The sequence below is a fragment of the Leuresthes tenuis genome, unplaced genomic scaffold (genome assembly GCF_036924035.1).
Source record: "Leuresthes tenuis unplaced genomic scaffold, fLeuTen1.0.hap1 SCAF_3, whole genome shotgun sequence".
Lineage (NCBI taxonomy): Eukaryota > Metazoa > Chordata > Actinopteri > Atheriniformes > Atherinopsidae > Leuresthes > Leuresthes tenuis.
Genome location: NW_027325357.1, coordinates 26,948,822 through 27,093,000, shown reverse-complemented (window position 1 = coordinate 27,093,000; position 144,179 = coordinate 26,948,822). Strand labels below are relative to the sequence as shown.

At 40.9% G+C, this 144,179-nt stretch overlaps 1 protein-coding gene across 2 annotated transcripts; it reads left to right on the top strand.

The window, feature by feature from the left end:
* The first annotated feature begins 29,236 nt into the window (after nt 1-29,236).
* Nucleotides 29,237-127,027, top strand: pdzrn3b (PDZ domain containing RING finger 3b). Of its 2 annotated transcripts, XM_072382855.1 has the most exons (10): nt 29,237-30,322; nt 37,790-37,876; nt 40,031-40,138; nt 119,253-119,506; nt 120,900-120,987; nt 123,028-123,126; nt 123,243-123,305; nt 123,448-123,549; nt 123,778-123,894; nt 124,836-127,027. In XM_072382855.1, exons 1-10 carry the CDS (start codon nt 29,609-29,611, stop codon nt 126,351-126,353), a joined length of 3,150 nt encoding a protein of 1,049 aa, XP_072238956.1. In that variant the 5' UTR covers nt 29,237-29,608; the 3' UTR covers nt 126,354-127,027. The 2 variants fall into 2 exon arrangements, with proteins under 2 accessions (XP_072238956.1, XP_072238957.1); XM_072382856.1 differs by lacking the exon at nt 37,790-37,876.
* Nucleotides 127,028-144,179: the final 17,152 nt, after the last annotated feature.

Sequence of the window (144,179 nt, the reverse complement as noted above, 5' to 3'; positions counted from 1 at the left end):
ACCATCGTCATGTGTCCCTAATGCAGATAATTAAAGCCAAAGAGATGGCTGTGTTACCCCAAGGAACAGATAACCCACATCTATTCTTCTGTTACCTTAGAGGGGATAGAAAATTCGATATTGTTCAACTCAAGTGTGAGACAGCGTGGGCATTAAAGGAAGAAAGCAAAATGTGGAAAAGTTCTTCTAGTTTGAACTTTTCTCAAATTACAGATAGTTAGAGACACAAGACACCACTTTTTTAGTTTGTTTTATGTGCCTTTTGGCCAGCCACAGTATCAGAGAAGCACTCTGATACACAGAACACCTCCACTCGGATTTTGTTCCTTTACTTACAGAAATCAATACTTTGAAAAAGGAGCCACAGCTTAACGTGTACTGAAACAACATCAAAACTGCAACACCCAATCCATCTCGTTCACTGCCGCTATCTGAAGCTAATGGTGCCTGTGTAAGAGAGGCAATGCTGCCTCTCTTTTAATGTGACCTAAAGGCGCTTTATCTTTCATCAATCAGTCACACAAAAACGAGCACATCTAAGTGAACTTACCTGTGAGTTAGGGAGGCATTGCTAATGGAACACCACCATTTAAAGATAGTCTCGCTTTGTACCTTCATTTCTCAGCAGCACAAAGGCACTTCGCTTAACAGATAGGGATGAAGTGAAAAGAAAGCAATGGCTTCTTCTTTAGAGCCTGTGATAAAATGGAAGATTACTTTCTGCCATCTCCTGGTAGAACACAGTGTACGTGCTGTTCCTGACTTTATCTCTCTTTTTTGAAGGCACAGTGTAATTGAGTTTTTACAAATTTGAAGATATTAAAGCAAAGCTAAAAAGGTAGCTAACGCCTTAGCATTTTGTAAGTCTTAAAGCTACAAATCTCTGTTCCAGCGAAGAAGAAAAATCTTATTAAATGGAGCAAAAGCTTAAATTAGTAATTTATTTATTAATCTTAGCCTTTTTTACTAGGCACACGAACAAAGATATTGATTTATTGTTTTGTTACTGATCATCTCTATTATATTCAGAAAATCTAAACAAATCTAGGAAAAAAAAAATACCAGCAACACACTCAAAAAAGTTCACTTTAAAGATAGTCTCATTTTGTGCTTTCATTTCTCAGCTGCACTGTTCACGTAACTTAACAACTCTTAAAGCGAGATCTATGTTTTCTCTCAGCACTGAGCACAGCCAGTAAAACAGCACCAAAATCAGAGGTGGACTGGGGAAACAGATGGTCTGCTCATGGACTGCTTGCTCAGCACAGTTAAATACACAATTGAGTCGAGCTCCAGTTTCAGCTCAACTTGGCCGTTTAACTTGACCACCACCCTGGTACCAGTACACATGCACGTCAGCGGAATCGAGACAAGACAATCTTGTGCTTCCAACCCTCACTGTAAGGGATCATCGTACATGTAAATATCACTGAATTCACTGCACAGACTTTGTCTTTAGATTAGTTGAATGGTTATTTTGTCAGATGGTGCTGCAGTTATAAAATCAGGATTATATTAGAGCTTAGCAACAGTCTGGATATGCTTTAAGCGACCACTCGTTGACACGATTTCCTAATAGGCTGATGTTTACAATTTCTGACACATTTAGCATGGGAGCAGCTTTCTTTGCAATTAGGCTGTATCAATACATACTTAAAGATCTAAGACTCGACTGAGAGTTTGTTCTCCGAGCTCTGGGTCTAGTCCAGTTCCCAGCTCTACATACATTTTGTATACACTGTTGTGCCAATACAGTGCATCCCCTACACCATTTTGTCATTATTCACTTTTTTTACTTGCAAATAAGCAACATAAATGACAGTGGAAGACATAAGGTGTATGTCTTCATGCTTAAAAACGACTGTAGTTAAAAACAAGCATCGTTACCTTATTATTAAGATTCAGTGAGATATTTTTGGTTTTTGCTTCCATTCCTCTCCACATTCATGTTAATTAAGTATTTTGCTATTTCTACATTTTGAGGACAGCAGTCTGATAAGCCCTCAGTAAGCATCCCTTTATACCCACTGGGACCTGTCCCAGACGAGGTGCGCTTTGAGCTGGTCATCAGTCGTCACAGGGCTCGTAATGACCGCTGTTGGTTTTAATTATTAGGCTTTTATCATTTCATCCTTGCGACATACAGTAGAGGAGGAAGTGGGAGGGGGCTGTTTTACCTTTTTAGTGGGTCTACCATCTGTGTGATTTTTAAAAGACACTAGACATATCGATGTTTAAGACACAATTAATAGCGATCAGACCACCATGACTCTGACTGACTCTGTGCTCCTATAAATTGATGTACATCAGCTGGCATCTGTCTCATCTCTGGTTGTCATTGTTAAATGAAACAGTCCTTCTCCATCACACTCACGGCCAGATAGAGGTTTTATGACCATATGTCTAATGAATGTGGAAAGAGAGACTTATTTAAAGAAACCCATTTTTCAAGCACTGTAAGTCCACTACGTCACTCCAGACAACTAATCACATTTATTATGACTTGGGCTCTAATTAATCCTGTAGCCACTAAATGTGGTAATATTAGTGGTTGAAATATAACCTATTTTCTCCCTCCCAGTCTAGCCTCTAACTAAGACATTCTTTAGATAAATAGCTTTTCAAAGAAAGCTCCTCTTTTTTGCGGTACATATAGCAGCTCCCTTTTTCTTCTCCTTTCTGTGACAACTTTGATGGTCAATTATATTTAATAAACAGTTAGGGATCTGAAATAAATCAATTTCAGAATGGGCTGATCCTCTTTCTCAAGCAGACTGTGAAGCCACAAGTCCTGAAGAAACGTTTGAGAATGAACTGTAATAGAAGACATATGTCATGCAGCAGAAGTCCCTGGGAACCCACCATTCATTGCCTGCTCCTGCAGCAAGCGACTAACTCATGTAACATGCAAAGGAGAAAAAAATGCAGGTCTTCATCTATTCAGTTTATTTTGCTAGCGGATTTGGGAATTATATTTTGAACCAGTGCCATGCGCTCATCAGTGTCCTTTTAATTATGCTATCATTCTGGGGCTTTGCGCATGACAAGGCCTGCATTTTAGGAACAGATGCCCAACCCTACATGTGTGGTTTTGATAGTTTACAAACTCTTGGGCGGGAGGTTTGGTGCTTTTCACCAGTCTGGTTAACCCTGGGTATGTGTGAGAGACAATCCAGACACTGCTGGGGAAGCTGCACTAACACAAACAAATCACTTTTGGAAAAGCGCAATTTACAAATTACTTTTTAATCGCCCATGTGTGTACATACACTTCATTATCAACAGTATTTGAAAGGTTGCAGATCTTTCCCCTTTTCATCCCTTTCCCTCATATGACAAAGAGTTTGTCCTAAATCCAAGCCTTTTACGTCTCGGTTGATTTGAGCATCTGTTTTGTGTCCATTGTCCATCACTAGGCAACAGCGGACAGCCACAGCAGTTTTCATTTGCTGCCTGCACTGTCTCAGAAGGTTAATGATGAGGATTTGGATCCGGGGACTTCACATTTTTTCCTGCATGTCCTCTGAGGTTTAATGCTGTGGTGATTCCAGCATGCAAAAGCAAATTAAAGAAGGAGGGAGAGGAGATGGGAGTTGGCACTGAACCATGCAGCTGCCAAATGTCAAACACTAATTGCCGGTCAGCATCTATTTTGAAGAACACTGTACTTTGTTTCACTTTCCCTCTTCACTGCTTGCTTTAAAAATTGATTTAAGATTAATTAAGTAAGCATGGAGATTCTCTGATTCTGTGGGGCTTTTATTGATATCTCTGTAATTGATGTTGAAATTAATATTGATTGGAAATATCAAAACAGACCTTATGGTAAGTTCTTTAATGATCTACTGATGTGTGACCTTTTTTTAGACAATTTGCATTTATTTTCTCAAGACACATGGAGCAATTGCTAATTTACTATTAATATAGTTAGTACGTGTCCCTGGGTATGTGTAACTAATCTTAACGACCTAATTACAATTCTAATAAGTAAATTCTCTCTGTAGTGAGAAACACTCATTTGCATCCAGCAGGTATATTAGGCATACTCCATGGGGAGAAAAACATATTTTTCCAGGCCTACATGAACTGGAAAAAAAATAAAAAAATTTCAACATACCAGTATGAGAGTTTTTTGTTTTTTTTTAAATTTTATTGAAGACAACACCATCAGTAGGCATATCTGGATCTGCACCACAATAGCTGTGTTTCCATCATGAAGAACGTAAAGTAAATAGGCTGCACAGTGTCATTAGCAGGTGGTGGAAGAAGCTACACTGTGCAATAAACATCTTAGTTTATTACAGCAAGTATCCCCAAAAATAATGTAATATGTGTATTTGTTCACAAATCCAAATGCACAATCCATGATTTTACATTGTGAGATGGAAACATATAGCGCTCAGGTGAGAGCGCACTTGAAAAAAGGGAAGCCCTGAGAGGGAGGGAAGTTGAAAAGTATAGACTGTGAAAAACATTTTGTCGTCTCATACCAATAGGAGTCTCAAAGATAATCTCCTGAAAAGGTAGATTAAAGCCTGGGATTAAGGCCAAATTAAAAAGTGGATATCATTACATAGGAAGACGAATGGAAACCTATATAACTGAAGAGAGTAACCTATTGGTTTGTTCACTGCATTTTGAAGTCTTGAGACTTCAGCATTAGGTAGTCTTCTTCTTTTTCTTCCTCTGAATCTTCCTCCTCTTCAGTCCAGCAGTATAACTTGCTACATAAGTGTAGTGTGGTTTTCTTTAAGAAAAGTCAAAGGGGATCAGTTGCAGCAAATGGAGGAGGAAGCTGCAGGAGGAAATTATTTATTTGAACTGCACCTGCTAAATGAGGCAAAACTGTAGAGAAACATTTATGGCCTTTAAAGTCATTAGGGATTTGTTTAATTCTTAAAGTGTAAGTCTAATGCACAGACGTTAGTTGGCTTTAAAGATCCAGTTTGTAGAATGCTATCGGGCTAGTATTTCATTTGTCCCTTCTGGGCTACTGTTGTAACAAGGTGAGGGGTGAGGGAGTTTAAATTGCTAATTCTAACATATTGAAAGCACAATAGTTCTGACACGATCAGCCATAAGATTGGTGGGGGCATCCTCACACGTAAAGTGAAAAACAATAATTATCTTGTTGCTGGAGCACCTGATAGTGGATGGGATGTATAAGTCAAGTTAACACCCTGCTCTTTAGGCTGATGTTTTGGGATCAGAAAAAATCTGCAGTAGGATTTTTAGGGGCATTGACAAAGGCCAAATCATGATGGTTAGGTAGTTAGGTTATAACATCCACAAATCTGCAGCAGAATTGGGATGTTCCAAGTCTGAGGTCAGAACCCACTAAAGGTTTTTTCCTTGGAAGGAAAGCTTGTAAACTGGTGACAGGGTTTGGGCAGAAAAGGCTCAGAAATTCTCGATGGGTGCAAAGGTTGGTCTGTGTCGTCCAATCCAATAGAAGAGTCGAAAGGCAATGCAAGTTCCAATAGAAAGTCATCAGAAAACACGAAGCATCACAGATTGCTGCATGTGGAGCTGTGAAGCTGCAGACTGGTCAGAGGTCTCGTGCTGACACAGGCTCACCTCTGAAAGACCCAACAATGGACATGTGAGTATTATAACTGGACCAGTGAGCAAAGAAGACGATGGTCTGGATTGATGATTCAGGTTTTCTTTTACATTATTTGGATAGTGAATTTTGTGTGCATTGTTTAACTTGGATAATACATGGCACCAGTATGCCCTATGGGGAGAAGGCAAGTAATTGGGCATGTTCTGCTGGGGGATCGCAGATCCTGAAATTCATGTGGATGTTGTGTGAATGACATGTACTACCTACCTTAATACCACCACTTATCAAGTACACCCTCGATGGGAATTGTATTCCCTAATGGCAGTGGCCTCTTTCAGCAAGGTAATGGGCCCTGCCACGCTGCAAAAATGTTCAGAGAATGGTTTAGAATCTCAAGTTATAGGTTGGAGGCCTTGGCCTCCAAGATTTCCATCCAAATGACTATCTCTTTGATGTGTATTTTCATGCATTTTGACACAAATTAAAGCATAGGCATGAATATCATAGCATTTCTGCCAATTGGTTGTTCTAAGTGTTATAAACTAGAACTAATCAGTTCCAGCAGAGGAGCTTTAAACAAGCTTGTAAATTCTATCCTCGTGTAAGTGTAGAGCCAAGAGCTCTCCTTGTAGTGAGTCCTGAAATGACAATAATTACTTTTGGCAGTGGCATTAATAACTGAAACATCACATGGCATCTAATCTTGTTTGCTCACAGAATGGGACTCTATCATATACAGATGTGTCTTCTCTATAGTTTTGGTCTGTTCATCAATCATTATTGGCGTAGTCAATGAGGCACAAACACAGAAGAAATAGTGGTGGAATAACCATACCTCTGACGATGATTTGCCTTGAGAATACACTTGATTTAGTCAGATTCACTCCTTTTAGTTTTTAAACTAAAAAGGATAGACATCTTAAACAAGCTCTTTCAAAATGAACGTTTGCTAAAAGTAAAGCTTATTTAGTCACTTTTACAACATTTTACAAATGTTTCTGTTTGCCAGATTTTTCAGAAAAATTGGCACATAATTAAAGTGATATGTCAGCACTTTGATGTTGCCTTGCCAAAAAGCTGGTTGACTGTGCTTTCTGCCAATATCCTCTAATGACAAGGCATCTTAGTATTTTAGCTGTATTAGGAACATTAGCAGTAATTCATACCATCAGTAGTATGGGATAAACAATAACTATGACGTTATATAAAGAATGTCCATGTACGATGTAACTGAGATATACTGTGAGATACTTTTGGGATACTTTTCACTGTAATAACACCGATGTACTACTACACAGAATGGGAGTCACTGAGTCTTTAGTCCGCCCTTAAGCCATCAGAAAAAGAAGAGGAGGAGACAGTTGCAAATTACCAAACTGGTAGCAAACAAATCTCAGCGATTAGTAGAATTTATTGACCTTAAGATGTGTAATACTGTAATATAAATACTGTGTTTATGCCGTGACCGGCCCCCATAGTACCAGCAGAGAGATGAAAATTAGTATAAGCTCATGCTTTTGATATTCTGGATGTTTTTTTTTTTCAGGTACTATGAGAAGCTGGTAATGAATTGGCAGGCAACAAAGCTGATGAAGAAGATTTTTCTTTTATATTTTTTTCTTTCATTGTCACCTGGTAATACAAATGTGAGCATATATATATATATATATATATTGTGTATAATCACTCATTATACCGTATGCAGTTACTTCTGTTAATTCAAATTTATGCTGAGTTGCATTTCTGCAATTTATACTGGCTCCTTCAAAGAAATATTACTTATGAACATTTTACGTGTTTTTGTACTTGTTGACTCTGATAGACTGTCCAGGTTAATAAGTATGTCCCTAAATTCCAGGGATTTACTGAAATTTCATAATGATTTAGTATAAACAAATACCACATTGTTTTTTGTTTGTTTTGTTTTTCATGTATGAAAAATTCATCTTGAATCTTAAATGATAATGGGAAAATATACACCTTGCCAGACGAAAGTGTGGTCTCCTCCTTGTGGTGATCATTTTCGAAGATCAAAGCTACAAAACGCTCTTTTAAAAGTGATTGATCAAGATTTTTTATTACAGCAAAACACTAATGATGTTGATGAAAGCTTCAGTCTTATTTTCCACATAAACGTTTCCCAGGACTGTTGCGTTACAGCGCAGGAAATTTAGCATGTTCATAGATGATGCTGGGGGGGACTAATCATCAGTATGTCAAGATTTGAGAATGGCAACAACTTGGTTTGGGTTTTGATCAAGTGGTGGACTAACTACCTACCAATGGACCCACAAATACATCCATACAAGTCGGGCACGGTTGCGAGAGGGTCAAACTCTGGCCCAGTCCTCCCATCACGCACCTTTAATCCCACAAGTGTAGGACTTTTTTATTCATTCCTTGTAAAATGTATAACTGTTTTAACAGTGTGAGTATAGCTTTTCATGTTGAATAATAATGGTAATGATGTACAAAATTAGAAGACTGCTCCTTTAATCTTTATCCTTTAATCTTGTGTAACTGTACCTGTTCTATCAACCCAAACATGTTGGACCTGTTCCCTGATTAGAGGCTCTTAAGTATCATTTGTTCTGAGGCAACCAGAACATTTCTAAGTCAGGAGTATTTAGTTTTGAGAATCTGATCTATATTTTATTGGCCTGACATATTAGATTTACCACAGATGTTATGATCACTAAGAGCAAGCTAGTAGTTCTCTACAACAATACACAGTGAACAAGGTCAGTGAATCTAAATGTATAAGTAAGCAGGAGTGGGGAGTTGTTCTACTTTGCTGGAACTTGTTACATGTCAAAGTCATACCATTCTTGTGGTTTCACTGTGTTCTCATAAGTTGTGATACTGAGATAATTCTGTGCAATAAAATCTCTCGACTTGCCAAGACACTGAAGCATTACGTCACAGGCTAACTGAAAGGTACGCTGGAGAACGTCCAGATAAAAGTGGCAGGATATGCGAGTCATTTAAGCTCCATCTGGTGTGAGGACTGTGTGTGCAGCCTCAGAGCTTTATTACATGTGGCATGAAAGGATTGCAGCACAATGCTTTATTTAGAAATCTTTGAAGACCACTGATTTGGACCTGCTGCAGAGTCAACATTTGACCAGGAGGGCTTCAGGGCAGACACATGGACAGCTCACACAGATATGTCATGGCAACCTCAGAGAATCACAGATTTACGATATCAGATTGAAAACATATCTCCTATATAAGGGAACTAAGTATAAGTATAGATTATGAGTATGTGCTGATAGAACAGCTTGATTTAAAAAAAAAAAAAGTCAGATGGAAAAGATTAAGTGAATATTCTGTCCTTATTTATCAATATCAAGCTCATTACATGCTAGTAATTTCCTTTTGGAAAACAAAACCACTGAAGTGTGTCAGAGAGGTGTTGTATTTATGAAAGTGTTATGAAAAATGTGTAATTCATTTGGTTTCGCACACATTGTTTAAAAAAAGTCTGGTTCTAATAAGCATCACAGTTATTCAAGCTGCTTTTGTCAAAGTCGCTAATGATGTCCCGATGGACTCGTGACTCTATGAGCAGTGTTAGTTCTGCTTGAGCTCAGCTCAGCATTCAGCCTGTCTCACTATCTAACACTCATTGATCAGGACACCCACCCCACTCCCACCGTTTTCTTGATTCTTACCTTACAAACAAAAAAAATGTTTTGATATTTTGTTGATGTTTCTTTAAGTCAGTTATTTGAGTGGTGGGGGCTCCAGTTACGGTTTAAAGTTTTGCAATTTAGGCCTCCTCGATGCCACTACAAAGAAAAAAAATCCTTTTTAAAGAGTTTCACAGTGTATTCTGTGGAATTAACAGAACACAAAGCCTCCGCAACAAGCAATTTTTTTCTTTTCATAAAAAAGATAAATAAATAAAAGCCTCATTACCCAGGTTTCCATTGCCATTTTTTAATTTACATTTAGATATGTGACTTATAATACAAGAATGGAAGCTTTAATAATAATTTTTTTTATTAATCCACTAATATGCAACGGTTTAAATGACGTGACTTCTCATCTGTTTCTGGCCTGAGTCAGCAAACAATAAGCTTAAGTGACTGAACAATGACTTCCAGGATATGATATAGTATTCCAGACAGTTTGAGACATTTTAGAAAATCTCTGATAAAGGATGGCTCTTTCTAATTTATTTCTTGTGGATGCTCACAGCAGTTATTGTCATCTTGTTAGACCCTGAGGTATAAGTTCTAGTTTCAAGTTAGGACAACTACTTCCTGTACTGAATTACAGCCACGAGTATCTTAGTATGTACCACCACTTCTTGACAATGCTACACATTCTCTTTTTATTTTGCTTCGGACCAGTTAATAGAAATGGTGATTAATGTCACACTGAAATTGAGCTGTCCGTGATTTCTTTGAACAGCAACATCAACAATAACATTATGACCACCTCCAGTCAGGGCATGGGCAACAAACATCTGAGAGTGCCCTGGAGTATCTGCTACTGGAACATTAGCAATAGACCCTTTAGGCTATGTGGGTTGTGGGAGGGAGTCTTTGTGCATCAGGCTTGCATCCCACAGGTCTGACAGCATCAGATCCCATCAGATAAGTATCTGTGAAATTTGGAGGCCAGATGTACACTTCAGACCCCAGTATTTTTGTGTTGTCCTTGCTGGTAGAAGCTGTAACAATGATGTAATCTTAATGGAGGTGAGACTGGTCTGGAAAAATGTTGAGGTAACTGGCAAGTGAGCTTTTTTACATTATTTCTGGGGGATTCTTTCAGGGGCATTCTTCTGTGCTGGTATGGATACTGTTTTGTACAAGGATTTCTACTGGTGAATGGGAATTTTTTATCAGTTATGATGCATAACCATGGCATGGACAGTTATTAAAATGTTGACCTTTCCAAAGTAATGTCTGGAATAAGACTCCCAAATCAAGATGAGTTGAAAATGAGACATCTAGGATACAAAGCAAGAACAAAATGGAGAAAAAGGATGAGGAAGTTTAAACGATTTTCTTCCCTTGATCATCATGGGAACTGTAATATCCCTTACAGATAAAATGGATGAGCTCGTAGCCCAGATGATGAGACAGCAGGAAAATCAGGAAGGCAATATTATTTTTGTCATCGAGACATGTCAGCAGGAACACCTCTCTACTCGGCTTTAAAACTATTTGGGCAGACAAAGACTGCCGACAGAGCGGTAACAGGGAAGGAGGAGGGCTTTCTGTGCTTGTTAACAACATATGATGTAAACCTGGACATGTCACTGAGAAGTAGTGTCTCTGCACCGCAGATGTTGAACTATTGTCTGTGAGTCCCTGTCAAGGTTGTCTACAGAGAGAGTTCAACTGTATTACCTGCCGATGCTGTGTGTGACATTGTTGCCACGCTCCAAATCAACACTTTACTCGCTGCTGCACTTAAACTTTCTACATGTTTGTCAGCTTCTTTTTATGATATTTTTTAATCAATCTATAATAATAGCCTATATTTGATAGTAATTAATACTGCAGCAATATCATTAAATTTAGTCAAATGTTATTGAATTGAATTGAATTGAATTGAATTGAATTTAATTGAATTGAATTGAATTGAATTGAATTGAATTGAATTGAATTGAATTGAATTGAATTGAATGTGGATGCCGGAATCCAGATTTTCCCAGCTTTATCTGAGAACTTTATCTGTCAGTAGTTTTAATATTATAGCTGATCTGTGTTCATCATTAATAGGAAAAAAATAATGTTTGCTTCTCACATTTTCATGTCATTTTTGTTTTTTTCCAATCAACACAAGATCAAAATCACTCTAAATTACTAAATAAAAGGTCCTTATGCCCACCTATTACTTTTGTGCAGTGCTGATTGCTCCTAAAGGCTGATAATGATGGACTCCCCCTACTTCAGCACTTATTTAATTGAACAACTAGCACAACATTCTTGTTTTTTTTTCCATTGTAGGTCAAATACATGTTCCACAATTCTGCCTCAGAAAAAAGAGCAGCTCAAAAATATCACTAAAAGCCCAATATGTATTCATTCATGTTTATTATGAATAACTGTGAATGTATTTCAAAAACAGCAAATAGAACAAGAACCAACAAAGATTAGTGATGTCTTTTTAATCATCAAATGCTGTTTCAGCTTCAGTTTCAAACTAAACAGCAGTTTTAGATGACCAGTTTTCTGTGGCTCAAACTAGACCTACCTCCCAAGACGAAGGACTACTCCAGTTGTGCCCATAAGGACCTTAAATGACATGTTTACGTGAAAGTGAAAACTTAAATACAGTGTTGCTGCATTTTGAACTGGTCGAATGAGAAGCAGTTCAGTGTGTCTCTTTAGAGGACAAGAACAAACAATGTATTTTTTTATCTGAAATAAATGCAAAACTTTCTTTTTGTCCCCATTTATGCAGATTTACTGTTAAGTATTTTGTTGTTTCTTGTTGTTCGAGCAGCCACTGGTTTTCCCCCATTTTGCTGCTGTAAAGAAACTTGTGTGAAGAGAGAAAACCACTGATATCAAAATCAATTCCCCATCTATTCTTGCCAGAGTTTAATCATTACTGGCTGGTAATGCAATATAATGATTTGAAAGCCTGACAAAAAAACTGTTTCAGGGTTTGCTAATAGATTTGCCAATATGAAATAACTATAGACAACTGCTAAAGAGATCACAAAGGCAGAATGTGTCTGCAGTAAATGCAAAACCACTAAGTCCCTTAAACAAAAAAGTATTTCTACGAATGCAACCTTAAAGCAAAATAAGGGGGAAGTATTTTTTCACAACCAAAATATTTTCAATAACGCTCCTATTCTTGTACAAGATTTCCATTTTTTTTCTTATTTACCTATTGACATGTCATTGTGCTGTGTATTTAAACAAATTCACTCTATTTTATTTGTCTTTGCAGCAACCATAAGAGATGTTGTGTTCAGAGGCATAAAACAGGACAACCTCAAGGTGAATATTTTCATATTCCTCCACTGAAAGCAGAACTTTTTCAAGCCTTGCTCATTTGTGTGTAACAAGTAGGCCAGAAACTGGAATGCTAAACAGGATACTATGTCTTGTCCAAAAAAAATTTACATATTTTCTTACATAATATTTTTAAGCCAAAGTAAAGCAACGGCTTGTTATTTTGAGAGCAGCCTACACACTGCAGCTTTTGTCAGTTTTATCACACATCGTAATCCACAGCAGAGCAACTGGCATCTGAAACAGATAAAATGAAAAGAGCTGCCTTTTTTTTCTTATCTTTTTTTCCTATCCCCCTGTTAGACAGTGTTTACAAGAAGGCTGTCTTCAGCTGTGGAGCTGAGGTGTGTTTGTTTTCACACCGCTCCCAAGAACATAAGCAGAGCCACTATCTCCATTCCCCATCTGATCTGGCCAGGTAAGTTGCGGCACTGGCAGGCAAAGACTCCTTTGGACCAAATAGAGTTGAGGTATTTGCCTCTCAGGCATGTGAAGTAGGGTGGTGAGAGAGCTGTACAAGCAGCTCTCGCAATCAAGCCTTTTCTTTTGCAGTATTACCACAATGCTCATCCAAAATACGTAAGGTCATCATTAAGTATGACTTATTATTATGTATTCTACACCTGACACAACTGCCTCATGCTTCTTTTCTGAGACAGCAATATAGCTGACGTTATTTGAATGACAGTGAAAGGAAACAACCACAGAACATCTATAAAGTTCTCTTTCAAACATTGGAACACCCTGAGTGTTGTATGGAAAAATGGTGACATTGCTTTTTCCCACTGAGCCTGGCCCACCTCAATCAAGCACCTTCTTGGTATTAGAATAAAGCAAGACATGACAGAAAACCGTGAGCTCACACAGGAGAAAAGTAGAAAGAAACATTATCAGGTCTTTTGACAGCTAAATCAACACAAACTCTGACCCCTGAAAATTAAAATTGACTTTGAGAGGATTTCTAAATGATGAATGCCAAAACTATGAGGCAAAGATGGAAAAAAATAATAACACAAAATTACCATAAATATCCTCTTTAATCTGCTTTTATGAAATCCACATGATAGCAACTTATACTTTGGCTACAATGACAATAATCACTTGATTATGTGGGTGTGTTTTGTAAGTGAATGTCTAAAAATACTTAATTTTGTGCAGTCGTTCAAATCAAGTCAAATCCAGACCAGTGTACCCCATAAGGAAAAGCAATAACTATGACCTCAGTCTGTTATTTTGGTAATGGCTAATTAGAGGGGGCTTGTTTCCGATTAGCTCCTAATGTCACTTACACAGACCATTGCCTTGTTTCCACATATATTGAGTTATCCCTCGGTGAACCCTTTCACTGCAGCACTGCAAAAATAGCTGCTACCACTGTTCCAATCAGGCTGTTTGTTTTTGTCCTTGATAACATACACAGTAATTACATTGTTGGTTCATTATTCTTGCTTTTGCCACTTGGTGTATGTTTCTCGTTTAACTAGTGGTACTGAAAACGTCCAAGCAAATGAACTGACGAATGGTTTTAATTACTCTTGAAAAAGTGACTGTGGTCATTCTAACTGGCCTGACTTGTCAATAATGTACTTGCTTTTCACATTGTTTTAGCCCTAACCCTTTACTAAAATGAAAATGTGCTGCTTTATAGCAATATAGTGATTAATAACTGATGATTTTATTTAAATAAATAAATAAACAAATAATTAGCTAGATCAAATTATCATTTTGAATAGAAAAGTCAATGTAGAGATTCATTGTGTAATTGATGTTGTCAGGAATAACCTATTGTACCTGTCCTTATTGCATCGGAAGCCTCTGTGTGAAGACACTATTGTTTGATCACTATATTGTCTAGAAGATGTGCAGTGTTGTCCATTATGTTGAGCAGGTTGTGCAATATTCTCATACACAATCAGCTTCAGGGGCTCAAGAGCAATTCCACAGACCCATTTTTTTTAGTTTGTTCAGTTTCTTTGATTCACTTGCTCTAACGCTGCTGCCCCTACAGATGGCTGTAAAGCAGACGGGGGAGGCTCTGCTGGGGGTTTGGGTGGCGCTCGGGCTCCTGTGCTCGACTTGTGCCTGGGTCGCTGGGGCCTGGCGGGGCTGGTTTCAAACCATCTGTATCCACAGTTATGTTATATGTACTTCCTGCTGGTGTTGTTGCTGCTTGTGTTTGTCTACTTACAGGTGCTCCTGGTGGTATTCACATTACAATTTTGCTGCCATGATGCTGGACAGGACAAGGGGGGAAAAAAAAGCAGACAAACATTCTCCAACACAGACCTATAAAAGATATGCAACACCTTGCTTAAAATGCTGATGGATCACTGCATCAGAACAACGAAGGCATCACACCTAAATTACATGTAATTTATGTCTGTCAGTCAAAAAACGCTATGTACTTATATACACACCACCGTTCAAAAGTTTGGGTTCACTTAAAAACTTCCTCATCTTTCAAAGAAAAGCACTGTTTTTTTCAATGAAGATAACATTAAATTAATCAGTAATACACTCTATACATTGTTAATGTGGTAAATGACTATTCTAGGTGGAATCATCTGTTTTTTAATGAAATATCTACATAGATGTATAGAGGCCCATTTCCAGCAACTATCATTCCAGTCTTCTAATAATCCATTGTGTTTGCTAATTGTCTACATTTCTACAGATTCCCTCAACAAATTAACAGCTAGAATGCCAAAGGTCTGCAATGCTGTATTTGCTGCAAATGGAGCGTTCTTTGACGAAAGCAAAGTTTGTACATAAATTTCAAATAAAAATTATTATTTCTAATCTTGTCAATGTCGTGACTATATTTTCTATTAATTTTGCAACTCATTTGACAGATAAGACAGTGTGAGTTTTCATGGAAAACACGAAATTGTCTGTGTGACTACAAACTTTTGAAGGGTAGTGTGTATATTTAATTAGTTTTTACTAGTACCCCTGAGAACATAACAGTTTGAAAAAAAATCTGACATGCTACCTTTATGGCTAAGATATTGTTGTGTTTGGGCAACTAAAATTGTTTAGGGAACAGTGATAATGGTTCACAGAGGTTCAATGGTTCAACAGTGGTGGCTACTGGTTGTATGTAGCGTACAAACTTGAAATTCTCAAGTTACTATCCTCCATAAATTTGAGATAGGGTTATACTCATTTGTATTCCGTACACAGTGAAGTCTTTGCACCTTAACCTTTTCACATCAACTATAGCACTCTCGTGTCTTTTTCACCTCCACTGCACTCTGAAGGACAAATGTGCACTATTAACCAAAACAAAAAAAATCTAGACATTTTGTAGGAGTGGCAACCCAGCAAGTTCAAAGCCTCTTAGCTTATTTAGCTTGTAGCAACCTGGTGGATGTAACCCAGACAGCAAAAACCAGGATTGTGACTCAAAACTACATTTCAAGTAGAAATTGGTAAGAACTATCCACAGAAAGAAAATAGCTTGAATTGCTCCTGAGCAACCCAAAGTCAGGTTCTGAAAGGACCTTGAAAAGATAGTTATATATAATCTATTATCCTTCACTCAATAGCCTGCCACTTTGCAAATAATATACCTTTTGATAATAGTTGTACCTACCTGGATAATTGAATTCTGGGTCATAGCTAGTAGTCAGCTTTTTGTTGTTGTTGTTGTTTGGATCCAAACAAGGAATTAATTAGAATTGTGATCAACAAGAAGAATAAGAATTAGAATACCGCTTTTTTGCCATCCAAAACAACCACTTCACCTCTGCATCAGATAGTTACATGGACCGGCTCTGCGTAACCAGTCCATGCTGTCACACCATGTTGCAACCCAGACCACATTACAACAAGGCGGTTCTGTGGCTGAGAAATTTAAGTGAAATTTAAATATCTTGTCATTTCTGATCCTCCAAACTGATGTTCGGACCTCTCTCAAATGCAGGTGAGACACCAACTTCTCAGAAGTACAATGCACAACCCCACTTTAAGAAAAGGGAAACACCATGCTGCTTCCACATTTGCCTCAGCAACACAGCAGTCATTATTCTTCTCAGGAGATGTAAGTATGGCTGGTCTTAGTTGAGTAAATAAACGACACATGCTTTAATTTCTCTGGAGAGCACCTTCACCTAAACAACAATGTAACCTAAATTACTCACATAGGACAAATTATCACACTTTGTTACTCTTGTGGAAAAATGTTCTCTATATCCATGAGACTCATATAGCAAACGATCCCAGCAGGATGAATAAGTCCTTAGTTACCTTTTCTGCTCTGTGAAAACAGTGTTGTATGGGTATCCAAATATTAATCTCCAGCTGACCTATTTGGAACACTATTTCTTTCTACAAGGGGGAGATAAGAAAAATGTGAAGCTAACTCGAGCCAAAACATGCTTTTAATGCTCAGACAGGAATAAATGTGATTTCTTTTCTATGCTAAAAGAGAGTTATACCTGTTTAATCCTGTAGAGTGTCACAGGGGTTTGGAGTCTGTCCCTGCCGATACTGGGCGAGATGTGACAGGTCAGACACACCTAGCTGCAGCAGAGGGCTAACAATGCAAGACAGCCAACCATGAAGAACACACAAAGAACAGACCGACCCAAACAGCAGGATGAAACCCAGATTCTTCCTGCTGTGAGGCAGTGGTGCAAACCACTGCATCACCATGCCACCTGGGATCTAAGTCTGGAACATTTAGTAACAGAAAGTGTTTTTGTTCCATGTTTGTCTTACTAAATTTGTTCAGATTACAATAATTGAGCACTAGAGGTCTAAAGAGCTGCTTAAAGACAATAAAAGCAAGCGAGTGTTTACCATGCTCAGTAAATCTGTTCAGAATTGTCTATGCTCAGTGAGGATGAATGAAAAGAAAAAATCCACGCCAAAGCCGACAAAGATGCAAACATCTGCATGTGTTTTGTTCCATCTATAAGCGGCTGCTCAGCAGAGAGGATATACTGTCTCATTCATCGGCTGTTGCCCACAGATGTGACGTAAATGGGGGCAAAGAGGCCACAGAGCACAGAGACACTGTGCTGAATGAACACTATACAAATGTGACTTCCTCTCTTGCCATCAGATATCTTGTGTGAGATGAGTTGGAATCTGGCTTCACTTTCTGCTGGAGCTCATAAAAAGCTTTGCTGTGTCAACTCTAGTAACGGATTCCTCTCTCTGTTTTAACCCTTTGATCAGCTTACTGTACATCTATAAAACATCTGAGGTATAGATATAGTCATGTGAAAAAATAGGTCAGAAAGTACATCCTCTTTCTATCATATGGTTTTAAATTTAAATTTATAATAAAACATCCGAAAATGCTTATTTGCTGATGATCAAATCAACCCTTCAAATTACAAAATACTGTTAATGTCCCTTTGCACAAAAATGTGTGTGGGTGCATTGAAAACTAGATTAATTGATCATCAGCATATTCACCCCATATTCACATGGGAAATATTCAAGACAGTTGCTAATCTTCTGGACACTATTATATAGTGTCTGGATGTCCCAGCAAGTTCACCCCAAGGTAAGACAATGCAATGCTCAGAGTAAAATAAACCCAAGAGCCAAATCTGAGACTCAACAGTCCTTAGTTGATATATTAAATGTTAAAGTTCATGACAATACAATTTTAAAAAGACTGAACAAGTAAGGCTTGTTTGGAAAGGTTGCAGGAGAAAGCCTCTTCTCTCTAAAAAAGAACATGGCAGCACAGCTTAGATTTGTAAAGTTACATATGAACAAACCACAAGACCTGTGGAATAATGTCTCTTGGACAGACCAGACCAGACCAGACCACCTCATACCAACTGCCAAGCACGGTGGTGGAGGGCTGATGATGTGGGCTTGTTCTGCAGCCACAGGACCTGGACACCTTACAGACATTGAGTCCACCATGAACTCCTCTGTATACCAAAGTATTCTAGAGTCAGATGTGAGGCCATCTGTCTGACAGATAAAACTTGGCTGAAATACAACAGAATCTTTTAACAAGAAAAGAGTCAAGGTGTTGCAATGGACCAGACCTCAACCTGATGCTGTGGTGGGACCTTTAGAGCTGTCCATGCAAACCTCAATGCACTGAAGTAACATTGAAAAGAAAAGTGGGTCAAAGTTTTTGTAGAATGATGTGAGTGACTGAAAACATCATACAGAAAATGATTACTTCAAGTTATTGCTGCTAAAGGTGGTTCAACAAGTTAGTGAATCATGGAGAGTATTTTATTTTTCAAATACTGCTTCTGCAGTTTGACTTAGCTTCTGTTAAAGACATGGCATAGTATGTCATGTGCTGTTTGTCTGAGGTTGTACTGACCTAATTTCAAGAACTGTGAAGGACCAGATGATTTCTATTTTTGTCTTCTATTATGTAAAAATTGAAATAGGATGTACTTTTTTTTCACACAACCATAAAATCACATTTTGTTTATAACGCAATTCACTGTGTAATTAGTTTCTTTCAATCTTTTGGTGTTAGAATACAAAAAAATAGCCACTAATGGCTCTGTTGAAAAAATACAATTATTTGTGTTTATATGATGTTCATGGTCCGTGAGCGGACGGTTGGTAGGAGTGCACAAGTGTGAACTATGCCTGTTGACCTGTCATCACTGCAGTCCCAGCTTGCTGGTTCATGGTTGCTGCTCTCTTTATCAACAAGCTTTCAGCACAGCAGCTTTTATCTGCAGCTCCAGCTCTGCTGTCACCCTGATTCAGGTGTTAGACGAAAGCAAAGAGCAACTTTTCCCACACCCCAGACGGCTCACTGAATCGACAGCCCCTGTGAAATCAAGCAGCAGCTGTGATGGCAGAAAATACATGTTAATAAATAGTTGATGGCTAATACATCACACTTCTTTGGCTCCAATTTCCATCTCTGTTAACTCCTGTGGAAAATATCTGTCTTGTAAGCTGCTGGCTTCAAAATGCTAACCAGCAAGTAAGTACGGATTTTTGCCTGCATTTAGCTGTTGACTTATTTGTTGATGTGATGTGCTGAATTTGAAAATATAATTATAGGGAGTAAATGTAAGTGTCCCCAAAAGGATGAGATGTTCATACCACAATGAAATATTGTTTTGCCTTGAAGAAAACCCCATTGAGTTTCCAAATTGGAGAGCTGTCATCCTCTGAGGAGCATAGCTGATCTTAGCAAACTTGATATTTAGTAAAGGTCAGGCTGAACTCATATTTTGTGGACCATTAAAATGCTCCATGGAGATACAGTCAATCACATGTTGAAATGTTACAACCCCAAATCAGAAAAAGGTTGGGATGGTTTGGAAAAAGCAAAATATAACAAAACTCAACAAAAGTGATAACCACATCTACTTTGACTTTCATTTCTTTGCAAAAACCATGAATCCAATGTATTTAAATGTTTTGACTACCGTAATTCATTTGTGCATTTCAAGCCTGAAAGACATTCCAATACATGTTGAGATGGGGGCTACTAATGAAAAAAAGGATCTTCAGCTTGACGACAAACGGGTGAGAAAAATCACTGAAGTGTTTCAAACAATAAACAGGTTTAGTCCAAAAGTCCAACCAAAATTAGGCTTTTAAAATGTATGTAAACATGTTAGCTGGACTGAAATGTGAAACAGAATGGAGTCACAGCTCTGAAAGCTGGACTAATACACCCAGATAATGTGGTTGGGAACTGACTCAGTCCTGCATGTTCAACAAGACTGAAATGGGCCAAGGCATGCGTGAGCTCAAATGCTCCTTTTTTTTTTATGAAAGCAGGAAATCACAAGTGTATACAAATACAGCCAAATTTCTCAAAGAGGTTTTGGTTGCTTTAGTCAGGTAAATGTGTCAGAAAACTGTGACTGAAAATCAGCCCATTAAGACTCTATGTCAACTCATGGTCACTCTAGACCGTTTCTCTGCTCCAACAAAATCTGGATTTTATTACCTCAGCATCATCTGACAAAATCACCATTCAAGTAACATAAAGACAACTAAAGGGTTTAGGGAGATTTGCTTATTTCTCCCTCTATGGTTCAGAATATTTTTAAAAGATTAAAAGAATCTGGAGGAATTTCAGTGTGTAAAGAGCAAGAGAATAAGTTGGATCACCATGATCTTTGATCCCTCAGACGGCACTGCATCAAGAACTGTCGTTCATCATTTGCTGATATACCTGCTGCACAGGAAACTTTTGTCAAGCACTACAACTGCATTGACCAATGCCACTTAAAAATGTAGTGTGTAAAAAAAGAAGACTAACGTTAACCTTATCCAGTGCTGCTGTCAACTTCTCTGGACTCCGAGTCACCGGGATGAACATGTATCAAAACCTGTATGGTGGTCAAACCCCTCAGAATTCAAGATCTTTTATTTCAGACATGGGCATCCAGTGTTCTGGACATAAGACAACAAAAAACAAAAAGCACTGTCCAGGCTGCTATAAAACGAGAACAAAAGCCAGGCACTTTTGTGATAGTGTGGGCTCGTACCGTATCAGTGCAGACGGCGAAGCTCATTTACAAGCTGTAAATTAGCGCAAAAAAAATAAACTCAGATTATAGAGCAATGTGTGCTGTCTTCAAGACAATATCTTTTTCAGCGAGGTCCACGATTTTTTCAACAAGACAATGGAAAACCACATTCTGCACAAATTACGAAGGCACAATATCTTTGCAGTTAGAATAGGTCAGAAGAACAACAGAAACGTATCATCAGTGCCAAAAGGGTTGTTAGAAGGAATTGCTTTTTTATGTGTTGCAGGCCTGAAATTCAATAATATGTGTATATTAGCAAATCAAATTAAGTTGGCAAGACAAAACATGAAGTATATTTTGGTATTTTCCATATCGTCCTAACTTTATTCAATTTGGGGTTGCAACATTGGAACCAAAACTTCTAATTGCCTTTTGGAGCCATGAAAAGGCATTTATGCCAAAAGCTGCCAGGATATATTTCTTTAGAACAAAGACACATATGATCCAAACAAGCAAAGGGTAGGCAATTCAGTCATTCATTTCTGCAAAGTAAAAAGTAAATGAAAGGTAGCATTCAGTGTTAAATATGTTTGTTATGAGTGTGAAATTAAACTATTCAGAGCATGTATGGTTTATTTAATCTTCTCTCTTGAAGCATTTTCTCTTTTATAAGCCACAGAGATAAGATGTGCCAAGTATACTTTGAGTGTTATTTATGGACACAGTGGGAACAGAGCTTCCAGAAAATCAGCAGTGCTTCGCATGGCTTCAGAGAGGAACTTCTGATTGGAGGTTCTCGAGTGCTTTCCTCCCCTCTTCATCCTGCTGCAGAGTAACTCATCTGTTCTTAATATTGCACACTTGTGCATTGGAAAGCTCTGTAACGAATGCATTATGCTAGTCCATTTAAAAAAAATGCTGAAGGCTTTATGTGAGATCTATAACAGAGTAAACCTTGCAGATAAGTTTCAGGTAGAAAACACGATGATTGAGCATAAACATTACTGGACTATATGAGCTCTGGTGCTGCTTGTAAGGGTTAGCTCTTCTATTCTTCTATTACAAGTATTCTTCAGTAAATGAGCATTTAAGTTTAGGTTTGTAAGGATATTCAATTAAATGTTGTATCAGAGTCGAGGTCCAGAAAAGAGGCCAGACATTACATACAACTGAAATCATTTGACAAACCAAAAACATGCAAAAAGTGGTGCAGATGAGATGAGCACCAATCAGTCACTCTACATGCAGCTGGCAGTGTGAAAAGGAAAGAATAATTATCTATAGAAAAAGGCATTGAAAAGCATTTGAATAGTTCCATTAAATTGGAATTGTTTTTCATCTTACAAGATTTCCATGGCTTTTCAAAGTCCCATAAAATCAATCACTTCCTTAAAATCTTGAAAATCCTCTCGAAAAGTGAACATATTAGCCTTTTTTTAAAAAAACATTTCATATTCATATGTGATATATTTCCTACTCTTTTGGTTCACTCATTTCTACACGTAGCTCTGAATCTTATGAATTTAAAAGAAAATAAATTTACTTTAAATCCCTTTGTTGGCTATTATTTACAGAGGAGAGGAGAAGAGGAATGTGGGCAAAGAGAGGGGGATGACGTCCAGTTAAGGACCACAGGCCGGAACTCACACCCAGGAATACTCTGATAAGGGCTTTCGGCCTCTGTACATCTACCTGTAACTCAGCTATCTGTCTGACTAAATGACAAGTGACTGATGTTGCTGATCTGCTTGGTTCAGCAATTAACAGAGATAAGGGATCGTGTAGAGGAGTGGATGTGCTCTTCTGTGCCTTATAACGTAAGCACTGTGAACATCTCAGGAAACAAGGTCTTATTTATCTGATTTACAGCTCTGTTCACTGACTCGGGCTGATTGTGCTGTGACTTCTGAAGACACAGAACTGGAACACAGCTGTTGGCAGAGTTAGTGAGGAGGGGCCAAGTCTCTGTGTTTACAAGTAGTCGTGGAAACATTGCGGCTTTGCATTCCTTTAAACCTGAGTAGAGGTTTGAAATATAGTTCCAGGTATATAAATGATGACAAAGCATGTGTGCATTGCTGGAACCCCAGCCCAATTTAACATGCGTACATACACATAAAAGCCCAATAAAAAATTGTGTTTGAAATGAATAGAGATAACTGTAGCAGTGTCTCCACAGTTGGAATTGGCATAAAATCACTCTACCCGAGGATATCAAACAGAATTTTTAACATTAAAATACTGAAGTTAACAGAATCGCAGAAGTTTAGGTTAACACATGTAAAAAAGTGCTGCATTTAAATTTTTCTCGCATATTTAGCTAATCAGCATCTTGTGCTGTTCAAATAACAAACTGAAACATTGAGCTTCAGTTAGAATGTTGGACTCTGGAAATGTTTACCTGTGAATGTTGTGATCACATTTTCCAGCCTTTTTTCATTACATCATTGTTAAAAGACAGTTGATACTCTCAGTATCTAAATGAATAGTTGTTTTGTGTCTGCATACAAAGATAATTATTATTATTATTATTTTTCTTTGAGTAACACAATCAATTGTTCAAAAATAAGAAATGAGTCATACTCAAACATGAAAACCAACCATAAGACCACGATGAAAATACAACCTGTGGCACTTGTTCATTATGTAGACTTTCTCACAGTGATTTATTATCATAATTATAATGATAGTAGTGTAAGTAGGATCGGAAGCCAATACAACTAGTAATGATGAAAATTATTATTTTCGCTTGGCTCCAAACCAAAGTGCTCCCACAAAGGGCATTGACACAGTCTTTATGATCTGTCCACAATGTCTCTGCCTTGAAAATTGAATTAGCTACTGTATCTGCCTGCAGATTTAGGTTAAATATTGTTCTGAGACTTTCAGTGATTTCATAAAAGAAAAAAAATGGATTTTAATCTGTTTGTGCAGATTCACAAACCCACATCCAGCTTCTGGCCTCCCTGAGAGAATTCAGAAAAGCCAGCTGAGAGAAGCAAAGCCCAACATTTATTAGCTTTTCTTCATTTACACATCAGTCACAACAGTCATGTTTGATACTGATCTTACAGAAGGCAAATACTTCACATATCACACCACAATCTACACCGTACGCATTTTCTAACTGTCTCCATTTCATTATCAGTTATGTTCAGTGAGAAGTTGCTCATGCGGTTCAGCTTGCTAATAAACAGTTGGAAGTGTTGTACAGAGGTGTGATTGAAATGAACCACACTGCTGCTGACACCTGTGCGTTGCAATCTTTATCAGTAACACAATTACATGTTTATGCCTGTAAGAATGTTGTGACAGTTGAGCTGCTGTTCTCAGTCATAACAGATCAACAGGGCAGGAGCCATTGTTTGGTTCAACCGTCTGTCAGTAGTGGAGGCAGTTGTTAGCTGGTTGGTTCCCAGCCACACACCCAACCTGTCTACAAGGTCACCTCTCCAAACAACCTTTAAAGTTATTCATTCACGCATGGCGCCAGAGCCACAAAACTCCATGTCCCCCTTGTAAAAAACCCAATAAGTCACTCATGTTTGTAAGAAAAACAAACCACACTATTGATGTATAAATCATTTGGAGGCTAGACTTGGTTTTGACAATATTACTGACTCCCTAGAGAGTCGCAAGCGCATGGGAAACCACAGCGAGATGGATAGTGTATTCCTTTTGTAAGGACATCATGTTTCAGCGCAACATGAAAAGGCATCCCAAATGGCCATAACTCATCTTTGCAGTTTCCCACATGGCCCTCATGTCTTTGACATATCAAGGGAAAAGAAGAGATGACTACTAAATGGCCAAACTCCAAACACCCTCATGGCACATGCCGAAACCTACATCTCTCTGTTGCTTTACAACAAAGGCAGCAAGCGAGAGGATTCAACAAACAGACCCAAGAGCACTTTGTCCATGTCACTCAGAGCACGTATTATTGTGCTCACTTTATTGCTTGGGCCATATGTGCATTCCTTTATGCTGCAGATCCAACGACAGCTCACAGAGAATGCTTCCTCTGCCAAGTTTAAAGCTGGGTTACACACAAGTCTGCATCAAAATTGAATGTGTTCGGCCTTTCCCAATGCTCCAGCTCTCCACCAAATTTCATTAAATTTAGCTCAGTAGTTTTTGTGTAACAAGTTAAGAGGCAAACCAGCAGGAGCGATCCCTTGGCCAGCACATTACCATTTTTATGCTGGTGACACTCAGCTGTGTATAAACCCCACAGATCCCTGCAGCCTTGGTAATTTCACAGTTAGTCTTTCTGACATTAATCCTGGATGGCCCAAAATGTCCCGAATTTCAATAAAGATATAGTCAGAGGTCATTCTGTTTGGTCCCCCAAATTCTTTCAGTACTGTTGGTTCTAAGTTTGGTCGTTCAGATAATATCCCTCAAGCTTCTAAGAATCTGGAAGTAATATTTCATTTTTTTTAACCTTAGTTTTGATGCTTCAGTCAAACATGTTTAGTCATGTTTTCTCCAGCTTAGGACAAATTCAAAAATCAAGTCATTTCTTTCAACCACTGACTTACAGCTCAGGCTTGCTGACCTGGTATGCTCCCTACTAGCCACAGAGATCTGAAGATCCTTGCTAACTATTCCCAGATCACAGTTTGTGACAAAAGGAGATCAGGCCTTTTTCATTAGTGCCCCCATTTTATGGAAATCTTTGCCCGCTGGAATCAGTCACGCTAAGTCTATAGCTCCTTTCAAACCCCTGCGTAAAACAATACATAAATATAATATATACAATATCTTAAATAATACTTTAATATTTTTTTTTTTTTTAAATGTCAGAGTGAACGATAAAAAGCAAACCAGGATTAAACTTCTGCCTCGGTCAGAACTGCAAAAAATCTAAGTGAATGTTTGAACACAGCCTTGTTGTAAGCTGCTGCAGTATGGCAGTGGTTTAATGGTGGGTCATGCCTAGAAGTTTACATTGCACACTGTATAGCATATTTAATACAGGCAATGAGTATAAAAGAAAGACAGACATATCTGCGCTATAGTACAGCTTTATGTCTGACAACATCCCTGTCTGGGAGTATACGGCCGAATAGCTGCAAGGTTGGAGTTTTATCTTCCATTTCTATTTTAAACTGCAGGTCTGGTGGGAACATTCAAATCCAGTCTGTCCTGATCCTTCACTCACAGTTTAGGTTGGAGGAGTGGGATTATCTCTTATCTCCTCTGGGATGTTGTCTGTCTTTTGGCCGGACACAGCATGGACTTGTTTAAGCTGCCCCTGTTGCCACTTCACGTTCTCAAAACATTCCTAAGCGGACCAGTCCTGCTCGTGGCATTTTAGACTCTATAACAAACTGTATGAAGTCTTAAAAACTTCCTTCTCAGCCTCCCGTTAGCTCTGACTCCAGCACAGTCTATAAAAACAACTGCTTATTTATTCTGTCTCCCTTTTGAGAGCAAACATTCCTCCATCTGAGGCACACCAAACGACTCACTCTCACAGTAAACAGCCATATACAGACATACAGGTTGTTTGTTACACAACTGAAATAATAAATCACAGGCGGCAGGTTGGTTCAGAGGTCGAGAGGCTGAGTGTAGCTGCGAGGTTGCTGGATTGCTTCTGCAGCCACAGTATTCCTGCACAAGACTGAGGTATACCTTGAACAAAAACACAGGTCTGATAACAACCCCGAGCTCTGAGTTGTGAAATGATTTATAGTTCTATATATAACTGAATGAAACCCATTTACCCCGAGAAACCTTGCCAAAAAAAGCGAGTGATTTTTCCATGAACAGTCGCGTGAAAAAGAAAGTACAATTCTGAGGTTTTACGGTTCAGGGCATGATAAAAAGATTAAGAAAAAAGGGTCCTTATCAGGTCTTCCGATAACGGAAACACAATCTCACATGAACAGCAACACAATGCATATTACACCTTGTCATTATTTATTTGACAAAAACTAAGCCAAAATGAGAAAATTGCACCCTACGATTGAAAATTAAAGCCACCTTCACAACCAGTAACTTGAAGTCATTGTTTTCTGTATGATGTTATCCATCTCTCCCTTTGTTGTGGAGGGATTTTGACCTTTCACTTGAAGTTTGTGGGCATTTGTTTATGCACAGCTCTTTTAAGGTCCCACAAAAGCATTTCACTCATTTTCTGTTGTAGATTTGCTGCTGTGTTTGGGATCATTGTCCTGTTGATGATTCAGTTTCAGCCAAACTTTATCTGTCAGACTGATGGCCTCACATCTGACTCTAGAATACTTTGGTATACAGAGGAGTTCATGGTGGACTCAATGACTGCGAGGTGTCCAGGTCCTGTGGCTGCAGAACAAGCCCACATCACCAGCCCTCCACCACCGTGCTTGACAGTTGGTGTGAGGTGTTTGTGCTGATATGCTGTGTTTGGTTTTCTCCAAACGTGCTGCTGTGCATTATGACCAAACATCTCCACTTTGGTCTCATCTGTTCCTGAAGTCTTGTGGTTTGTTCAGATGTAACTTTACAAACCTAAGCTGTGCTGCCATGTTCTTTTTAGAGAGAAGAGGCTTTCTCCTGCAACCCTTCCAGACAAACCATACTTGTTCAGTCTTTTTCTAACTGTGCTGTCATGAACTTTAACATTTAACACGTTAACTGAGGCCTGTAGAGTCTGAGATGTAGCTCTTGGGTTTTTTGTAGTTTGTACAGTCTGACCTTGGAATGAACTTGTTGGGACCTCCACTTTTTGGAAGATTAGCAGCTGTTTTGTTTCCACTTGTGAATAATCTTTCTCATTGTGAAATGATGGACTCCACATTGTTTGGAAATATTCTTATGACCAGTTCCAGATTGATGGGCAGCAACAATTGTTTCTCTAAGATCATTGCAGATGTCTTTCCTCCTTGGTGTTGTGTTAACGCACACCTGAATGCTCCAGACCAGCAAAACTTCTGCTTTTATGGAGGTGCTCACACCAGCTGATGATCAGTTAATCAAGCACATTTGATGAGCAACACCTGGTTGCTACTTACTCTATTAATTCATATGGAAGTAGTAAGGAATGGACTTAGTTTTCAACACACTGCTTCATGCATTGTGACTTTGTTTTTTGAACAGTGACACAGTGTAATATGTTTATTTTAAACATTTTTAACAAAACATATCTAAGGTGTGTTCCATGTCTGTTTTTGTTCAAGGCAAGACTGGAGGAGTACCTAGAAAGAAAAATATGTATACACACAGTTCTCAGTCTTTCAGTGAGAACTGTGAAAGTTTTTCTTCCACCCCATCTTAACCATCACATAACTTGAGTGTAGGATTACTCTCAAGCTCACACTCTCCCTGTCACACTTTGCATGTAGTCTTTGATGAGCCTTTGTTTTTAGTTCTGGATAATGCACACATGGAGAGGTTCCATTGAGCATGGCAATGCATAAACTGGATTTCCGAAAGAGGAGCTAACTGGTAGGAATAGGTATCTAATCAAGGTAGGGTCAGGACTGACTTTGTGTTTCTGCCTGAGCAGCTACTCTTTTCCTTCACTGAGCAGATCCACTGGAGTGCCATTTACAATTCAAATACACTCACAGCTGCTGCCTCTCCAGCTAAGACTGGCGCATTCAAATGAGTATGCAAGCAGTAAGACAGTGTAATAGCATGCTTTCTGTTCATAAGCAATGAGAGGTGTGTTAACACATGAGCGCCACAGAAGTGCTTCAATTACTCATTTTCATACCACCGATTATTATTCATGCTGATGCTTTTAACTTGCTCCTGATCTGCTCCTCTTTTACCATGTACTAGAACTTTTACCTGTTTTTTTTAATAGTTATGACTTTCCAAAGTTTCAGGAGTTAGGTGTCTGAATGCTCTCCCATGGTTTTGTGAATATGTGTAGTGTAGATAAACTACAAATACAAATATCTTCTACATTTTCTTGGGGGGAATGTAACTTGGAGGGAAAATGTAACTTTTCTTGGGGGAAATGTAGAAAATGAAAACAAAACAAAATAAAAAAAACTAACCATGCTTTATCCCAGGGGGGAAACAGCATCTGCACAGTCAGTAGGATAGTTACGGTAGAAAATTCTTCCACACTTTCACCCGGAGCAGTGTTGCCTTCACTGACCGTTGGAAGTGTTTCAGTTGACAGTTAATGTCACGTGAACACTGCCAGAAAGGTACAATCTATCATTAAAAAAATCATTCGTGACGTGTTATAAACCCACAGTATTGAGAACATTGGTATTGAAAGGGGGAAAGTTGTATTTGAGACTTTTCGCTCTGAAACACTAACTTTTAAATGTCGTTTACTTCTTTAAAAACAATTGACTTTTTCTACATTTGACCCTTTTCGATTAGTAGTGACTCAGGATGTGTGCTTGTACTGAAAAGGTTGACGAAAACGTTTCCTTTTTTCGGGTTCTCAAACTTTTCCAACTTTAACGGACGCGCCTTCGAGGCGCACCTGAAGGCACCAAAAGTCTCGGTCAATTAGTAGAGTTAAGGCTGTGAGGGGAGCTTGTAGTCGGTCTCTGGGAGCGCTTCACCAATGACCAACTAAACGCCCCACTGCTCCGACACAGATCTCCGGGGGTGGGGAGTCCACAAGTTTGAATTTGGATCTTTGGAAAAAAAACATGGGATTCGAGCTGGACCGCTTCAAAGGAACTGTGGACCCAGATTTCAAATGCAACTTGTGCAATAAAGTCCTGGAGGAGCCGCTGACTACTCCGTGCGGTCACGTCTTCTGCTCAGGCTGCGTGCTGCCCTGGGTCGTCCAGCAGAGCAGCTGCCCTGTCAAATGTCAGAGGATCTCAGCCAAAGAGCTGAACCACGTCTTGCCTCTGAAAAACCTCATCCTGAAGCTGGAGATCAAATGTGATAACCACGCGCGGGGCTGCGATGCTGTGGTGAAGCTGCAGCATCTGGCCGAGCACGCCGAGATGTGCGACTACTCCCCGGCGAAGTGCAGGAATAAAGGATGCGACGAGGTGCTCAGCCTGAGGGACATGGATGCTCACATGCGGGAGACATGCGACTACAGACCGGTGGGGATTTGCGAGGGCGGCTGCGGGCTGATGCTCACCCACAAAGAGAAGAAATTAAACAGTCACTGCTGCGTGAGAGCCCTCAAGGCGGACAACAGCGCGCTGCAGTGCAAGCTGATCATCCTGGATAGAGAGTTCAAGAAGCAGGCTATTAAAGCCAACAAGAGGGAGAAGTCGCTCTTGGCTCAACTTTCCGCCGTGCACAGCGAGCTGCAGATGACAGCGCTGAAATATCAGAAGAAATTCACCGAATACAGCGAGAGGATCGACTCCCTCACCAAAACGGTGGCGTTCTCCTGCAAGGTAAAAGTTTAAGCTTTGAGGGAGCACAGGTTGGCTTCTGCTCCTCTAATCTTCGCTTTATTTTCAACCTGAAAGATGTTTTCTGTTACTGTGAAACTTTCAAAGTACCGAGGATTGGTTTCAAGCTGCCACAAGTTAACTTTATATGCGCCTGGCATGCTTTAAATCCAATTTAAATTGTGACATTGTCTCTTGGGGACATTCACTCCAGGCAAATGTCACACGACCATTTATACAGCCTGTAAAATATCTCTCCCAGCATGCGTGCCTGCATTCAGGGACTTCGTATGTCACTTTTGTTGGACATTAATATTGCTGCATTGTTACCTTTTTGTTGGAAATGGAAGTAGAAAACTCACAGAGGATTTTGAGCGCCCCCTCCACCCTAGTTTTTTTTTTTTTTGCAACCACTTTTTCAGGAGTTTGAGGAGGAGTTTGTTTCTGGTCTGTCTGCTCTGTGACATGGATGTCAGCTGTGCTTCTGGCCAGCTGGCAGTCAATGGGGGAGGGCCAAATATTTACTGCAGTTCTGTACACAAAAAGAGCCAGGTTCCAGTTATATGGCCTCCTCACAACACGCTTGTTTTAGGCTCTCTGTCATCTGGATGTTCGCCCTTTTCCTGTGAATTGCTGTTACAAATTACAGCCAGGGCTGTGGCAGAGTTGCTGCCAGCTAAGTTGTGTGAGCCAGGCAAAGCCTCAGTGGTGCTTGTGAGGTGCTGAGAGGCCCTCAGAAATCCCAGACTTGTGGGGATGCTGTGATAATGGGAAAAGTGTGACATTAATCCACCCAACCGTAGTGTTTAAAAGTTGTAGAAATACAGCCATGTTTCTTGTCAGCAGGGTACATAAATCTAAGGTCAAGGAACTTATTAAGAAAAAAAGCTGATAGGTCCTGGCGTGGGATGCTTTATGGTTCAGATTTAAAAATCGAATGGCTACTTATCAACATCATAAAGGATGCAAGTCATAAGGCGGTTAATGAATTGAATTAGTGTTGGGTGGCTGCACCGCTGCTGCTCTGATCAGCAGAGAGCAGTGGTCAGATTGTGATCAGGCTTAGTTTTAAACTCCGTCCAAGAAGGGGAGGAATTTGCACAGATGGGGACATAAAGAAGTGTGGATGAATAGGAACTTTTCCCAATGTTGTTCTTTTATTTTGCATCTCTCAACCCCCTTTCATTTAAGACTTCTCTCTTTTCTCTGTCACAATTTTTTTCTCGACGGATTCATTTGTTCATTACAGGCTCAGTTCCCAGAAAAATGTGTTCCAGTAGACTGGTAAATTGCGCATCAGAAGCACTGATGCGTGCAAATATTGAAATCTCTCACACTAGTATAAAGAAGCTCGCTGGGCTTGTTGCAGTTACAGTTCATTTGACGGTGACAGCCTAGTCCTGCCACTCAATTATACATCAAGCCTGTTACTCCGAGTGTGCTTTTATTACACAAACAAAAATCCCCACTTCAGGCACGCCTCGAACATACTTAAAAGATACAGCAATTGCTTCGGAAGTCATCCACTGAGGAAAAAGTGCAGGCTGGAATGAGAAGAAACAACATTCAGCAGATGATGATGTGGTTAGTTAGAAAGCTGCTTTTTTCTTTTTCAACAAGAAAGGCTGTCAGTCAGCCAGTGAACAAGGTTGTTTGCTTTGTGAACCTCACAGCACAAATGGCTAAATGAAACAGAGCAACACAAGTGGAATCAGCACCGAGTGGGAGACGATTTACACTTTTTCAATCTTAACACCCCTTTGCGATGTTATTAATGCGTTGTTATCAAATGCGATTGGATCTGTGTCCTATTAATCATTTGTCATAGGGGATACTTCGTCTTTGACTTGGACTTGTCATAGCAGAAAAATCTCAAGTTATGACATATGTGGGCTGTGCTCCTTTGAAGGCATGTTAGTTTGCCAGCATTCACAGAACCGTGGATCTGTAACAACTAAATGGAGTGCATCTGTTACTCGGTTTGTTTCACAATTCAGGGAGAGAAAGGTCTGCTTGGAATTGTTTGGACATGCTGTTCTTTAAATCAGTCAGTATCTTTATGTGACTTAGTATGGGGTTAGTCTGGGGCTGCACAGTGATGTAGTGGTTAGCACCGTCACCTCACAGCGAGACGGTTCCTGGTTCGAAAACTGATGTTCTTGTGTTTAAAATACTAGGACCAGGGGTGTCTGCCACCAGGTAGTTCCTAGAGTCTTGGCTAGGACATTTCTGTGTGGAGTTTGCATGTTCTCCAAGTACATGCTTGCTCCCACCATCCAAAAACAAGCATGTTAGGCTTATTGCTGATTCTAAATCGACCATGAGAGTGACTCTGCCCAGTTGTTTGTCTGGTTTATCTCTGACTTGCGACTAGTCCAGGGTGTAATCTGCCACCACCACAACCCTGATTTAAGATTAAGCAGATATAGAAAATGGATGGACAGGGTTAGGGTTAGTCTGACTAAAACCAGACATTTGAAATATACGTGGTGACGTTTTTCTGACTGAAATCGTGCTACATCGAATTTCACAAATTTGGATTAACATTCCCAGAAAATGCAGTAGGGAGTTAAATTACTGCTGCATGTTTTCGTTCAGAGTGTGTCAAAATGGACAATGTGGTTTGCACATGATCCATTTCATGAGGCCAGGCCTTATACTGTATCTCGATTTGTTTGGGGGGATGGATACAGTACTTTGGTCACTAAATCAATTCCTTTCCCTTGTGTGTATGGGACAGTGGTCCAGTGAAATGACCTCATTATCACCATAGCTAAACTTAACTGTGTGTTTAGCTGATTAATCAAAGAATTAACAGGCCCATTGTTGCATACAAACTGTGACAAGTAACCTCCTTTGGTGTGTTTTTTACAATCTTCCCTCCTTAGCTCAGGCCTCCTGTGCTAGATGGAGGATTTTAATGTCTTCTTTAAATAACCACTCAGCCAAACTGTGAGGGAGATCAAGATGACTCGAGTATGTGGAACAACTGACTGGAGTCTCCTATAATAGTGCTTAACACTAAACTTCTTCAGTGGGCCAGGAAGAGCAGTAAAACAAAGCAAAAACAAAAAAGGCTCTGATCGCTCTGTCTGGCTCACCTCAGCTCAGCTCGAAGTGCTGTCAAACTTTCCGCTCGACTTTAGATCTGTTCCGAATCCAGCTCGTCTCAGGCAACGGATGACAGCTTGTGAGGCCTTTTCAAATTGTAAAACTTCAAACTGATTTAGCCACCGCTGAATTTGATCGAAGTAATCATGGGCCCCGACTAATTAGGCTAATTATGGACTAATTTAGTGGCATTAACCGGCTGGATGATTCAATTAAATAATAGAGCCTGTTAGTTATCTCATGTCTATTGGATATGACAGAGATCACATTAATAAAAGCCCTTATGAAGTCACTAAAAATAGGTATTTCATTAAGGGAAAAAAAATGTCATCTGCTCTCTCCTTTATATGCATACCTTACCTGTGTAATGACAGGTATTTTAAAAGGTTTGAAGTCTACCTTACAACATGTTTAACAAGCTGAAATGCCCTCGATAAGGTTACTGAGTTTCTGCCTCTTGGTCACGTGTCTGTACTTTGTAAATCAATACGTTCCTTTTTTGTTCTGCGTGACAGCACCTACATTATAATTAGACACACTATGTTAAGAGGTATACAGCGAGAAGGCAGCTTGATGGAGGACAGACTCGGAAAGTGTGACGGGTGCTGAGGTGAAGGCTCACCGTGACTCTGCCAAGTCACCAGTCAGTAGCAGACTAAAGGTTCTTTTCTTTCCCTGTTGGCTTTCTGTTGTCAGTTACAGGCAGCTCTGTTCGTTTTCCGCTGAAAGTAAATGTTTGTTTTCTTGGAAAAGCTCACATGTGTTTGACCTATCCCCAAATGATGTTCATATGATCATGTTTTGCATTTTTGGTGGTAAAGACCACCTTATGTTACTACTTAAATTCTAAGGGACTGGCGCTTTGTTTTTGCAGATCTGAAGAATTAAAGCTGCTGTATTACTCAGAGTTCTTACTCTCAACTTTTTCAGATGATGGCAAAACGACTTTAAGATCTAGCTAATTTTTTTTATTTAAGGCTTGGTTATAACATAAGTGAATGGACTAGCCTGTTAATTTGTTGTAGGTATTAGTCAAATTCAAATTCAACTCAACTCAAGCTGTCCTCTTGTTGAGTGTAATGACTGCAGCTACTATAATTCAGAAGCATGTGTTGCTAATGGTGCCTTGACATTGTGCAGGGGCGCGCATTCCACTATGGCATGACATGCACATGATAGTCTTTTTAGCCTACATGGCTGTCAGGGCACTGTACATGCCAATAATACCTGCTTTAAATTTAGTTTCTCTGTGTTGCAGCATACTGGAGTGGCAGCTGAAATTATGTTACCTCATAACTCCCCTCTAAGTCCTGCTTAAAAAAACAGATTAAGGGCTGACTCTGCGAGTTTCACAGAGGTTTTCATGTCATGTTGCCTCTGAGTGAGAGGTCCACTGGTGTATTAGTTTACATAGGACAACAATTTGTAAAAGAGAAGGGCTACTGGCTCTTCTTTGACCTCATGATTTCTGGTTTTTGTGCTGGATAATCTGAAGAAAAGGGTGTCGGTAAGGACTGAATGCTTTATAGACTTTTCTAGAAGCATCTTTCCATCAATAGTAAGGTGGAGATTTAAAACGTTTAAAGTTCCTGCATAAGTTTACTATTTGAAATAAGAGAAATTCACAAACTGAATTTTTTATTTTTTATAGATTATTACTGTTTAGGCTATCTTGAGCAGGCTAGTTGAAATGGACAAAGAATGTGACCTGTATTTATGAATATTTACTCTGAAAGCCTGTCAGACCCATCAACTTTTGCCTCACATACAGTTCCTTTTAAGAAAAAGGTTTTATATATATTTCTATATATGTTTATATTTATTTATATTTATGCATTTAGCAGACGCTTTTATCCAAAGCGACTTACACTGGTAGGCAGGTAGGGTAAGGGGGTCTTGCCTAAGGACCCCTACTGGAGTTAGTTCCTTTCATGCAGGGGATTTCATGCAGGTTTTTCAGATGTCTTTCACAGCAAGCATTTCAGCTTGTTATAACAGGAAAAGTACAGGTGCAATTTATAGCAATGAAAACAACTGCATTACATTTAGATAAACTCGCTGAAAGACTTCTTTGACTATGAAGTCTTGCTCCTTGTCACGACTTACTGGGGCGCATTGAATTCATCTCATGTTAACAGAAGGTTAACATCTTTGTTTTCCCTGCTTTGTTAAATTAAAATGTTTTATGTTTATGTATTTAGCAGATGCTTTTATCCAAAGCGACTTACAAATGAAGATTTAACAAGCTATATAAAGCTAACAATAGACTACATAGAAGGAACCCACTAGTCTGACTCTGTCAGAGGTGACAGAGTAGAGATAGAGTGCAGGCATAGAAGGAAGTGCAGAAAGATAAAATGCAGAGATAGAGGGGGTAGGGAAGTACAAGGTAAGTGCTAGGATAGGAGATGCTCTCTGAAGAGCTGGGTTTTCAAGAGCTTCTTGAAGATAGACAGGGACGCCCCTGTTCTGGTAGCGCTCGGTAGGTCATTCCACCATCGACACATGAAAAGAGTTTGGATTGTCTTAGGCGTGGTGTAGGCATTGCTAGACGACAATCCAGGGATGAACGGAGGGACCGAGTTGTGACATAAGCCTTTGCAAGAGCATTCAAGTAGATGGGAGCCGTTCCATTAAGCACTTTGTAGGCTAACATCAGTGACTTGAATTTGATGCGGGCGGCTAAGGGCAGCCAGTGGAGGTCAATGAACAGAGGGGGGACGTGTTATTTTAGGCTGATCCAAGACCAGACGCGCCGCCGCTTTCTGGATCATCTGCAGAGGTTTCACAGCACAGGCTGGGAGACCAGTTAGGAGAGCGTTGCAGTAGTCAAGGCGGGAGATGACCATGGCCTGCACCAGGAGCTGGGTGGCATGTTTTGAAAAATATGTTTATAATAAAGAATTTGTCCAACTAGAATTACCCCTCTGATTTCATCCCTTTCGAGACGATTGTAACTGCTTCTGGTAATAACGATGATTATGCTAATGGTAAACTGTGTATAGCATATAACTTGACACCATGATATTTTTTGATATTGTTATCCTGCCATGACAATCTCTTAGTGTTGCTTCGTCAACCAAATCTGACAGTCATTACTGGGCAAAAGTTGGCTGACATTTTTTGAGTGACTTCTATGCAGAGTGCTTAGGCGTCATGTCAGTCGTCTATTGTAGTTGTGGACTAAAGTCAAGCTCATCAATCAGTATTGCAAACCATAATATATCCAGTGAATTGTGGTTAAAGCATGCTAAAATATTATCTAAATGTTGCTAGGTTATATTATGTCAGCTAAATTATGACGTTATGACATAATTTGCATTTGTGTTTGTGCCAGCCCTGAACATCTGCTTGCTACTCTCCTACTCTATGCTTACATATAATGCAAATTAGTACAGCATATTTTCCAATAAAGCTACTCTCACTTTCTGTTGTCATATAGCGAAACACGTCTGAAGTTTTGACTGTTAGCTCACGGTCACTACCAAAGCATTTTAATACTCCTGCTTTGCCCTGATAAAAGCCTGTTTTTATAGATATAAAATCTGAAGAACACATCACTCACGTCAGTCAAAGACTAAATCCGTGCTATGATTTCAGCTGAATTTACATGTTGTCATGTAAAACTTCATAGTATCTTTAACCACCATAATGACCACACTGCTAATATGAAAGAATCTCACAGGTGCTGCTGTTGCTTCTCTCTGACATTTTTGTCAAGTTGCTAGATTTACAGTCAGTCAGCTTTTGTTTTAGACCTGAGATATTCTGCAAAGTAGCTAACTCTTGCATACAAATCTGCAAGTTGAGAATACTACTGTCAATAATACCTTCGACAGCTGTGTAACTGCCCAGTTAACTTTATAGACTTAAACCCTTGCTTCGTTGCTTTGTACCCCTAAAATCTTATAGAGCTTTTGATATTCAACCATATGCTTAAAATATTGGTATTATGTACTTACATATTTAATAACTTTGATAACTGTTACATAGTTCTCTTACAGTTAAACTTGACATGCTATAGCGACACTCTAAGATACTTATCGGTATACGTATGGAAGTATAATTTGTCTTAAAAGTGCACGAACATTCACAATCTAATGTGTAGCAACCGGCTTTATCCATTATATTATTACATTAATTTTATGCAGAGTAACTTTTTTTTACTCTGTAGAATTCTTTGAGTAGTTTTGAGTTCCTGAACTTGCACCAATAAGATGGCTTCATAATTTTTTTTCCTAATCTATTCTACCTCTTGAAGTAGTTCATCATTCTGTTACTCACCTGGAGTGAATATTAGATTATTCTGAATAAGATGCCATCTTTTTGTTCACATGTCTTTCTTCTGTCTGTTCGTAGGAAGACGAGTCTAAAAGTGTCACAGTTGTCCTTCTTCGTGAGGGCGGATCTCTGGGTTTTAACATCGTAGGAGGAAGGCCATGCGCGGTAGGTTGAAAGCTGAGTGTTTGGACGTTTCATCTTCCACGGTGTTAGGCCGAAGTGTCAGTTGGCAACCCAGGAATGAACAGCACATACTGGAAGCACCCCAAGACTTTTTGGTTCTGAATGACACAGCTTCGACAGCAGACTGATCGTGTGTTTTGTAGTTGTGAATAGATAGACCGCACTATCAAGTTTTACTGTGTTTATATATTGGTCTGGTTTAGCGGATTTGGCATTACAGATAAAAAAAAAAAACTATAATTACTTTTATGAGAGTTAAATCTGGGATCATGGTTTTTACCACAGTTGTTTTGTCTTTAATTGAGGGGATTTTGGTGGTGAGGTAAACACAGAGGAAAGGGTTTTTTATCCCTGACTGAACTTTTCACAGCCACTGTTTCCTACCTCGAGGCTATGAGGTAAAAATCATTAATAATGGTGCACACTCTGCTGAGTGAAGGGTTGAAAAAAACCGTAACACTGGTTACAGCTCTATCTTCCATACATGGGTCTTTTTTGTTAAGTTTAAGGCCTTTTGACATGGTGTTCCCTGTATTTGTTTCACCAGGATTGCACAATATTGTTACAGGTTGTTTTTTTCCCACAAACAAACGGACACACTTTTTCTGCACTGACATAGACTATCACAGTAAAATTCATTTGTAACTTGAAAGATAAAAATCCTCACGTATATTGAAATAGCTTATATGCTTGTTGCATTTGTTTCATGTGGCTCTTGTACTGGTATGGCTTAGTAAGTGCTGTCAGCTGCCAACGTTTGTGGTGTCAACACCAGCAAGTTTGCAGCTCTTGAGATGGGGTAGTGGTGTGGAAAAGTTGTAAGCTTGTTGAAGAATACACAACAAAGTATTGCAGCGCAATGTAAAAGATCAGATGATATTTGTTTCTCAAATTTATTTCTTGGTTTCATAAATCAACCTATTAAATTGAGTTAATGTGTAGTTGTGTCAAAACTCAGCTTGTCTGTGCAACAGGTTTAATGCAGTTTTAGGGAGTGCTAAAAGAGTTGTTAACCTGGACTTAGCTCTGACTTTGGGGTCACAGGCAAAGTGTTAAATGCAGACTACCGTCAGCATGTCAACATTTTGTTGGCCAGGGTCAACCCTATAGGCCTGGGAAATATCTTAAGTTAAAGTTAATCCTCAAGTCCACAGTAAAAGGCAGGGTGAAAGGGTTAGTTCACCGAAATTACAAAAAGACATATTTTTCCACTTAGCCACAGTAGTGTCTAGCCCTCCAAATATTTTTGGCTTTTATGAGGCAAGATTTTGACATATCTACCTTGAAATTGATGCTTGGCATAAAATCTTTTGACAGTAAAATCTTTGGCTTATTCATTGCAGTTTACACTTAAAGACTTCATTTTTTTGGCAGCACAAACTGTATTTAGCATCTTGTTTATGGATTGACAGTAGAGGTTTCAGAAGGTGGTGTTGTAGTAATTTGGGGGAAATTAGATCTTTTCTCAGGTATTGATTTAACAGCTAAAAACTCTGCTCATCAAAATAAAATATTTTGACAATTTACCCCAAAATAATTATTTTATGTTGTGAAATGTTTATTGTGTAACTATACATTTTTTCCTTATTTGGTATTCTATGATCTATAGACATGCAAACAGCCCACGGCTCTCTCCTCTACCATTTGTTGTTATGTAAAAAATATTTGATTAGCAATTCAAAGAGAGGAGCAAAACAGCTATGGAGACAGTCATTTTGAGCTGAAGTGAAACAAAGGCACACAGATCATATGAACCATCGACTTGACAACCATAGCAAGGGGTGATTTCCACCCCTGAAAAATTAGTCCTATCCCACAAGTTGTTGAGATTAGTTTCTTAGCTTTGTTATGAACTTGGTGTTTTCATTTTTGATTTAGAGACCAATTTGTGTACTGAGGTTAAAAGGTGGAAATGACATGTTGTTGAGTATTTATTCAAGTCATTTAATGCCTTCTAGTATATAAAACCCTTTATGTTCTTAAACAGACTACAGGTGGATGAATGTCTGAACAATGTTTCCCGGTTTCCAAGGTTTTTTGCCATATTTCTAAAGATTTATTAAAATAATTATTCTCAACAATATAAGCACTTTGCGTTTATTGTTCATGAGGAAGTAACAACAGTCTGTTCCACAGGATGACAATGACGGCACTTCAAGTGAAGGGATCTTTGTATCCAAGATTATCGAGAAAGGACCAGCGGACAAGGAGGGAGGCCTTCAAATCCACGACAGAATAATAGAGGTATGTGACTAACACTATAAGTGTCATGTGTGTGTTATAGTGCAACAGGTCATGTGTGTGTTGGGGAGAATTTAATTGACTGTAATTTCCAGTCACAAATCAGTCAATGACCTCTACAGTTCCAGCTAAAAGGAATTAATGTGACTCTTGGAACAATTATTTGTACAGACTTTTGTTTTAGTTTGAAAAAGTGAAAATTGTGCGGACAGCTTATGTTTCAACATATACTTCTACTTATCAACAGTCAGGCGAAGGCTTTGTTAACTGGTGCATCGCTGCAGATGAGCTGAGATAAACCTGAGGCGAGGCTGGCTGGCTTTGGTTTTTGTTGAGTGAGAAAGCCCTGTGTTTGCTTTCTAGCAGGCAAATCCCTCATGACAGAGTTGCCGTGCAGCATCCTCCTCTCGCCTTTAAACAGAATCTCGTGTGGAAAGGCCAGCTCACCCTGAGGTCAACTTGAGGGATGCGTTGAAAAACTCAACATCACAAAGGTCTCTTTTATAGAACAACCAGAATCCTACACAATGCCTGCATTGAAATGAGGGGTTTATGTGGATTACAAGTGCATATTACCGTGTGCCACAAGATGACAAATATGGTTTGTCGCAGGCTTTATTGTCAAACCTCAGCGAAATGGCTCCAGAACATTTTGCAGAGCACGTTGCTCACAGAGATGTTTGTGGAAACTGTTTGCAAGAAAAGAGGACTCCAGCATCTGGATTGTGTTCATCGCTCTGTCATGTCATTCATGCAGTTGAATGCTAACTAGAAACTAAAAACATCAAATGTCCCCTGGTCCAAGGCTCACACAATGGTTCGAAATAATGAAAACGCATAAGAAGGAACTTGTTAATCCTTGGTTATAACACAAGCAATTGTGTCAATTGTCTCAGTTTACTCAGAGCTACAAGTGGGCTGCTGATGCTAGCTGATGAGAGATTAGCTCATAGGTCAATGAAGAGCGTACAACTTGTCTGTTTTTCTGAGTGTGTGTGAATGTGTTTGTCTGGGTGTGTGTAAGACCAGGAAGGTTGGGAAATCTTATTAAGGGCCCAGATGTTGCTGTATTTGGTTACTTGAGAAGGTATCTTGTGAGGGTTTTTAATGCTGAGATAGCCATTCATCACTTCATCGACTTCAGAAAAGAGAGAACAGATTTTGCTGTAAGATGATGCTGCACTTGTTTTTGTCTTGTTTTTCGATCTATTGTTGATGAAGTCACGAAATCTTTTCAGTGGATGCGAACTCCAGAGTAGTGAGGATGTGAAAAGCCTAAGGAGGTAGCAAAAGCAGCCTATTTAGTGTCCTTTTCTTTTCGAAAGATAAGGGATTATTAGACAAACCCCAACAAAATCAGCCATTTATTCACTGAAATGGAACTGTACAGACAACTCACAGTTGATACTCTACATAGGTTCTTTTCATTGTTGGAGAAACCTGAGATTGGAGATGGCTCATATTTCGTAGACTCCTTCTTTGTTGACTGTCTGAAGTAAAACACCATTCCATGTCATGTTTTCTCAGCCCACAATGGCAAATGCAATGTCATGACACGATTTGCAATTGTGCTGGTTGCTCCTTTAACCTCAGGTGATTGGGTCTTTGAACTCTGTGGTTTTAAACAGTGAATCGGAGAAAATAAATCCCAAGCACCTAAAGGCAGTTTCATGTTCATGTTTTGAGTGCGTTGGTTGAAACCGACAGCCTGCAACTGTGTCCTATTTAGCATCCTATGTGGGCCATTAGAAATACATCAAATCTGGTTTCACATCACACCTCTCAGGAAGTATGTTGTCTTTGGCACTTTCCAGTATATTGCTTACAGTTGCACACTGTATTTATAAATCTACTTTAAGTAAAGGGAGAATTCTTTATGTGACAGATCCAGAAACCATCTTACTTTAGAAAATACTTATGTCATGTTGCTTTCGCATTATAAAAAATGTGTGAAAAAACAGGATGTGAACCTTTTGCTGTGACTGGGGTTAAAACCATAGTCTGTATATGAAAATGAACATGGATGGGTTTGAGGAACACTGTTTTTTAAGACTCGTGGTTGCCATTTTTCAGCAGCCTTCTTAGTTTTTTGGAGCTGCAGGTGACTACATTTATGCAAAAGAGTGTAGCTCAAGAGTGATCCTTGACACCAAACAAAATCACTAAATGAAAAAATATCTTCTTTTAAGGCCTAATACGTACGCTATGGAATAGTTTTTAAAAGTTCCTCCATAACACTGATCAAATATGGTGAGACTAGCTCATGAAATCATGAAAGAAGCTGATGCTTTTCGAATGGGAGTCTGTGGCTGACAAGACAATTCCACACAGGCTTCACGTTCCAAACTGTTGGCCTAAGGTTCTGTCTTTAAAATGGTTTTGGGAACACATTCAAGTCTTTGTTAGAGTGAGAGCCCATAAAAATGAATAAAAATTGTATGAATAACAATGATAAATCGACAAATACCTTTTTGTTGCACCCTTAGGCCAAATGGAACAATCCAAAAAACACAATAACATTGTAGACACATGAAGTTGTCTGTTTCTATTTCCAGTAGATACTGAGAAGCCTTAGCTTTAATTTGGTGTCATGTTTCTAACCACACCTTTAGGAATTCAACCCCAATATTCACCCTCCTTTTAGCTCTTCCTTCTGGCTTTTTAGCTGCTAAAAGCTCTGCAAAACATTGTTGAAAAAAGGTTTTAAATGCTACACAGAGCTCCGTTTGGTGACCATTTAATGGATTGTAACAAACTTTAACAGTTTATTCCTTTCATGTTGCACAAACGTAGCTGTTCTGCTCTTGGAATTAGAAATACTGATTAATACAGCTTTAAATGCAAAATAAAGAAAAATGTGAGTTGTTTTTTTTTTTGCTGCACAACCACCCTTTTTTTCCATTGTACTGGGAGGGAAAATGTTTGTCCCTCTCCAACACATGAAATCTGCTTTACAAGCCCAACAAAGCAATAATTTTGACACCCATCCACGAGGCATAGCATGACCCTGTTATGCGGATCAAGTGCTATGTAAAAGGACAATCATATTACATGGAAGAGTGAACCGCTCATTCACCTGAGGAGGCAGAGAATCACAGCGCTGTCAATGGCCACAGAGCCGTTTTCTCTTCCTGTAGTAGAGGTGTTAGTTCCAGTAAGTCTATATGGATGTAACATGTACATGATGATCCATTGCTGGTCCTTCTATAACAGGCTCTTAGCGGGGGAGTGTGATTGCAGATGGCTGTCCTCTTACTGAGCTACAGGCTGCTATGAATCAACACATGAATACCTCCTTGTCCAGACAGACATTTTTCTCATAAAAACCTTGTGTTTGCTTTCGCTCTCCCCTCCGCACACTGAAAAATCGTAGCACTGTGGCCAGGATCTGCTCATGTTTGCACTGGGATTTGATGAATAAGTTCTGATGCAGTCTCACAGGAGGATTGCTCTTGTAAGGGCTCTGCTGTGTAGACCTGGTTTATTTTGTAATCATGTGTTCAGATACCCGATTACTCGGTTATCTGAAGGAAAATGTTTACCATGTAGATGTAATCCTAGCATTTTTTAATTCAACCCTCATGTCCCGCTGAGCAATGATGGGTCTCAGAACTGGTGATGTAGTTTCCTTCCAAAATGACCCTCCGCTTTCGTCAAGCCTCTTTACTTGTGCAATATGAATTAGCCAATGTCACAATCCCAGAGTGGCCATGCTCGAGCTCCCACACAGAAGGGGATGTTTTCTGTGTGGCCTTCTTAGTGTGAAAATAGGAAGAGAACAGAGACAGCCAGGCTGCTGTTGTAAATGTCGCCTTGTAAATCCTCAGCAAACATTCTTAGGTCACAGAGGTTGAATAGCAACAACTACTTTAAAATAAACTAACACTGGGACATGGCAGTTCTGTATAAGCGTTTAGTGGGGTGGCTCGCCAGCAGGAATGCGTCCAAGCTTAGACAGTGTTTGTGTACATAAATGGGACGTCAGATGAATGGCAAAACTGGAGATTAGAAGGATTATTCAACAACTACTACTTCTTAGTAGTAGTGGACATAGAAAACAGGTATTATTGTGTTTGTGGAGTTTTGGCAACAAATTACACAAGCTCCATTAACACACACTTACCTTGGTTCATTTGACCCTTTTGAGATGCACAAATAGCTCAAGATCGAGCAGGAGGAATGTAGTTGAAAGAGGCAGAGATTCACCTTCAAATGTGTCTGTAATGCAAAACACGCTGCTTTAAATACAGCTGATTTGGTAGCAGGGAAGATGCAGAGTGCATTTCAAAGTCAACTGCACGTCATGGGTAGAATGGGCACTCTTAAGTCATGTCCTTCTTAGGCTATGGGAGAGTCCATCCCTGCATTCAAATGGGCATAGATTATAGCAATTACCCCCCCCCCCCCTCCCTCTCTCCTCACAGGCAAATCAGCTGAAAAACTGACATGATTGTTCTAACATTTACATCAGGTTTACAGGTTTGTACATAGTATATATATTATACTGGCAATTTATCCCTTTTTTATGGGAAAACATATGGCCTGAGTCCACCTTCCATCTGCACTGTCTTTGACTTGAGCAAAGGACTGTTGGTGTTTTGAGGCCACACAGGGAACACTGAATCCTCCTTGATATTTCAAACAACAGAGAACATCTGAACAGTTCCTCAAGTCCAGCATATACAACAGTTATAGATCTTTTCTTGACTTTGAGAAACACCTAAAAAGAGCGCTAGCTCTGACTACATGAGCCATAAGTCTGCCACAGAATAGCCATATATTGTAATCAATAAGCTATGGTTGACATATCTGCAAAAAGTAGTAACTGTAGCTTTCATTAAAGAAGCACATTCACTGTTTCCTACGTGTCCCTCGTATGAATGGTGAGGTTACCCATAGTGAAGCACTTAACGCCTCCAACCTCCATAAGGTTCCTCAAGTATCAAGTTTACAGGCTCGAGACAATATAAAACTCATCCAGATAGCTGTGACTGCAAGGCAGTCAGTACATTTTCATGCACAGGTAAGTTACAGCTTGACGAAGCACTTTAATTGGACCGCTGTCCTTCTCAAAGTATATAAGCACTGGGAAATGACTTGGCTCTGGTTGCCTTTTTTCATTGGAAATTTGCTTGATCAGGCAATAATGGCAGATCGAGAGGGGGGGATGACATATAGCACGAGGTTCTTTGCCAGGACTCGAACCCAGACCAGCCTTCAGCCTCTGTATATGGGGTGCTTGTTAAACCAGCTGAGCTACACGGCGTCTCAATCATGGAATCAATTTATCAACCGAAGTACGTTCAGTTCCACCATGACAGCTGGGGATATGCCGCATTGAGGCATCGTCCGGTTAACCTTTTACAACCATGGACAAAAACAATCAACAACATTTTGGACTGTGACAAATTGGTACTATGTTGAGCTGTGAATCGGACAGCTTTACAGCTCGGTCCATTTTGGAAGTGCTGTATGCTTCACTTTTTTTTTTTTTTTACAGAAAGTGAACGCTAAGCCTTGAAGGTCTTCCTCACCGGCTTCTTTTTGTTTTGTGTAGTGGCTTCTTCTATACTTTGTGGTCAAAGCTCAAGATAAAAACTGTGAAGCCCACACAGTTGAACATATACATTTTTTGCCTGTATTATCCTGAGTTCAAGCAATCTGATTCAGTAACACTAACAGGCATACTTGTATTTTAAAGGTATGCTTATGGTCTAACTAACTGGCATCATGTGAACGCACTAACTGAAGTGATCTGTGTTGGAGGCGGGTCTGAAGCATGCATGTTAGTGAGCTTTTATTCTTTTTTGAAAGGAATAAATATTCTAGTATTATATTCCTTATATATTTTAAAGCACATTGTACAACGCTGATTTAAGTTGTAATTTTAGTAATACTCAAGTCATGTTTAAGATTTGAATAAAAATGCACAGTAATGCATTCGTTCTTTTCATGTGTTTAACATGCCGTCGGGCTGGAAAACAAATGTCTGCCCTATCACAGCGTGGTAGGATTTTCCAGATTGAATTATTACTAATAAGTTGTCACAGCACATGGCATCCTCAGCAGGACATGTTCCAAAAGTTCCCCAGGCATTATTTCTGATTTGGAAGGCTGTGGGGAACAGACATATGAGTTATTTCCCTAAGGGAGATCACATGTTGTTTGGTATTCTGAAGCAAGAAACAGGCCTTTGTCAGGCCCTTTATTGGATTTTGGCCCCTGTGCATGCAGCGTGTTTATTCCCCAGATGGGAAAGCTGAATGTGGTGCTACTCTGTTGCTCCTGACTGGCCCTAGACAGGATGAATCCACCCCAGGCTAAGTGGGCCAATCCTAGCAGTGAGCTACATTCTTGTGCCCCGTGGTCCAGCTGAGGCAGGAGCAGGACATTAAATCAAATCTAACTTTAAAGAGTCCATAATCAGCTTCTGGTGGAAGCCACTGCCCTATGCAGAACTGGTTTTAAGAAATGAGGACAAGCACATCTTTGTTTTCCACAGCTCCATATGTGTGTGTGTGTAAGGGGGGGATTAAGGATTTTTAAGATGTGGAGTCGTCTCAGTTTGGAGATGTTGTGAGGTGAGTTTATGCCTTGCCCCAGCCAGAAGGCTGCTTTTGTCTGTGTTTTCCCACATCTTAATTGTGCTTTACACCCAGTTTAAACAGCTTGTATTCCTAAAGCGAGCCGACACTTGATGATTTTTGTGGAGACGTACAGTCTGGGTATACTGTAAATGTATTTGCTCTGCTTCAGCACAGTCCCAGCTGGCTTCTTGTTCATTGGAGCTTGTGGGTTAATTTATGGCTCCTGAAAGGTTCCAAACAGGCAGAAATAGACATCTGTAATTAAAGCCAATTTTCCTGCCAATCAATCACTGGCCAATGGATCAGCAACAATCGGCTCAGGTTGCTCTGCCAGCTGCTTCTCATGTCAGCCACTGACCCCAAAGCACAGACTGCCCACTGACTCCTAATTAACTACCCTCAATTAAACCCTAATAGGCTGATTAACAGACCTTTAGTTGTGCTGTAATGGCCCGTCGTTTCCTCCCATTGCCCCTCAGAAATGCATCTTGGCTGTAGCATGTTAATCACCACCCCCTCACTCTCAGTCTTTCTCTCACTCTCAGTCCTTATTTGACTAACAGGACATATATTACAATTCTCATCTGTAATAAGTTTAAAGATTTACACATTTTCACAACAGTGTCATGATAAGTGCTTCAAAAGTTATGTACATTTTTAGAAAATATAGTAAATTTTAAGTTCTACAAAAAGGCACCATCATGATAATTACACCAAAGAAAATGTAAAATGACCATCTGCTTCACCACTATTTATATAGCGCCAAATCACAACAAATGTCATCTTAAGGCCCTTAAGCCAAATATAATCCACTTCATCGTAATCCATTTATACTCAAAAGAATTCAATCAATCTTATTCATATAATGCCAATTAAAAAAAAGAAAACGTTTCCAAGCACTAGGTGACAGTGGGGAGTTTAAGAGAGGATGTAGAACTCCACAAAAACTCAATTCTTAACTGGTTCTACACGCACCACAAATTAATTTCTGATGAATGATAGTTCTCCCAATGTTTGCCCTTTTCTGACCTGTTTGAAGTCTATTAGGCTCATAATTATAAGGCTAAGGTCTATCAAGAGCTTGTGCTTTAACAAGTTAATATAGTTTTTGTAAGTGCTCATAAAGACAAATTTGTTGTTCTTGTTTTTTATTTTCAGGCATCCTACCTTCTCTGCTCACTTATCTGCCTCCTCTCTGTTGTAAAGGAAGGCCACTAGAGCCCACAAAAACCTTCAAAAAATATAAGATTGTTCATGTAGCGACATGTTTTTACACTTAAAATCTGTGGGGCTGCTATCATGCAAGTGGCACTTTTAGCACGGAATACTTGCATTTCTGCTCTCCTATTAATGTCTATGTGTGACTTCTGTAAAATATTCAAGATCTGTCTCCTCTCATCAAATTGACTGCAGTCTGTTTACATACCAAAACTGAAATACACTGAAACTCCATGAGGCTCAGAGACTACAGTTTAATATGCACATCACTGCTGCAATCTTTCCCTCTATTCCTCCTTCTGATTGCACCAGAAATAGCACAATATGTCAATATAGATGATCACAGTGGGAATCTCACCAGGGAACGCATCCTAAATAGGAAACAATGGCAGGGACATAAAATGTCCTTGGAAATATCCTTAACAAAAGTGCTGACAGTTTTCACCACATTTATCTCCTATTGTGTAGACCACAGTTAAAGACATTGTGTTGCTGCACTTGAACGTTGTAAATCTCTGCTTGGTTTGTGCTGCAGAAGAGCCAGAAAATTTATTTCACTCATTTCTGTCTGAGCTTGAGGAACAAAGAGCAAAAATGAGTTACGACAGTAAAATACGTCACCAGGGTAGCTGTCAAATAAAACAAGAGACCTTAACATAAGGCCTCCATAGATGTAGGCTTTTTCGGGTTAGAGCTGATAGAGAGAGGTATTATGGCAAACATACAAACCTAATTGGAAGTGGTGAGTAAGGGGTCTATGCGGGGAAATCAGTTAAGTGGAGGAAAAGGCTGCCAACGTATATATGCATCACAGGACGCTGACATGTATGCGGTTTTGTTTGTTGAGGTTCGATTTTTAACATTTGGTCAAATGAAATTTCAGATGGACAATGGCTGCGCTTGTTTGTCGCCTGACACAACTGAATCCCTGTGAGACTGTTTTATGACCACTTCCAACAGGATGATGACACACGGAGGGACTTTCCTGTTTTATTACACTGATTCCTCATCTCGCGTGCGTTTGTTTCTATGGAAATTGCTATATGCTGACAGTAATTTCAGCTTGGTTTGTGTGGCACTGTGTGATCCAACATCAGTCTTACAGCAGATTATAGGCTATATATTTTACTCATCAATCAAAGTGCTGGAGTGTGCCTGTCTTCTCCTCATATGGAACCATTAGAGTCGTGCTAAAGGGAAGATGGTGAGGTGGACAATTCTGCATGCCTTTCATATCAACTGACTATTAATCTTGTACAATAGGAATGGCTCTCCTTTGGCAGAGGAACAACATCAGTGCGTAAAAAAGTTTGACAGATCTTTATGGCTCCCCAGAACCTAAAATGTGCATCGACAAGAGCAGCTGGATTAGAGTATTTTCTCTGTGACGTACTTTTGGCTTGACCAACCCTTAGCTTCAGTGCTGCTCTATTCTACTGTTTTTGTTTAGTTTTTAGCATTAAGGGCTGTTGCTTATATGGCCAACTTTTTTTTTTCTTTTTTATGCTCCAGTGTTGCACCACCATGTTCCACCAATTGCAATACATTTGACTCATCTCGACCAATCACTGTTACACCATTTTAACCAGTCGGCGTTCAGCTGCGCAGAAAGCTCCTACTCTGTGATGGGAGCTAAAAATGACCCTATTAAATGGGTTCTAAGGACTATAATCAGCTGCAGTTCCTGCAGTGCGGACACCAGAGGGAAGGCCTCCAACTGTTAGGAGAAAAGATTCTGCAGTCCAAAAGCACCTAATGGTTTTAGCAAATTCTTGATGTTTTCCCTCAAGTAAATCAATTTCTCACCAAGACAGTGGGTGCTTTCAGATCACAGGCACCTCTTCATGACTGTTTGAAGACATTCTTCTTCTTCTACACTGCAGAAACAAGAGTATGAAAGTGAGTGATGTGGCCTTTAAGAAAAAACATATATATATATTATTATTATTATTATTATTAGTAGTAGTAGTAGTAGTAGTATATAAGAGGTTTTGATTTTATTTTAATAAAACATTAATGTGAACGAAATTGTCAATGCATTTTACTACATTTTTCTTTGGGCTTAAAATGGAACCATACACAGGCCTAAAAAATATGCCTGCGATTCTGAACAACACTGAAAACTTCTGCAAGCTTTTTGCAAACTTCAGTGTCCCAGTTTCCAAAGACATAATCTTTCTCCATTTCAGAAATACATCTTAAAACGTGTACAGATCTTCGACAGTAACACAGGGCACCTTCACAAGGGCTCCCTTGTGGGGAAAAAAAAGTGAGCGTTTTTGATCCCACTTTAAATCAATCAATCAAATCAATTTCAATAAGCCAGATTTTGTGCTATTACAGAAATAAATCGTTTCCTCATTTGTACACATCGCTATGAGCAAACATTTTGGCAGATAAATTAGGCCTGATCTATACAGTTGTGGTTTAAGTTAAGGAGAAATGTGGTGTTCCTTTAAAAAAAAAAATTCAAAGCACAAGTTGATTAATCGAAAAACACGACACATCTCCCAGCCCCAGTCAGAGCTGTTCTAACATAAGGGGATTTTTTTGTGATGTAGCTCTACGATGATTGGTCCAGACAGTGCAAGTGTATGGTGACTGGTTGAATGTAAGAATGTGCCTTGTGGAAAAAAGGTCACTTCAATTCTCCCGAGTTTGCTGTGTTGGCTGGTCAGGGTACCAATATACCAGCATTCCAAACTGTATTAACCACTTGGACGAATCCTATAAAAGATGACCAGGTTCACTCAGTCACTTCAGCAACTCCCACAAGGCATAATCTTAAGAAGTGGTAAGTTTCCCAAAATGGATTGGTTCTCTGCCAGCCTGACCCCCAGAGTTAGTCTAAATCTGTTCTGAAATAAGCCTAATCAGGCACCACAGACTGCAGCTCTGTGGCCTTGGCTGATTCTGCTGCCAGCAGATGTGAAGTTTCATTTATTGAGGCTCCATTAGGACCCAACAGATGCACAACATGCAGGGTTGACATCACCGTACATAATTGTCCCTCCTGTAAATGACAGATGTTCAGTACTATCTGGGCTAATTGGAATACATGAACACGCACTGACTTGAAAAATCTATCACACATATGCCTTGACTCAACATTTTAATATGCGGTTGTCCAGTATTGCCTTATAAGTAGTACACCTGCTCCCTTTCAACTTTAGCCAGCTCTTCATGGAGAAAGGTGTAAGCTGCTGGTAGTTTACCAGTTTGCTGTGGTGCAATGACGTGATGCAGCGATGGGCAACAGCTACAAAAAGTGGAAGTCTGACATCCCTTTTGTAAATATTTTCCTCACCCTGTTAGCTAATCCTGACAAGGCGACCCGCTTCAGAGTCTCCGTCGCTGCCACTCTCACAAGAGGGTTTTAAATCTCCGGGCCAATTTGTGGGGCTGGTGGCTGCTTTGCTGCCTTTTCTCATGCAAATGTGTGCAAATAGAAAACATTGTTCATCAGCGTGGCACACCGTCTCTGTAACGCCACTTTGCTCCGGACTTCCACTCGCTCCCCTGACAGAGATGTTCCCTTTCAAGTGTTAACTCTCTCTCTCATTCAAGACTTCCTCTTTCCTTTTGACAAACAGCCTGGAGGAATGGTCGGAGCCGGCTCATTGAGCAAGCTTTTCAGGGATAGGCAGAAAAAGAGAGAGATGTTCTGCAGACATCCCGCTTATGTAGTTTTTTTCATCCCCTCTGAAGATGAGTTATATTGTGTTATGAAGTACAGTATGCTCCTTCCTGTGCTCCCCTTTCTCTGAGAGAATACAGGTGCTCTGTCTGCAAGTGCACACTTTTCAGTATTCTTATTCCACCTGTGCATAGAAAGCGATGAGTACCACATGCTCTCTATGCCTGAGGTGAAAAAATAAGCTGTTTTTCTCTTTTCCAAATATTTGAGGGGCTGAGATTAGAAGAAGATACTGCAATTTTCAGCATTCAGACCCCGTCTGTGGCGAGCTATTCAGTTAGGGAGTCCAAAAAATGAATAACTTGCCTCCTGTCTTCACACCGATCCTTGTGAAATGTTATTTTATCCACTCTTTAAAATGGTTTAACTTGTATCTGGGGTTAAATAGGTTGTGTGTTTACAAAATTCCAGTAGAATTTGACATACGATAGTGCTCCGGCAGAGAAAATGTCTGTTGGGTTCAGGAGCAGTCCGGGACCACCGGCTGAGAGCACAGAGCCCCGTGCCAAGGCCAACGCCAGGGTGTCAATAAAGATACCTTTACTCCTCACTAACAGAGAGCCGCTTTGATTAGAGCCTCAGCGAGTCTATGTTGCATTTAATCAAAGAGGCATGCCTGCAGAGGTGCAGGGGCAGCCATTTTGTCTGCATGTTGGAGTAAGATTCAAGCAGATTTTCCCCCTTCTTCCCTCTGTATTCTAGCCAAGCAGCGGTGTGATTGATATGTGCAGGTGGTAAAGGATACCCCCCCCCCCGCATAATGGTTCTCAGCTAACTTAAAAAGTTTTTCCTCTTTGCCATCTTATAACAGTTGTCTCAAAGCAAAGTCAGAGCAGGCCAAGAAAAGAAAAAGAAGTCTTACTTAAAGTCTGATTTTCTAACTTAATGCCTATCCTGGCTGGACAATGGGCCTTTGTAAGTCCATTTTAGGCTCTCTTTTTTTTAATGCTCATAACACCATAAGCCCTGTTGCCTTGGGCTTACTTTCAAACGCAGGGAAATTAAGTCTTTTGTCACTACAGTTTCCACATTCCCTTACTCTTTGACAGTTTACCCTAAAAAATAAATGGAGGCAGGCTGAAGTTGCTCAGAGGGACGGAAATTTATTGCAGGGCGAGGCAGGCAGTGTTTTCGTCTGCAGTGTCCTGAATTAATGGATAGTGATTCCACACAAAATGTTCTTTTTGCCATGCACAGGACACAGATGCAATCGTCTTCTGTGCCTGGCAAAAGGAACGTTTTAACTCTAATTATCTTAAACAGACGCTGTGGAATATCTGCTCATGCGTCCATTTGTGCTGAATGTTCGTATAATTTACTCTGTTAATGTTGGGGTTTATCTGCCAAGCACCAGGTTGCCACCATCACTCAGACAGGGCGCAGATTCACAGCAGATATCCATTTGTCTTTTGTTTTCATATCATATGGCATCATCTAGCCTTCTACTGCCAGGACATGCACTTTTGGCGATAAGAGAACAAAAAACAACATGGGAAAAAAAAATATGAGTGCTCAGGAATCCAGCCACCTGAAGCAGGACTGATGTAGATAAAGCAGAATTGGGCCAGAGTAGGTGGAGAAGGCTCCTCTCATTTTGGCTCCAAAATCCACTGATTAAGGATGGAAGAAGAAAAATGAGAAAATTAATATCCTCAATTTTCCTCTGGCATCATCAAAGACAACTATTAGTGGTCATTCTTTGAGAGAAAGGGATCCTGTTTTGACACCGTGGCCCCGCTGCTCTCTAGCCATGCTATATCAGGCCAGCAGCTGCTGTCTCTCAGCAAAGGCATGCTGACTGCTGGGACTCGGCTTCCACACACACCGGATCTTACACAAGGCCCTTTATTTTTGGGCTTATGACTTTGAAGAAAAAAACACACACACACACACAACCCTAGCTCTTCTTAGACTTTAATAGATGAAATTCAAACATTTATTAAGCTGCATGTGAAAGAGTGAAGGTTTGCTGAAGCTCTGGTGTTTTCTGCACTTCATAGCTGCTGTCTTATTCTTGAGTTGGAAGATTTTAACAAGGTATCTCAGGTAAAGGCTGTGCGTTGCGCTCCACGGCTCAAATTCCTTGAACCGAAGCCAAAGAACTGTAAACCCTCTCACAGCTGTCCCTTGGCACATTAAAGAAAGGCCTTTATCTGATTTTTGGAGAGTTTGAGTTGGTGCTTTCTGTACAGCACGTTTGCAGCTGGGGCTGTTCAGAGACAAGAGTCTTGCACAACACGCAGTGTCCACCAGTGGGATGGCCACCCAGGACAAATTTACAGACAACTCATTTCCTTTGTGAAGATTCATCTGTCCACTCTTTAACAGGATGCTTTCAGCTTTATAAGACATTATCGATGTGAGCTAAACTTACTGTAAGAAAGAAAAAAAAACGTCCGCATGTCTGGCTGAAGGTAAAAATGAAAGCTTCTCTGTCTTATCTGGACCTCCTCCCAGTCCCTTACCTCCAAGCAGTCTACTCGCTCCTACAGAAAAACCACAGAGACAAAGTCTTGTGCTCTGCTTCCCTCAGAAAAGCCTTTCAACTTCTGTAGCAAACATGTCAAGAATTCTCACTTTTCAAACGATAATTAGGAAATGTTCATGGCAGCGTCTAGTCCTCTAAGTTCTTGTTTCAGGTAAGGGGTTGGAAAGTCAAGTGGTTCCAGACTGTTAATGTCTGTCGCAGCTCAAGACAGAGCTCCGTGATTATTTTAGTGCAAAGGCCCAAATAAACCCGGCGTGGGTCATGACCTCACTGATCTGAACCAAATGTGCTGCACTTTGTGACCTTTGTTGAAAGATTTGCCACGCGGAGTGGCTGAACATCCACAACAATAGAGATTTTTTTTTTTTCCACACAGTCGCTCTCCTCCTGAGCTCTTCTCACAATTCCAACATCATGAACAGGGCTACTCCAAAGCCCACCTTTATCCACGCAATAGTTTATTTACACAACATCATTTGTCAGGGAGTCACCAGGCAGGTTTTTAGACAAATACACAAATCCTTACTTGAGCCTCCCTTTTGAAGGCTCCCTTTAAATGTGTCTAGACTAATGGTTTTCCCATAAATCACTTTACATTTAAGGGCATTAAATAAGGGGATTTGTATTTCATTTTTCCCGCAGCTTCTCTGAACTAGTGAACATCAGCAAGTTTGTAACACAGCCGTCCGAGTGAACACACAGGCTTCATTATCGCAAGATTTTTTCAAGAAAAAGGGTCATTTATCAAGTGGCGAAAGTCAACACTTTTCAAACCCGTTCAAAGAGTAAAGGGCTGCGTCATACGAGCCTCGGCTATCTCTCGGCTTTTCTGCTGCTAGACAATTTACATGAACATCGAAAATTGGGTCAATATTTATGTTAGCATGTACATTGGGGCAGGCTGACTGAACTCTGATCAAACGTCTCTTTTATCCATGACCTTCCTCTGACTTGACTCACAGGAGCCTCTATCTAGGCTGGGGGTAATCAGATGTTGGGCTGGGTGTTCACGCAGTTTGAGGCAGCTTCATGCATGGGGGCCATGTCTTGATTCCTTGGCCCAACCCAGTTTTTCTGCTTGTCCCTTATTTGTCACTTCACACTCACGCATTGCAGTGACATGAGTTGAATTTCTAACAAGGAATCAAAGGATGAAAGGCTCGAGGCATTGGAATCCACTGAGGACACATGATTCTCCCCACATGCAAAGCTGTGTTTGTCCGTGGGACCATGAAATGCCTTTAAATCAATTATTTAACAAGATCATGTGTGGCTTCTAACATGATATCTGAATGTTGTACATCTTGGCAGTTGAAGCAGGCTCTAGTTATTTTTCTTTGCCCCATAACAATTAATTTATTCAGCCCTAACCACTCTAAGAAAACCCCAAACGTGGCTGTACAGGATTAGGAAAACTTCACCTTTTGTGCTCAGAAGAGCATACCAACACTATGAAGTCTAGGGCTATAAAGCGGCCACCGCTGGTAGAGGTATGGCAAAGGCTATATATAAGATCTCATTGCAAGCTTTATTCCATGACCCACTTGTTTACAGACTAGAAAAGAGATTAATTTCGCCATTAGAATGTTTGCTCAGATGTTTTCACTCTCATTTGTCTGGCAGTAAAAACAAAATCACCGTCCTCTATGAATGGCTGCTGCGGTTGTGTCTCTCTCCGTCCTGTTTGAGCCTCTCTCTGCTGTGTGTTGCAGCCCGTGAATTAAATTACATGATGCAAAAACTCTAGGGGGCCAGACTGGAGGCTCCACTCACTCAGCGGTGAGGGCCAGTGAAATAACTCTCCTGGTTAGCTTCTTCCAAGAGGATTCCGTGCCATCGTGTTGAAATGACAAGGAGCTACTTATGACTTTGAAAGCTCCCTCTTCCAGCCCTCGGTGTCTCCTTCACTGTTTTCTCAGATGGTTCTCTCCTCATCGGGACTACACATTTATTCTCTCTTCCCCCCAGCCTCTGATTAATCAAGTATGACTCTCTGAGGAAAAAATGCAACTCAGTGGTTTTGATGCCTCATTTCTTGACGGCGTGTCCAAATATGGTATGTTTGCAGCTAAATATTAAGTCTGGACTTCAGGGGGGAAAGTGAGTGTCATCCCTCTGGAGCATAGATTGTGTATGGTTTTGTTATATTCATACAGTGTATTCAAGCTGGTTTCTTGAGAGTCACGCCCAATTACTCAGTAAAACCAAAGCAAAAGACTTCAGGGTTGTAGTGTGACAGACAAGTGACATGCAAGTTAAAAGTACACCCAAGTAATGAAGTGTAGCGTGGTGTGGTTTTATGTTTTTTCCTTTTCTTCTTGTGTGTCCATCAACTTTACCCCTTTTAACTATTGAAGTGGGGGGGGTGGGTGCTAAAAAGAGGGGTCATTTTGTACGAGACGGTGCCCATGTGCGGCGTATCATGCACCATCACTCAAACCTTGATTAAAGTAATCTTCAACCTACATTTACTTGGTTGTAGTGCCACCCTTCCCTCCTTTGTTGTGGTGTCTCCCGAGGAAACAGTTCCACTGGCTTTCACAGCTGACTGAGCTGTTTGTCCCACTCTTGCACATTAGAGAGGAAAAGTCAGCACGCAAAGTAAAACTGCTCTCCCCACAAGAACAAAAATCATCCAGCTGGAACCAGAAGAGGAACACTCACCCGCAAACACATGATTCACTTTAGTCAATTAGCCTGTTAGCTCAACAAAAACAAAGCTTTTTATACCCCCCTCAAGAATATCCTGCCGTTGTGCCGTTCATTCCAGAGCCTAATCTTCAAATTGTAAACAAGTGTGTCATAAAGGAGAAGCCCAGGGCCCTAACAAAGGTATGAGAAATGTCAATAGATAGGGATCTAGAAGCCTAAGTGTGCAAAACTTAGTGTAGAACTAACAGCACCTAAGATGGATTATATTGTGTTGATATACAATCAGTTTTCTTTAAAACATGTTCTGTTTGTAAGCTGTGGTCTTTGTAACTATTGTAAATTCAAGACAAAATCTTCACATATCACCCCTGATGTCATTTGACTCCATATTAACCCCCAGATGGAAATTATATTACAAAACATGCTTTAGGAATGCATCATTTAGGTATTGGATTTCATGAATCCATAAAGAAGGCTGTCTGCATGGCTCAGGTTTGTAGGATTTGTTCGTTTAGGGCAGTTTGCTTCGAATGGAAAATTTTGCAGATTACTGAACCTCTGCTGATCTTTACTTCTGAGAGACTTTGCTACTCTAAGGTGCTCTTTTTATGGCCATGTTACTGACCTTTTGCCAATTGATCTAATCAGTTGCAACATGTTACTTTTAAATGCACTTTTCCAGCCTTTTGTTGCCCCCCTCCCATCTTTTTTTTTTTTTTTGATGTTTTGCTCTCATGAAAGGGTCTCACTTTCATCATTGGAAATGTTTTATGTCCTCCATAGTGCAGAAATCACTGGTTTATGAGATTTGCATGTCATTGCATTCCTGTTTTTAACTTACATTTTACCCAGCAACCCAACTCTTTTTGGAGCTGGTGTTGTACTATTTTAATGTACAGAAACAGAAACAGATTGTCGAAAGCCAACTTGTTAAGATGTCTCTCTTTGTTGAGATGTTCAAATAATGCGGAAGGTGCAATAAGGAAAGTTGAAAAGTGAGATCTTACATTTCCTGTGGGCTGCTGGGCGCTGGCTCAAGATGCTGGATGTTTGTCAGGAAGAGAAGGAATAGGTTTTTTTTTTGAGGTGCAACATTTCCGCCGTGAAAGATTGTGTTAAATGTGCAACTTGTACACTGATTAGCAAGTGTGACATCACTGACTTGTTATGGCTCCACAAAGACCGTGTGCATAAAGGAGCTTTGTATACTGTAAAACAAGAAGGCACAAAGGAAAGGATGGTCTATGTCTGATCACCGTGGAGAGGGCCTGAGAAAACATTCCTGCTTGGATTCCCATCTGGAAAAAGGCTGCAGAGCCATATTGGCAAAAGAAAATATGAAAGAGACAAAGAAGGGAGTGGAATTAAAACTCTCCCCATCCCTGCTGGTTTGTTCAAAAGCTGCAGTGCCTGGAGGCTGTCTGCTGTATTGCTCTAAGGGGCAGATCCATCCAACTTCCACTTATCTAAGCACATCCGGTCTGGCCTAGTTTTTCACCAAATCCTAACTTTCAGCCCTGATTTGTCCTCCTTTGAGCTGGATGTGTGGTCTATTGTGGCTGTAGTAAAAGACTGGCTGCACAGGGACCACCAAAGTGTACCAGCAATCAAATGTCACATTACTGAAACTATCCTTTTTCTGCAGTCGGAAATGAATAGCGGGTTTTCATTAGTAGTCATTAGTACTACATTTAAAGATACACAAAGAATATTTCCTCTCCAGTCAGTCAACATATTTACCCTATGCACACCTTGTGTTTTTGGCAGATCTTTATAATATCTAGTATCAATGCAACCGGGAAACAGGAAAGACATTTCCTCACATCAGGTCACAAGGGTGTCCTCTTATTAGTGTATATCCTGGGAAAACTAAGACTGATGTGGTCAGATTAACAAAGGAAACATGGCTGGGTATGAAAGTAAGCACAGTAAACTAGATTTATTTGCAGATGAAACATTTGAAAACTGAAAGTGTAGGTATAGACTTTTGGGGCCCGAATTTTTATGTCTCAGCATACATCTCCTGACAGTTCTGCTCTGCTTTTTGTCAGTGCTTTACTTTGTTTTTTGTCTTAGTGCTATAACATGTCAAAATGTGAGACAGACAGAGGCAAAATTGACAATTTTTCAGTTGACAGACATAGTCAATCTTAAACATACGACCCCTTTTCTTGAGGGGATCTCAAGTGCACTGCTAGCTTGTGACTGATGATGCTTTAGTTGAGATAATTCTCCATTTAGTGCTTTAAGATTTTGAGAGAGCCACTGATCGACAGATTAGAGGAATGCAGCATCATAAATTCTTGCCCGGACTCAGCAAAGACTTGTAGTGTTTGGAACCTGGTCGATCACAACTTGACATTTCTTTGACATATAGTGCATTTAGGAAAACAGCCTTCATTTGCTGTATCCTTGCCATGTTTACAGCTGTGCACACATATGGTTGTTTCAGAAAAAGAAAAGAAAAAAATTCTGATTAGTCTTTACTGCATGTGTTTGGACATTGTGATGCATGCCACATGTTGCATTGCTTCACTTTAGGATACAAGCTACTGCCACGAATCATGCTCTCTTTTACACTCCATGCCCCACAATTTGTAGAGTTTGGTCCAATACTTGGCTAATGTTCTTGAACTCTGATGGAAGATGTCTTTAAACGAATTAGCCAACTCAACGTCAGTTTAGGTCTATCGTTTCCTGAATTCAATGGGATCCTTGCATCGCACAGAGGACGACCGCGAAGGTTCTAAAGAGTTATTTTAATGCACACTAGAGCATATTAAAAAGTCATTAAAGTAAACCACTCTCTAAATCAAACTTGACTCTCCAGAAAATAGTACCTCATCCCTGCTAATGGAAACACTGTCAATAATCTATGGCATATCATGTTTTATTCCTAAACCCGAAGCCATCCACACTAGATTTTCATGATTGTAAAACCTATTTATGTGTAAAAGTCCATGTGCATTTCGGTGGTTATCGAATCTTAATATGTCAAGAGTGAACTTGGCAAGCTTACTCTCATGCTCTATAAGAGATCTGCAACCATACTCATTTTCTTCCAGCTCACATGCTGACTCATCCAGCCTCCATGGTTCTGGAAAGGAGCAGCTGGAAGGCTCACATGTCACAAACAGATTATTAATGTATGTGAGCAGAGCAAGACTCACGTTGCCAATAGAGACCTCAGTTATCACTCTGTCTATGCCCTTGATGTATCAGCTGGATCTCTTTATAGTTATGAGAAATGAGTCTGGAAATAATGGACGGTGTGTGTGGGGGGGGGGGATCACATTGTGTTGCCTATCCAAACATCAAACTAGATAAGCTGTTCATATTTCATCAGTTTTGATGTGAGCACGTCTTGATGAGTTCATGTGATATCATGATGTGGAATTTAAATTTTTGGAAGTGAACAGCTTGGCACGAAGCAAAAGGAATCACAGTTTTTACAAGGCTCTTTAAGGAGATCTGTTTTCAGAAGTGCGTCCCATTTTTCTCTCCAATTTTGTTTACTAGTCTGCATCTCACTGCTTTTCGGAGCATTTTAGCACCATAACAATTGCTTTGGTTAGATTAACAGCTGCACACAAGAGAGAGTTTTGGACTTATTCGTGTTTTGGATTGAAGCTTTGCCAATCTAGTAAATTACCCTCAAATTTATTCTTATCTTACTTATTTCTTGGAATCGGAAAGCATAATGAAATAGGATAATCAAAGAAAATTGAGGTCGTTACTAGGTGCTGACTGTACATGTCACCCGCCATGCTCTCCCAAATCAAGCCATCAGTCCAAGTCTCATATTGAGCACAGTGATGACACGGGCCCATATGACACCATACCAGCCTCTGATATGCTTTTTGTCCACAGAACAAGAGAGTGTCATTCCACACATTCCTGTGCGGAACCTCTGTTCTCTCAGAATGACCTTCAACTTATCTCTCCATCAGAGCATGTCTGGTAGGGAGAAAGAGTAGTGGGACAAGAAAGGGGGGTGTCTCACACAGAAGCGCACACACATCTCTGTACATAGCCCAAAGAACTGGTCTAGCCTGTTGGGGACCTAAGGAAACTCACAGGACTGGCCCAGCATTGTTCTGCTGGACTTTTTGTGTTTTTAACTGTTTGGAATTAAGTCCTCTCTGTGTGCAATTTATGTGTGTGTTATAGTATTTCCATATCTGTGAGAGCCAGTTTGAGCTTTAGGCCTTTGGAGTCAGGGTGTGTTGTGAAGTGAGGTCATTTTGGCTGGTTCCCCCTTGTGTGAGGTTTTTTTTTCAGCTGAAGCCATGGGAATAAAACAGACAATTGTTATTTCCCAGCAAAGTTCTGGTGATAATTAAAGTTAGTAAACTCAGACAGGCACATTATGATGTAATATTTAGGTCTCAAACAGTTAAAGTGGCTCCTGTTGATGGCATAGCCCCCTCAATTGTTTTGACACACACAAACACACATACACAAAAGAAAATCTTCCATTAATCTTCAAAGACGTTTATATGCCTCTTGAGGCAGTTTCTGCGTGTCTTGAAGAAGACTCAGTGCCTGTCTGGGGGCATGGAAACCACTTTGTCAGAATCGCATCTGACCAGGCAAAGATTAGAATAACATTACTCATCAGCTGTTTTCGGTCTGTGCCAACAAACAATGAACTCACACGACTGACCAACATCTTCACAGATATTATGTAATGTCCCAGATGTTCCCTGAGGTAAAGAACACAGAATGGGATAATGGGTTGTGTCCATAGTAGGCTCATTGTAAGTTCAGCTCAGTCCCCTTCCAGACGAAGACGGGTCCCAACAATTACTGCATTTACTATCACAGATTAGTTTAAGGCAAACATGTTTCAGTCTCTCAACTTCTGGTTTTCACTCATGTACTCAAAATGTCAGCTTCACTTTATTAAGTCATTTCAGCCCCATAAGATCAGCACTAAATCTGTCCACTTCCCTCCAAAACGTGCCAAGAGAGCAATAAGAGCTGTTGGTGGAATATTGCCTTCTTGTCACAGTAACAGAGTCATGTGAGGATGTGAATCAATGCGAGGAAAAAGCTTCTGGCCCAGATGCCATTGGCTTTGATTCGCCAGCCTGATCTGGCCACTCTTTTCCTGTATGCTTTTGCATATGTCCTGGTTTTACTTTGCACATGAACATATGTAACAATATTTGCTGCAAGAAATAAAAACTGCACTGTGGCTGTAGGAATGGCATTTTTACTGTACTGCTCTGTTCAGCCTAAGCTGGAAGGATTGCATTAAAGCTTTGGATATCCATGGTCCCTGGAGGATGATCCCCATTTTGATATTGATCATTTGGCTTTTTATCTAGTGCCAAAAGTGCATCAAATTTGTCCCTTAACTGCTTAAATGACAGTAGCTTTGAATTAGCATATCGTTTTGGATAGACATTCCCAGACAATGCATATAACTGACTTAGATAATCCCTGAATTTTTCTAGTGTTCCACCAGTAACATCAGTAAAGAAGTATGGAAGATTTTATTCTTGTTACTTAAAGATTTCTGATTGTAGATATGCATCTACTTTTACCTTTTCTCCAATACTTTATGACCAAATACTTGTAAAGCAAACAACGTTCAGTTGTTACCTTTCATTTATCATGTGAGGGAGCCTGCCACCTAAGAGGGCCAAAGTGAGGTGTTTTTTGAGCACACTCAACCCAAGGGTAGTGGCAGTGGCTAGGATGCCTGAGGCTCTGTTGCTAATGGCTGGTAAGTTAATTCCTACATCTGGTGGGGAGTTAGCTTGTATTAAACTATACATCCTCAAAGGAGCTCCAGTAATGCTTAAAAGTCATTTAGAAGTTAAACAAGAAAACTTTTTTTTGTGAGAAAGTATTGATTCATTAAGTTGCACCACAATTTCGATTCATACATCAATTTCAGGCTGTCCCTGTAGCCAGTTTCTGCAGCTGGGGATCCGTCTGCTACATTTGAGTGTAGTTATCACTGTTAACAGAAAGCTGTAGTGAAATGAAGAAGTGGTACCAGATAGTGCTTAGCTATGTGTTCTTGTTGTTTCACACATCTACTCTTGAGTGGCAGATTGAATTACTTCTCCCTCCCAGCAAGAGAATGCTTAAAAAAACAAAGTTCCTTAAGAATTTAGTTGTTATGAGTTCATATTTCATTCACATAGGGGATAACAGCAGTTCAGTGGGGAGCTGTGAAACTCGTAATAAAAGAACTGTGCACTCATTATGCTATTCACATCATTAGCTGTGTGGATGGAATTTTTGGTAAAGTTTGCGTGTCAGTAGAGTTGCTTCTCACATACTCTGCAGCAGACAGTGATAAAAGATAACACCATTACTTATTTCTCACATGAATTTTGCATGTCCTCCTGTCGAGATGTGTGCGTATGTGTGTGCCACTGTGTGTGTGATCGTGTGAGTAAAGCCCTGTGGACTTTTCACATAACTCTCTCTTATAGTCCCGTAAAGCGTGATAGCCAAATGCCAAAGGGCTAATTGGAGAATGTATGTCTATGTACTTAACTGCAGCCAAGGTCGCAGGGTGTCGTAACCTGGCTAATTAACATCAACTGCTTGCAAATTACCCACACATGCTGCCTGGTTAGTGTAGGGTGCGGACCTCAGTTTGGTGCAGCAGATGAAGACCGACTGACTAGTGTGCAAGACTGTACAATCATAATCTGCTGAGTTTGATTGTTGACACTGATTGTATGTGCTAATACCTTTCAGATGTAATGAGGCAGGCCTGCTTACTATCCCCGGAGTTAAAACTAAGCCTGCTGGAGAAGCAGGATTTCATTTTCATGCACTCTATAAGTAGAAAAGTTGAAGCAAGGCTTAAATGTTTGCAAATGTATTAACTCTTCTTGCAAACCTAGTCATATTTTCTTTTTGCAGTTCCTCGCGTCTTTTTGCATTAATTTCTTTGTAGTGTGTTTTATAACTTTGCATTGACTGTCTTAACGTGTTACAGTATACATTAGGGCTGCAACATTTTTTTCCAAAAATCAAGTTTCAACTGATTTTGCCCCTTTTTGGTAAGCCTCGGGCTAAAGGCTTGCAGTAGCTGACAGTGCCAAATATCAGGCAGTCATGAACCCCCAATGTTGGCTCGCTTATATACGGTGCCATCACCTCCTCAGAGCATGATGGCAAGCTAGCAGATGAGTCTGCAGATTTGTTGTTCTAGAGTAAGACAGCCTCTTTGTACAAAGTCTATGAACAGCCTTGTCTTTGTTCATTACTGTAGGATTTATGGTTTAAAATCCAATACTTCTGAATACCGCTTCTCAGATTATATGATTTTGTGAATTTCCTTTTAGGACAGCTTTTCATGCTAGTGTTCTTCCTTTTCTAAACAATTTAGTAAATAAAACATTAGCTTATATTACTAAGAGTAAAGGGCATGCATTCGGTCATGCTGATACTAGAGTGCCTTCTGTTGGATCACAAAACAGACTACTTCTAACAATCTGATGCACCGTCTATTCAGCCTATAGTCTAAAGCTCTTACAGGCTTCAATTTTTTTAATTAGAACAGATTACAGATGCCACATTTACCCATGTTTGAAAGGATCTTTTAAAACTTAAAAGAAAAGGTTGCAGCCCTATTACAGACTCATATGTGCCACAGTGCAGAGAAAAATAGTTTTCTGCTAGTTTCACTAGCATGGCAGAATTAAGGGGAGGCCCACTGCCATTTAACACAATGCGGGTATGAGTCCCATTGCACATCTCACATTTGTCCAAACCATGACCTGCGAACAGCCCTGAACTCTCTGTAAAGAGCTCTGCCTACTGAAAGCTGCCCAGATGGCTGCCTCACTGTCACCAGAAAAGTTGGAAGTGACTGAGCACATGAGTTCCAAGGGTGGATTTCAACTCACTAAACACCACTGCTAGCTACCATTTGATAGAGAGAGGTTTGTTGTTTGAGGCACAAAGTTCAGCAGTGGCAGACCTACAGAAAACCACACAGTCCCAGGCTGCTGCTCCCCTGCTCTGCTAATTAGCTCCTCATAGTTTCAGTCATGATTTAGGTCCTGACCAAAAATCCCCATTCCCCCTTCTGGGACCATAAATCTGCGTAAAGCCCAAATAGGCAGAGCACAGGCAGGATCGTCCATCTACTGTAGGTGTGTCTATGTCCACACAGACGAGCCATTCTAATTTCATTAGCAGACTACATATGCAGTCCCTGTTTCCACCATCAGGCTAGAATCAATATGTAAATGAAATATTACACTGTCTCAGGAGCGCTGCTGATTTAGAGTGGTTCTGCTATAATCGGGGTACTGTAGCAGGCAGCCATGTTAAACTTGGCAGTGGAGATCTGCACTGAGCAGTGCTGGGGGAATGGCTGACTGAGTTAAAGCTTGCCTCAGCATCCAGCTGGAGCTGAGCTCATTCCCGATGGTCTGACTCAGGTCTGAGTGGAGAAGCAGATGATGTGTTTTTGTATGCGTCTGTGTGGGATCACAATAAGGAGAGGTGTATTCACAGGCATTTTTAATACCTCCCTGCCTTGTGTGGTCACATTGTTGGACTTAGACATCATCAGTCAGATCAGAGAGTGTGATGAGTAGTGGCTCTAGTAATGACCTAAATCTCTTAAAGTGTTTTTCAAACTGTCCCCTCAAATTATGCTCAAAGCATCAGACAATACTTCAGAGCTGCTGTAAAGCAAATGTTTGAAAGTCCTGAAAAACTATCTTTTAGCGAGTATCTTTCTGTAAGATCACCCCTCCCTACCTTAAAGCATCCCGGGTTGAAAAAGTTCCTTTCGATCCAGTAGACAGAGCAACATTAACATTAATTTGGAGCTATTTATGTCTGGTACACACTTCCTGAGGAAGATTCTTGCTGCTTTATGCACCAGATTGTCACCGCTTTTCTTTTTCTGCTCTTCGGACAAGCCCTGTACATTTAGTTTAACATAGTGCTTTGATTTAAAGCCTGCTCCTGCTGAAAAATAGGTTGATGAAAGAACTAAAACAATGATGAAAAGCTGAAGAAAACGAAAAAGGCTTGTGCAGCTGCAGAGTTTTTCTCTAATTCTCTCTGGGTTTCTCACCTTTCACATTGTCATGTGACCCATTGTTGATATAATTACACTGACTAATGCAGCGTAGTGTTGGGAATGTCTGCTCCAGTTAGGCCTGAGTTGAGCAACAAATTTTTGAATGTATTTTCTTGATTTAGGCCAGCCAAAGCAAGTTAATTTGTGTTGGGCTGAAAAATAACATTATATAACTGAGATCTCATGATATTGAAATGCAGTGAGCTGTAAATGTCACATAAGCACATGGGTCCAGTAATGTTAATTCGTCTGGGGTTAGACCAAATGTTTTCTAATTTTCTATCTTCTCAGTGTTTCCCAATGTGGTGTTGCACTACTGACCTGTTTGGGATTAAATTGTATTGTGCCCTGGAATTTAATATCATGCCTATCAGTCCCTGAAACCCCTGTATTGAAACTATACTAATGGGCCACAGTCAGATGATGTTTAACACCCAATACTGACTCGCTTATGTGTGTTGCCTTCACTGCCTCATTTAGATGGAAAGCGAGCAGGCAAGTTTGCTGATTTGTTGTCATTGTAGAGTGAGACTGTTGCCTTGCACAAAGTTTACAAACTGTTACTTCTTTAGTTTCTGTACCATTTTCAGTGTAAAATCCAAAATACTTAAGAACACTTCTGGTTTTTTTGGTGTTGTGATCTCTTACATGCTAGTTTCCTCCATTTTCATATTAACATAGCAAACGTATTGCTCCAGCTGACACTAGAGCTAGATCTTAATGCTAACTTTTAATGATCTAATGCATCTACACAACCTTTGGTATTGTTTTTAATTCAGCTGTAGCTCAGGAGGAAGAGCAGTCACCCACCAATCGGAAGGTCGGTGGTTCGACTCTGGCTTCCCCAGGATACATGTCGAAGCGTCCTTGGGCAAGACACTGAACCCCACGTTGCCTCCCCAGTGTATCATGTGTGTGTATGAATGATTAGAAAAGCACGTAGTTATGAATCTTAAGACGTGCTGTATGAATGTGTGTGAGTGGGGTGAATGCGGCATGTAGTGAAGCGCTTTGAGTGGTCAGCTAGACTAGAAAAGCGCTATACAAGTACAAGTCCATTTACCATTTAACTTGTTTACCGATGTTCAAAGTTTCTCAATGTTTCACAGAATTTTCTTTGAATTCTTTGAATTTGAACTTTGAATAACAGTAACAGCCCTATTTGCAACTCATGCAGACCAAGATAGACTGTAGCAACAAAATCTCTCACTACTCTCAACTAAATGCTTTGTTTTACTTTATTATCAACTTTTTATTTGGAAAAATGTTTATTTTTTTAGTTTTTTCTTTCAGATCCCATACATGTCACTTTAGTGAGATCCCTGGGAGCTGCTCTGTTTTTTGGACGACTCACAGTTCGGGTCCACCCACCAACAGGTGCCACTGCTATTCCCAGCATACGCTGCACGATCTTGATCCGCCTTGCAAGTTACTGCAGAGCGCTCTATCAATCCCAGGGTGTGTTTTTGTCATCCTCAGACAGTTATCTCCCTCAGATTCTGAAATGGCACGTTTGCGGCCGGTTCGCACGCTCTGAGCCTGGCATCGATGCCTCGCTTCGAAAGAGGAGCAGTATATCAGCCTTTAATTTGGCATGTAAGAAAGTGATCTGTTTTATTGCCACGCTTGGACGACGCAAAGTGTCAAAGCAATCAGTGCTGTTGGAAACTAATAGCACTGATGAGCACACAGCCGTGTAACTTTATCTCCAGCCTGCACATGCCTCCATGCGGATTTACACTGATAACCAAAAGCATAAACTAGTGCTGAGTGCATAAAAACACATATATATGTGCAAGTGGCAGTGCGATGGCTCGTAAACAGTCTTTATTAATAGCTGGCGCTCTCAGATGTTGGTATTCTGTTTGCATGGGAAGCAGCCAAGAGGTGCTCTGTGTAGTTTGCTCCCTTAAACACAGGCATGCTGTTCACCTCAGAGTACAGACATATAAACCTTCTTCTCTACCGCCCAGCTATATGTTTATCCTGGATTAGGTCATTTGTATCCTTACACCTTGGAGGCCAGCTTTTAGCAGCATGACTGAAAGTGTGAGAGGGCTCTGTCTAAACGTAGCATTTTCACCCCCTCATTGCTGCACAGGGTAAGACGCAGTGTGTGGCTGCGCTCTCCCATCACAGCTCAGGTCCTGCTCGTGTTAGTTGTTTATGTGAAACCCGTGAGTGGTGTGCCGCTCACATCCAAACATCCCTCATGTGACATGGCTTTTTAATTTTGTTACTGTCTTTTGTATGTGCGCACTGTTTTCCCAAGGTCTGCCTCTCTACCCACATGTGCGCGTGTGTGTGTGTGTGTACATGTGGTTTACTCTTAAAGGTCTACATTCATCTAGTGAGGCCCAGTGCTGGCCAGAATCTGGCAAAGTCTACAACAGAGTGCCTGTTGTGTGACTGGTCTGAAGCTGTGTCAGCGCCTTTGAGAGAAACATTGAAAAAACATAAATACATTTTTTGAATGCCTCGGTTAAAAATCTGATTTCTCCCAGCAACTTTAAGTCTCACCTAAAAGTGAATTTTGATGATATGATGATGGTAAGTCAGCCAAGAACAGTCAGAGTGACATTATCATGGATCATTTCTTAAGTCATGAGCACTCAAGTGGTGTTCATCTTGTTTTTGTTAAAGAAACATTTTTTTATTTCAAGGAGCTGTGCTACCACTCATCCCCTGTCACTAAGCTGCAGGAAAAGAGGGGGAACAGCTGATTAAACTGATTAAAGCTGCGTGCCCACAGTACTCTCATTGCCTTGGTTGATTGGAATAAAATGAGATATAATTCAAAGTTTTTTTTTAACTAACTAAAGGCTGCTGTTCATCTCTTTTTGTGAGGCCTCAGCCCCAACTTGTAGTAGATCCCTCTTTTTCATTATTGTCTGTGAAAACGATTAGTTTAAATGAAGATGTTGGTCAGCACCACTGGTTTTGTTATGAGAAAGTGAAGGTAACCTCAATAAATTTAAATATTTACACAGAAGGGGGGCGCCAGGGAAAGCGAGGTGTTTTTAATCAGGTTGTGTTTACAGTGATAATGACTCAACTTAGATCAAAGCACCGACATGAAAATCAGTGTAATTGCCTTGAAGATGAAGCACATAAGTTTTTTTGTAAACGGTACACTGAAAACATCACACTGTGGGAAATGGCTGTGTAGGGTGCACATGTTTCTGGGATGGAAAATAAGTAATCGAGAGCTGAGCGTCATCTTTTTTCTTTTTTCTTTTTTTGTAGATGTGATATAACTCAACTTCAGGTTGACCCACATGCAAAGAAAAAAAAAGGCTGTTTGCTGCCGTTCTGCTTCAGGAAACATTACATGACTTTTATCTAAAATGTCTGGCAGCATTGTGCTGTGTCAGTCTGCTGCTGCTATATCTTAATTTGGTCAGATTGCTTATAAGATGTCTGAACTCCATGGCCAGAACGGGAATGCAGTTAGGAGACTTATAGACAGAGGCAAGAGGAAAATAAACATGAAAGGAGAACTAAGCGAGCCGCCTTCTTCTTTCCATTTCATACTCCAAGAAAAGATATGAGCTCACTGTAAGAAACAAAGACCTTTAAAGTTTTTAAAACAATTAAGAAGATCTGTCTTTAGATGACCATCTGACATTAAGTGACCTTTTTATTCCTGCAAGCTGCTATTTTAACCTCACTTCAAGCTCCCCTGGTGTAAGAAATCTCTGAAATACAGAAAGTGTCACTGGATTGGGCATATGGAAATTATTATCTGACCTTTTCCTAAACTTTACAAAGTAGGATTCTATGAAAGGAGGCTGATTTTGAAGTTTAAAAGATGCAGTGCACATCAAAGCACACACACTTATGCATTATTTAGAAAAAGGTTGCCTCCATCTTTCAGCAGAATAAGATCTAATGATTGAAATGCATGCAAGACAGTCAGCAACATCTTGAACACCATGTCTTAAAATTGGTAGCTATTCCAGGTTTTCCGTCTTTGTTACTGTTTTCTCAAGAGACATTTTTCCCCCTTTTTCCTCCCCCAGGTCCCTCTAGGTTTGATTTGTATTATATCTCACAGATCCACGGCTCGCTGTGATAGCATAACTCTTCATGATGGCTGGATTTGTGCTAAAGCTGCTGTCAGAACAGGATATCAAGCTAATGTGTTGAGCAGGCGGAGACGCAGAGGGAGTCTGTTGGAGAAAAAGACAAGAGAGAAGGAAAGAAAAAGAGCAAAACGTGAAAGAGACATGCCAAAGTTTTTCTTTGGGTTTAAAGTGACAAGAGTGACGAAGACAAATCTGTCGGAGATGTAGATGCTTTGATCTAAGTAGATCATATTTTCTGTTTAAAATCTTCTGTTTCATCTCCCTCCCTCTCTATCTCTGTTTTTCTTTCTCCCCTCTACCCTCTATTTCACTCTCCCCGAACAAGCATGCCGGCCTGACAACCGTGCACAGCTGCAGCCACAGCTGTGCAGCACTTCACAGTAGACCCTGCACTTTATCAGCTCTGTTGGTCACATCTGGTGTCATTACTTCTACCTTTGGGTCGTCCAATGTGGAGCGGGACTGGAGAACAGAGGCAGGGTGCTGGAGGACAGGGGCGGGGCAAGGCCCCCGGAGGCCCTGACTTCTGGAGACTCCAGCTAAAAGCAACATGGCTCCGTTTGTGTTTGCTGGCTGGGCCGTCCTGTTTGCTTTCTCCCTCTGTACCCTCGAGGGGCTTCCAGCACACTGAACCAGAAGTCAACCAGTGAACCACTGTCAATGCAGTGTTGTTTCGAGTATCTTTTCCTGGCCTCTAATACACAGAGTCTGGAGGGAAAATGTCAGTTGTTATGCTAAACAGAAATCTGTCAAATATATTATTGAACCTCTGTGATTATTTTATTTGAAATGTGTCAGCTGCTAGAGTTTCATTTAGATGTTGCAGATTTTTTTGCTGAATAAAACTCAAGAAACTCAAGAACATAAACGGAAAAAGTTGCAACAGTTCTTTAGTCAAGTTACAGTCTACAGACAAACTGAACTCTCTAGGTCTGTGGTAACAGCTAAAACCACTTTACAGTTCATCCAGTATGCTGCCAACGCTTTCTGCAACATGGACAGCTGCATGGCTTCCTCTTAGTTTCTTAGTACACAGGATGTGACTCAAGTTTATCACAACACCACATCTATTTAAGCTCTCAAAACCCCTTGAACAATTGAACAATACCAATGGGCTGCATCCCTTTGCATTCAAATCTTCCTATCTTGTTGGTAATTTTCACAAGCGTCTATGCCGTAGCTGACTATGCTGAATAGCAGGTGGTCAGATGTTGACGTTTGAGTGGCAAGCTGTCAGATGACTCCTCAAATTTGTTGTTGTAGAGCACACATGGGCAAAATATGGTCTGAGAGCCAAAAAAGCTCCCTTTCCCATCTCAATTCATGTCTCAACAGCCTTACATAAAAACAAGATGAAAAACTAAAAAAAATCAATAAAAAACAGCATTTTGTTAATGAATCTTGAAGCAAGTGAAAACAAAAATGTCACTGCCACTCTACTTAATTCTGGTAAAAAGTGTTCTCCTCCAAGTTTGTAAAGTCAGTTGTTGTTCTGGCAGAACCAGAATGAATAAAGGATGAATACTGAAATGAAAGAAATGTATTCTAAAGTTTTTTTGTTTTTTTTAATGAAGAACTGACACCTAAATATTTAGTCACAAGTGTATTTTATTTCTAACAGTGTGTTCAAGCAGTGCAACAACAAGCACAGTCATGTTTAACTAAAAATCATAACAGTGCTACGAATTTGTCATTGTCTAAAAGGAGAGAAAAAGCCCTGAAACTGTCTTCTTTGTAGCTATCAAGCAGAAAATGTTTTACCAAGCAGTCGATCATCCTGTAATCAACAGGTTAGCTACATGCTGTCATGCAAGTGGCACAGATCAAGCCTGTTGATTTTTTTTAAACTATACCATAAGTGTGGACACCATACTGTACCCATGTTTCAGCATGACAATTGCTCTAAGACAATTGACCCTTTGGGTGTGTACAGATGTTTTTAAAAATGAACAAAACCTGTTGTAGAGTTATGATTCTTCTATTTTTTTGTCTCTATCCCATTTATGTTGTAAAATCTGAAACACTTCCAAACACCTCTACTTTGTTCTCCTAGTATTCATGTGTTTGCTAGTTTCTCCCATGTTTGTAGCAACTTAGCTAATTTGATATTAGCATATTTTACATGGATGGATCAAGCTTTTATATGAGCGCACACTGCTGCATCACAAGGCAAACTATTTCAGTCTGATACAGCTGTCTTCACAGACTGTGGTCTGAAAACAAAGACTGTCATTTTTTAAATTTTTTTATTCCGACCGAGCTTCACAAAGAGATGAGATAATTAGCCAAAGTTAAACCTCAAACAAAGGCAGTATGGCAGCAAACCAATGTTTTATGTATGAAGATTGTCCTATATGTTGATCTGCTGCCAATTATCTGTCTCTTTATTGGCTTACTTGCCACGCATGAAGTTATCACAAAGTTCCAGCTTATGTCAGCTTTAATTTTTTTCCTATTTTTTTTATTTGTTCAACCTTTATTTAATTGTTCCTAAGCGTTTTGTTGCCTCAAAACTGCAGAACAGTTTGTATGCAAATTTTGCCATAACAACACACATTAAAACACATAATTCAGCATTTAGGTGATTTATCATCTAGCTCCAATTTTCTTTGTTGGTTCACTTTTATTTGGTGATATTTATGATATTTATTTTGATATTTGTGAAGTTTGGCTTTTTGAATGGACAAAAGGGTTTGTAGAGAAATCCATTCATACTTCCTAGTGGGAACATTATTTTGTACTTTTTTTGCACTCTATGTTTAAAAAACAGAGCATTTAGAACTTGTAGCAACTCTTGTCTCTTTGGCGGCTTCTTGCATGAGAACATTTTCATGAAATATGCTGCAAGAATAACAAAGCAAGAGGCTACTTGCTGTGTTTATGTAGGGAATGACTTTCCTGTAACATGTGCCTCTGACATGGGCTTCTTGCGTTCTCACTTTCACAAGAGTTCCTTCATTTCTGAGGAACCCTCACCATAGCCTCACAACCTTTGAGCCACAGAAGCTCTATTTTCCATCATCTCCATCTCTTTTTTTCCCCCCTTGTGCACACTTGTAGCTGAACACAGCCCCTGTGGTGAAGGGCCAGAAAATTGCTGTTACTGGAGAGCACAGTCAGAGTTGCCGTCATAGTGAAGCTACCTTGAAGCAGTAAAACAATACCAGTGTGTATATGCATGGTGTATATGCAGAGTAGCGTGTTACATAGAGAAACAAAGGGTTTTTAAGTGTCTGACCGTTGTGTAGCCAAAGCTAATTCCCTACACATGTGTTGAGTAGTATCCCTCTGGCTCTCCAGCGGTGGAGTTGTGATCCAGATGCAGATACGAGGCTCTGAACTTAGCTGACCTCTCTGTGGCACAAGAATCTGGATTGGGGGACTTATGCCCAACTCTGTGATCACTGTGAAAGTGCTGCTGGAAAGGACAGCATGGTTCCGTACCATAAGGGTGGAAGTGCACCACCTACACAAATGCTGACTAAACGGAAGGCAACGTTCTTTGATAGATGGTGAAGAGAGTTGTTTCTCTTTCTCTTTTTTTCTGTAAGGACATGAAATTTCAACCCCCCCCCCCCCCCCCCCCCCCCCCCTCTCCAGCCAGAGAAACCAGTTTCCTGCCATGCCTCCATGTTGAAATCAGATCCCAGCGCCGCTCAGGCCTTGTTTTTTTTGGCAAAGGCCTCACACAGACACTCACACAGAACCGAGGCTCCCAACCATTTCCACCCACCGCTGTTGCCTCTCTCTCTTTTTTGTCCTCCCTCACTCCCTCTCTTTACCTCTGCTCTCCTTTACATGAATTTACAAGAAAGCGAGGCCTTTATCTGTCTTCCCACTAAAGCAACTTTCACACCACTGGATCTTAAATGTTTGACCGATAAAGCTGTGCACACCAGCTCCGGTTCCCTGTTGCTAAAGTTGTGATGATGCTAGAATTGCATGTTTCTACAGCCATTTTGGGGCTGTAATTTGAGCCGAACCCATTCAGCCAGCACATATTTTAATGACCTTTAAACATCTCCAGATGTTATTTGAAATAGGTCCAAAGAAATGCCTCGTGAGACTTTTAAGATGATAGTTTTCTCTCTATAGCAGACTGATGCATTGTATTTTAGAGATAAGTTTTACATTAAATTTTCTGTTTTCTCTTGACCCTGAAAAACCCCAAAACTCCTGAAAGACTTGTCTTTGTCAAGCAGGGCAGCATTCCACTGATTTTACACAGGATTTTTTTTACCACCTCCCTCTGGTTTGGAGCTGTACTATCCCTGCAGTTTGGCCAAAATGAGGCTAATTTGACAGAATGCGAGTGATGCAAAGTAAGCTTATTGTTTTCCAGCGTGGCTCTGTGGCTTGTGGGAACAGGGTTGTAAAGAGGGTTTGAATGACAGAAGCGTGCACTATGGTCAGCCTGCTCATTGTTGCTGGGTGTTTACATGCCTTTAGCCCTCACACCACTGCCATGGCCTGGGGCAGTTTAACTGCAAACCCATGAGTTAATGCTGTCTGTTGAAAAGGTGCTCTGTTTGAGGGTGCATAGGAGCGCTGAGGATTTGTGCTTTTCATGGACGAGTACACAAGGCTCACATTCCCCCTGATTGTCTGTTTGTGTTTGTATGGTTTTGTGTGTGTGCGCACATATGCATGAGTGTGTGTGGGGGGGGTGCTACAACGACAACAAACTGGGCCCATCATGACATTAAACAGTCCCATATTTTCTGGAAGAAAGCAAACAGGACTGGTTGTTGCTTCATGTTTGCACTCATTACAAGTGCATGCGAGTCAGCTGAGCACTTCAAGGAAGCATCCTTCCCAGAATGAAAGTGTATTTATCTCAGACTATTAAGTCTCCACTTCCCTTTGTCCTTCTCCCTCCGTTACCTACAGCAGAGCTGAAATGAAAGCCATATGCCAATCGCGCAGACACTGTGAGTTACTGAATCAAAAAATTACCCTGCACTTGGATTCCCATCTATTCCTCATGCAATGTTTTCCACTGAGCCGGCTGTGTGCTCCACAGAGGGAGGGTGGGGGGACAGTTAGAGGAGTCGAGGTCCTCCGCGTCACCACCCTTCCTATCCAGACAATGTAGTTATCACGCTATTACAGCTGTTTGAATATAGACAGACATTGTTATGAGGCTGGCATGCATAGACCCTGGGTCTCACGTGTTCGCCCCCTCTGCTCATTGTACAGCTGAGCTGCCTTTTTTTTCTTCATTGCATTTTTTTGCTGCTTGTGCTACCTAATTTGATTTCAGGCTCAGCGGATGTTGCATCTTGATGTGAGCACATCACAATGTCTTGTTGTTGTGGCATGCTGTAAAATGTTGTTTCCCCTGCTTTCCCATGGCTAGTAATTAGAGGCGTGTGATGTGTGCGTTTAAGAGAAGGGGAGGGGGGGTCAGGAGGTGACGGCAGGGATGAGGCAGGGGCTATCTTCCCCCTCCCTCCTCTTATCCTACACCAACCGTACCGGTTGTGCATCTTTCCAGCCAAGGACAAATTAAAAGCCTGTACATTCACATTCAATTAAAAGCTCCCCTCTGCGGCCGCAGAGCAACAGCTGCGGTGACTCCATGCTGTCTGTTTTCCTCAGTTGTTGTTAAAAAGCTTGCAACTCGTCTCCTGTCGAAGGGTTACACCCCCCGCCCCTACACCACCACGCCCAACACACACAACAGACACTTATTAGACATAGAGAGAAAACAGCAAAGATAGCACAGGCAGAAATAACATTCAAATGTTTACATGAGAGGCGGTGTCCCTGTTTAATCATTCCCTTATCACCCCGGCAAAATGAGGCGCAATTACTGAAAAGATAGTACAATGCGGACAACCAGCATGCAGGAGAGGGAAGTGAGTAATGGCTTCTCTCAGGCTGGTGCTCTTTGATGGAAGGAGATGCGTACCTCAAAGATGTGAATGAGCCCGTCTGCAATTATGCCTTATTTGCTCATTTGAATGCTGGTCAGACTTTCCACATCACAAGCGCTGATAAGACATCTCCCCATCATCATTACCCCTGTCTGAACTGAACAGCGGTTGCACACTGCTGTAACAGAAGGAGAGCAAATTGTTCATTGTAGTATGGCAATGCTTTTCCTCTCATTTTCTTTTCTGTTGTTAAAGTGAGGAGAAAAATGTTGTTGTTTGTTGATATATACAAAGAAAAATACTGTTGTTGGTCCAGAATTTAAAGTGCAACTTGGACAACCACAGGGATTTAAACTCTGGGGATGTGTAGAAAGAACTTTTGAATGCACCACAATAATAGTTAGAGCTGTTTTAGTGTCAGCTTTGTACACTTTTGTACGCTTGTACACTAAAAAATACAGCTTGACTGTGACGTAGCTGTGAGTATAGCAAAAGGAAATATATATCCACATAGGAGTTTAGATTCTGAGGAGCTTGAAAGTGTAAATACACATGACCACAGCTTTATTATCATAAACCTGCCAGTCATCAAAAATATTGTCCATGTTAGCTAATGATAGCTAACGTTTGCTAATGTCTTGGTACTGTAAAGTTTGCCATCAGTTATCAGAGTATAACAAAAACAAATGAAAACAAAGGTGGTTATTTACTACTTGGTTTGTTTTCACTAGCAGAGGAAATCTGAAGCAATCTTTTGAAAAGCTTGCTTTAAACCATTTTCTGGTTTGAAGCAAATAAACTAAACTGTATTGTGTCACTAGACAGTGGCGGTATGGTAATGTCGCTTGTGGTTGTAGATCTGTAAAAGACATAGTTCTCCCAACTGGAAACAAACTTTCAAGGTTACAAAACAACAACTGTGGTGGACATCCGCATGGGTTAAATTGAGAGAGTTCTTCTTCAGGAATGATTTTAATCTCTGGGAATATCCGGATATTTCATTATATACAGGCAGTGTTGGTCATCTTACTTTTATAAAGTAATTAGTTACAGTTACAAATTACTTCTCCAAAAAAGTAATTGAGTTAGTAACTCAGTTACCTCATTGTAAGAGTAATTAGTTACTCAGCAAAGTAACTGTGATGTTATTTTTCATGTTCTATAACATCTTTAACGTCAAATATGTTTATATTAACTGATTGAAGAATAAAAACACTATTTACAGTATTTTAGAACATTTGATATTTATTTGAACTCAATAGATTGCTGTGTTAGCATGCGTTGATGTGAGGTGCTTCATAAAATTCGAATTGCTTGAGGCAGACGTGGATAAAGTCTTTTTTTCCTGGGCATAGCGTGCATGTTACATAAACATTACTGCCTTTAATTAAATTTCTCTGGCTCGTTGCCATCGTCGCTGTCTTGTTGTGTTTTGCAGTCAGAGGGTGCAGTGAGACAGAGTGAGCAGGGCGTGATCCGCCGATCCAGCCAGTCATCATCGCATTTGCAACAGTGTCATCATCCCCACTCCTGCTCTCTCCGGGCAGCTGAAGTGTGGCCAAAACCTGACACCTTGCGCTTCATTCAACCAAATTGCAGTAACGCACCACTTCACATTCTCAGTAACGACAGCGGCGTTGCAACGGTGGGGAAAGTAATTAATTAGATTACTCGTTACTGAAAAAAATAATGCCATTAGTAACACTGTTATACTCCAACGCCGTTATTACCAACACTGTATACAGGAAGATACCGGTCAGTCACGTGGGTTTATTGTTTGCAAGCACTGAGCTGGTGAATCAGTTCATTTTAATCTTTGCTGCGACAGACATGATTTGCTTAAGTGTTTCTAGTTCCCTTAATGCATATCAAGTCTTCTGCGAAACATGCAAAAACCGCCTCAAGCAACATGCAAGTTGCACTTCAAAAATGTGGCATTTAGTGTTTTAAGATTTGTAGGTTAGAGTGTGCTTGCATCTTTAAGCCACAGTCACTCCAGATGACACAACATCCCAATCATTTTAATCAGCTGAGAACCCTCATAGCAAAGTGCTGCATTCATTGCTACACTGATTATGAATAGGACCCCCGAATCCTGTGAATTTGCTTGATTAAATTTATGTCTGATTTTGGGTGGTCGCATCTCGCTCTGTGAGAGGTAAGACGAGAAAACGATAACGCGGTCAGAGATGGCTTCCATAAGTTTCTCGCCGGCTGGCTGTGCGGGCAAGGGCCGAGGCATCCTGTCTGATCCAGCCTAAATTTAAACCTGTGGACAGACAAGTCTAGCCAGCAGCCAACTTTGTTCCAGCGCCTGATTGTGCACGGCACGGAGAAACAGAAACAGAAGGAGAAGCAGCCCTGGGCCCGTTAAATCTGTCCTGCTCTTCTCCATCTCCTCATCAGTTTGCTCCCTCGCTTCTTCCTCAAAGTCTGGCTTTGAGATGACACTTTACAACTTGTCCAGCCTCCATGAGTGGGCGTTAAATGAGAATGTTGTGAGTACTTAGAGCAATGTCAAGGTGACGTATCGTACACAGAGGGGATTCACTTACTGTTCAGGATGAATAGGAACCGGAAATAAAATGTGAAGGAACAACAAATGTGATAAAATGTGACAGAAAAGCACAAACTAAATGTGAACTTTTTACAAATAAACTGCCGTTATTAAGAAATGATTGGCTTATATTTTGTTTGTACATTTGGAAAAATGATTGAAATCCCAGGTAGATGTCACACGTTTGGGGTTATGATAACAGAGCCTATTGTTCTGGAAAATTTTGCCTCGCTGTCCCTGTTGTTTTCGCATAGTCTGTCCTTATCTCCTACCTGAATGCATTCGCTCCTCAAATCATGTAATAGATGGGAGAGTTAATGCAGTCTCAGTGAAAGAAAGGAAAATGTTCAAAAACACAGATGTTCGCTGAAACAGTGCTGCTATTATGCTACATTTGTCTGCTTGGTTTTATTGCCGTTCTGAAAATCAGTCTGCCGTTTATATGACAATGGAAAAAGAGCTTTGACTGTGTGTATTCTTGTGTGTGCCTCATACCCTTAAATGCTGCAGGCTTGTGCAGAGTCCCACATGGCTTGTGCCCTCCAGTGCTGAGCTCAAGGCCTGCGAAGAGGTATCAGACAGATGGGAACAGACCACACAAGCCAGACAGCTCAGAGACAGAAACGATACGTTTCAATTCTGGCTCAGTCCACTTTCCTTTCCTCCCTCATTTTTTTTTAAATCTCTCTGTCTTTCATCCTGTCCCGTCTCTCTTTTGCTCTTCCTCTTGCTTCATTCTTCTCCTCCCTGTAATCAGGGCCCTTTGAAGTGGGCCGAGGAGACGGATTAGAGTGGGACCTGCAGGGTCTTTGACCCAGGGTGAGCCGGGGACGAGTAATTAGACAGGGAATTAAGAGGAAGCCCAGCCCCTCACTCTGTCTCTCTCATGAACTGTATGCCTGCTGTATTGTTGTTGCTTTGCAGAGCTGTTTTTCTGGGGTTTAAAATAGTTTTCTTACAGTAGCATTTGGTGTCATTGTGTATAAGACTCAGACATCCAAATCAAAATATCCTTTAACCAAATGTTTGAAACATGGCAAGGGGCAACAGAGGCCTATGCAGCAAGCTGTAAACACAGCACTATCATTTTACCATCCAATAAATTCAATATAGCATAACATGTTGTATTGCAGAAGTAAGGTCCACCCTCACTTTACTTTCAAATCTTCCTTTGTTCTCAAGTCCAAGTCCTCAATTCTCTGTGTTTCACTCCAGCAGCAAAGTTGATATGATAAGGAATATGATGCAGAAATATCAGCCAAAAGCCTCTTTCACGCATGCACGACTTTTCATTAATCTGGCGGCAACTGACCGTGTTGGTGTTATGTACCCACATGTAACATAACTGAAATCGGATTATTTGGGTCTCATAACACGAATTTATCACTTTCAACACAGAAAAAGTTTGAACTGCTGCAGTCACATTAACAGTCACACACACACACACAGTGGATTAATCTCATGTATGATCAGACATTCAGAATCTGACAGATTGCATTATTAAATAGATAAATCAAAGCACTGTCCAAACTTTACTTTTCCGTGGCTCTAACTATGATAATTAGCTCCAGCATTTAAACTGTGGATGAACCTCCTGCTCACTGACTGACCAGTTTTCATCTGCTTCCACCAACTGCTGTTTTTTTTCTGCCAACACAATGCTGTGTACTAATTAGCTTGATGTGTTCTTTTTTGTCTAAATGATATGTTGTCGGAAGAAAACTGTAACTTTAGTAGGGCATACAGCGTTATACGTGGCGCTGCGACTTCTATTATGACAAACTGCTGTAAGTATGCAGAGACGTGTCCTCGGGGGAAGTAAACAACAATTTTATTCTCAAGTTGATAACAGCTATGCTGTTACTGTAGCACAATTAAACCCATGCGAGTATAACATTGACTCAATAAGCTTAAACATGTAGAAAAGTGATATTTTCAGCGGATTCTTGTTTTACACAACCATTGCTTATTTGGCATAACACCAATTGTTATGGTGATATGACATGTTAAGAAAACAGTGACTCTATAAGACTATTATATTACGCCTGACTTTAAGTACTGTCCAGTCTCATGGAAATGGAAAATATCCCTCACACATTGTTGCTCTCTCCGTCACTTTTACAGGCATGTCTGGATGAAGCCGTATGGAACATTATTGTAACGGTGACCACTGAATGACAGCGATGGCACTGATAAAGGCATTGATAAAGCCTTTATCGTTACATAACTCATGCGTGAAAGGGGCTTTAGTTTTTGTAAGTCTCCCAAGTGACAACCAGTCTTTTACTCGTGGTCGTGTTAGCAACGGTTTTATGATCAATACGAGCGACATAAGTCAGTAAAGTAATGATTGCAATAAAATTGGTGGATCATTTGCTTTGACAGTTGACCAAATCAGCAGTAATTGGGCAAAAAAGCAACAACTGTAGCAGGCTCATTTAACGCCAACTTGCAGTGTCTGTGTTTATGGCTCCGTTGAGGATAACAGTTTACTGTGGAGTCAGAGGAATTATGCCCATCAGCCCAACCAGCTGAGACCAGGCACTGTGTTATTAAACAGAGACTGTCTAGAAGAGCGCCCACGTGGCCAAATATGGACATCCAGTCGCCCTGTGTCTCCCAGTCGCCATCAAGTGACATGAAAACTAAAGGCACACAGTAAACATTCTTCATCTGTGTTTTTGTCTTCACAGGTAAGAGACATTTCCTGTACCGAAAAAACTCTTTCTGACCTGCCAAGTAAGTAAAAATGTCACAGTTTTAGGTTCTTTATGTTTTTCTTCTTCCACCTCCCTGACTTCCTTTCTTTGGGTGTGTTCATTCTTTGTGTGCATGTGTGTGTATGTGCGTTCTTAATATCCCCAGGGTACCTGTTGTTGTGACAGGCTCTTGACTTGAGCAGCGTAAGAAGATAATGTGCAAATTGTAATCTGGGAGCTCCCGTTCCTCCATGTGTCATGCTAATAATGCGGCGCGTCAGTCAAACTTGGCCGCTGATTGTGGGCACAAAACGATGCTATCTCTCCTCGTTCTACGGTGCAGGCGCCACAAAAGGAGCCACTCACGGTTGGCAGTTTAGCGCCAGGAGAAGGAATATTGGTTGTGTGATAATAGAGACTTAACCTGTATTGACTTACGCTTTTGCATAATCCTTAAGCTTGTGCTAAAGAGCAACTTCCAGTTGAGAGCTTATTACAAAGTAATAGCACAGATGAGAGACACTGAATGTGGGTTTTATGAAGAGGCCATGAGCTGAAGCCCCTTAAAAATGGAAGAGAATACTTTTAGATTTAAAAAAAGCTTTTTTAAAAAGTCTCTTGCATTACACTCACTTACTCTTTTGTGTTGGATTTGAGTGTCACCTGAATATCTAAACTGAAAGAGGAACACAGAAGGGAAAGAGATGGGAGAGAAAACACTTAGAATCACAGACTGAAACACATCTCCCACAGCAAGCATACACATGCATTTGCTCACTTCTCTGTAAACCCATAATGCCTGCTTACATAACCCCCCTGTCTTTCCTCGACCCTCAACCACATCCTGGCAGAGGAGGGCTGCAAGACAAGGGCCTGTTAAAGATAAGAGCATTTACTCTAACATTGTTGGGAAGTTGTAGACATCCTTATCATGCTGAATGAACAAAGTCAACAATAGATGTTTTTGTTATCAGCCTCACTTTCAAGAATCTGGCAAAGAAGAAGAAATCCAAGGGGAAAACTGTCAAAGAAAACAGGAACCAAACAAATAATCTAATTAGGAAGACGTCTATAACTATGCAATGCTAGTACTAGACAAATATACTGCTCAGTTAGCTTAAAGCAGTGTTATATCGCCAAAGGACTGAATTCAAACTGAAACAGTTCCCCACCAAGCTTATGAAATATTTACACAGCACAGCTGTATGGCTGGTGAAGATGTAAGAATGATGTAGTGTTGTATCACAGTCAAATGGTAAATCCTTACATTGCTTTCTATGTCAAAACCCTTCTTTAACATGTTTTTCAATACGATAAAGAGGCCAAGTACAGGAGTGGCAGCAATGCTCTTGTGCTGAAAAGAATCATCATAGGATCTAACTTTTTACCTCTGATCTCACCACTGAGAACGTGCCTTTAGGAGCAAATCCTACCCTTGCACTGCGATGGCTGACATCATCACTGTTTTGCTCATTATGTTGGCCTTCCTTGAGAACAAACAGCTGCGTCATCCACAGACCACGTTCAGGGTGGATTTTGGTTCAGTAGCACATTTGAACTCGGGTCTCCGCAGGGCAAGCCGACCCAAGCTTTTTTGTCAGGATCGGGGAACAGCGTGTGTTGTGCAGTCTCACATTCAATCTCATTTCCCTTCCAAACCTTCATCCACTTTGGCCAGACCACACATCCTTAAATGTTGATAGTTCTGCTGCTTTGCTCATACTCTCCCTTACACTCAACCATGCAGTCATGACCTCAGATAGGGATCACATTTTGCCTCGCTTGGCTGCTAACTACCCTCAATTGCATTTAGGGTTTACAACCAAGCAGAGCTTGAGGTACCCCTCAGTATTTATAAACAGCTATGATTGCATTTGCTCAATAAAATGATGTGAAATTTGCGTTATTCTGGAGCAAAAACACGACTGTCAAGCAAACTGCATTTGCACTGGGTATTCTGAACTGCGGTTTGGTGTTGGTCAGGCTGCCAATAAAAATGTGGAGTGGATGGGTAGAGCAGGAGGATACAAAGAGCTGCAGCAGCCATGATGCAGTAAAACAACATGTGGGCACCCTGACTCCTGTAGGACTGACAAACTCAGGCCTGTTTTGTACAGAGCATGTGAGTGGTTAACAAGGCCATGGCGGGATCAGTTAACAGAGATCCTTTTTGTCAGACACTGCAGCTGCAACATTTTGTTGCAACGCAGTCTCACTAGCACAACACACGGCCCTGACTCACCTGGAGCATCCCGACACCTATGTCAGGATGTTATTTGTGGACTTCAGTTCAGCTTTCAATACTGTGATGCCGGACAAGCTGACGCTGAAACTTCACAACCGGGGACTGTCTGGCCCCCTGTGCTTCTGGATCAGAGACTTTCTCACCAAAAGGCCTCAAGTGGTGAGAATTGAGGACTGCACATCGTCCACACTGATCCTGAGCACAGGCACACCGCAGGGATGTGTGCTCAGCCCAGCCCTTTTCACTTTGTTCACACACGACTGTTCTGCTATTCACTCAACAAACATGGTTGTGAAGTTTGTAGATGACACCACCGTAGTGGGTCTCATATCGGACAACAACGAGACTCACCACAGAGAGGAGATCCAGCACCTGATGGGGCGGAGGTGGAGCAGGTGGACAACATCAAGTTCCAGGGCATCCTCATCACATCTGACCTCACTTGGCCAATGCACATATCCCACCTGGTGAAGAAGGCCCTACAAAGGCTCTTCTTCCTGAGGAAACTGAAAAGGACTGGACTCTCCCCTCAGCTTCTGACAAACTTCTACAGAGCCACAACAGAGAGCATCCTCTGTCTTAGTGCAACAGTGTGGTATGGGAGCTGCACTACACAAGACAGGAAGGACTTGGCCCGTGTGGTCAAGACGGCACAGGGGATTGTGGGGAGTCCTCTCCCACACCTGGACTCAATATACGACAGCCGGGTCCAAAGGAGGGCCAGTCGTGTAGCCACAGACCCCACACCCAGGACATGGACTTGTTGTGCCTCTTCCATTCGGATAGAGGTACAGGAGTATCAAAACCCACACCAACAGACTGAGACAGCTTCTTCCCCAGAGCTGTAAAATCCATCACCCCATACCCCCCACACATCCACCCCCCACCCCAACTCATAGACTGATTATTAAAAACCCCTGCAGACAGACACTCATACTGCACTGCACTGCACTTTATGTAACTTTAACTTTTACGTAACTTCAACTTTAACTTTTACTATTTTTATTTTATTTTCATATTTAGTTATCTTTATACTGTACCTTGTGTCTTTTGTGGTCTAAGCCAGGAGCTCCTGAACAAAATTTCTGCATAGTGACAATAAAGATTCTTGATTATTGATTCTTGATTGTTGTATGTCTCAAAAAGGCATGCAATACATGCTGGAAGGCTGGTTGCCTTTCTCTGTGATGTGGTCAAAACCAGCGAGTCAGCAGTCCCTCATGCAGTTCACTGTTATCAGGCAAGAAAAAGAGGTGGACGGCAGTTTGTGAGCCATATGATAGGGGAAGAGCTGATAATGAGCCTTGTTTTAACCCCCACCCACCCAACACATTATGCTATCACCACCATCTGCTGCTTTGATTGTGCTTCATCTACAGTACCAGCGACTAACTGGTTGGAAACCCTTCCTCTTCCTCTGGATTGTCTCTGTGAATCAGCATGTGTTCTTCATCAAATATAGTCTTTGTATCCATTGTGTTCTCTCTCAGATTTCCTACCATAATTCCTTGTGACTCTAAATCCCCTAAATCATTCCATAGTCACTGAAGATGTTTGAGTGAATACTAGCATTTCCAGTTCATCAGGGCACATGATGGCGTCAGCTTGGCATCTGGAAATCTTTTGTGTGTGTGTGTGGGGGGGGGGGGGGGGGGGGCATCAGTATGCTCTGATGGCAAGCCATGACTGCCTAGCAGCACACTGACATTTGCTGGCTCAAATGCCACCCTTCACCCTTTAGAACTGGCAAATTTAGCCTCGAGAGTCAGTGAAGCGTCCCTAATTAGAGTCTTTCTGAAATTAATACAGGGTCACTGACATTTATGTGAAAGATAAATGAGAAAATGAGACAGGTTGTTGTAACTGAAACATCGCAAGCTTAACTAGAGTGCCAACACAGCGAGCTGCATAGCTTGCCTTTAATTTAACCCCGATGGAGAGCAGCACAGCTGGAGGGAGCTCTGTGCACTGGATTCAAATCCTCTGCTGCTTTTGTGTAAACCCCCCTCCGGAGTGGCACACATTGGGGTGCATTCCTATCTTACCCAGGGCAGGGATTGATTCCTTCACCCTATTTAAATCATTTCATGTAGGAAACAGAACCATGCTTTGCACCACATGGAATTTAGTCTGACAGAAAAATGCGGCCATGTCTATTTCTGTTGTTTTCTGTCTTTTTGAGGACGACAAAAGAACAAATTCAAACTGAATTACTTCTGGAATACTGGTAGATAATGAGTGTGACCAAACACTGGATCCAACACCAATGTTGTGCATGTTCACAAGACAGATAAAAACTAACTTCACAGTCCCAAAATGAACTAGGTCACAGTAAAGTAATTGTGATTTCAGAGTAACACACGGCCTGTTTTACGTGACAATTTTTGCACATCGACGAAAGCATATTAGTCAGAAGAGGCCCATTGTCTCATAATTGACATCACACTAACATAAGGTAACTTAAGCTGAGAGAGGAAAAGAACGCTATTTTGAAAATATTCAACAATAACAACATTTTATGAGTCCAAAGAAAACAAGGACACAGACCAGCAGCTGTGTGACCAAATATGACGCCGAAGCACAACAACAGATACGATCCTGAAGGATGATGACAGGGTCAGTCAACGCACAGCTGTTTGCATCAAGACCAAAACAAAAGTTTGACTTACAGTACAGGTGCCCTCTGTCTTTCTGCTGTGCAAGGTTTTCTATTCCATCCTTCAGATTCAGCTAGCAGGCCTCATTCTTTTTTCCACGACTTTATAGTTCTCTCCTGCAGCCTCACTTTGTCTTGGTACTTTCTTCCAGTTTTTGGCTTTCTGTCTGCTGGGAGACTGTTGCCACTTAGCTCTACATACTGTAATTGTCCCAATGCAGTTACATTAGTTGTGTATGGTATCAAAAGATGTGGCTGGTGCAGAAGTCATTGCATTATCTGTGAGCATCCACTCGCAGGTTTCTTGTAGACATGAATCCATTCACTGTCAACAGAAACATCATTCAGTGTATGAAGGGGGAGCTGTGCTCGGTTTAATATATATGGAAAAGTTAAAAGCCACTCATAGACGGGCTCATTTTTAACATGTCAATGCACAATACTGCTTATGACATGCTGGCCTTTTAGCCTGTCTTCCCCGGTAAAGTCAAATATTTCAAACTCATTCTCAAGTTTGATTAACATTATGAAGTATGCAATATGCTATGCTGCTGCAAAAGCCATACAGTGTTAAAGAGATAGGCCAATGTGGTGTGTACACAGACAACAGACAACTTAGCAAAGAACCAATTTTAAATTTAAATTTTACGCACTTTGTTGATACCTTTCTGTGAATACATGGAAGTTTGGCTATCAAAAAGCCATTCTTTAGGATGGGAAACAGGGAGAAAAGGTATGCCAAACAGCACAGGAGCCTGGACCTCAACATTATTGAAGCAGTGTAGGATCGTCTGGACAGAGAACGGAATAAAAGGCAGCCAACATCCAAAGAAGAGCTTTGGGGTTCAGGAGGGTTCAAGGCTGTGTTGAAGAATAATGATACTCATACCAAATATTGTCTTGTTAGAATCCTCCACACTCTCTCTTAGTCTTGTATACACATATTTTAACAAATCACTACAGCTATTTCCCACTTTCCTGGCAATACATGAAGAAATGAGGGTTGGATCAAGACTTTTGTATAGTACTGTACATCCCAGGCGGTTGGGGATTCGAGATAGCTGTAGTCAGCAGAAAGTTCTCAGAAAGACAGAAATCCAGTAATGTGGACGTGTTTGTGTGCTACTCAGTTTGTTTGCATGTGCTTCAGTCTATATAAACAGATTGCTTGTTAGTACAATGTCAGACATGTCCATCAGTGACATCCCTTGCCGTTGCTCTGATGCACATTTCACCTCTCTCCCTGTCTTTACAGCCTCATCCCCATCTTCTCGTCTCTGTGCTACAGGCCTCTTCTTCTTTTCAATTATTCTTCACATTTAGCATCCTCTGACCCTTGTGTCTGCCTTGTCTTCACAGTGTTCACAATGTATTTCTAATGTGTGTGAGCATTCAGTGGAGGTTATTATCTGCCCGTCCTCCTGCTTTACCTTTGTTGCCAGAACAGTTTTTTTTTCCTTCTTCTTTTTTTCCTCGTGCTAAACCTCAGTGTTTGAAGCTGACGCTCTTTAATAGGAAAATGCAATGAGAGGTGAAAAGAGTTCAGAGCAAGACTTCCCTTGTCACCTTTGACCATTGAGGAGGCCTCTACTTCTATGTGAGAAATCAAATTCAATTAGTGGAAAAACATGAGGGAAGAGAGAAATCAAGGCAGGATGGTTCTAATCCAGATCCTCCTTATCAGTGGTGACCTCTGGGATTCTGTGTGTGTGTATCTTGATCCTCAAGGGCCTCCTTTCTGGGAGGGAAAGTTGGGGCTTTTTCCTTTTTACTCCCCTCTCTTATCGGACTTCAAAGGTAATGGCAGTCATCCTTTCTTTCGTTACCAGGAGCTTTGTGCTAATCTGCAAGGGCACACCTGACAACCCTCCCCATTCCCTCTTCGAATCCCCACATTCTCCCCACCATTTTCAGTCTGCCAGGGGAGTAAATGCTGTGTAATCTAGGCATAACCGATCCTTAATCCCCAACAGTTTGGTTGCATGCCCTTACACTGCTATCAGAGGCCAGGACAAATTCCCGAGCTTGTTGATTTGTTTATCAAAGCTGGGTTAGATGTTAGTTGCACCGGGGTGGGGTGGGTGGTTTACTCCCTTTGACTTCTGCTTGAGGGAATGCATGACAGATAGAGACACATGCACTCATTGATAATTGGAAGAAAGACATTTGGGAAAAAACAGCCAATTGGCTTTTTGACAGTGGATAGTCTTTAAAATCACAGTTTTTTGGACAAATGTTTGAAAAATGTCTATTGTACCATTCACATAGAAGTTGTAAGTTGTTTCTTAAAGTTAAAGAGTAATCCGTAATCAACGGCTGTAGAGGCGCCTTTGAAATATAACAGCCCCCGGGTGGATTTCACTTGTTTTTCCACTTCAGATCAAGGTTTCCATGCTGCTAAAAAAGCAGGCGCTAATTGGATAACATTGTGAGGTATGTCAAGAGGCCTTGTTACATCAAGAGAAGGACAAGCAGAAAACATAAACATGAACAACAGAAGTGCAAACGTCAGCGTACTTTTTAGATCTGGCTAACAATACTGCACTTTAAATAGCTACACTTCCCTTTTTCTTCAGGGAATAAGTTCTTCTCTGAAATCTAGCTTTGGAAATACTTCAACATGTATCAGTTCTTCAGGACAAACAGATAAGAAGGAAAAACTTGGGAGTAAATTTACTTCTTCTTTTTAACAAGGGAATGAATGTCCACTCACTTAATTTTCAGAAATCTGCTAATCTGTCATATTGGAGATAATTTGCCAAGGGCCTCTGGAACGGAGAATGTAACAAGAAGTGTTTGACTTCAGAGTGCAGCGTTGGTGTGAACTGCACTCCTTGCCCGGGGCATTCCTTTCCCTGGGAATCTGTTATAGATAAAGATCGATGTAAGGATTGGAACCATGCCCCTGCCTCAATCCTTCACTCCCACCCTCATGTCACAGTCTTCCTCCTCCTCCTCATCTACATCTTCATCTCCCTTTTTCTAAATTTCTATTCATCTTCTCATGACCAGCAGTAATTGCAGCAACTCCTCAGTCTTAGTCCCAAAATGAGCTGTTTACATTTGGCCACTTGCCTCTGACTGGTGTGGCTAGCTCCCTTCATCCTGTGTCGAACCCAGCAGTTTCCCCAAAGCTCGACCCGGTGCCCACTGGGCCCGGCACATCCAGGATTCCACTTATCCCCTTGTGCTCCGCCCATAACTTCACAGAGCTCCATCACTCATGTTTGCCATACAACCCCCTTTTCCTCTGCTTTTTAGTGGCAGCTACAGTTTGCATTTCCAGCCCAGCTGAGGGAAAACCATTTAATGCGTTGAACGCTTTAGTGTAAAGAGGCAGATCTCAAACCCAGCACTTCTGTCGCACGCTGTTTTCTTCTGTTTTTTGTGCCTGAGGGTTGAAACAGAATGAAAGAGCGTACTCCCTTGTGCTGAGCACAGAGAGAGTATGTTTGTTTACACGCAGGCAGCCAGGGAGTCCTGTTTGGAGCTACGGAGGCTGAGCAGGATCCCTCCGGACGAGCTGATGATGTGTTGTGTTGGGGGCCTTGGGGAGGCCGTGGCCCCCGCCATTCTCCGGCCTCTGGACCCAGGTGCTTCCTGCCTGCCTGTTGGAAAAGTACGAATAGGCCTGTGATGGGTCAAGTAAACCATGAGCCTTGTGCTGTTGCTGCTCCTGCGGTGCCCTTTGGGACCAGCAAACTGGGGCTTTAAACATCCAGCTGTTTTTTTTCTTTGCTTCTATTTTCCTTCTCACCACCTTCCGAGCTTTCTGCTGCTCTCTATATCTCATATAATGAAAAGAATAACTTTGTCACCAACATCTGCAGAAAGAGTTAAGCGTTAAGCAGTGAGCTTTGCAGTTCTCATCTTACTGTGCATGTCTCTTCCTCCTCTCGTGTGTGGTCTCTCGCACTGACAGAACAAGCAGATTTCACACTTGAATACTAATTTAGCTCATTTTGTGTTCGCTTTTATTTTTGCATTGTTGTCTAAAGGAGCTGTACTCCAGGATTAATCCCAAGACAAAGGAATATTTTCACAAATGAGAGGGGATTTACAAGTTTTAGTGGCAGCTGCGGCAGTTCAATAAAGTATTTATACGCGACTGAAAGTATGCATTTTATATGTAACTGGAGCTGTCGTCTGCTGTAAGAGTGCAGGCCGACCTGCTGGGGCTGCACCCTCCTGACAGGCTGAGTTTTAGATCTGGACTGAGGCTCAGCTCCGTGAGGATCATTCCTGACTCCCATCCAGCTGTCCTTGCCCTGTTCCGCTGAACTCTGGAGGGGAGCAGTGACCCCCGGTGGCCATTGTGTGCACTTACAACTCCAGAGCCACCTCACACTCCAAGACTGTCAAAAATGATAAGCCCCACTTACAGGAACATGTCACTTGTAGTGTTGAGAATTTTTAGCCTGATTCTTCTCCACCGCAGTTACATTCGCTCCCTCCTTTTTACTCACTTTTCTTCACCTCTCAAGCCCATGTTTTACATCTGACACAAAAGCATTTAACCAACAAGCTTTGATTTATGACTCCTCTGAAAGACGTAATTTGAGGTTTCTGGTGGAAGCTTGGGGTGGGGGGGTAAAAGACTGGATGTCTCTCCGATGTCAAAAAGGACCAGCCGGAGCTGTGATTGTCTGACAATCAGAAGATCAGGCGTTTGCAACCTGCAGTGAGGTGAGGGGTTCACAAAATACATTAAAAGCACCTCTCACCTCCTCCTGTTCCCTCGCATGAGTCATCCGATGAGCCCGTGTGAGAGGACTAAATGAACGGCGGTAATTATGGACAGCCCTGACAGATGCATGAGAGTGCATTAGTCGCTCGTAAAGAGAAACCGATGGCACTCGCTGGCAGACTCCCCCCCCACCACCACCACTATCAGGTATTTCATTGGCCTCTCCCTGGGGGTATCGTCATGGCGATGGGTGCAGTTAAGGTGGTGTTAATTTGCAGGTACGGCAGTCTGCCCCTGTCAGACGCCAGGAGTCTGCTGATAAGGCTGAGACTGGCTGGGAAGAGACAGGGACTTAAGGTTAATACCCTCAGTCTGTTAGACATTTGGGTTGTGCTCTTCAGTGGAACAACAAACTGAATCACTGTATGTCCCCACGGCCTTGTGAACTAGTTTACAGCAGAGACAGCTGCGCTTAATGCATCCCAACAGTCTAGTAAATCATCAAAACACAACAAACATGATAGTTCTCTTGTTTGTGGCATACTAAAATCAGGTTAGCTAAGTGTAGTTTCTTCCTCTGCACAATCCAGCTATTCTTTGTTGTTTAAAATGGCGCTGAAACAACAGCTCTTACAGGTCAGATGAGTTTTACCAAGTCTGACCCTGGAGGTGGAGGTGGGGGGGGTCCTGTTCTGCTGGAACACGCAGTCACAACCTGCTTTAAAGTTGAACAGCATACCACAATTTTTATTGACATATATGTGACATTTGGCAGAAAATATTGACATTTAAGACTGAATGTGTTGAGGGATTCTCGTTTGGTTCTGTGCCGAGTCTATAAGTGCAGATAGGCAGGAAGGACAAGCTCTGGATCCAGCTGTGGAAAACAGAAGATAGTGAGTGAGCCAGAGAGGAAGTGAAAGGGATTTTGTGTACTGCTCTGCAGAGATGGAAGTTTTCATTTCCTCGGGATATCTCTGGCTGTTTGAACAGGTGGGCCATCCCCCCTGGGGCTGTAAAGGCTCCAGCCCCTCTCATGTTGTCCAGTTTTCTGCTCTCTTGTGGGCGTCACATTCTTCAATCCACAGCACACCAGAGCCTCGAGAGCAGGAAAAGCAGCCTCACACAGATCATTCTCCCTGACTGTCTTCGTGCACTGAAGTCCAAAAAAGATTCTGCTTTAATGCTTTTCCAGTTGCCCTCCTGTCATTGCTATTATTACTGCCACAAGCAGCTGGGCTAAGAGACATGGAAATGCTAGTTAACTGGGGGAAAGTGAGCATCTGAACACACTGATTATAGAGAGGGAGGAGGTGGGAGAGCAGTGTGTTATGGTACATGTTTTGTATGTTTTTCCCCGTGGGGCACGGATGCACCCAGACATGTTAGTCATGCTAGACTGGAGCCACGGCTCCAGCTCCCTAAGCTCCTTTCCCTCTTTTTCCTCTTCCCTCTCCTCCCACTGTCGACATAACCAGCTGGGCTCCTGGAACATCCAAAAACAGACATCTACACACACACATGTTGGAGAGGTACTCGATACTGAAACAGAAGGAGGGAGGGAGGAGTGATGAGATGCCAGCAAGAGCAGGGGCGGACGGTGTGAGGCCCTCACTGAGATTGATGAGCTGCTGTAGAATCTAGCAGGTAAACACCAGTGTGGCTCCTCCTCCCCCGCAGGACAGCACTCTGAGATTAAGCCACTTGTTGAAGCTGTTTCCACAAATTCTCAGTTTGGCAAAAGCCACACACCCCCTCTTACTTCTCTTTCATGTCTACCTTTATTTCACTCCTTTCCCTTATCCCTCCACCCCTTGTTCTCATTTCATTTCACTCAGCTTTGTTGGACACAGTCACTGCAGTGTCTTTGTATAACTTGAAAGCTAAAGAGAAAGCTTTCAACACGAGGCTCCTTTGTTGCTCTGCATTTGTGTTTACTCCCAGACTTCTTGAAGTCACCAGTAGGTGGCAGTGTGACTCTTTAGAAGTTCGTCCAGAGCTGTCTTTGATAGAAAGCCTATATTTGATCCCTCGTCCCTTCAGCAAAAACAATGTCCTGTTACCTTCGTGTGGATTTTAAGGAAGAGATACCAGGAAGGTTTCAGAATTAACCCTGTGGCTTTTAGTTTTCGTGTGTCGTCTTGAAATGACATAGAAGCATTTGTATTGACGGTGGAGAAATCATCCTCACATACTGCAGAGAGGATTGAAGATTGTTTACTCTTCAATGTCTTATTACACATCGTAAGAGAAGCTTTTTGTCCCCCTGCGGAGTCCAGCTCATTACCTACATGTGGTCATAAGATGATATCAAACCTTATAAGACATGCTTTTCAAAATGTTGAGAGAAAAATGAAGAGAAGAAGAAGTGCAGCAGAGGGAAGATGATGTGACTAAAGTCAGCAGACTGCGTTGCCTTCACTGACTTCACTCGCTGTCTGCGAGTGTTCAGAGCTGGTGGATGTAACCCTGTGGTGGTTCTCCCTCCGTCCCTCTCAAATTTCATGACCTCTCTGTCAATTGAGAGCAGATCGGATGATCGCCACTCGCTGAGATTTGTTTAGTCTGGACTGCAGCACAGCAGCTGAACTCTGAGTGGCCTCAGGCTTTCGGCTATTATGAATGTTTTGCATGGGCAAGCTGTTTATTTCCCCACCGCTCGTGGAGTGTGCAGAGAGTGAACGTGCATGTCTGTGTTTGTTTTTCCATGTGTGTCATCAGGGGTGGATTCTGCAATCCAAATCTCAGCGTTGCACATATTAGCAGTGGCCAGCCGTTTGGGGCAGATTTGTGATGTAATCAGGAGTTAATCTCTGCCCGGCTGACTGCCGAGCAGCCCCGTCGGAGCATGCATGGCAACGTGTGCGCCCCCACTCCTGAAATACACACACACTTGCACACACATTCAAAATATCTGCTTGCTCTGACATCCTTTTGCCCCCACCGCCCTCCCCAAATCTATTTCCAAAGTGAAAATGCAGAGAGAAACAAGCTTTGTGTTCACCTGAGCCCTTGCACTCATTACACAGCACGAACAGCATTATAACTCAATGGATGGAGTAAATCTCGTTCTCAGTCCAGTTGGGGTTGCATAACATGACGTGTTATGTGTGGAGCTGAGCCGGTTTAGCAGCCACCAGCTCAAAGCCAAGTCCCTGATGTACACAGTGCTGTGCTGACTGGCCAATGGAACCCGGTATTGGTAATTATTTCCTTGTTAATTGGAGGAGATTACAACAGATTATTACACAGATGGAAGGTTTGGACCTCATAGGGTTGTTTGAGTTTATGTAACTTTAATTTGTTCATCACTTTGATCTCATCCATCGACTGCACAGTGTAACAGTGGATATGTACTTAGTCACATACTCTCTGATACAGACGAAGATGTGACGAAGTCCAGGGAGAAATATGAAATAGCAGGGCATCGTCCTTTGAAGAGAGTCTTGGACATTTTTTGGATGCAGGTTACCATGGTGACAGTCAGAGACAGGTTGCGTTTCCTTGGCGACTGGGGTAGTGCCCGGTGTGTGCATTAGCTTCATTGTTATTGTCCTCTCAGAAGCTACCTTCCTGACAGTTTCTTCATCAGTTACACACGCACAAACATATACGAACAGAGGTGTTCCTAAAAAAAATAGGCTGCATTGCTGCTGCATCTAATGGAAAAAATCCTTGCTAATTTCCTAATGGTATTAGTGTTAGAGGTTATATGAAATTCTATCTAGTTCTTATATTTTTTTTAAAGGTTAGGCTACTTTTAGTTAGTTTTTTTGTCTTTTTATCCAGTGCTGAGGCTCATTAATAGGTTTGCTCCTGCTCCTGTTCACCTGTTCCTCCCACAGGGAGCCTCTTTGTGGTGAAACAGTCAGCATCAAAGAAGACGTGTTAGCGAGACAGCATGTCAACCTGTGGTTCTCTGTGTTTGGGGGGGGGGGGTATTACCAAGAGATAACTAATGAAAACCTACTGGGACGCAATGGTGGGAGGAGGACAGAGCTGTAGGGAGTCCTTATTCCAATAATCGGAACTTTTTCTGGCTTGCATGGTTTGATTTTGGGTTTTATTGATTTGTTTTTTTACAAGTTAATTACACTTCACAATGACATATTTCTTCAACTCTTTCTTTATGATTATATATTTTAAGGTCCTAAGTGACTCCTCATTTCTTCACATATAAAGGAAAAATAGGTGCAGTGGTTTGTAGATTTACATGTGAAAAATAAATGGAAATACAGTATATAGGGCAAATACAGAATTCATACAATTCTAACAAGCTTGAAAGTCAGTATTTGATATGAGCTCCTTTACTCTTCAACACAACCTGAACCCTGTTAGACAAGTTTTCTTGTCGTTTCTTTAAGTAGTCTTCAGGAAACATTGTCCAGGCTTCATGAACGACATTCCAAAGCTCTTCTTTGTCAAGGTGATCCCACATTGCTTCAGTAATGTTGAGGTCCGGGCTCTGGGCAGGATTCATCACTACAGATCTGTTGCCAGATTTTCAGTCCACTTCTTGTGTCATTTGGCATAGCTCATCATTTTCTCCCTGTTTTCCGTCCTTAAGAATGGCTTCTTAACAGCCATCCTTCCATGGAGACCATTTCTAATGAGGCTTCAGTGAACAGTAACTGGATCAGCTGAAGGTCCAGATGCATCTCTCAGATTCCATGTCAGGCCTTTGGCTGGATATTTTTTCTGTTTCTTCAGGACATCTCTTTCAGAAACTGTTCATCTGCTGTAGTTTTTCAGGCCCGCCGCTTCCTCCACCTATCTGCTTTCCTCAAAGGTTTCAGCTAATATCTCTTTGGGAATCACTTTATTGGTGCAAAAATACTATTTTAGGTTTCTCAAACCTTCTGAAAGGATACTTGCAGTGTTGAGTTGAGCTATAGTTACAGGTCGACTGTGCCATTTAACTGGATCCCCGTTCTGATGCCAGCAAAGGTATACCCACAGCTCCATATGTGGGAGCTGAATCAAGTTGTGGACTGAAGTTTGTATCTGTATACACTGATTATTGAGGGGGAGGAGGTGAGAGATGTTTTTATCTGTGAGAGAAAAGATTCTGACACCTGTAACTTTTTCTGTGGGAGATCATTGTACATGAAAGCCTAAATCAATTCGGTGCGCAGATTTTTTTTAGTTACTTGAATGGTGATTTTGTCAGATGATGCTGTAGTTATAAGATTAGAGTTTTATGAGAGCAGAGCGGCAGTCTAAAAGTGCTTTAGGCTTTTTGTTTTTGCAAAAAGATGCAAAGAGATGGAACTTTAAAGCATGTACAGAGCAACTAGGCCCATTTAAGTCTAATTTATGAGATACATGTAGGGACGACTTAATCTCCAACACATTATCTGGATGTGTTAGTCCAGTCTGGAAGCTCAACTTCATACTATTTGGATCAGACTAACATGTTTACATTCACTTTAAAAGTCCAGTTTTGATTGTTGGAAGAACGTGTTTTGTGTCCTTTTTGGGAACTTAAATGGGATTAAATGATGTATCTTTGTGATGTGCTACTAATATACAAGTGCGTATTCTTGAAAACGGTCAAATGCAACTTCTGAAATGATTGAAAAAGTTAAAAAGTTAAACTTTGAAAGACCTTCAGAAAGCCCAAAGAACTATTGCTCAAGACCACTTTAAAAGATTACAAGATTTTCTACTTCCTTGGAAGCAAAATCTAAATGATAGGTGAACCAGCACTTTTACCCTGTATAGTATGTTGGTTGGTTTTTCAGTGTTTACTTTGGAAGAGCCCTTGATCATGATCCAGACTGATCAGCTGGAATCTCCAATCAGTAAATCAGGGACCTCTTTTTTGCTCAGAAGGGTTGATCCTCAGGTTTATTTGTATTATTTGCTGGCTGCTGTTGGGACTATCAGCCATGACGGTCATGGCTCCTCACTTCACCCACTCAGCCACAAAATATCGATATTTTTTCTGCTTCAGCGCTTCGAAGCAGTCTGACGACGGTGTGTCGGCTGAGAGGAGTAGATAAGAAAGCATAGTCAGTGGCGGACCGAGGAGGGAGTACTTTGCAGGGAAACACTTTGACGTAGATGGATGGGGCTGAAAAGTGTTAACTTCAATTGAATTCTTTTAGCACGAAGAGAAGCATTTACTTTCTGCAGACTGTGGCTGAAAAAAACATGTTCATAAAATCAGTCTATGTTATTTGTGCCAGGCAAACTTTAAGCACATACTTTTACCACTGAAATAGGTATTATATCTTTATTAGCTAGAGCTAATGAAATAACGTTGCTCAACAAACATAAAAGCCGTTCTTTAACTGCTGTTGTTGAAATTAGTCCGTTCTTACACATTTCAGTGTTGTGTTACAGCAGCCAGTTACTTTGCCCCACTTCTTGTTATACAGGTTGTTTTTTCCAAGGCAGTGTGTGGGGGTCACCTGCTGGTGGGGGTCTGCCCTGTGGTCGAGGACCTCTCACCTCGCTTGTCTCTCAGTACGTGCCCCCCAGCATCCCAGCAGGCCGTCTGTGTCACGGCTTGACTGACATGTACAAAGTAACCACTGTGTGCTCCAAGGTCCTAAACTCACCCTTGTCACTCAGTTGTCCCGGGACAATGCCAGGGCCGCCCCACCGCCTGACCTGCCTCTTTGTGTCCTTATTGAATTACCACTGAAGTTGGTTCCATGCACTCTTGAAGTAATTGAAAACATGTGATTAAAAAAAAAAGGCAGATGTGCTCCAGTGAACGTGACTCCGTGCAACCGGAGCGCCAGTCAAGTGGAGCCTGTGAAAGATGATATCGACATGTGGCATCCTCATTATGAGGACTTAAATGTCGCTTTGTAGGTGTTAAGCGTAAAGCCAGGATTTCTGGTATGACTGAGAGGGATTGTGCCGACCTCAGAATGATGTTGTGTTTTACCAGTCAGCTGCAGACAGAGCGTGACCTTTAAAGGTGCCTCCTCACTCTTGGCCTTGTCAGAAGATATTCAAAAAACATTTTTCTAGAGAAGCTATAAATGGTTGACCAAGCAATGACCCTAAAGTAAAAATGGCAAATTGCTACCTGCCTTAGGTCAAACTTACTTAAATATTTGTGGTTAATGGACGTTTTTATGCAAAACATTTGATCAGAATTTTCAGATTTTCTGAGTGGTTTGCTGGCAGAAATCCTACATGATATTCATAACTACATTTTAGAGTATGAGCTACTTCTATCTAAAGAAAACAACAGGCCCTCCGTCATCTCAAACAACCAGCATGTTTCTACAATATTCTTTAACGCTGATGCAAAAGTCTCACATTCTCTGTTCAAGGTCTGCAACAAAACAAAAATTGGGTCATCAATCGCTTTATATTCAATCCAGGGATCAGCGAACGGTTAATTAATACTTATTAATATTCAACAATGATAAACACAAATTTAACTAAGAATAGGGTTTTGATTTGTATGAGGAAGTTAGGTTATATTTACATCTCTAATTGACAGCAATATCATACCATTGCTGGCATTTGTGAACATTTAAAATTCAGTCACAAGAGTCAAACTCCTGCTTTTACTGGTTTCCTGCTTGGAAATCAGGGAGCTAATACCAAATGATATAACCGTAACAACTAATGTAAATCATAGGTCCTCACCCTGAGAGAGGCGGCTGCAGATCAGATCCCTACGCATTGAAAAACAAGGCTAATGGGGTACACGTGTTGTTCAAATGTGACAGAGATCAAGCATCAATTATTTGGAAGTTTGGAGTGAGAATGTGATGTTTGTCCATCCTAAATTGATTAAATGATTTACTATGATTTTTGGAATAGTTGGATAGTAAATCCTTGTTGATTCATTGAGTGCTTTTTGCATATCAAATCAACACTTTTCTTTAACTCATTCCTGTCAAGTTTGATTGAAGTGCCATCTATACAAGCAAAAAGACGTCCTCGTAAAGTGGAACAAAGGCTACGTATCCCATTAACGGAGAGTCAGGGTTATCCTTCAGCATTATTTCATGCCTCTATATCTGTGTGCGGTGGCCCCCTTCTTTCATGCTGAAGTGAGCCACCACAGGCAAAGACAATGTCCAGGTATGGGCACACACACTAAACAGAGAAGATTGGGGGTGTGGAGCATGATTGTTGCTTTTGGGGTGTGTCGGGGCTCATGAATGTGTGCTCTGTTCTCATTACTTCTCGTCATTACCTTAATCCTCCCTCTGAACTCAGGCCTGTCACACGCACCGAGGGATCTGAGAGGTCAAAGATCAACCACCCCCCCCTCACTCCCTCCTGAAATCACTGTCTCCTCATTAAGTTCCAGCCCTCCCTCTATTTTTCTCCTCACTCCTCCCTTGCATCTCCACCCCCAGTATCTGCTCTGCCTACCCACTATTCGTCTCTGTCTCTGGCTCTTTTGTCCCCTTGCAGCTCTTCACTTTTGCAGAGAGAAGATGGCTCTGTCTCCCTCTCTTAATGCTTAATGGACTCGATCCTCTTAGCATCCCCGCAGTATGGTCCTCTAGAAAGGCAGCATTTTCAGGGTACTTCACTGCAAATGATGTTAGAACTAGATGAAAATTACAAGCTTGAGTTCCTTAAAAGCATTATTTTCTTCTCTTCCATTTGGCAAGGAATGGGGTGTGAATGCCAGGAAGTGTGGGGGCTAGGGGGCTGAATTTGTATTTTTTGTTATCTTCAATAAAATACAGTCTCTCTTAAGATGTTTTCGTAGAAACAGCACTCAAGAAATTATATTTGGGTTAATGATGCTCAGCACATCAAAGAGAAACCTGCACTTTGGGGCCATTTTCCAATTCCTGGATTGATGTGAAGCACACTGAGCCCACTGGCTGAATAAAAAATTAGATGCTTTTAACTTGCACCTCTTGTTAAAAGTTCTTTTCCATTTGTCCTGGCAGCCAAGTATGCAAAGTCTTTCATTTTAAAGATATACATGTGAAAAAGAGGTGTAGTTTTTGTCTGATTAGTTTAATGAATAATCCTAATATTTTACTCATTTGTCAACTAAACAGGAAATTAACATCTTTTTGCTGTTGCCTGAACCCAACTCTTTGCATGCTCTGCACAACATTAAAACACTTCCTGAATAATACAACCACACTCTAAATGTCTGTTTTTGCACTTCAGAAACCGCTTTGTGCGGTCACTTCAATACTTCTACTGACATATGTCATAAATTAATTTTCCATTTGGGCTAATGTCATTAGCGTGTCCTTTGTTAAAAGCCTCGCTGATTGCGTGAATCACTTGATCAGTAGTGGAGAATGGGAGCATTGAACACATTTGGATTCGCTGGGAGTTGATAATTAAATTTGCTTCAGGCGAACCTGGTTAGTATTGTCATGAGCAGATGCGTCATGGGAGGCATTAGTGAGAAATTTATTGGGGAAATCGAATTCATTACAGAGCATTCACAACTGTTTGCATAATAAGTGACAGAAAATCCTGCAAATGCAAGCGTACCAGGCTTCACTATCAGCCATTTTTACAGTTTCACAAAACTAATGACCTAATGATGAGCTAATGTTAAAACTGTTTCAACTTTTCATTTTTTTCTTAGCTTATATTTTTTGTCTCACAACCTAAAAACTTTTAGATCTATACCAGCTACAAGCTGATCTTTGAATCTTTGATACATTGCTGTTTTGTAGTAAGTCAACTTCTAAAACCCCACCCTGTGGCAATATGGTAATCATTTGCTGGTTTTACACCAAAAGTAGGGTGGTTAAGCTGTTTTTTTTCCATCTTTGTTTTTTCAAAGCTGGTTAAATCCTTTTCCCATTGTCAGTGGTAGCGTGTTTATCCTTTGTGCTCAGAGGGCACGCTCATTATTTTTTATTCGACTGCGGACGTCAGCTCCGCATAGCAAACTGAGAGTGAGCTGCCAGCTGTCTCACAGACATGTAAAATCAATCAGTTTCTTCTCTTTTTGCCAGCCAAATGTTGTAGTCAGTTTCAGAGATTCCATGTGAGACACTGCGGTTGATAAATGTGTCTTTATATAAAGACACAGAACATAGTGTGGACACTTGTGTTGAACAAAGCTCAATATCCTCTGTGAAAATGAACATGTGCACCAAGGTGTTGTGTCTCTCGCAATGCCGTTCCAGGCTGAAGCCAGTAAATGCCCACTACTGCAGTTTTACGTGGCACTTAATCCTGATTTAACACTTTGCCATTGCGCTCAAAAGCCAGATGTTAACGGATGCTAGCAGGTTTCTCTGACTTGTTTTAAAAAGGATATTGGGGAAGGTAGAGATGTGAATTTACCATATCAGCGCTAAATGCATTGCTCAAAGCCATTTACACTTCCCAAATGACTGTGGCAGAGAAAATGAAATGCCAAACGTCCGCCCTCATCTTCAAACCAAACTGGAATCCCATAGGCTTTCTCAGTTAATGATTACATCATGTGGACAACTTGTTATTTCACAGCTGTTGTTAATGGTTAAAGAGGCAGTGTTCATTGTTTGGGATTACCTGTGTCTTTTCCTTGGGATTGGAAATATATCTGTGTATTGAAAAGTTCAGAGGTGAAGTGGTTGCCATTTTTCTCTGCCAAAGAAGCAGGAAAAACTGTTAAAAAGCTCCTTCATCTTCCCTCATCAACCCTTATATAGAGGTTTACTCAACCACATATGAAGTGAAGACCATTGGTTAAAGTGATGTTTAGAATGTGTCATCTGGCATAGCCTGATGCTTCTGAAGAGGAGTGGACATATCTCTTTAAAATTGCTCACTGGTTCAGCAAAAACAACAGGGAGGCTGTAAGTCGGTCTTCACTGCCCGTACGGCCTTTGAGGTCACTGCGTCGGCCGGACTAATGGGCCAGGGGTCACGCAGTAAAGAGATTTACGGACTGGCCAGGACATCTAGTTAGCATCACTAGCAATTTCATCCAATTTCCTGTGGAGTACTAAAGGCAGGAATGTGTGTAAAACATAACATTTCCCCCTCTGGGGCAGTGGGATCATTTATCACAGTGGGCTTCGGGCAGTTAAACCTGGCTGTCTGTCTGAGCATTGAGACATTTGAGTGATGTCAACCAACATGTCAGTCACTTACCTCTCAATGACCTCAGCTCTCACGAAGGAGCTTTTCATTTGGAAGAGCACTGTAATGTAATGAGATTAGGCTATAACTCACTCTTTGTTACCTTTCACTCAAACAGGTTGACTCATTCCCCCTTTCCACTCAAGGAAACAAACCCCTTTTACCGTAAAACGTTGGCATTGTCAAAGGCTTTGCTATGATTTCTAACTTCAAACGTTTCATTGCGCAAAGAGAACCTCAAATATATTTCTGAGGTCAGTTGCTAGTTGCAGGAACGTTTTTGAAGATGTGAAGAAAAAAGGGTGAATGGAAATGTTAGAATCGAAAAATACTTAATAAACATGTAGAGGGATGGAAACAACTCTGACATTTGCAACTGACTTGGTGAAGAATTAAATAATGTGACTTACAAGCTGTTTTCAGTCTGAGTTCACAACATGACCGGCCTCCTCCCAGTTAAAGTATGATATACCAGATATTCCCAGAGATATAAGAAGAATAGTTTTCTCCATTTTGAAGTGTTATCATTTTGATGAAGGTAAGACCTCTAGTTTTTAAGGTTTGGACAACTACTCCTACTGAATTACAACCTCTAGCTACATAGTCTATACTGCCCCCATCTGACAACACTACACAACCGAGTTCATTCGCTTCAAACCAGTTCATGGAAACCTTTCTTATTCACTTTTTTTTTTTTTTGATGCTGTGCAAAAAATAAATCACTTCAGATTTGCTTCACTAGTGAGTGAAAACCCAGCAACTGATTAATGGAAGAGAGGAACCAGGAATCTTACTGACAGCCCTCTCTACCAGCAGCCCCTAGCTGTAACAACTTGAGGAATGAAACTCCATATTGACAACTTGTGATTCCTCCTTTTAATCTCAGTCCATAGCAATTTCACTCTGTAAGCTTTCAGCCTGCCCACTTTTCTATATCAGCTCTGTATGTCCCCACACTTTCTCACTCTGCACCCAGTCTTGCTGGAGGCTTTCGTTGGTGGCTTTGGCTGCCAACATGCAGGAGCAGCTGGGAGTGATGAAGGCTTGGGAAATAAGCTGGTGACAGGAACTCTGTGGGGACTGCAGAGTTGGCAGAGCCCTACAGAGAGCCTCAGAGTGAAGGCACATCATCATGAAGCCCTGGTCTCAGTACAGGAGAGGGGATGAAATATAAACTCCTTTTAATATCCCACCTAATAACTGTGTTGACAAGCAGCATGAGTTACCTTCTGCAAGAATGTCATGGCATTTGGATAATTAGAATGTAAATAGTATTTTGTTCTACCTTTCCATTATGCAGTAGTGGAGAAGTTATATTAGTAGCAAAGGTTGGGTGGTGTTTTTACTGTCCCTATTATGGAGTTAAACACAGGTCACTCATAGGTTGCAGGTAGTCTACTGGGGGAAAAGCTCTTCTCTCTGCTTTAAGACCATTCATTTACACTTAAGCCCTGCCTGTTCATACATCCACCTACTAGGAATGGATACAGATTGTACTTTATACTCCTTCATAAGTGTTGTTAGTCTTCAGCTAGAAAGCCTAGCTGTCTTTTAAGATGTTGGCAGGGGAAACAGATTTAAATCTTTTAAAACACACACACACACACACATATATATACAGTATATACATGCATATATCCCTAAAAACATCCAATACCGTATGTGTGTGTGTGTGTGTGAGTATGAGGCAATTATTTAAATATTTTAACATATCAGTCTTCAGACATAATTACACTGAAGAGGTAGTGATGGCATTATTAGTGCTTTGAGAGTGCAATTTAACATTCTCTGTGGCTGTCACTCCTACTGGCTGGGGTCCCTGTTGGCACAGGATCTGCCTTGGTAAAAGTAAATAGGAGTACAGTGCTGACAGCTGTCTGATAAATTATGCACAGGCCAGTGTTTCAGAGGTGGGCACACACACAAACACACACTGAGATCCTCAGGGCCCCAGCGGTACAGTTGAGAGGAGCTAGAGACTCATTAAACCCCTCCACACATTTAGTTTCTGTGTCTGCCCTGCCTCCTCCTCTGTGGGTTCTCTCCGTCTTCTTCACACCTCCTTTTAACATCCCTTGTGCTAGCTCTCGCTCCCTCTTGCCACTCCTGTTTGCTCATCTGGCATCTCCATTAACACGGCGACATTACAGATCCCTTCTCCTCTCATATCGTCTAAAGTTCAGAGGGCTGATATTAAAAATAAAGAAGAGGATCCAAATTGGAGAGACTAAGACGAGCCAAAAGCAACTCAGAAGAAGCTCTTTAATCACTGTATGTGCTCCAGACATGTTAAACGTTAATGGAAATTTTTTTTAGCTCTTTTCCAGCCTGTTTCACACATGCACTGCTCTTCATTAATCCAATGGAACTGAATGTGGCAGTGGGTGTTCACCTTTGAACTTTTTGCGATAGCAACCTGACTGGAATGGACCGAGTAACATATATGTATCTCTTTCAACACAGCTTTACTGTGAGCGGCTGTAGTTAAATTAACGGACAGACATGCACATCAGCAATGAGTTAATTTAACAAATGATCAGCTGTTCAGGGGAATCTGACAGTTCACCTTATGAAATTAATAATATTGTTACCCTCTATGGCTTTAACTACAGTAAATAGCTGCCACATCCATTTTTTTCTTCTCAACATCTGAACCAAATGAACAAGTGAAAACTATTTAAAAGCATCTGAGCTGCAGCTTGTTCTCTCTGTCCAGTCATATATTGACATTTTCAACTGCTCCCATCCACCGTCGTTTAGTCGTAGACTGCTGCATGTTTGAATATCTGTGGCAAAATGACACGTTGTAAAAGGGACACTGAGAGGATTGTGTGATGATTCAAATCTGACAAATCTGTGTTGTTGCTGCAGTTAAAATAAACCCTCAGGAGTTTCAATGATTATGAAACTGTGTTTTGTGAGTGAGTCTTTTTTTTTTCGTCTTGACTGTACAAAGATTCACATTCATGTCAATTTGAAAGAAAGTGTTGAACTATTCATCAAAAACCATTTAAGGTCTCTTAAAGAGTCTCATGATCCAGACAAGATGGAAAAGATTCTGTGGTAGTCAGTATTTGTTGTTTCCCACCACAGTTTGGGGAACGGTTAAGGACCCCGTAAAATCTTCTGACAGCAGGTAACATGACATGAATTTGGCATCTACTATCTCACTGAGCAGTAATACTCAGTAGAATAGACAAGCCACATGAGAAACTTCTTCTCATGAATTTCCAATGTGCAGCCAATTATCGTTTTCCCGTCACCCTATCCGTCCCGATCTTGCAACCCTTCCCGTTTCTCTCTTCCTGCTGTCTGGACTGTGCATTAGAGCCGCACTAGACGACCCGAACATCATGCTTTCTCCTTGTCTTATCACTCTCAGCCATCAGTGTCCAGTTTCTTTGCATGTTGCCACGTCGTCACCTTCTGCAGACTTTGTCTCCACGCAGTCTTAAGTCCCCCGTTTAAAAAATCCCTGTCTGTACTCTGATGACTGAGAGATAAATGGCTCAGCAGTTTGCCATGTGGCAGGTTGAAGTGTAACGGTCAGGTTACATACATTTGGATGGATGTTAATGGGTGAGCATCATGTGCACTGGGTGCCCTTTCTACTCAGGATAGTATGAAAAAGCTTCAGGTCTGATTAAAGGTATAGTTGAACATATTAGTTAGTGCTTTACCTGAAGTGAAATAAACTGTTATAAAAAATGTGGAAAAGAAAGAGAAGACAAAGCTCTGATGTTGTCATAACAAAGAAAAAGTCTATTAGAGCAGAGGAAAAACGAGGCCGAGACCTTTTCGAATGCACATCACAAGAACAATGGAAGATTTCCAAGACATATTAGATGGAAATGTGTCGTTAAGCTTTAAGTGGTGGGGTTTGGATTTTTCAGTAGGACATTGACTCGAAACACACATCCAGAAATTTTCGCATTCGACTATTTTAAACTTGAGTCGCGACCTAAATCCCAATCTGAAACCTTTGGAGAACCTTTGAGGTTGCAGGAGTTTGAGTTTCAGTGCAAACAGAGCTGTGGAATAGTGGCAGGAAACTACCAGGAGATGAGGAAACTCTGCAGCCAGATATTACTGACTGACTGAGACCATGATACACTTTGTACTTGGGTTAGTCGAGCTTGTTTAAGTTTTTTCTTTTGTTCAGTAATCTCTGGTATTTTCTTGTGACAAATGTAATTTATTTTATTAATTGTACCAGGAATCTGTTCATCTATAGAAACAAGGGTCGTATATCTGCTCATCTAACTCTCAAGAAAGCAAGCAAACACATTTCAAAAAATTTCCCTGCAGTGCCTTTAATATTCCTTTTTTATCAAGTATATCTAAGTACCCAGCAGTTCCTGGCTTCAGCTTCTTATGTGAAGCTGGTTTTCTTGGTTTTTATGTCGGGATTGAATATGTTTGATTTTGCATTAGTAAAACAAGTAATGTTAGGGCATACATTTAATTATATTCTGATATTTTAAAAAATAAGTTAAATAACTAATTGAAATGGCAATCATTCCCAGTGACCGTGACTTCTGTCTTTTCCTTTTCAAGTTATGGCAAGGGAATGAAGCTGCCCAGAGGGTGGGGAGATGTTGCATTATAGAGTTAAAAACCCCACAGGGATGGTGTATGCTGCGGCAATGGCCACCTGATCCCACCGTGGCTCCAGTTTAAGTTGGAACTCTTAAAGTGGGTCCAGTGGGATGCTGACACAACAGGAGGCAGCTTCTATGAATATGAATGAGCTGGCCGAGCAGAGATGAAATGCTCAGGATCCACGCACTCTGAAAGCAGCCTGCTGGTAATTGGGAGGGGATGTGGTAACCTCTGACCCTTGTGTCTCCATTTTAGTAAAAAAAATCCAAATGTTTGCATTTATTGCAACAAACCGCATTACATTATTATGGTTTGGCCTCAGTCCCACTGAGATAGTAGCCTCTGATACTGTCATGTCTAGACCAGTAATGCATAAAAGCTGATGCGCGTGTCCCTCGGTCGAGGCCACAGATCACACCCCAGCTAAGAACATCGAGGGCAAGAAAATCAATCAGCATGAGCAAAATGGAATCTCTGCACACGGTGACAGACAGCGGGCAGACACCTCTCCTGCTGGCTTTGGTTGAACAGGCCCTCATTTGTTGCCCAATCTCCAAACTTAACTTGCAGCCAGTTGTTTATTAATCTGCATGTTCTCCCTGCTTCAGCTGCCATAACCTTTGGTGCAGTTGTTCATATCAGAGCTCTGACTTTGTGAATGGGATAATCCCAGTGTGAAAGAAAGATTAGCTGAGCAAGAGCAGCGGCTAAAACTCTCCACTGATCCCAGCCCCAGGCACAACAGGGCAGCTAATGTGAGCGTAGAATTAGTTTTCATGCTGCTCAGGATGAAAGTTTGAGCCTTTAGGACCCAGACAAGCAAAGCCCACAGTAATAATGACTGATTGTTAAGTTCACACAGATACCTTCACTGTTTGCCCAAGGCAGCTTTTTGTCTCTTCTTTTGCGGTCTGGATCGTATTTTAAAATCTCTCCCCGTAGATTTTCCAGTATCCTGCACACATGAGGTTGTGGGAACAAACAGGTGAGGATTTATTTGAAGGCAGGCTTTGTTTGAAAACTTGTGAAACAGAATAAAAATCATAGAGAGTAAATTAAAATATGAAATCTTATTAGCCAAAATCCCCAGCAAGTGTTCTTATGCAAATAGAAAGTTGGGAAGCTGGAAATTTCTCATAGTATAAAAAGAAAAGATGATTGAAACATTTGTAGATGTTAAAATAAATTACTTTTAATGCTTTGCATTTTGGGATCTGTGGCATTTTAGAGACAGTTTCCGTAGAATTTTCTATTTTCTTTGACATTTGACTTGAAAGCTTTGCTTGTAACGCGGCTCACTCAGTTCTGGAGTTGTGGAGAGATGAGGATCAGAGGACACATCTGGCAGGAGGAAATACCATCGGTGTTCAGGGTGTCTCCCGGAGGACCACCCCCACCTCCAGCCATGAAATCGACCCAGATATGCGGCTTAGCACCTGGGACTTGGGATCAAAGTGGCACAGAGGTGAATGAAGACATCCTGCAGGGACTTCAGCATTTCATCACATCTTCTACCTGTTAGAAATCTCCAAAGACTGCACACAAACAGATTGTAACCAAAAACCTTTGTCACCCTACTGGCTGCTACAAGCAAACATTTATTTCTGGCTGGCTGTGTGGCACAAGAACAAACAGCAGGACAGATGCCAGATTTGGCTTACAGAGCTGAGCCCGCTCTCTGTTCACAGAGCAGTGGACACCGTGAAGGACCCAGAGAGCTGCGTGTCACTACGCTTCAGATGTCCCGCTGGGTAAACTGTCTGGCCAGCATAAATATTTATCTGGTTTATTTGTTTACACTGGCTTTGGGCCTGTGTATTTGGGGAGAAATACATGAGGAAAGAATGCTCTGAGTCTCTCTGCTGGATTAGCATACCAGAGGTCATCAAGTGCTAATTTAACTGGGGCACTGAGAGGGAATGCTGTAATAATCGAGCTGCAGAGCTTTCAGCGTATAGTCACAAGCATGTCAGCCTCTATGTGCGTTAAAGGGGGGGGGGGGGGGGGGGGGGGGGGGCGTTCTTGCAGTATTTTGAATTTCAAATGAAAAGTCTCAATGCGTTATCTGGAGCCCCTCAAAGGACACATGTCAGCCTTGTCATCTAGTCAAAAGCCTTTCTGTCACTCAGCTTGTTTCCACACATTGGATCTGATGATGCTTGTTAATTAAGAAGACTTCATGTAGCGTAGTGTCACCCTCTTTGGTAAACCCCATTCATGAGCTAGTCCCCCATTCATGAATAACCAACAAGCGGCTGCTTAATAAACATGAAGGGGTGTATTTGGAGGAGCTCTGGCAACAGCCTCCAAAAGCTCAGCAGTTGGCTGGAGACCGACGAAGAGGGAGGGAGAGTGTGAGGTGAGGAGGAAGGAGGGGGGGGCGTGTGAGAGCTGAGAGCAGAGATACAGCCACAAGCTGAGGTGGGGGGGGGGGAGTCAGTCCTGTCAGCCAAAGTAGTTGTGCAGCTGTGAGAGAAAGGCTCGCCAGACAGAAAGAGTCAGCTCAGAAAGAAAAGCTGTCTTCCTGCTTGTGTGGCTACAGGGAGAGTCTGGATGGTTTGATCTCCTTCACCATGGGATGCAGCCTCTGTACCCTGCGGAAGCCTGAGGAGCAATATAAACTACTCTATGAAGTCTGCCAGGTACTGTAACCAAGCTTCTTCAACCTATTGGGAGGTGGGATTTTTTTTTAGTTAGCTTTTTTTTTTTTGTCACACTTTTTGCAATTTTGTCACAAGACGCAGTTCCTTTAGTGTTCTGTGGAGTTTTAAAAGTAAACCCGGGTCTGTTTATGTCTCCGGGGTCACTGGCTGAGTGGGTGTAGAGTAAAGTGGAGTGGAGTGGAGTGGGTGGTTGAGCTGAGCAGCCTGAACTCTGGCCGCAGGGGTCAGCGAGAGGTGGCACGCTGGGCTTTAAGGAGGGGGTGATGAAGAGGTGACAGCTCTCTGAATGCATGTGTGCCGATCGCAGCCCACCTCCTCATTGTCAACCGAATGCTGACTCAGAGGTTTCTGAGCCTTAACCCCTGTTTGACTTTTACTAAAGTTTATATTTAACACTCGAGTGCTTGTTTTGCACATTTTCTTTCCACCAAAGAAAACAGAGCCGGCGTGTTATAGATGCATCATTAACACTCCGGGTGAGTGTTTTCAGAGAGAGAGAGCCCAGAGTGGAACATTCGGAAGTAGCATCCAAGCAGTGATTGAGCACAAATGTGGTTATGTGCTGAAAATATTTATTGAAAAGCTGAAATGTTCTGCTTTTTTACTTTGTAGATGTGCTGCATTTGTTCTCCTTTATATTGCTGTTGATATATTAGAGTTTGTGGGCTTCTGATCAGATGATTTCACTGTTTCAGAATTCAGAAGATGGACGTTGTCCTAGTCTGAATTTAAAAAGAAAATCCATCAGTGTATCTATTATCCAAACCGCTTAATCTATTCCAAATCATTTATTTAAAATTTTTGTACTGTATATTTAAAAGAAAAAAGTTAAATATGTATTGATTTTATTGAACTTTTTTAATAAGTGGAATCATTTTCTCAAGAAAAAATCAGTGTGAACCCCTCTTCTCCAAATCTGTTTTAGAAATCATCACGTTTCATCGTGGAAACGGATGAATAAAATCTAGCTGGATGAATCATGTATTCCGTCAAACATTCTCTGTGTGACTGGAATGTGGCTTTCCAGAACAAAACCTACAGCATGTTGCCCGTCTCTGTTCTCTGTGCCAACTTTAATTGGAACGACACACTCAGAGCGCTGGTTTATTCCTTTTAAAGTGTTCTGACCCAGCTGACAGCAGACAGTGTTCCACTGTGACAGGCTGTGTTGGACGTCTTTGAAGACTGGTTTTAAGGCTTAAATCTTTTTTCTTTTTTTTTTTTACACCACGATGGACCCAAGCCAAATGTTTTCCTCCTATCACAGTAAATTACATCTCCATTTACCGCAGAGAGTGGCTAGTGGCTGGTTTAAATTGGTGTAATGATCAAGCACTCTGTGGATCTCACCTATTATTCTGCTCTTGAAGAAAAAAAAAACTGCTTCCAGTTAAGATAACATGGGGAGTCTGACATTGTGACCACATAGGTTGGCTTTGATCAGGTTCGGTCTGGACACACAGACTAAATTGTTTGGAGTATTCAACAGTGGCATACTTGTAATTCATGGATGCTAAAAGTCTGGTATAAAAACACAAATAACATTTTGAAAAATGTCTTTGTGTGACAGTATTGTCTTGCCTGTCAGTTGTCCTGAACCGGTAGCTTCGTCACTGTTCGCCTGTAGCACTGCAGAGAGACTCTGCGCAGGGGTTAACCTTACAGATCATTTGTTATTTTGCTTCCCGCTAGTGAGCCAATGAGCTGCCTGGTTTGAAAACAGAGATAACACTTATTGTCTGTGGTGCACTGTCGGCACTGTCGGTAAGCACAACTACATTTTCCATATATAGTCCATCATTTTTTCGCCGATGGAAACTTTGAAAATGTTTTCTTTAGAGCTGCAGCTAATGATTCATTTCGTTAAAATGAGATAAAATATTGGAGCATTTCCACAGTTTGTCAGAGCTGGAGCCTTTAAAATAACACCAGAGGCTGTTTTATTTGCTTTTTGGCTCCCCCTACAGTTGTGGGCTGTAACATCACTGTCATAAAAACAAATCTCTCTGTGCATGTACAGCCATACACATGAATTTGTTGTCATGTTGAAAATACCACAAAGCCACCACCAAAAGCCAACAAAGATGTTAAGCGTTCATAATGCAAAACAGTGAGGTGCAGAGCTGGAAACTAAAGTTGTGAACTGCGGTATCTCAGCCCCATCGGCATTCGAGGGCAGTTTCAGGCCTGGGAATGTGCATAACAAAAGCCACAGCACATAAGGTTCACAGACTTTTCCAGTGTTGCTGTAAATGTCCTCTGTTGTCTCACCAACTGTCCAAAACGTTTCCAAACAGGATGTGCCAACTGTGCCTGTACTAACTAAGCACTGTAAAACTGAACAAGTTGGCTTTACTTCAAAGCAAGAGCAGTGATTCTCAAATGAATAATTTTTTTAAAGATGAATTTAGTCAGAAGAAGTAAGTTAGATTCAGGAAGTGACATCACAGTTATCAGTCTATCACATATTACAACAGCTGCAGCACTCTGACTCTTTTTGTATGTTTAACCATTACATGTGTACTACGAGACTCTGGATCCAAAGTCTTTAACTACTACTATTATTTGTAAATGATGGACAAGCTCTACCGCAGGTTATTTTAACGACTTAGCACTCATTAGTTTTGCTTATTTTATTGTTCAAAATTAGTACTGTTTTCTGTGGAAATTCATTTTTAAAGGCATATCTGAGGCCTAGACGGTTGTGTGTTCACTACAGCAGATTTAGCTTTTGAAAGGAGAATGGAGTGCTGCTGTGAAATGGTCTTAAACATGTGAAACTCACACCAGCGAGTGTTTGAGTGTGTGAGACTTTGAGCTGTGGCAGTAGTACAGTTCAGCTTGCAGGAGTTTCTTAAGGTTTGAGTGAATAAATTCTTGACTGCCTCAAACAACCCAAGTGAACAAAGCATATGAGCTGTCAAACAACCAAAAATCGAAGCCGGCAGCTATGATGTGCTACAACAGGCAGTCTGACAGAGAAAATGATTTTGTCAGCTTCTGTACTCAGTGATTCAGCAGGATGCGCCTCATCCAGCATTAATGGTATCTCAGGGAAATGTCCCCACTAAGACTTTCTAAAAAGTCTTCTCCTCTCATGTCATCTCTCAGCTTTCTGTCCTCCTCTTTTTTTTGTGAAATTGTTATATTTTATGTTCAGCCCATAAAGTAAATCTTGATCTTTAAATGCTTTGCCTCGTCTGCTAACTGCCTGAGAAGCTCTGTTGTATGAACCAATGATTGAGCGCTTTAACCTCCAACCACTGGGATTTATTCTCGCTGATACGACTTCAAACATTTCATGTCTGGTTTAAACACGGTTACATGGTCCTCTCTGGGTGTTCATGATACAGTAGATGGTGCAGATCTCTAACTTGTACCTCTTAAGAGGAGGGATTCTGGGAAGTCTTCTTTTTTTTTTTCTCCTGACTGATAATACAGGCAGATCCTGTCGATCATAGCGGCTGGCAAAGCGCCCACTCTGCTCTCCTCATCATGTCTCCGAGGACTTAATAATCCACAAACACTTGAAATCTTTCCGCTTCATTAAACAGTTAAGCTCTAACTCCCGTGTTGGAAGCAGGAAAAATATGGTTCTGCACGGTTTTCCAAAAGTAAACAGACTGCACATCGTATTTCACCTGGAGGCATTTTAGCAGACTTGGCAGGATTAGAAACATTCACTTGACTTGAACTGTCTGTTTGTTTGGATAGAGTTCATTAGAGTCTCGAATGAGTTGTAAATTATGTCATTAAAACCACGGTAGAGATCAAACATGGCCAAGGTCTTTTAAAGGTAGCCAACATTGTAGATGCAGATAAAAGTGCTCCCCTTTTCATTGAGGTCTTTAAAGGCCTGAGCTGCAGCAAGCCCAGCGTTCCCTTTTAAACTTGACCCCTCTGACAGCAGCGGATCCCTCGGTCCTTTCTTCAAAGCTAAAGGTAAGCACCGTGTGGAGATGTAAGCTCAGTTTCTTTTGTCTGGGGCTTTACGGTAGAAGCCTTGGAAAGTCTTTTTGACAGTCATAGGTCACTTAATCTCTCCACAAGCACTCTGTAACAGCTGTGGCGCCTCGCTGCGGGTCTTGGATGACCCAAAGCTTAATTAGAGTCCCAGCACAAGCTGGCTATTCACTCTCTGATCCATGCTGGACTGTTCTGGACTTTTGTTTGTCTGCTTAATCCTTTGCTTTCTCAGTTCTCAGCTTCTGTGTGTTTGGTTTTTATTTCTGTTCCCTGCAGAGGAGCAGCATTTTACACCTAAAGCAATTGATCTGATGAGCAATAAGTTCTTAAATGAGCCTTCTGTATCATCTCCAGTTTGAAGCTGCCTAATTGGCCACATTTCTGATTGAAAGCTACAAATATCTCACGGTTAGCTCGAGAAGCCAAGCTGTCATAGTGCCATATGGTCTCAGTATGGCATCTTCTGAACCAGTCTGACAGAAAAATTAGAGGAAAATATTTTCAAAAGGCAATTTTTCAGCCAGCCAATCCTGCCACTGTCATTAAAGACTATTCCTAAAAAAACAGGGGGAGTCACAAAGGTGCAGCTTGGCCTGCTTGGCCCCAGTGTTGAGGATTGATACAAGCAGCCAACAGATACAAAGCAGGGAAGATCGGCGCCAAGTGCGGCCTCTGGAGCCTGACACCGTGTTTTTTATACCAGCAAAGATCTGCCCTGATGTGCCGTCACATCTGTTCAACTCTGGAGCAGCTGGTTGGATACCACAGGGGTGCACTCACAGGAGTCCATGTACGTACTGTCATTCTAAAGCAAATGGCAGTCAGGGATCAGAGGGACAACAGAGATTTAACAAGATTCTGACAATACAGCAGGACAAAACTGAGAGAGGTAGCAGGGATCCTCGAAAACAAAATTTATAGAATATATGACTTTATAATATGTAGTCTAAGAAAATGTTATTTAGAGACGTTTGCCGCCATCCACATACTCTTTTTTTACCCTTTGTTTATTGTTTATTTGAAGAAGTCTCATATAGCAGATGGTCAAAGCGCTTCATGAATGGTATATATATGAACACATATTCATTCATTTTCCATAACAGCTTTTGGCCTCTTCAGGGTTCCATCGGTTAATCGGTAGAGGCAAGGCACATATCGCCAATTTATCACAGCATATTATATGTTCGAGTTATATCAAAAAGAGAAAATGCTTCCTTTTCAGTTGTATTTTGCAACCTAGTTTGCAGCTTACCATGAAGGTACGGCTTGACTCGGCACCACCATCTGCTCAGCTGCGATGTCTACTGTGCCTCAGGTGCTGTAAACAGTGGTGTCAATGAACTGATGACTAGTTACCCTGACCGTGTTGGGGTTTCATATTGCCACATATATGACATCATATGGACCAGCAGCAAAGAATCTGTGAGAGGGAAGTATCAAACGATAATATTAGCTGATTAATACATTGTTTAGGCCCTTGTATTCACACTGTATCAAATAAAACACATTTCCTTAATGTGACCGAGGGGTACCCATTGAATAGCTTTAACGTGTAAGGTGCATTTAAGTAATTCTTTACACACTTGCAGCACAACTGGAACTTGACCATTGATGTCCTCCATGGAGGAGCTACAGTCCCTTTTACCCACTATTTTTTTGTTTCCTTTGCTGAAGCACAATAACTCTGCTGGCGTGTTTAATCGCTGCTGGTGCAGACTTGACTTGGCTGACTTGGACAAACAGAATTGGCCTTAGTATTGAGCTCGGTGTGCTGCCGGCTTTCACAGGGAATTGCTGTGTTTATTGTGTAGGTCAGCGTTTGTGTGGCTGGACAGAAAAAGGAAGCCTGGGGTAGTGGTGTGAGATAACAGTGTTAATGAAACATGGCATGATCCCAGGTTTCAGTCCAATTGCTGATATTAGCTTCCCTGTGAACTCCACCCTTCACTTTGCTTTATATCAGTGTTCTGATATATTTGCTGAGAGGCAGATAACGATGTTCTCCGCTTTCTGCGCTTTGCTCTTGCCAAACTTGACAAGGGTGCAATGTGAAATGGAGTTTTGAGGCTTGAAAAGGCTACTTGTGTCTTTCTGTTGCGAAAAAGTACAGGCGATCCAGGTTGCTGCGTATTAGTCAGCTAAACAAGAGACACTTTTCATACCTTCTGTGCCCATTGGACTTGAGTGAGGCGGCAGAAACCATACTGGGAGGTATTTGGGTTCCTAATTGAACAGCTGTGGATAACACAATGTCCCGTGCTTCAGTCTGATTAGGTGAAAGTAAACAGTAGTGTCTCTCTCAACCAGCATTAAGCTTTTGTCTGTTTTCTCTGTAAACCTTAATAAGCCTGCAAGCTGCTGTAAGCAAAGACTGATGTGTTTTCTGGTCTCACTCTCTGGAGGGTTTTCCACACGGCCTGTTATAAGTTTTGATTTTTAAAGACGCACCTCAAAGCGTGAACATGCACATGGAGAAATCATTGTCTGCTGCTTGGATTTTCGTTCCTTCTTACGAGAATGGTTTAAAGTAAAATAAAAGGGGGATTAGCTGTGCTTTGCAAGTAGAATGACCTACATTCAGACTGCCACTCAAACCCCATATAGGCCCCCCTTGAAAATAAGCCCTCAAGTCTTCATGCTCTCTATCATGTCAGCGTTCCTCTCTTTTCCAAAACAGAGGTTTTGAAGAATTTGTTTAAGAGGTGTATCCGACCAGAAAGAGGAGGCGAGCGCCATGGCTCTTCAGCCTCTTTAAAATGCTTATCAATACTGGGAAGTTCCCAGGGTTTCCTCAGCCACACTGAAAGGCAACGTTTTCCTGGCTGTTTCCACTCCGTTCACCTCACTGTGGCTCCCCAAGGAAGTGAGACACTGGCTCTTTAATAAGGCTCCTCTCCTCTTTATTAAAGGATTACGTGGTGATTGAATAGCTGTATCAAAGACTAATGTTACATTGCCTTAACATCCTCCAAGGACTTTTTTCTGGGATAATAACCAGAACAGGCGGATATGTTACTGGTTTGGGTTTTTTAAGGTAGTTTTGTCTTTTATTACAGATAAATAGACAAATGCAAAAGTAATAATTCCTCCTTATCCAGTCTCATGACCCGCCAAAAATGTGCAGTGTTGTGTTTTACTGCTGAGACGAAGCCATCTGTGTCTATTACTTTTGTTTCTTATTAAGCTGTGCTTATGATGGAGCAGCAGCTAATCATAGATCATTTAACTTCTTGTATATAGTCTTTCTTCTCAATTTTGACCGGGGAATAGATTGCCTTTGATCTCAGTATTTTGGCTCAACATCATGTATGTTGAATTAAGTTACATTTTATTAAACAAGCCATATGCAAAAAGACATTAGAGTCAACCAGTATTTGGCATTAGCCTCAGTTAGCTAAGCGGATGAAATAAAGAATAGTCATCTAAACCGATGGTTCTCCACCTTTTTTTTTCCATCTCAACCCCCTCCAGAATAAAAGTTTGCTGGTAGCTACCCCTCCCCAAATCAGAATCTAATGTACATTTTATATAAAACCAATTCAGCTGATGAAATGTATTGAAAATAGGTATTATTACTACATGGGTAGGGACAGAAAGCTCAACGGTAACAACAGTAACTTCTGGGCTTAGAGTAACATCCATTCAATACCATATATCACTTTCTTTATGAGTATATTCTGTGCTGTTTTTTCCTGATCAGGCTTCTCATAAATAATGATTTTTGAGTTTAGTGACAGTAACTGATTAAATAAGGAATAAATGAGACCCTGAGGCTGCTTCAATCAATTCAGGGCATTGCAAAAACAATCATGGATATTATGGTGCCAGCTGGCAGGCAGATGAGCATTGTCATCAGCCCATCAAGAATCTTAAAATAGATAAAACGCATGCATACACATAAACTCCATCAACGTCTCAGTCCAACTTGATTTGTTTTTCATAGATGATAGATGGCTTCAGAGTTCACCGCTCAACTCGCCCCTGCTGTCCCTAATTATTACTCAGCAGGCTAAAGACTGACTTAACTATCATCTGACACAGTAAGGAGAACTGAAGTCCTAAATTGATCTCAAAAAGCCTAATCCTAGGTAGGGGTGCAGGTCCTTGAGTCCACTGCTTCAAATGTTATGTATTAGTGAAAATAAAATAGGCAGTGAATAACAAAGCCACAGCTGTGTAAATTCCTCACCAGACACTGGCACAGTGGACGTTTGATTTAGACCTAATTAGTATTCCTTTAAGTGGGGCCTCGCTGCCTTCATGCCATTAAAATGGATTTAACATTTTGATCCCTCTCGAGGACGTGCTGGAGGTTTAGAGTCATTTCTGTATGCCAGTCATCATTGTGTTCACACGAACAGATGCTCAAGAGTTTTTGCAAAGGACATCCCTTCTTACCATCACTGATTAGGTTTTCAGACTAAACTTGTAAACGGGTCGTTTCTTTGGCTGTAGGAGTTGATATAAACTGAGTTGTCTGTGCCCTCTCAGGCAACTGAACTGTGGCTGAGCTGCTGCACAAGTTGATCACGCCATAGTTGGGAAAGCTCAGCGGTGGTGAAGTATTGTGTATTGCGTCAGGGGAGTGTTGTGTGTTTTTTCCCAGTGTGCCGCAAAGGGCCGCTCCGTGTCAGAGGTGAACCAAGTGAATAGGCAGAGGGACCCCCTCCACTGCCAGGAGGAGAATCGCCCCATTAAGAGCACTGAGGCAGAATGCCTCGAACTGAGTGAAGAAGGCTAAAGGCTTTGTCTGTGCTTCACTGCCCTTAAGGAGTCCAGAAACTCCAGGCAACCAGGTTGGAGAGTTGGAGCCAACATGCAGTGAGAAGACAGCACAAAGGAGCTTGTATTCCTCAGCTGATCTGCAACATCACAGCTCACTGTGAGAGGCAAAGACGTCAGTAGATCTGGGGGCTCATTCTAGATACCAGAGGAGACGAGATGCTTTTTTTTCTTTCTTAGTAGGACATTGCCAGAACAGCAGTCCTTTTTTGTTAGCTGGTATTCTGTGACATGATGACTTGTTTTGTCTCGATGTGGAATTATTCAGAAGAAACCACAAGTAGATGAGCTTTTGAATTTTATCGCCAAGTATTGATGTGGGAGAAGTTGACGTTTTAGGTCCAGTTGCCCCGCAGGCCCAGGATTACCATTAATCTACTCTGGTTATTAGTCGGCGCATCAGCTCTTCTGACTTCACCATTAAGTTTCCTCCTCTTCCTGTTTTCCTTGTCTTTTCAGAGACACGAGCTGAGTGCATTTGGTTTCCAAATGGCCTCTTGAATATGTTCTCAGTTTCCACATTGTCTCCACCAGATTTTGGACATAATTCAGGCATAATTTCCCGGAGGTGTTGTAATATTGCTGCTACTCATTGATTTAAGCCTGCAAACTATGCTGTGAATTGGAATTAGACCTTAGAGCCAGTAGCAGGTGGACCAACTAGCCACGTTTATCAGAAAATGTATCCTACGTGCATTTGTGTAGGGAGGACTGAGAGAGGATGCTGACGATTCATGACTCACGGGGCAGAGAAGAAGAAGTCTGTGAAACGGCCCCTATATGAACTCTCAACACATCCAGAAAGCACAAACCAACTTATATTGAATGAACTGGGAATTGAAAGTACAACAGAATCCCTTTAAAAACCTAGAGAGCCTTCTTTAGGGGTCTGTGCTTCCTCTTTTTGTTCTTATGTTACTTTCTTTGATGGACCTCCAGAGACATGCTTGAATTTAGTCTTTACCCTCAGCCTTTACATTGTGGACAGCATAGATCTGGGATTTTCGAGTCTCTGCACTCATCTTTCATCAGCACACTAAGACTTTAAGTGGCTCCACCACTCTTAATTAGCCTCATTTCTACAACAGCCTTTTGCTCAAATTAATCTTCTCAGGTTAACGCCGGACACCCTCTCCACTGTCTCTGACAGGAGGTCGAATTTATCCTCTGCTGAAAAATTACTTAGCTAAAAGAGCACTCCTGCATGCAGCCACAGCTAAATGACCTTGGTTAATTAAAGACAAACACTTCCTAATTAAGGTCTTATTCTACTTAGTCAAGCTATGACCCTGTAAAACAAGCTGAGGCAGTAATGAGTCATTTCCCAAACAGAAGATCACAGCTGAATCTGTGTGAGCAAAGGGATTCATGTGAGGGTGTCGTAATTAGAGACACTGATTACATCAGTTTGGAATGATGAATATCCTTCTCCCAAAAGAAATTTAAAAGATTCCATCTTTTGTGTCACACTTTTCTTTTTAAAGATAAAATGCTTAACAAAGAGTTTGCTTTGTTTGTCTTTCTTTATTCAGGTCAATGGAAAGGACCTCTCTAAGGCCACCCATGATCAGGCAGTGGAGGCGATCCGCACTGCCAAGGAGCCCATCATGGTTCAGGTTCTTCGCCGGGCCCCTTACCCCAAACTGGTCAGCCCCGCCACTGACACCCAGGTCACAGACATCAGCACCCAGACTGACATCACACTCCAGCACATCATGGCCCTTACCAAGCTGCCTCCCTCCTCACCCCCGATGACGGAGCTGGACGAGTATCTGCTGCCAGAGGAGTAAGCACCAAATTTGTTTATTAGGAATTAAAGACAAAATCCCAATTTGATCAAGTTAAGTGTCAAACTGTATATGATCTGCCTTGAATAATATCAAACCTTGATATCAATATCTGATCACACAAAGGAAAAAAAAGTAGTATGTGTAACTTGGTAGAGAGCACAGAAATCTTCCAACATTATAGAAACGTATTAATGCTCAATTAGCCTAAATCTGTTGCCCTAACCTGATCCGTCTGATATACGTTGGCATTGGAAAGAATGATGCTCCTGTGTGCACAATTAAAAACTGAACCTGAAAGTAGAGTATAGCAGTTTCATCCTAGAAAATGCTGTGCTGGCTCATAACATATGTTTGAAAACACACACGCACATCCTCCATTTCTGGAAGATTACTTCGTGATGTTTACCTGGATGAAATTGTTGCTGTGACAACTTTCCAGCCTGTCTTTATTAGCACTGAGCAGTGTTTTGGTCTCTCCTGAGCCTTTAAATGAAGCCAGCCCTCCTGGAACATTCATCTTAAAGGTTTCAGAGGCAATGAATGCCCAACAGAACCACCCCTCCCTTATACCAATACCTCCTTAAACAAAGCTAAACCGAGTGTTTTTCCAAGTACATTTTAAGTCAAATCTGGCCTCATCTGGCTAAAGCTGCAAGTTGTCAGGTTTTTCTAGGATCCTACTTGGTATGAATTTTTACCTACTTGCTTGTTTTACAGCTTAAGAATATTTTTAAATGAGAAGATACTTGAAATCTTTGGTGTCAGACCTTTTCACCTGTTGAAAAGTTCATGGTAGTTTGTGACACTTTTGGAACTATTCCCCTCAGCAGTTAATTAACAGCTTATCTTGTTCTGGAGAAAACGCCGCTGTGGTCACGCAGGATGAGTGTGATGTTGTGAAGGAAAATGTCCCTGTCACTCAGCGGTGATAAGGTCCTTCAGGGTACACAGTCACATTAAATTGATGGTTTCTGTTCGTTTGTATTTGATTATCACTAAATTGCTTCTGTTGCTTGTGTGTGTGTGTGTGAGCGTGTTAAACTCCTGAGGTTAGAGAGCCTGGGTCCTTTTCACACTCTATGACAGCAGCAAATGCTCTTTAATGAATAACAGTGATTTCTCTAATTGATTTCCAAGTCAAATTAATAACACAGCATGTTAATTTTGCGATTAGCCTGCGGGTGTAGCTTCAGTATATCTGATTTAAAATTGATTTCTTCATCCAGTTCTTATTACCTGCCTTCCACGTCTAATTTCATTTTCAAACTCTGGGGCAAAATTAAATCCAGGCAGACAAATGTGTTACTGCATTTCCTTTGTGATGAATGCTGGTCTAATTTGTATACCACTCTCTTTCCAATTTATCTTACTCTCTTTGCCTTTTCTCAGGCATCCTCCTGGTCATGCATACTTTGACCCCAATGACTTCCTGGAGGGCATACAACAAGACATAGAGCGTGAAGAGCTGGAATATGAGGTAAGACACCGGCTCCAAACTTTTGTCCACTGTCTTCTCAATGAAGGGACCTTCAGACAAAAATGGATTATTGCTCCATAAGGAGGCCTGAGATCGCCTCAGTGTCTCCAGTCCAATGGCCATCTGTAGCAACCACAAGTTCTTATGTATCCTGATTATAGATGGAGCACACAGCACACATACAAACACTGATATATAAGCCTGACAGGAAGGGAGTTGCTGGCTTGTTCCAGCAGATGCACAACGGTGACATCATTACTTATTAGTGACAGGGACTAATAAGTCTTCCTCTGCTCCTATACAGTGGATATGAGGCCTGGTGAATAATTAGACGGCACAGATAATAGGGCTGCAGTGATGGATCTGATGATGCAAACAATGGCTTATGATCAAACTACTGTTGTTCACCTTCAGTGACCTCCACCAATCACAACACCCCCTTTCATTAAACCTCAGCCACCTACTGTCTGATGATAATTATATCCATGGAGGGACTATGAAGCTGAGAGCAAAGAGGTGAAGTTGAGGGCAGCTAATGGCAGATGCCTTGCACCCAGAGAAGAATGGCTGAGAAACAACTTTGTGGTGCTACGATGCTGTGTCTAAGACCCGATCTATTCTGTTTAATGCATGTCATGCTATGCATCATAATGTTTAAAAGTCGCACATTAATAAATTTGGTTTGATGAAAGACTTGTGTCAAGTCAAGTGAACTGAACAACAACTCATCACTTCACTGTAAGACCAGAGATATACTGGCCTTTTAAATGCACATTTATGTGGGCAACAAGGTCAGTTGTGGAACAATTGCTCATATTCTACAAATGTACAACACTTATTACCAGAGGATTCCATTTGCAACTATTCAAAATAACTCTCCTATTAACAAAATTAATATTGTGCCTATAGTGAAGATGGTTGAAGCTGGTTGATGTTAAGATAACAGCAGAAAAAATGACATATGTGGTAAAAATGGGAACTCTAGCTCTTTTTAGTGAACCAGCTCAGCAAAAAGAAACAAGGAAAAAATACTAAATAACACCTCCTATTGTTGTCGGAGCGACAGACATATCGCTAATAGATGGTATAAATGACACTCTTTAATCAAAGACATTGAGACACTCAGCACTCACAGAAAATATCAATTGATTATATTCTCTTATTGACCTTAAAACTCACCTACGAGCAAGCTAAACTAATGTTGGTTTGGCTAGCATAACTGAGTAAATTCAAACAATGTAATGTATGTATACTGTGGAATGTAACACAGCTAAAGTTATAAAATTACTTAAGCTTTAAAATTACTTTTAAGTTTGAATGCTGCAAAATATATTAATAAAATCGATAATCTGACTATTTTTGGCACTCGAAACCACCAGGAGACAATCTCCCCATTGATTCTCAATTAGCTTGTTTAATCAAATGGTAAAGGACAATTTTTAAGGATATGTCAAATGTTTGTGAACTTTAATGGGATTTTACCTTTAAACAGGCTCATGCAACAGTGGCTGTACCATCAATCTCTGTCTGTTTTGCACTATGATAAGCTAATTACCTGCTGCTATGGCTTGATATTTACCCTGAAAGCAAGAGTGATATCACTGAGTTCATCTGACTCTTGGCTAATATTTTTCAGTGTCCTCCTTTAAGATTCATCAAAGTAATCAACTACAGCTTTCATTTTGTGGGGCGAACCTAGCAGAGCCTGTTCTTTGCCCTCAGTGACCAGCGCTGCTCATATCTTTGACTGTATCTGCGAGATTATAGATGCTGACAAGTGAAAAATGGCACTCTGCCTGCCTGTCGTCCTCTGCATCATTTCTCATTTTGTCAGTGGGCCTCTAAGAAAAGCCGACGGCTTCCCTGCGTCCATCTGAAAGATTCATTACTGTGATTGATGGATTGTTGTTGCTCTCTGATCCCATGTAATAGTCCTTACATTCAGTTTGTCCTGAAGCACATATACATAAATACACAGCTAAATTCTGTTCAGTCTTTGTAATAAAAGATTCATTACAGGTTTAATTTGTGTCTTACTAGGAGGTGGATCTGTACCGAGCCAACATCCAAGACAAACTTGGCTTGACCATCTGTTATAGGACTGATGATGAGGATGAGGCTGGGATCTACATTAGTGAGGTAAGTCTGGCAGAATAGTGCTCAACTCTGCTTCAACACAAAGTGAATGACAACATATTGCCCATCAGCTGTAATGATTTTCACTGATTCACAAGAATAAAATATCTTTACTTTAGATTGATCCCAACAGCATTGCTGCAAAGGATGGTAGAATAAGAGAAGGTGACAAAATCGTCCAGGTAAGATCCATAAATACCACTGCGATTTTTTTTGTGACTTTTAAACATTGATTGTTAGTTTTGATTAATGTACAAACAAGAAAAAAAACTTTTGTAGAGAAAAAGATGCAGCTTTTGAAAAGGTTTTTCTGTGTCCATCAAGATAAATGGTGTCGAGATCCAAAACAGAGAGGATGCCGTGGCACTGCTGACCAGTGAGAACAACCAAAATATCTCTCTGCTGGTGGCCAGACCAGAGATCCAGGTAATGAGCATGTCAGTGTGTGTGTGCATTTGGTAAAGGTTAATGGCAACATTACAAGTCATCTTAAAATATAATTTGGTCACTTTGGAACTAAATAGAGTATCCTTCAAGTTGCATTATGTTTTCATCTCAACATATGGGCCCTTTGTTTCTTTGGGGAGAAAAACTTTGCAATTTGATATTTGCATCTAATGAGGCGTCTCCTCCCTTCTCTCCGCTGGGTCTCAGCTGGACGAGGGCTGGATGGATGATGACAGGAACGACTTCCTGGATGACCTCCACATGGATATGCTGGAGCAGCAGCACCATCAGGCCATGCAGTTCACTGCCAGCATGCTGCAGCAGGTACGCACATATGCACGGACACACGGGTCCTGAGTGTGCTGAACGTGAAGACGCTCAATCAGTCTGCACTAACATACATGTTCATCTATAGATCATGTTGGCCAAGCCAAGAACATGGGTAACATGTTTGACAGTTTTCAGTGTGTTTTTTCAGTGAAAAGAAATTGACATTCACATGTAAATGTTTAGGCTCATGGATAAAGTCTTTGTTAAAATTCTAATTATACAGCTGAATGCATAAATTGCTTAAAATAAAGTGGATGGATCCCTACACAAAAAGACTGGCTCTATTTCAAAAGAATCATATTTATATGTGTTTGTACACTTCAGTTTACAAAATTATATTGTTCCCCTTTGTGTTTTAATGCAAAATTACTTACAGTCAATAGCTTTATCAGCACAGATGTACAAAGTCGTCATTTTGAATAAGAAAAGGTGAATGGAATTGTTTGGATGTGAAAAAACTTCCACGAACAGGTAAACAAAAGTAACGTCTTGAACGTTAATTAAAACGTTTCCCAACTGAGCCGGCAAACAATAGATTGACGTAACCGACCATCATCTACATAGCTATAATATCGCAGATATTCCCAGAGATGAAAGCTCACTCCATTTTCCTCTTGTGGATGTCCACTGCAGTTGTTTTGCTTCTCCTTGAAATTTGTTTCCAGTTAACACTACTTCTTTTAATTAGTTACAACCAGCATACCCTCTGACCGCCAGTCTAGTTTATTCACTGAAAACTAGTCAACGTGTCTCATTCCTGTTTATTTTTTTGATGCTTTTTAAAAGATCACTTTGGAATTCCTTCACTAGCCAATAAGAACCTGACTACAGTTTCGTTACACTTTATAGCAATGATCCAGTGATGTTGACATCAATGTTTGGACTCACGGTGCCTGCCGTTTCCTTTGTTTCATTCTGGTGTCTGTTTTTTGCAGAAGAAGCATGAGGAGGACGGTGGCACCACAGACACAGCCACTCTGCTCTCCAACCACCATGAGAAGGACAGCGGCGTCGGTCGCACAGATGAGAGTACCCGAAATGACGAGAGTTCCGAGCAAGAAAACCTTGGTGACGACCAGACGACCACGGCCTCCAACACTCTGGGCAGCTGCAGAAAGCTGACCTACAGCCAGGACACCCTCGGCAGCCTTGACCTGCCCTTCAGCAGCGAGTCATTCATCTCTGCAGACTACACTGACACCGACTTTTTGGGTATTCCAGCTGATGAATGCGAGCGCTTCAGAGAACTCCTGGAGCTGAAGTGTCAGATGAGGAACAGTGGTGCCCAGGGCTTTGATAGCCTGGGGGCTGGGGCAGGAGGTCAGGATCAGGAAGGTGTAGATAAGGAGCTGGAGCTGCTCAACGAGGAGCTGCGCAGCATTGAGCTTGAGTGCCTGAATATTGTCCGTGCTCACAAGATGCAGCAGCTGAGGGAGCAATGCAGAGAGTCATGGATGCTCCACAACAGCGGCTTCCGCAACTACAATACTAGCATAGATGCTCGCCGACATGAGTTGTCCGATATCACAGAGCTGCCTGAGAAATCTGACAAGGATAGCTCCAGTGCCTACAATACTGGTGAGAGCTGCCGCAGCACCCCTCTCACACTAGAGCTGTCTCCAGATAACTCACTTCGTCGAGGAGTGGAGAGCCAGAGTTCAGCAGGACCATCCGGCTCTAGCAGCTCCAATGGCAGGATGCTCAAGCCCCTCCTTTCCCCAGTCCAAGAGGCTTGTGGCCCCAGCCGGAGCAAAGGCTCCTCCAAGGATCCAGATGGAGCTCTGCAGGCCGAGAGCAAGGAAAGGAAGCTGGGAGAGTCCAGTAAGAGCGGACGTAGTTTTCCCCATTCACCTTACAAGCATGCTCACATCCCCGCCCATGCCCAGCACTACCAGAGCTACATGCAGCTGATCCAGCAGAAATCAGCCGTAGAGTACGCCCAGAGCCAAATGAGTCTGGTCAGCATATGCCGGGACCCCATTAGCCCCAGTGACCTAGAGCCCAAGATGGAGTGGAAGGTGAAGATCCGCAGCGACGGCACACGATACATCACAAAGCGACCTGTTCGGGACAAGCTGCTGAGGGAGCGTGCCCTTCGAATTCACGAAGAGCGCAGCGGCATGACCACAGACGATGACGCTATTAGCGAGCTGAAGATGGGCCGCTACTGGAGCAAAGAAGAGAGGAAGCAGCATGCAGTGCGCGCCAAGGAGCAGAAACAGCGCCGCGAGTTCATGAAGCAGAGTCGAGCCGATTGTCTGAAAGAGCAGACCGGCCCAGAGGACAAAAAGGAGCCAAACATCATTGAACTCAGCCACAAAAAAATGATGAAAAAGAGGAACAAGAAAATATTCGACCATTGGATGACCATCCAGGAACTCCTGACCCATGGTACCAAGTCACCAGACGGCACGAGGGTGTACAACTCACTCCTGTCTGTGACCACAGTCTAAGTACTCCTCTGAGTTCAGGTGGCAGGCAGCCAGAGGAGGACAGACTGAAGGATAATGGACTGTACATAGACCAGTACCAGCTGGGCTAGAGACTCCTGCTTCGTTTAATGTGTAAATAGGAAATAAGGAAAGCTTTTTCTGGATGAACACTTTCCACCACAGCGGTGAAGAGGTCTGTTAAAAGATGGTTGGACTTGACTGAATGGGACTCAGCTACTGTATCATGATGATTTTCAAAACATTTTTCAGTAACCTTTTCTACCTTTGTGCTTGCTCTTTTGGATATTTTTGGAAACAAAAACCCAACATTTGACTTTTTGGAAGGTTTTGAAAGTGTGTAAAGAACGTGTGCCATACTTTAACAACCAGCATTTTACACTTTTTACATTATTTTGTTCATACCATTTATATATATATATATATATATATATATATATATATATATATATATATATATATATATGTATATATAAATTGAAATATATATCTCTTTTCAGTGTTGTACTGTTACACAATGCTTTTATGGAAACAATACTATTTTCCCTGAAAGGTAGCAAAACCTAAACCTTTTGTAAATTGAAAAAAAATATATAATTTTGTAAGAAATTCACATTTTTTGTTTCAAGTTCTCTCAAATGGTGCTGATTTCCCAAAGTTAAAAACCATCACGTACTATCAGTATTGTTGTGTATGTACGTACATTTAAAGATGTTTCTCAGACAGCTGAAAATGAAACATCTTCTTGTTTAAGCACACATATAGCTACTTTTGCTTTTGTAGGATTTCATGTATTGGACAGAATAACAGCTTAACAAATCGTTAGATAGCCACACAATTTGAGTCTTGTAAAATGAGAGAAGTAATAAATTATTGTTTTATATATGATGAGCTTTGAAATGTTGTTGGAGTTTGTCATTTATGAGAGATATGGGTAAAACATCTGATAATAAACACACCAGCTGAAGAAGAATCAGTTCCACCATCCACTGAAAATAGAGTGGAACTTCTCTGTTTTCTGATGGTTTGAAATCCCTGACAGCTTCATTTTACTGACATCCTTATATTTCTTTTATCTGCATCCAGAATTACTTATTACTGAGCTATGGTTACAGCTTGGCTGTGCCATTTAACTGGACAACTGTTCTTCTAACAGTTTACTTATATGGGCGTGATATTGAATTACACCTCCTTGCTACATACATATGTATTAAACTGCAAAATCTACCAGAAGTCCATTAATTCCTATCAGAGCCTCCGTAATATCCAATAAATTTGTGAATATCCGCCCTCCACTCAGCTTCAGAAATGGTTCAAGAATGCTTTGCTTGAGTTAGGCAATGGGTTGAAAGTGTTCAATTGGCCTTCAAGTTCTCCAGATTTCAATCGAGTCAAGCATTGTTGGGATGAGCTGGACGAACAAGTTTGATCTGTGGAGGCCCCACCTCACAATTTACAGGACTTTAAGGGTCTGCTACTGCCAGCTTGGTGCCAGATAATACAGCATACCTTCAGAGATCCAGTAGAGTTCAGCCTCAACCGTTCAGGGAGGCTTTGGTAGATAAAGGAGGAACCCACTCAAACTGAGACGAGTGGTCATAATGTTATGTCTGATTTCTGTATACTTCACGCCTAACGTTTAATATGTTTCATTTGGATGTACTGTTCAATCAATGTTTAATCCATAACACATTGACTTAACAAATAGAGTTAAACATGAGGTAATAAAAAAAAAGCTGATGTGGTTCTGAATGCAATGCATGCATTTGAATACCAAGAATGTGCGCCTGCCAACTAGCAGTCACAATGTCAAGATAGAGGAGGTCCTGAGGCAAAGTAAATATTTTGGTAGTGTCAGTTCTTCATCTCAGAACCTAAGTAGGGGCACCATGTGTCAGACTGGCATAAACATAAAATAGCCCAGTCAGCACAGATCCACACTGTCCAGATCTGACATGGCTGAAGGCTGACAAAAGGTTTCTGACAGATTTTTCCTCACAGGGTTTTTGCAATGGTGACTTCCCTCTGTTAGCACTCTTCGACATTAAAGCGGTCCATCAGCTCAAAACTAGGATGTGACATAATGCTTTATGTTGTCTCATGTTGCGAGTAATGCTGGCAATGGTCTCTTTTTTCATGATGATGTCTCCTTGCTGGGCTAATGGTTTATTTATCTGACTGCAGACTCCTACCATCTGTTAGAGGAACCTTGTACCCTCAGCGCCACATGATCCTTCAATTAGCAGCTCAGCTCCTCATTACTGAGGACAAGGGCGGCTTAGGCTCTCTGCCAGTACACTTTTGTCATCTCACCTTCAATCAAATCACGTATGTCTAGTTTTTAATGATGCGATAACAATGAGGGCAACTGTAAGATGCTTTTAATATGAATTTTCTGTTTCTTTTGCAATTGAAGTACATTTGCAAATTCAAGCTTTATAAATTTCGACCTGATTCATATTTAAATTGTACAGTGATCTATTTGTCTTTCAAGGGTTTAACCTCAACTACGTAATCACCAGCCACAGTGGCATAGCTGGCATTGAGTTAACTATGATGGAGAAGTTAAATGGGCCCATGAGAGTGAATGTTTTTATTTCATTTTCTGGTTCCAAACTCGATATAATATTTAGGGTTAGACTTGTTGACACATACAGCAGCAAATCTACAACAAAGACAGAGTTTTTAATATTTTTGCAGGTTTTAATTAAGTGATGACAACAAAATGCTTGCACTGTAAATGTGCAGTTGATAAGATGTTATATAAAGCGTTACCCTGTAGTATGTTGTGATACAGTTTGTTCATGTTGCCTCCAAGTGGCCAAAAAATGCCAATACTACCGTAAAACCCTAATATATGACCTTAGAAAATGAGAGTTGCACTAAAGCAACATAATCTCTGTCCAAAACAAACAGAGCCAAAACCTTACTTGAAAGCTAAAGTGGAGCCTTTTCAAACAGATCATAAATCACTGCATCAATGTGCCATCTTATTCCTCTTTTTTTACTAAGGAAGGTAGTTTAACTTTGGAAGGTATTCTTACCGGAGGCCCAAACCACATAAGCTAGCTCTTTTCAATCGAAACAGCAGGAACTCTAGTCTGAGCCCCTTTCTGATGGCTGAGTTTCCTGGACCCTTTTCAGGAAGTCCATATGAGCCATTTAAATTTTCAGAACAAACACACAGTTCACAACCATAAGTAAGGGTTGGAGTGTAGACTGGCAAATCGAGAGCTGTGCCTTTCAGCTCAGTTCTCTTAACTAGTACAGACTATCTGTTTTACCCCCACTTGTGACCATGACCCTGAGATATTTAAACTCCTCTCCTTGACGAAGCAACTCATTCCTAACTTATAGAAGGCAAACACCCTTTTCTGACCGACGATCAGGGGCTCAGACTTGCAGGTTCTGCTTCACACTCAACTTAAAGTGAAGCCAAAGGGACCCCATCATCTGCAAAAGGTAAAGACATAATCCAAAGCTGACTGAACTGGAAGGTTCTCCCCTCCTTGGCTGTGCCTAGAAAGGTCATGAGCAGAGCTGGTAAAAAAAAAGGGCAGCCCTCAGAACCTATCAGAAACATATCTGACGGCTGGCAGTGAGAACCAAGCTGTTACTCTGGTTGTTCAGGGACCGAATGGCTAGTAGCAAATGGCCTGTTACTCGTACCCCAGACACAACCCACAAATCATGAGCAGAAAATATATATTAGTCTTGTCATAACATTCTGTAGGTGTTGTGAGTTATCGGTGTTAACATTTTTCCCATGCATGAAGGCTAGTAGGTCAACTAGCAGGCTGTTGTCCCTCATTGATATCGACATATTCACTGCCTTGATCTTATACATTCACTCTTTTCTTTTGATTTACTTGTTTGGGCATTACAATTACTCGATTAGGTAACAGTATTTCCTGGTTAGGTTAAAGCACTAAAAGACTAAAAGATTAGAAAACAATGATCATTTGGGTTAAAACATTCTTTCACAAAGTCTTTGTAATGTCACTTCACCTGACGTTATTTTATTGGCTGCCTACACCATGTGTCAACAAGTTACTTCATGACATGAACCCATAGGTACAGATGGTGTATATGGCGGCAAAGTTTTAAAAGTCTGATCTGAAAATTCTACCCTACCATCCATCCATTTTCCATACCCGTATAAAACAATTCAGGGTCACAGGGGGCTGGAGTGTATCCCAGCTGGCGATTGGGAGAAAGGCGGGTCTGGCATCAGTCCAACATAGAGACAAGTGAGACAAACAACCATGTACACTCACACTTGTTTCTAAGGTCAATGTAGAACACAAACACAAATTAATCTAGCATGTTTGTTTTTGGAAGGGGATACGTCTAAGAGCACCAATGCATGCAGGGAGGAAACATGCAAAATCCACACAGAAAGGCTCCAGCTGGGATTCAAAGCAGGAGCCTTCTTGCTGTGAGGCAACTGTTAACCATCACACCACAGTGCAGCCTGAGCTGGACATAGTTTGAACAGAATCAGTGGTACTTGCAGTCTGCGTATCACTTGGATTAAAAAAAGAAAAAAAGAAATTGGAGGAACTCTTGAATATGGACTTATAAAAGAGGCATCAAAACTGAACACCAAAGGGTTGTGATATCTTTATTTTTATGACAGTTAAGACGCATTAAGCCTAGCTAAATTGTTAGTCTCAGGCAAACCTGAGTTTACCCAAGTTAATCAGGTTATGTGTGTAATTATTCTAAGGTTAATCTGTAAAAATGTCATAACCCTTCATACTGGCAGTTTGAAATCTTTAACTCTCAATATACAACATTCTGTGCATCTTCTGTGACAAAAAAAGCTCACTATTACTGATTTTTTTTTTCCATCCTAATGGACCGTAATTCCGTTATGAGTACTGAGGTGCTGACTTCAGTTTATATTAGTCACCTGGCTCAATATTTCATGAATTTATCTCTCATTTCTGCATTTTAGTCTGCATCACAAAAGGGGGATGATTATGATAATGAGGACATCTGAGGGTGCAAGCTCAGCCTCTTCCTCTGTGTCTGGCAGAGTATAATTGATTACCCCTCCCTAAGCCTGACCAAACCCAATCCTCATGATTTATGTTTGGGTACAAGTCTTTGTACTCACTCTTTTAATGGTAGATAACAATATGGCATGCAACCCAAGCTAAAGCTATAGCAATCAATTCAGGCATATGTAACCAACACAACCACTGCTGTCACAGATACATACTTGGTTTTGCTACCCCTATTCTTCTTTTATTATCTTTGGGATGGAAGTTTTCCTCTTCTCACCAGTTCCACAGTGCTACGTTGGGCTGATGAACGGGACCCCATCAGTTTAAATGTCAGCACAAAGAACTGGCTGGCATTCCAGTGCAGTCATCCATTAACTGATAAGGAGGCGACTGTTCTGCTTCTTCTGATGCTGTTTCATTGTGGTGATTGAGACGCACAATGCTCTTACATGCTCGATAAGCCTCAACACAATACCTTACAATGCTGTGATTTACACAAGAAACCAGACATTGTCATGAAATTTATTCCGACATGTGATTTTGCAACTATTATAAAGCCACTTCTGACACTCGCTGGTGAAATAATCAGTGCGTTTGCATGCATGACCTAAATAAAAATGAACAACTGTTCTTTCTTTCTTTGACTTGCTAGTTCAGCAGGTGCTTGAGATCATGTTTGCAGCTCTCACATCTTGGATTAAAGAGAACAAGCTGCTGGATAAACAGAAAGAAATGCTGAACCCATTGTTTATGTCCGTCATCATGTCTGAACATCACTCAAAAAGGGAATAGTTCGATGTGGAGTCATGCCCTCAAGAGGGTTCAGTTCCACTTTGAAACTTACAGCTAAACCATAGAAATATTGCTGATGTGCGACTCATCACAGAGACAAATATTAAAGAATTGTTTCTTTCCAGCGTCTTCACATTTTTATCCCATCGCTAACTGAACTCTTGCACTGATGAGTTGGTACCTGTTTTCAGATCATTCTGACTTGCATAGCTGATAGTGTTAAGTGTGATTAACCTTGATGGAAATCAAGAACTGTGAAAGCATGGTTTCAATCATATGAAAATGGGGAATTGGGATTATGATATTGTTAAACATACAGTCATGTGAAAAAGTAAGTACAGGTCTACTGTTTTACTTTACAAGATATGATTTAAAGGAAACTCATCTGGTCCTTTACTTAAAATGATGTAAACATAACCCCAGATGAACAACAGCACAAAACATTACACTGCGTCGTTATTTAATAAAAAAGTAGTGCGGGAAAAAACAGGTACACCCAGTAATTTGGTAGCTTATAGAAACCTTGAGCAGCAATCACTTGAAGTAATCATTTTCTGTATGACATTATCAGTCTCTCACATCACTGTGGAAGAATTTTGGGCCAGTCTTCTTTACATTGTTGCTTCCTCATTGAGGTTTGCAGCATTCCTTTATGCACAGCTCTCTTAAGGTCCCACCACAGCATTTCAGTCAGGTTGAGGTCTGGACTCTGACTGGACCATTGCGGTACCTTGATTCTTTTCTTTTTCAGACATTCTGTTATAGATTTGCTGCTGTGTTTGGGATCATTGTCCTGTTGCATGACCCAGTTTCTGCCAAAACTGTTCATGGGGGACCAACTGGTTGGTCTGAGGTGGTTGTGCTGGTGTGCTGTGATTAGTTTTAACCAAACATGTTATACAGCTGTGTATTTTAACCAAACATCTCCACATCTCCTCAAACAGCTCCAGAAGCCTTGTGGTTTGTTCAGATGTAACTTTACAAACCTAAGCTGTGCTGCCATGTTCTTTTCAGAGAGAAGAGACCTTCTCCTGCAACCCTTTCCTCCAAGGCATTATTGTGTCTGCCTTAAGCGTAGTTTTTGTCAAATAAATAATGGCATACATTAAGAGGATGTTGCTTTTTTTGAGGACAGTTTTAACAAAGTGGTATCTTCACTGCATTTTACAGTTTGTTTGTTTTTTTTATCCCTCTTCAGACATCTCCAACAATGTGTGTTTTTCTATGTGATGGCTGAAATAGATAGCTGCGCCTCAAGCGGTAAATGAATATGTCAAGTATGTAAGTAAGTAAGCAATATAATAAATAAAGTCTGCATATTCTGATTTATCACATGCTTAAGATAGAAGAAGGCAGACATGTTGATGATTAATGGCAGGGAAGTGACAGAGGAACATAATGTTTACCTAGATGAGATATGGGTGTGGGCAGGAACCTGCAGAAAACTGACTTATCAACGAGAATGTATTTGCTCTGTGGTGAAACACTATTATATACATGCTATTTCATTTCTGACTACATTACACTTAAAAGGCTGCTTTTGAATGTCTGTCAGATTTAATCAGATAAATGAAAACCCATAAACTAAACAACTCAACATTTCTGTTATTAAAACAATAGTTAAGTAAGTAAAGAATGAATTGATCTCCAAAATGCAAACATTTATAGATGGAACATTCGTTCCAACATTTGATGTAAGTTTAGAACCTCATTTTTGTTTGGAACAACAAACACAGAAAAAGGGTAAAGAGCACCATGTGGGAGACAGATTTGAGCTCTAAGATAACTTTTCTGAAGGTTTCCCACCTATTAGCTTGTTAGTGCTGTGACCTGCTCACAGTCATCTTTTGGATGAAGCCAAGTGATGCAAATGTGCAAGATTTAAAAAATAAATAAATAAAATAAAATGAACAAAGAATTAGTTTGTTTTTGTTTTTTTTACCACACAAGACCTATTAAGTAAGGATACAGATGAACATAGAAATTAAAATCATGAAAACAGTTTGACTCCATGCCACACAGTATTCCAGGTGAATACTGTCCAGAGTCACTGGTGAGTGCTATGCCTCATGTTTTGGGGAGTCTGGGACCAAAGGCAAAAACAACTTCCCTGACATGAAATAAGATGTTCGATGGAGGTCTAAGAGGGCTGTATGATTTGGAAGTTTCTCCTGCCGACTAACAAAAACCTAAAACAAGTGCACAGTGTCACAATTATTACCTGCAGCTGCTGCTTCTGTATTTCACTCATTTCTTTGCACTTTGACTAAAATGTCAGGACAGACAGAGAGAAAGCACGTATCCTGGCAGGTACAGTAGCAGGTGTGACACCTAACCTTTGCTTTAATCAAATGTGTGCCAGGAACAGAACTGACTTCAAGAAATGGCATGAAACATAAGTGGTCTCAAATTAAATCAGACACATTATTTCTTTGCCCAACAAAAAACAACCATGGGGTGCAAATTTTGTACACCACATTGGAAAATGTGGCATTTTCTGCTTGTTCATTTTTTTTGCATACTTTTTCTGTATAAGGAATGCAATTCAAGCATTCCCTTTGAACAACAAAGACACATTAAACATCTCTAAGTACATATTCAGTCCTTGCATAGTCTTGTAAGCTTCAAAGACCCCTTTGCTTGCGTTTCATTTATGACCCAGCAGAGCTGTAACTCACAGCGGCCCGTCCTCCCACCACTGCTCAACTATACCCACCCACTGCACAGTTTTCCTGGGTCAGATCGCATGAACCTCTGTGGCTCTTTTTTCCTCAGATTTATTGGCTAACAGCTAATTTATCTATTGTTCACATTCTAAATCACAGACTATGGTGGAAGGGATGGATGAAGCAGCAAAGGGAGGGCGAGAGGGAGAGAGTTGCTGTGCACCATATTTATCAGTGGATCCAAAGGATTAATCCCACCTTTCTGATGTACTTGAAAACACCCACATTCTTATCTCTTCACTGTCACAATAAATTAATCTCATACATTTAGAAAAAAGGGAAAATGAAAAAGACTGTAGAAGTCTTCATTTGAAATAACAAGAGAAAGAAAAATAAATGGAGGACCCCCAGACAAATATAAAAATGAGTCTGAAAATGAAGTCTTTATACCAGCACAAGCTATCAAATCCTACAATCACCAATATCTACTGAAGCTAATGCAGTTCTTTTTTCAAAGAAGAATGTAATTTGTAGCTGCTGAGACTCCCAATAAAAAAAGCTTTAACTTTTCTCAACAAATACAGACAATATTTTTATCAGCCTCTTATCGGCATGCTGGTGACCTTAAATAAGGCTGATGCTGGTCTTGTTTCATTCAAGTCAAGTTTATTTGTAAAGCACATTTCATGTACAAAACAATTACAAAGTGCTTGACATAAGATAAAAGCATTGCAGCAGGGAGTGGAAGAAGCATTAAAATACATAAAAGAATATAAAGAGAAAGAAGTAAAATAATTCAAATGAAATCAAAATTATTAAAGACAAGATACCATGGTAATATCATGCACAGACACATGAGAAAAGAAATGTTTTTAAACTGGATCTAAAAATGTCTACATTTGGTGAAAGTTTCATCTCCACTGGCAGTTTGTTCCACTTGTTTGCAGCATAATAGCTAAATGCAGCTTCTCTGCTGATTCAGTATAATTATGGCTTCCTTTCATAAACTGGACAAAAAGATCCTCTACATTTTCTTGTTTTCTCAGGGAATTTAACCATTAACTATTTTCCAGTTCACTGAAATCTGTGCAACACACCATGCTAGTTAACTAACAAGCAAGGTGTTGCTTGCTTGCTGCTTCGCTAACATGCTGATAATACATTATGTTTGGACTGAAAGTCCCATGAAGCTTCAAGTGTCTGGTCCACTTACTTCCTAATCATTGGCTAACGACCACCCAGAGCTGATTAGTACTTTTAGCCAAGTACTGGTTAACTGCTCTTTCACATCTAGCATAACAAAAAGATTATGCAAGATTTTAATTATGCCAAGGCTGCCTCTTGTCACAATCCTTTTTATGATTTTCATAGACAGGATCTCAAGGAATAGTCGTAGGAAGGAGGGCGTCTGGTTTGAGAACTTCAGAGTCATATCTCTGCTTTCTACGGATTATGTGGTTTTGTTGGATTCTTTAAACCAAGACCTGCAGCGCGACCCTTTCCTTCGGAGGATGGCTGGCCTCAGCCGTAGAGATGGGGTGAGGAGCTCAGTCATCTGGAGGGAACTCGGAGTAGAGATGATACTCCTCTGTGTTGATTGGAGTCAGCTGAGGTGGTTCGGACATCTGAATAGGATGCCTACTGGTCGCCTGCCTTTGGAGTTGTCCGGACACGTACTACTGGGAGGAGGCCTCGGAGTAGAGCCAGGACTCACTGGAGGGATTATAAGTCCATTCTTTGGAGAGTGTCCAGCTGGGGAGAGGGATGTCTCGATTTCTCTCTTGAACCTGTTGCTTCTACAACCTCGGGTAAGCGGATGGCAATGGATGGATAGAAAGTTTTCTTAGTTTTATTATAGGTAACTTTTTAAACTTTGTATGGGTTGATCCCTGTTGAAGAAGTCAGGGTTTATTTATTTTTTTACACACAACTGATGCATTGAGGTTTAATTTTTTGTTAAATAAATAATGACATGGTGTACTACACTATATTGCCAAAAGTATTCACTCACCCATCCAAATAATTACATTCAGGTGTTCCAATCACTTCCATGGCCACAGGTGTATAAATTCAAGCACCTAGGCATCCAGACGGCTTCTACAAACATGTGAAAGAATGGGTGGCTCTCAGGAGCTCAGTGAATTCTAGCGTGGTACCATGATAAGATGCCACCTGTGCAACAAGTCCAGTCCTGAAATTTCCTCGACTAAATATTCCACAGTCAGCTGTGGTATTATAACAAAGTGGAATGACTGGGAACGACAGCAACTCAGCCAAGAAGTGGAACAAGTCAGCGGATGTTGAGGCACATAGTGCACAGAGGTCACCAACTTTCTGCAGAGTCAATCGCTACAGACCTCCAAACTTCATGTGGCCTTCAGATTAGCTCAAGAACAATGTGTAGAGTGCTTCATGGAATGGGTTTCCATGGCTGAGCAGCTGCATCCAAGCCATACATCACCAAGTGCAATGCAAAGCGTCAGATGCAATGGTGTAAAATACACCGCCACTGGACTCTAGAGCAGTGGAGAAGCGCTGTCTGGAGTGACGAATCACGGTTCTCCATCTGGCAATCTGATGGACGAGTCTAGGTTTGGTGTTTGCCAGGAGAACAGTACTTGTCTGATTGTATTGTGCCATGTGTAAAGTTTGGTGGAGGGGGGGTTATGGTGTGGGGTTGTTTTTCAGGAGCTGGGCTTGGCCACTTAGTTCCAGTGAAAGGAACTCTGAATGCTTCAGCATACCAAGAGATTTTGGACAATTTCATGCGCCCAACTTTGTGGAAACAGTTTGAGGATGGCCCCTTCCTGTTCCAACATGACTGCGCACCAGTGCACAAAGCAAGGTCCATAAAGACATGGATGAGCGAGTTTCATGTAGTAGAACTTGACTGGCCTGCACAGAGTCCTGATCTCAACCCGATGGAACACCTTTGAGATTAATTAGAGCGAGACTGCTAGCCAGGCCTTCTTGTCCAACATCGGTGTCTGACCTCACGAATGCACTTCTGGAAGAATGGTCAGAAATGTCCATCAACACTCCTAAACCTTCTGGAAAGCTTGCCCTGAAGATATGAAGCTGTTATAGCTGCAAAGGGCAGGCCTACGTCATATTAAACCCTATGGATTAAGAATGGGATGTCACTTAAGTTCATATGCATGTAAAGGCAGATGAGAGAATACTTTATATATAATATAGTGTCACATGTTCACTTGAGGTTGTATACCTCTTTTTGAGTCCTGGCACATGTACTACTAAGCAAGATCAGAGGCTTTGCGAGGTAACATCAGGTTCCGCTCTGGATTTTTAGTATCACTAAGATTGTTTACTTTTTATCGGGTTGTATCACAATGGCAATTTATGCTGGAATATGTCAGCAGAAGAGAATACTTGGCCAAAAAGATTAATCACTCTTAAACTCTGTTCCTGTTAACTTCTGAAGATCTGGAATGAACAATATTTATTAAAACTGAAAACATCACTGAACTTTACATTTATTTTCTCATATGAGTGTATGAAAACTCATCAAATTGCACCAAAAGATGTACGTTCGTGTTCATATCCATATCCACCTTTTAAAAGGCTTTAAAACAAGCCAAAGGAAAACATTTTATGTAATTTTAGAGCCTGCAGTAAAAAAAAATATATTTTTACTTTGTAATCCCACTGACTGCTTTCAATCACTTTTTTATTTGTTACAAAGAGGAACTATAACAGTCAGTGTTACATCTAACATTCATTTTATGAAATACACATTCGTACATAATCAAGTCCAGATCGTCGTGTTTTATTGATGTAGCACTGATATTGATCAAATGAATTTGTGTGTTTAAATGCTTACCAGTCACCAGTCACTTTAGAGCTCTTTTCTGGAGCACGTTACATTTACTCCAGAGAATAATGAACAACAATAAAGCCATTATTTTCTATTTTCCTTCACTTTACAACTACTTTATGCCCTAAAACTCATACATTTTTGTGGACATTACCTTTATAATACCATTTTCATTTTTTTCACATCTTTGATGTTCAAATGAAAGAGTGCAGCTTTCATGGCGTCCATCCCAGCTGCCATTGAGCATGAGGCAGGTTACACCCTGGACAGGTAGCCAGTCTATCCCAGGACCAACACAGAAAAGGATTAGAGAACCACGCTCACTCATAGAGTCAATTTAGAATCACCAAATAACCTAACATGCAAGAGTTTGGTCTGTAGGAAGACACTGGAGTATCCAGGGAGCACCCATGCATGCGCAGGGGAGAACACGCAAACTCCACATGGAGAGGCCCCAGCTCAGATTTGAACCACGAACCTTCTTGCTGTGAAGTGGCACTGAAAACCATCACAGCATCTTGCAGCCAGCATAAATTAATCCCTGAAGCTGTTCAATCTGGCAAGAAATTATATGAAAATTTCTCTGGGAAGAATAAAAATGTTCTATCCAAATTTTGATGACCAGTTCCTTTTTAGAAGTTAAATGTCCACACAACTCCATTCTAGAATGAAGGTTCCAGAATACCACTGCCTTAGAGGCAAGCAGCCTGCTGCAGTAGATCTGGACATCTTTTTTTTTTGCATCTTCTTGGGATTTTCTACTGAGCTTTTTTTTTGGAGCAGCGAACTGAGTTTTACAGTAATGCTAAAACCCCAAATCAAGATGAGTTGAAGAGAAGAAATCCTGGATGCAGAGCAGGAACAAAACGGAGAAAAGGGTGAAAGAGGGTTGAACCATTTCTTCCCTTGATCCTCGCTGGAAGTGTGAGATCACTGGACACAGCAGGAATATCAGGAAGACGATGTTATTTTTTCATCGAGACATGACTGCAGCAACAGCTATAACACTTCTCTACTCAGTTTTAGGTCTATGGGCAGGCATAGAAGTAACAGAAAAAGAGGAGGATTACTGATCTTGTTAATAACATATGGTGTAATCCTGGGCAGGTCATTGAAAAGGGGTGTCTCTTCACCCCAGGTGGTGAACTTTTGGCTGTGAGTTCCTGTCCATGTTGTCAACTGAGAGAGTTCATCAGTGTTACCTGCCAATGCTGCATGTGCACTCATCAGCCGAGTTGTCGCCAAGCTACAAAAACAACAGCCCATCCCACTGATGGCGATCTCTGAAGACATCTACCATTCCTCCCTCCCTCCTATGCTTCAATTTTTTGTTTGCCAGCTAATTTATGTTTAATGCTGTTATTTATTTATATATAGCATATCTTCAATAATAATTAATTAATACTGCAGCAATATAATTTAATAAAAAGTTCCCTTTTTATATGGCTTGTTATATCTTCATTTGTAAGTCGCTTTGGATAAAAGTGTCTGCTAAATGCATAAACATAAACATAATTTCCCTTTTGCGATTAACAAATTATCATTGAACTGAATTCTCTAGAGCACTGAGTGCAAAAAATTGTTTCCATAGCAACTCTTTGGAGGAGGGGCTTAGGCACTTTGATGTTCCAGAACTATGACATCATCATATATCCCTGCAAGCAAAACATGTCAAGTTCCCATTGTTAAATGAAGGATCATAAGAACTAAGTTAATTTACATTAGAATTATTATTATTGTGGTTATCATTATTGATATGTCAGTTTACTTTATAATTAACAAATAATTATTTTCTTCTGTACAGTGTCTTTTTTTCTCACCACGATGGCTGAAAGCAACATTCCAAGAAATACAGACAAATCTACCAACACTATTCCTGCCAGGAACATTAAAAAGGAGCCCATTGATGAACTCAATGTAGTCAAAAAGGCTTTAGAGCAAGCAAACGCACAGAACACCCAGCTGAGGTTCTACAGTGAGGATATGAGGCTCCGCGTGATCAAACTCATGGCCAAGAGGGAGAACCTGTTCCTGCAGCATGAGCCTCCAACTGCTGTGCAGGGGGAAAAGTCTGAGCAGCAAGGACAGAACAGTAATATGCTTAGTGACATCTTCAAAGTAAGGAGAGCCTACCAAGAGGCTCGAATCCAGAATCTCCGTCTGCTTCATGACGCAGAATATTTTAGACACAGAGTGGATCAACTGCTGGCAGAAAGGCAAGACCTTCTCCAGTCGAAAAAGTATGAGACCAAGAACACCTCAAATGAGATTGAGACGTCCGCTCTGCAAGAAGAAAAAAAAACTCTTGAAGCAGACCATTCCATTAAAAAACAAAACGAGGACAATAGGAACCTGCAGCAAGAGAAAATCGAATTAGCCAAGCAGAAGGAACAACTTCAAAGAGCAATGATAAATTTTGAGGAAGACAATAAAAAACTGCAGGAAGAAAAGGAACAATTATGTGAGGACAAGAATAAAACAGAGGAGACTAAGACCAAAGTGAAGGAGGCGATTGAAAAAGTGAATGAGGAAAAAAATAAACTGAATAAGGAAAAGAAGGAAATGGAAGTAAATACAAAATATGTTGAGGATGAGAAAAAACAGATTGAACTGGCAAAAAAAGAAATAAAGAAAGAGAGAGATGAGTTTAAAATAATACTGGACAATGAGAAGGAACAATTAGAAAGTGAAAAGACACAATTATATCAAGAGAAGACACATCTGAAGGTATTCCAGAAAATTTTGGAGGACGACAGAAAGAAAATTAAAGATGCCAACATAAATCTTGATTTAGAAATTAAAATGATGCAGATAGAAAAGGAAGAACTGCAGGAGGAAAGGAGAGACTTGGCTCAAATACACAAACAACTAGAAGGAAAACAGAAAGACCTCAATGAGGAAGAGAAACACCAGCGGACAGTTCAAAGCGATCTAGAGAACGAAGCTAAACAATTAAAAGATGCGTTCTTAAAACTCGAAGCAGAAAAGAAAAAACTGCAGGAAAAGAGGGAAAAATTATGTGAAGATAAGAATAAAACAGAGGAGACTAAGACCAAAGTGAAGGAGGCGATTGAAAAAGTGAATGAGGAAAAAAATAAACTGAACAAAGAAAAGAAGGAAATGGAAGTAAATACAAAATATGTTGAGGATGAGAAAAAACAGATTGAACTGGCAAAAAAAGAAATAAAGAAAGAGAGAGAAGAGTTTAACATAATACTGGACAATACGAAGGAACAATTAGAAAGTGAAAAGACACAATTAGATCAAGAGAAGACACATTTGAAGGTATTCCAGAAAATTTTGGAGGACGACAGAAAGAAAATTAAAGATGCCAACATAAATCTTGATTTAGAAATTAAAAGGATGCAGATAGAAAAGGAAGAACTGCAGGAGGAAAGGAGAGACTTGGCTCAAATACACAAACAACTAGAAGGAAAACAGAAAGACCTCAATGAGGAAGAGAAACACCAGCGGACAGTTCAAAGCGATCTAGAGAACGAAGCTAAACAATTAAAAGATGCGTTCTTAAAACTCAAAGCAGAAAAGAAAAAACTGCAGGAGGAAAGGAGAGACTTGGCTCAAATATACAAACAACTAGAAGGAAAACAGAAAGACCTCAATGAGGAAGAGAAACACCAGCGGACAGTTCAAAGCGATCTAGAGGACGAAGCTAAACAATTAAAAGATGCATTCTTAAAACTCGAAGCAGAAAAGAAAAAACTGCAGAAAGAAGAGAGAAAACTACAAGATGACAGCAGAGATTTGGCTCAAATAAAGAAACATTTACCAAGACAACAGAAAGACCTGAACGACGAAAGGAAACACCTTAAAAATGATCTGCAGAAGGGGAAAAATGAAAGTCAGGGAGAACAGTCGACTGAACAAGAGACAAATAAAGTGAGCAAATTATTAAGTGAAAATATGGAATTAGAAAGAGAGAGGACGTGCTTAGAAGAGCTCAAAAAAATATTGGAGGTCAAAAGAGAACAAATACAAAATGCTAACTTAAAACTCGAAGCAGAAAAGAAAGAGTTGGAGGTGGAGAAGAAAGAACTCCAAGAGGAGAGGAGAGAATTACTCCAAAGAAAGAAAAATCTAGAAGAACAACAGAAAGATCTAGATGAGAGAAGCAAATGCCTGCAGGCAGTTAAAAATGATGTGGAAAAGGAAAAACAAGAAAGTGAGGAGGAAAAGATGAAATCTGCCAAAGAGACAAAACAACTGCAGCAGGAACTAAACAAAGAAAATAACATGCAGCCTCAGGATAATCAACAACTGGAGGTGGAAAAGAAAAGTGTGACGGACAAGAGTGAAGAAGAGCCGAAAAGGAAGAAGAAGAGACGCTTTTGGACGTTGAAAAGAAAGAAGGGTAAAAAACAAAATACAGATGCAGAGGAAGAGCAGATATACAATAAAGATAAGACAGTGAAAGAAATAAAGAAGAGAAGAAAGGGATTCTTGAGCTGGTTCTACACAATTGATGACAGTGATGATGCTGGTTGTTCAGATCTGATGGGTTCAGAATCCTCCTCCTCTGCTTCTCTCTAACCTGGCCCCTATCTCGCTTGATCCTCACCTCTCCACCATCTTTCCGAGTGCCTGCCGAGTTACATCCCATTCTCTCCACTCCTCCTCTACTTGTCTTCGATCTGCCTCACCCATTCCACCATCTCCACACTCCTGTCTCCACCTCTCTTCCTTTCATCCTTCTCTTAAATCTCCCTCTACCAGTCTTCCTTTTCTCCATCTCTTCACCCCCCTCTATCTCGCTTCCTTTCCTCCATCTTTCCATCCCACTCCTGTTCCTTTCCCCCATCACCCCACCTCACTCATCTTTCCATCATCCATTTTCTATACCCGCTTAATCTGTCGGTCGGGTCGCGGGGGGGCTGGAGCCTATCCCAGCGGTCATCGGGCGAAAGGCGGGGTCCACCCTGGACAGGTCGCCACAGGTCTTTCCACTTGGACAATTATCTATCATCAAATAATTGTAAAAAATTCAAATTAAAACAATAAAACATTCAAATAATAAAACAAGTCTCTTTAGTTACCATAATTTAACAGGAAGAACCTTGTGTACCAAAGGTTGTTGTAATGCATATATTATAAACATTTTGTGTTCACACAGCATTGCTGTGACAGAAGTTTGTCATAAAAAAGTTTTTCTCTTAATTTTATTGTCACTGTTAAGGAAAAAAAGAAAACTGTATCTTCAGGATGATAACTATCAGATCTTATCTGATTCCTCAGTGTCAGAGAACGGTGGTGAAAGGTAGGACCCAGATGCAGTTCTTCAAAAAACAAACAAGGTTTATTCCAAGAACAAAACGGCAAGGCAAGAACATAGGACGCGGCTGGGCCGGATTATCAAAAAACACTAAGCTGTGAGAAATAACGAAACAAGACTATGACTATGAATAACAAGACTGTGAGAAACAAAGCAAGACAAAAACAAGACTATGAGAACGGAGACTTTGACTTAACCAGACTTAACTGTGGCATGAAGGGTAAGTGAGGATTCTGC

Excerpts from the sequence above, each read along its gene's own strand:
- pdzrn3b (XM_072382855.1), top strand. The coding sequence starts at position 29,609 with ATGGGATTCGAGCTGGACCGCTTCAAAGGAACTGTGGACCCAGATTTC. Across the intron at positions 119,507-120,899 it reads GAGTATCTGCTGCCAGAGGA|GCATCCTCCTGGTCATGCAT; the intron begins GTAAGCACCAAA and ends GCCTTTTCTCAG. Across the intron at positions 123,306-123,447 it reads AAGGTGACAAAATCGTCCAG|ATAAATGGTGTCGAGATCCA; the intron begins GTAAGATCCATA and ends GTGTCCATCAAG.